The sequence below is a fragment of the Rosa rugosa genome, chromosome 3 (assembly GCF_958449725.1).
Source record: "Rosa rugosa chromosome 3, drRosRugo1.1, whole genome shotgun sequence".
Lineage (NCBI taxonomy): Eukaryota > Viridiplantae > Streptophyta > Magnoliopsida > Rosales > Rosaceae > Rosa > Rosa rugosa.
This window is the reverse complement of record NC_084822.1, coordinates 42,631,976-42,774,712: the sequence shown is the minus strand read 5'-3', so window position 1 is coordinate 42,774,712 and position 142,737 is coordinate 42,631,976. Positions and strand designations below refer to the sequence as shown.

The 142,737-nt window shown below is 41.1% G+C and overlaps 10 protein-coding genes, 5 non-coding genes and 2 pseudogenes across 21 annotated transcripts; 5 read left to right on the top strand and 12 right to left on the bottom strand.

Annotated features, from left to right (window-relative positions):
* The first annotated feature begins 4,863 nt into the window (after positions 1-4,863).
* Positions 4,864-6,434, top strand: LOC133738451 (1-aminocyclopropane-1-carboxylate oxidase homolog 1-like). The gene is made up of 2 exons (XM_062166002.1): positions 4,864-5,425; positions 5,636-6,434. Exons 1-2 carry the CDS (start codon positions 4,914-4,916, stop codon positions 6,213-6,215), a joined length of 1,092 nt encoding a protein of 363 aa, XP_062021986.1. The 5' UTR covers positions 4,864-4,913; the 3' UTR covers positions 6,216-6,434.
* A 9,514-nt stretch (positions 6,435-15,948) lies between these two features.
* LOC133741071 (pentatricopeptide repeat-containing protein At1g06143) lies at positions 15,949-19,815 on the top strand. Of its 4 annotated transcripts, none has more exons than XM_062169005.1 (4): positions 15,949-17,987; positions 18,152-18,430; positions 19,003-19,243; positions 19,447-19,815. In XM_062169005.1, exon 1 carries the CDS (start codon positions 16,023-16,025, stop codon positions 17,787-17,789), a length of 1,767 nt encoding a protein of 588 aa, XP_062024989.1. In that variant the 5' UTR covers positions 15,949-16,022; the 3' UTR covers positions 17,790-17,987; positions 18,152-18,430; positions 19,003-19,243; positions 19,447-19,815. The 4 variants fall into 4 exon arrangements, with proteins under 4 accessions (XP_062024989.1, XP_062024987.1, XP_062024988.1 ...); XM_062169003.1 differs by having other exon boundaries at positions 18,971-19,243; XM_062169004.1 differs by having other exon boundaries at positions 15,949-17,994; positions 18,971-19,243.
* Positions 19,816-21,429: 1,614 nt separating this feature from the next.
* Positions 21,430-25,782, bottom strand: LOC133741073 (1-aminocyclopropane-1-carboxylate oxidase homolog 4-like). Of its 3 annotated transcripts, none has more exons than XM_062169007.1 (5): positions 25,221-25,782; positions 24,989-25,128; positions 22,538-24,897; positions 22,120-22,441; positions 21,430-21,785 (listed from the first exon to the last, which is right to left on the bottom strand). In XM_062169007.1, the coding sequence occupies exons 3-5, from the start codon at positions 23,197-23,199 to the stop codon at positions 21,579-21,581; spliced, it is 1,191 nt and encodes a 396-aa protein (XP_062024991.1). In that variant the 5' UTR covers positions 23,200-24,897; positions 24,989-25,128; positions 25,221-25,782; the 3' UTR covers positions 21,430-21,578. The 3 variants fall into 3 exon arrangements, with proteins under 3 accessions (XP_062024991.1, XP_062024993.1, XP_062024994.1); XM_062169009.1 differs by lacking the exon at positions 24,989-25,128 and having other exon boundaries at positions 22,538-24,012; positions 24,163-24,897; XM_062169010.1 differs by lacking the exon at positions 24,989-25,128 and having other exon boundaries at positions 22,538-24,226; positions 24,339-24,897.
* LOC133737763 (1-aminocyclopropane-1-carboxylate oxidase homolog 5-like) lies at positions 24,037-25,453 on the top strand. Its single transcript, XM_062165259.1, has 3 exons — positions 24,037-24,398; positions 24,540-24,550; positions 25,236-25,453. The coding sequence occupies exons 1-3, from the start codon at positions 24,037-24,039 to the stop codon at positions 25,451-25,453; spliced, it is 591 nt and encodes a 196-aa protein (XP_062021243.1).
* A 9,313-nt stretch (positions 25,783-35,095) lies between the features above and the next one.
* LOC133737761 (probable 2-oxoacid dependent dioxygenase) lies at positions 35,096-35,698 on the bottom strand (the record flags this gene model as incomplete). The annotated part of the gene is made up of 1 exon (XM_062165257.1): positions 35,096-35,698. A coding segment is annotated over one exon (489 nt), but the record flags the coding sequence as incomplete, so codon positions are not given.
* A 1,161-nt stretch (positions 35,699-36,859) lies between these two features.
* Positions 36,860-39,267, bottom strand: LOC133737760 (1-aminocyclopropane-1-carboxylate oxidase homolog 1-like; annotated as a pseudogene).
* Positions 39,107-39,258, bottom strand: LOC133741606 (U4 spliceosomal RNA). The gene has a single exon (XR_009862048.1). It is a non-coding gene; the product is annotated as a U4 spliceosomal RNA (small nuclear RNA).
* Positions 39,268-39,967: 700 nt separating the features above from the next.
* Positions 39,968-40,083, bottom strand: LOC133741616 (U5 spliceosomal RNA). The gene has a single exon (XR_009862057.1). It is a non-coding gene; the product is annotated as a U5 spliceosomal RNA (small nuclear RNA).
* A 1,692-nt stretch (positions 40,084-41,775) lies between these two features.
* LOC133741601 (U2 spliceosomal RNA) lies at positions 41,776-41,971 on the bottom strand. Its single transcript, XR_009862045.1, has one exon. It is a non-coding gene; the product is annotated as a U2 spliceosomal RNA (small nuclear RNA).
* Positions 41,972-43,378: 1,407 nt separating this feature from the next.
* On the bottom strand, positions 43,379-43,496 carry LOC133741612 (U5 spliceosomal RNA). The gene has a single exon (XR_009862055.1). It is a non-coding gene; the product is annotated as a U5 spliceosomal RNA (small nuclear RNA).
* Positions 43,497-44,855: 1,359 nt separating this feature from the next.
* On the bottom strand, positions 44,856-45,016 carry LOC133741579 (U1 spliceosomal RNA). Its single transcript, XR_009862023.1, has one exon. It is a non-coding gene; the product is annotated as a U1 spliceosomal RNA (small nuclear RNA).
* Positions 45,017-60,679: 15,663 nt separating this feature from the next.
* LOC133737759 (DDT domain-containing protein DDR4-like) lies at positions 60,680-62,069 on the bottom strand. The gene is made up of 6 exons (XM_062165256.1): positions 61,942-62,069; positions 61,779-61,860; positions 61,475-61,581; positions 61,233-61,392; positions 61,072-61,164; positions 60,680-60,940 (listed from the first exon to the last, which is right to left on the bottom strand). Exons 2-6 carry the CDS (start codon positions 61,809-61,811, stop codon positions 60,680-60,682), a joined length of 654 nt encoding a protein of 217 aa, XP_062021240.1. The 5' UTR covers positions 61,812-61,860; positions 61,942-62,069.
* A 983-nt stretch (positions 62,070-63,052) lies between these two features.
* On the bottom strand, positions 63,053-70,071 carry LOC133737758 (uncharacterized). The gene is made up of 7 exons (XM_062165254.1): positions 70,009-70,071; positions 65,102-65,333; positions 64,821-64,912; positions 64,615-64,724; positions 64,079-64,127; positions 63,746-63,965; positions 63,053-63,324 (listed from the first exon to the last, which is right to left on the bottom strand). The coding sequence occupies exons 1-7, from the start codon at positions 70,069-70,071 to the stop codon at positions 63,305-63,307; spliced, it is 786 nt and encodes a 261-aa protein (XP_062021238.1). The 3' UTR covers positions 63,053-63,304.
* A 4,520-nt stretch (positions 70,072-74,591) lies between these two features.
* On the top strand, positions 74,592-76,895 carry LOC133737757 (receptor-like protein 3; annotated as a pseudogene).
* Positions 76,896-79,868: 2,973 nt separating this feature from the next.
* LOC133740619 (1-aminocyclopropane-1-carboxylate oxidase homolog 1-like) lies at positions 79,869-81,526 on the top strand. The gene is made up of 3 exons (XM_062168563.1): positions 79,869-80,503; positions 80,594-80,915; positions 81,047-81,526. The coding sequence occupies exons 1-3, from the start codon at positions 79,992-79,994 to the stop codon at positions 81,296-81,298; spliced, it is 1,086 nt and encodes a 361-aa protein (XP_062024547.1). The 5' UTR covers positions 79,869-79,991; the 3' UTR covers positions 81,299-81,526.
* An 884-nt stretch (positions 81,527-82,410) lies between these two features.
* LOC133736972 (transcription factor bHLH155) lies at positions 82,411-89,270 on the bottom strand. 2 transcript variants are annotated; one of them, XM_062164596.1, is made up of 11 exons: positions 88,085-89,270; positions 87,551-87,721; positions 87,251-87,335; positions 87,049-87,090; positions 86,713-86,772; positions 85,771-85,875; positions 84,455-85,621; positions 84,256-84,357; positions 83,644-83,772; positions 83,364-83,489; positions 82,411-82,837 (listed from the first exon to the last, which is right to left on the bottom strand). In XM_062164596.1, the coding sequence occupies exons 1-11, from the start codon at positions 88,180-88,182 to the stop codon at positions 82,745-82,747; spliced, it is 2,178 nt and encodes a 725-aa protein (XP_062020580.1). In that variant the 5' UTR covers positions 88,183-89,270; the 3' UTR covers positions 82,411-82,744. The 2 variants fall into 2 exon arrangements, with proteins under 2 accessions (XP_062020580.1, XP_062020579.1); XM_062164595.1 differs by having other exon boundaries at positions 83,644-83,784; positions 88,085-89,262.
* Positions 89,271-103,624: 14,354 nt separating this feature from the next.
* LOC133740882 (protein DOWNY MILDEW RESISTANCE 6-like) lies at positions 103,625-105,504 on the bottom strand. Its single transcript, XM_062168825.1, has 4 exons — positions 105,035-105,504; positions 104,661-104,908; positions 104,138-104,459; positions 103,625-104,021 (listed from the first exon to the last, which is right to left on the bottom strand). The coding sequence occupies exons 1-4, from the start codon at positions 105,248-105,250 to the stop codon at positions 103,758-103,760; spliced, it is 1,050 nt and encodes a 349-aa protein (XP_062024809.1). The 5' UTR covers positions 105,251-105,504; the 3' UTR covers positions 103,625-103,757.
* Between the last annotated feature and the right edge of the window lie 37,233 nt (positions 105,505-142,737).

Genomic DNA, 142,737 nt, shown 5'->3' with positions numbered 1-142,737 from the left:
TATCAGAGCTTCGGTTCTGAATTTGGGAGTTGAGTATTGATTGGATTCAATGACGAAAAATTCGAGTTCGGGTTCATCGTCGACTACTAGGCCATCAATTGGCAATGCCAAATTTGAAGTTGAGAAGTTCGATGGAACAAACAATTTTGGCATGTGGCAGTGTGAGATGATGGATGTCTTGTGTCAACAAGAATTGGATATAGCTCTTGAAGACAAACCAGAAGATATGAGTGAGAAGGAGTGGAAGCAGATTAATAAGTGGGCTTGTGGTTCTATTAGATTGTGTCTTGCAAAGGATATGAAGTTCTTTATCATGAAGGAAACTTCGGCAAAAGCTCTGTGGAAGAAATTGGAAGACCAATACATGACCAAGAGTGCTGAAAACCGGTTTCACCTGAAGAGGCGGCTTTTCCGATTCAATTATCGGCAAGGTATTTCTATGTCTGAACACATCAGTGATTTCAATAAGATACTTGCAGATTTGGCTAATTTAGATGTGCAAATTAGTGATGAGGATAAGGCTTTGTGTTTGCTAAATTCTCTCCCTGACGAGTATGAGCATTTGATTACAACTTTGTTGCATGGAAAAGAATTTGTGAAATTTGATGATGTGTGTAATTCATTGATAAATAATGAGTGTCGAAAGAAGGAGAAGCAATTGCAGAAAGTGACAGGTGAAGCACTTGTAGTAAGAGGAAGATCTGGAGATAGAAAGTTTGGTGGAAAAAGAGGTAATTCTCGTTCCAAGTCAAGAGGCAAATTTCCTGCAAAAGATGAGTGTGCCTTTTGTCGCCAAAAGGGGCATTGGAAGAAAGATTGTCCCAAGTTGAAGACTAGAGACAAGAAGGGTTCTGAAGTGAATGTTGCAAAATCTGAAGATGATGATGATTTTGGTTTTGCATTGAGTTGTTCATCTACCTTTGATGATGTTAAAGAGGATGAGATTGATTTTGCTTTGGCAAGCTCATCTGCACTTGATTATTCTGAGAAATGGATTTTGGATTCGGGTTGTACACACCACATGTGTCCTAACAAGGAATGGTTCTCTACTTTAAGAGAACTAAATGGTGGAGTAGTTTTGATGGGAGATGATAGTCCTTGCAGAACTAGAGGGATTGGTACAATTCGTCTCAAAATGCATGATGGGGTTGTTAGAGAATTGACAGATGTTCGGTATGTTCCGAACTTGAAGAAAAATCTTATCTCTTTGGGAACTTTAGAATCAAAGGGTCTCACAGTTACATTGAAGAATGGAGTTGCCAGAGTTGTGTCAGGTTCACTTGTGATGATGAGAGGTACTAGAGATAGAAACTTGTATTTTCTACAAGGGAGTACAGTGACAAGTGAAACAGCAATTTCTGAGACTACAGATGATGCAGATACTACTAGATTATGGCATATGCGTCTTGGACATGCTGGTGAGAAAGCAATGCAGGGATTAGTGAAGCAAGGTTTGTTGAAGGGTGCAAAGACTTGCAAGTTGGAATTTTGTGAACATTGTGTATTGGGAAAGCAGACTAGAGTGAAGTTTGGTACTGCAGTTCATCAGACTAAAGGTGCTCTAGACTATGTTCACACAGATGTGTGGGGACCTACCAAAACTGCATCTTTGGGAGGTAAACACTACTATGTCTCTTTTGTTGATGACTTCTCTAGAAGAGTATGGGTGTACACCATGAAGCATAAAGATGAAGTCTTAGATATATTTGTGAAGTGGAAGAAGATGATTGAGACTCAGACAGGTCGAAAAATTAAGAGGCTCAGATCAGATAATGGTGGTGAATACAAGTCTGATCCATTTTTGAAGTTATGTCAAGATGAGGGCATTGTGAGACACTTCACAGTTAGAGAGACACCACAACAGAATGGGGTTGCAGAGCGCATGAATCGTACTTTACTGGAGAAAGTTCGATGTATGTTGTCTAATGCTGGATTAGGCAAAGAGTTTTGGGCTGAGGCAGTTACATATGCAGGCCATCTCATCAACAGGTTGCCTACTGCTGCAAATGAGGGTAAAACGCCCATGGAGGTATGGTCTGGAAAACCTGCTACTGATTATCATTACTTACATATTTTTGGTTGTCCTGCTTATTTTCATGTCAGGGAAAGCAAGCTTGATCCGAGAGCCAAGAAGGCTATTTTCTTGGGATTTAATGATGGTGTGAAGGGATTTAGGCTTTGGTGTCCAGATGTGAGGAAAGTTATTGTAAGCAGAGATGTGACATTCGATGAGGCTGTTATGGTTAATCAGAGTGAGCAGACTGATTCTCAAAAACAGGAGATGACCATAGAGAGTTTGAAGCAGGTGGAGTTTAAAGAAAAAGTTGATGAAACTCCAATTGATCCAGGTAGTCCTACAGTTGAGCCAGATGATTCAACAAATGAAGATTCAAGTATTGAAGTAGAGGCTCAAGCTCAAGAGTCTCCACAGCAACATGGACCTATTGCACTTAGAAAAGGAAAAAGAAATGCTCCAAAGCCAGCTTGGCTAAATGATATGGTAACTTATGCACTTCCAATTACTGAAGAAGAAATTCCTTCTACCTATGAAGAAGCTGTGATACATGCGGATAGTGTAGAGTGGGAAAAAGCAATGGATGAAGAGATGAAGTCTCTTCACAAGAACAAGACTTGGGAGTTGGTTCAGTTACCACATGGGAAGAGAGCAATTGGCTGCAAATGGGTATTTGCTAAAAAGGAAGGATCTCGGTACAAGGCTAGATTGGTAGCTAAAGGCTATGCACAAAAAGAAGGAATAGACTACAATGAGGTATTCTCTCCTGTTGTGAAGCATTCTTCTATTCGTATTCTTTTAGCCTTGGTTGCACAGTTTGATCTTGAGTTAGCACAACTTGATGTCAAAACTGCATTTTTACATGGTGAATTGAAAGAAGAGATCTATATGACTCAACCAGATGGTTTCAAAGTTGCTGGTAAGGAAAAATTGGTTTGCAAACTGCATAAATCATTGTATGGTTTGAAACAGTCTCCAAGACAGTGGTACAAGCGGTTTGATAAATTTATGTTTGGTCAGAAGTACACTAGGAGTCTTTATGATCCATGTGTTTACTTTCGCAAGCTACATGATGGGACCTTCATTTATTTGCTCTTATATGTTGATGATATGCTAATTGCATCTAAGAGCAAGGTGGAAATTGAAAAATTAAAATCACAGTTGAGTGGTGAATTTGAAATGAAGGACTTGGGAGAAGCTAAGAAGATTTTAGGCATGGAAATTGAAAGAGATAGATCCAAAGGCAAGGTTTGTTTGTCACAAAAACAATATTTGAAGAAGGTACTACAACGGTTTGGCATGGTTGATAAATCTAAACCTGTAAGTACACCTCTTGCCTCTCATTTCAAGCTTAAATCTTCTATGTCTCCTAGCACTGATGATGATATGCAATATATGGCTAAAGTTCCTTATGCTAGTGCTGTTGGTAGCTTGATGTACTGCATGGTGTGTACTAGACCTGACATTTCACAGGCTTTAAGTGTGGTGAGCAGATATATGCATAACCCAGGTAAAAGTCATTGGCAAGCAGTGAAATGGATTCTACGGTATATTCTTGGTACTGTGGATGTTGGAATTGTGTTTCAGCAGGATAAGATGAGTCAGTGTGTTGTTGGATATGTGGACTCTGATTTCGCAGGTGATTTGGATAAGTGCCGATCTACTACAGCTTATGTGTTTACTCTTGCTGGTGGAGCGGTGAGTTGGAAGTCGAACTTGCAATCTACTATTGCTTTGTCGACTACAGAAGCTGAATACATGGCGGTAACAGAGGGTGCAAAAGAAGCAGTATGGCTTCGTGGTTTGCTTGAGGACTTGGGAATAATTCAAGATTATGTGGATCTCTATTGTGATAGTCAGAGTGCTATTCATTTGGCAGAGAACCAGGTTACTCATGCTCGCACTAAACATATCAATGTCAAATTTCACAAGATTCGTCAACTGGTGGAGGATGGTGATATAGAGCTCCTGAAAATTGGAACTGAAGAAAATCCTGCTGATATGTTGACCAAACCAGTTCCATTGAGCAAGTTCAAGCATTGCTTGAACTTGATTGGTGTTCGTAGCATTTGATCTTCCCTACGGGGATGTCGGAGCGGCAAATTGGTATGTGATATTCTACTTGTGATATTATTGTATCAAGTGAAGCCAAGGTGGAGATTGTTGATGTTGTCTTCACTTGAAGACATGGCAGCCGAAAGGAATGGAATATATCCCAAGCATGTGCTAGCTTTAATTATATATATGAAGACAATGAAGTTGGCAGAAAGTAGAGAAAGAGAAAGAGAAGTCAAAAAGAAAACATGCAAAAGAAGAAAAGTAGAAAGCATCCGGCTTTGAAGAAAGAGCTGGAGAGAGAGTGTGGGTAATATATTTCCCATATCGGCAGCAGCAGAAGAATGTAGAAAAAGAGAGAAGCAGAAGGGAGAAACATAAATTGAAAGCCATCCTTGAATACTCTGAGAGTTTTTCCTCTTTCTTTGGAGACTTAGCAATTTCATAGTTGAAGCTTCTTAAGCTTAGTTGTTGGTGTTGTTAAGTATTGTATATGAGAAGTAAGAATTCTTCTTCTTCTCTATTTGGCTAAAGAGAGAGTTAATAGGTTTGGGTGTATTGGGGATTTGGGTAGAGAGAGTTGTTCATAAACTCTAATTGTATGTTTCTCCAAATTGATCATAGTGGAATATCTTGCCGGCTCCGAAAGTGGATGTAGCTCAATCACACTGATTGAGTGAACCACTATAAAACTTGGTGTTCTTTGTGGTTTGTTTATTAGGTGTTTTTGCTTTGTTTGTTACTGTTGAATTCATATCAATACCTTGTTTGTTACGCTTCCGCACAACAAGTTTCTACTTCACTTATCATATATAAATCATTATCAACGTCTAAATCAATCAAGATGGAAGCTGTGGATCGTAGTGAGGCTGAGAAGACGGTGAAAGAATTTGACGAAACCAAAGCTGGTGTCAAAGGAATTGTCGACTCTGGAGTGACCAAGATCCCAAGAATGTTCGTACACCCTCTAGAGGATTTGCAACAAAACAACATGGATCATGATCTCCGAGTTCCAATGATTGATCTCAAAGGCCTTGATCAGAGCCCCGAGAGGCGAAAAGAAGTCATCAATCAGATAAGCAAAGCAGCTGAAGCGTGGGGCTTCTTTCAGATAGTGAACCATGGAGTTCCACTTGATGTTATGGAGGAGGTGCTGAAAAGTGTTCGACGCTTTCACGAGCAGCCCCATGAAGCCAAGGTGGAATGGTACTCACGCGATTTTACAAAAAAGGTAAACTACTTCAGCAATGGCTATTTGAAGTTGTCCACTCCGGCGGATTGGAGGGACACGTTATCCTGCAACTGCCAGTTCCTAGAAGATGAAAGCAACTTCCAAGCGCTGCCTCGAGTATGCAGGTTCCTCAACTTAAATACTTAATTCTAAAATATTGGTGCCTTGGTTTGTATTCCTATTTTACTAGCCAAACTTTTTTGAACCATTAATTTTACATGCTCTAATTTGAACAAATGAAATACTATCATATATACTATTACCGTACTAAACCAAATTTGATGAGTGTTGCATATATAGCAGTTCAAATTTAAGCACTAGTTTCTGTTTTACAGATGTGAAATTGTGGAGTACAGTAAGCACTTGACTGTACTCCGGGAGAAACTGTCCGAATTATTGTCTGAAGCTTTAGGCCTAAGCAGTGACTACCTTTCAACCCTAGGGTGCTTCAAATCATCAACACTATCGTGCCATTATTACCCAGTTTGCCCTGAGCCCCATTTGACTTTAGGTGCAACCAAGCACTCGGACATCCTCTTTCTCACTTTGCTGCTTCAGGACAGTAGTGGTGGCTTCCAAGTGCTTCATCAAAATGTTTGGGTTAATGTTCCTCCACTGCAGGGAGTTTTGGTAGCAAATATTGGTGACATGATGCAGATCACTAGCAATGACAAGTTCAAGAGTGTGGAGCACAGAGTTTTGGCAACACGACTTGCAGAGCCCCGAACATCAGTTGCATGTTTCTTCACTGCAGACGACAAGCTCAAACCATTCGGGCCAATAAAAGAGCTCGTATCAGATGTCAATCCCCCAATTTACAGGAACAATATCAGTTTTGGGGAATACATAGCCTATTATAGGCAGAAGGGACAAGATGGAAACTCTAAAATTCCTCATTTTAGACTCATGAAGTGATGTACAATTCTGTTTTCATGTAATAATGTAATTTCAATAACAAAGTCTGGCAATAGATAATAAATGGATGTATTGTCTAACTTTGGCATAAACTTGGAGAATGCTCTGGTTCGTGCCAAATATTGGTGTATTGTAACCTCCGAGTTTACATGTATGAAGCAAAAGCTTTGCTATTTTCATGCGAGATAATGGGTTTCACAAAGAAGGTGAATTATTACAGCAGCGAGGATTTGAGAATGTGGAATAATTCTACCTCCTAAGCTTCCTACTTTAGCGGCCATCGTGCATATATATATAGTTCAAGAGTAGGATACTCATTTCTGGCATCCCACATTGAAAACTGAGTAAGAAATTTACTTCAAGGCCTTTCAATAGAAAAGGTCGTCTGCATTATTTCATTTCTGGACTTTTTCATGTATGTTCATGAGATTTGAAGGTAACCTGACTTTTTTTTGTTTCATTGGCTTCCAAAATGGGATATAGAATCATTCTGGAAGCCAATGAACAAAATAGCCAAGTTGCTTTTCACATTTTCCTGAAGGACTTCGGCCATTATGTAGTCGTAAAACAGGCCAAATTTTGGGCAGCAATCCCCATACTTTTTCATTTCCTCTCAATTAAGAGAAGCTGGAAGACTAGTTTACGAGACAATCAAACAATTGACTTCTTCCTAGTGCTCCCCTCTTCGCAAGCTTGGAGACTTATCATAAGCTTGAAAAACTTCCATCGTCCCTAACTTCTGGTTCCAGTGTCATATTTGGGCAATTGACATAGCGTTTTGAAGCTCTTGGCGTGACGAAAAATCATGATTCTTTTACTCATTTATTTATGTTTTTTAAGTTTCCCTAATTTTTGGAAATTGGAACACTAATTTACGGAACAGTTGGCCTTGAAGGCATTGAGAGTTGGCCGGTATTCACGCTTGGTGACAATGACCTTGTTCTTCTGCCTACTTTTTTTTTTTTTTTTTAGTGGAAGACGTCAATAGAACCAACACACACACACTCATGCAGTGTATCCCAGCATAGCCAGACTAATCACTGCACCGCAGACGCACGAACCATTGGGTGTTTTAACTAACCCAGGTCCCTCAAATCTACTGGCCACGGGATGGAGCTGAGATTCGAACTCTAGACCTGGGGGTTTCAGACTAGGCAGCTCGACCAACACACCACACCACGTGGTTATCTTCTGCCTACTTCTCATTGTAAGCTTAATTTGAAAGGATATATCATATCCCGTTACCGGAAACCTCAGACAGTATCTAGTTTCTATTACAGAATTTGGTTTTTCTTGTTTTCTTTAACTTTCTTTAAATTGTGCATTTTCCTGGCCGGTAGGAGGTAATCGAATGCTTTACAATTGACTCTCATGGCTCTGGATTATTCAAATTCAAGGATAGAGCTTCCGATTACTCGGCCAAAACAAGATATGATATCGATCGATGTACATCCTTGTGCCAAATATCGCAATTTAAATAGGGAATTAGTGCCGAAGATGAAATGGATATGTACATTCAGAACAACGGATTGTTAGCGAGAGTACTCCAAGTGTGAACTAGTTTTAGCTAGATTTTTGTCGAGAACTTAAATTTTACTCTATTTGTAAACTTTTGCTTTATATTTTTCTGTTGTGTTTATTGGTAGAAGTGTATAACTGCATCGATAATGCACTGTGTAGAATTGCCTATGTCGCTCCCCATTTCATAGATAATTGTTACATCCATTTGTCGACAGCGAGGGGTAGTTTTCATTGTTTGAACTTTAGTTTTTTGGATTTCCTTTTAGTTTTTAGCACTCTAATGAGCTTGCATTGTAATATGAGGGGTGTTTGTACCTTTCATGCTTGACCGAGTGAGGTCGTCTTGATTTTATATCAATGAATTAGTCTTCCGTAGCCTTCAAAAAAAAAAATTGTCGAGGGATAAGGTTTTTCCTTTGCATTTCGAATAGAGCCCTGCTATATATAGAAAAGACAAAATATAAGCATAGTTTGTCAAGATTCCGCATGACTCGAGCCACTTTCTCTAATTTTCTTTTGGAAGTCGTGATTCAAATGTATTAAAATAGTACACAGTTTATATTAAACTGTTGTCTAATTCACACGTTAACTGTTAGTCAATGATCAATGGAGGAGTCGCACGTACAGTTTATATTAAACTTACTTTCATCTTGAACTTGTACCGGCCACTCGCTGTATGAATCAAGATGGAAGCTGTGGATCATAGCGAGGGAGAGAAGAGAGTGAAAGAGTACGACAAAACGAAAGCTGGCGTGAAGGGAATCGTAGACTCCGGCCGGGACGGTGAAGATCCCAGCTATGTTTGTACACCCTCCAGATAATTTGCAGCAGAACACCATGGATCATGCATGATCTCCGAGTTCCAGTCATTGATCTCAAAGGCCTTGATCGGAGCTCGGAGAGGCGTAAAGAAATCGTCGATGAGATAAGCAAAGCAGCCGAGGCATGGGGCTTCTTTCAGATAATGAACCATGGAATTCCAATGTCTGTTATGTAAGATCAAATATGGACATAACACATATCATCATAAAGTAATTGATGATTAGCTTAATATCAATCCTAGTTTAACATGGATACAAACAGTAAATCAATACTAGTGACTTAATGAAGTAGTGTATCAATTCATTAAGGATAGTAATCCATTGCTTAGTCGACAAGAAAGGCCATAAGTTGTGATACATTAGGAATCTAATAGTGAAACCTAAACCGACAAGGAATGCTTTAATGGGAAGCTTCTTGAGGTTTAAGTCTCATATATATATACAGATGAATTGGTCCCTGATTACTACCACGACTATTGCATAAGTTCTGTCCATTGAGAAGCAAGTTGGTAAGTAACAGAAGACCACATTCAGTGATCGAGTTAAGCAGTTGCATAAGATGGAATCCATGTCTGTTATTGCTGAAGGTAAACCTTAATCCTTTTATGATTGTTGTGCATATGTTGTGAGCATGTAACTATGGTTTTACAATTGGTATCAGAGCATAGGCTCACAAATATGAAAAATCGTTTTAGGGTTTTGCAAAACGAACATAAAATTTTTAAGGGTTTTTTGCTTTACGGGTCAAGTAACTGATCAGGTTACTGACCGAGTCACTGGTCATGTAACTGATCAGGTACCTGACCAAGTAAGTAACTGACCAGGTAACTGACCAAATAACTGGTCAGGTACCTGATCAAGGTAAGTTACTTAAGTCGACTGCTGCATCTGGTTAATTATAAAATTCACGCTTCCGCTATGATTTTTTAGCAGCAAATTGGGGAAAAAGCAAAAACAGGTTTTTTCTGTGAAAATTGTTTTCGATTCATAGCATGATAATTAAGTTTTGATTGTGCCCAAGAACCCTAGTTGCATTCCCGGCGTGCGTTAGGCTAGAGTAGATGGTGACCGGATGAAATTTACAATTTCTTGATTGTTCTGTGGTTTCTTGGAATCGAATCAATTTTGGTTATGCTTGAATATGCATGTTGAATTGATTGATGATATGGTATTGTATCTGTGATTGTGTAAAATTGTATGAAGAACAGAAATCTCCCAGATTTTGTTTACACGTTAAAGTTGACAGATACAAGAGCTTAATTTTCTTACAATGATGAATCTGGATAGAATGTAAAGTAAAAGAGCTCATATGTTTTGTGGTTTTCTGTTGGCATAAGTGATTATGATGCACAAAGCATCCTTCATTGATGTTGGCAGAAAACATTGATCAGGTACGTGTAACTGGTCAAGTAACTGACCAAGTAACTGTACCTGATCGAGTAACAAAACTGAAATTGTGTTTTGTGTTTTAAAACTATGCTTCAGTTTTATCTTTCAAAGAAGTGGTTAAGTATGGTTTTAGAATACAAAACAGCAGTATGCATGCTTGATGAAAATAAATACGGATACTTAGAAATTTTTCTTCTGTCTAAAGATGTGGATAAATTTCTTTGGATAACTTGTTTTCATTGAACATGGCATATTGATAAAGAACTCCAGGATATTAAGTTTCTGCTCAAAAGTGATGCTTAATATTGTTTTTGTTATGGACTGACATGAATGCAAGTATGGTTGTTTAGGTTTTCTGTATGTTCTTGTTTTGGTTACTTAAAGCTAAATAAAACACAGAAAACTTAAACATATTTTCTTTACAAACTGAGAACTCACTCGAATTTTTGTTTTGCTCCTTAGGTAACTCTTACATGAACTTGAACAGTGTCTTGATGTTAACTGGAACCAACTATAGAGCTTGGCTAGACTCTGTGGAAAATTATATGGGAATGCATGAGAACATAGACTACTGCTTTACTGAGAATAAGCCTGAAGAGTTAAATGAAAAGAGCACCAAGAAAGATACTGACCTTTACAAGAAGTGGCATAGATCCAATAGAATGGCTAAGAACCTCATCAGAACATCTATGTCTAAGACTGTCAGGGGAAGTATAGAAGAGCCTGAGCTAGCATCAGATTTTCTGGAACTCATAGGTGCTAAGTTTAAAGAAAGTGAAAAAGCAGAAGCAGCTAGGCTGACTAAGGAGTTTCATGATTTGAAGTACATGGGTTCAGGGGGAGTTAGAGAGCATATTATGAAGATGATCAATATAAATGGCAGACTCAGGGAACTCTTAATGGGGGTTAGGGATGAGCAAGTAGTGCATTATGCACTACATTCCTTGCCTAACAGTTTTAGTCATCTTAGGACCAGTTACAACTCTCAAAAGGGAAACTGGACTCTAGATGAACTTATATCCATCTGTGTGGATGAGGAATCTAGGATCAAGGAAGAAAAGGAACCTGCTACAACCATTAACCTCATTGAGAAGCCTAAAAGGAAAAAGCCCCAGAACAAGCTCAAGCCTACCAAAGCCATAACTAAGAGTTCAACAGCTGCAGTGGCCAAGGAAAACAGGCCATTCAGGTTCAAGTGCTACTTTTGCAAAAGAGTAGGACACATGAAAAAGGACTGCACTGGCTATAAGAATTGGTTAGCCAAAAAGGGTAAGATTTTTTCTAATACAGTTTTTTCCTTAGAAATTAATCTTATAAATGTTGAACCACAGTCTTGGTGGATAGATTCAGGCTCACCTATTCATATTACTAATTCTTTGCAGGGATTCATAAGGAGGAGAATCCCAAAAAGTGATGAAGTGAACCTGTGTGTAGGCAACGGCATGAGAGTGGCAGTCAAGGCTATTGGAACCTTAAAGCTCGATTTAGGATTAGGAAAATTATTAGTTCTGGACAATGTTTTTTATGTACCTTCCATGAGAAGGAATTTGGTTTCAGTTTCTCTTTTAGTAAAATCTGGTTGTAGACTTGTTATGGATAGTAATGAAATTCTTATTTCTAAAAATTATGTTCAAATTGGTTCTGGTGTTATTATGAATGATTATTTACAGTTAAATTGTTCAATGGCTCAACAAGAAATTTTACTTGTTGAAAATAACACCAACAGTACTAGCACTTTAACAGGTGTTAAAAGAACCAAACTAAATGAAAAGTCTGCATTTTTATGGCATAGAAGACTCGGCCATGTTTCAAAAGAGAGACTGAAAATTTTGGTGAAAAACAACATCCTAAATGAACTTGATTTTTCTGATCTAACAGATTGTGTTGAATGCTTTAAGGGAAAAATAACTAATACTAGAAAGAAGACTGCATATAGAAGCCAAAGTTTATTAGAACTCATACACACTGATATATGTGGACCATTTAGGCATCAAACTATCTGTGGGAATGTGTATTTTATCACATTCATTGATGATTTTTCTAGATACAGTTATGTTTATCTACTTTCAGAAAAGGCACAAGCATTGAAAGCTTTTCAAATCTTTAAGTCTGAGGTAGAAAATCAACTAGAAAAGAAAATCAAAACAGTAAGATCAGATAGAGGGGGTGAGTTCTATGGCAAGTACACTGAATCCGGCCAACAAAAGGGTCCATTTGCCTTGTTTTTGCAAGACAATGGAATTAAAGCTCAATATACAACACCCTATAACCCACAACAGAATGGTGTTGCAGAGAGAAAGAATAGGACTCTTTTGAACATGGTTAGATGTATGATGTGTACAACAGGTTTGCCTAAATTTCTGTGGGGTGAGGCTTTAAAAACTGCAAATTATATTTGCAACAGAACACCTAGCAAAGCCATAGAAAATACTGCTTTTGAGCTTTGGTATGGCAGAAAACCTAGTCTTCATCACTGCCATGTTATGGGATGTCATGCAGAAGCTAGGATTTATAATCCAAGCTTGAATAAACTTGATCCTAAGACAGTTAGTTGCTATTTTATAGGTTATCCAGATAAATCTAAAGGCTATAAATTATATTCTGCTCATCATTCACCTAGAATTTTTGAAACACATCAAGTAAAGTTTCTAAGTGAAAAAGTTCACAATACAAACCTTGAGGATTTAACCTCAGATTTTGAGGAAATTGTGTCGGATGAGAATATAAGTGTTGTATTGCCTTTAGAACAAGATGTAACTGATCGAGTCACTGGTCGAGTAACTGACCACGTAACTGTCCCTGATCAAGTAACCGGTCGTGTAACTGGTCATGTCACTGACCATGTAACTGACCACGTAACTGTACCTGGTCATGTAACTGACCATGTAACTGGTCAAGTACCTGTCACTGGTCAAGTCACTGACCAAGAAACTGTCGCTGGACAAGTAACTAACCATGTCACTGGTCAAGTAACTAACCAAGTAACTGTCACTGGTCAAGTAACTGACCCTGTAACTGATCAAGTCTCTGTCAACCCTCAGCCTAGAAGATCACAGAGAGCAAGAAAACCAACTTATGGGGGGGAAGATAGTGACTACATTGTTTATCTGCAAGAAGCAGAAATTGAAATGGACTGTGCAGAGGACAATGATCCAACTACATTTAACCAGGCTATTGAAAGTAATGAATCTCACCAATGGCAGCTAGCAATGGAAGCAGAAATTGATTCCATGAGCCAAAATGCAGTTTGGGAATTAGTTGAACCTGACCCTAATCAGAAACCTATAGGTTGTAAATGGGTTTTCAAAACCAAAAGAGATGCAAATGGCAATGTAGAGAGACATAAAGCAAGATTAGTTGCCAAGGGTTTTACACAGAAGGAGGGCATTGATTTTACTGAGACTTTTTCTCCAGTTTCTACAAAAGACTCGTTTAGGATAATCATGGCTTTAGTGGCTCACTTTGATATGGAGCTACACCAAATGGATGTTAAGACAGCCTTTTTGAATGGTGAACTAGATGAAGTAATTTATATGAAGCAGCCAGAAGGTTTTGTGCAAGCTGGAAGTGAAAACTTAGTATGCAGGTTAAGAAAAGCAATTTATGGCCTTAAACAAGCTTCTAGACAGTGGTACAAGAAATTTGATTCTGTGATTTCTACTTTTGGATTTACAGAGAATCTTGTTGATGAGTGTGTTTACTTGAAGACAATTGGAAACAATTTTATTTTCCTAGTACTCTATGTCGATGATATACTTTTGGCTAGCAGTAATTTTAAACTGCTTAAAGACACCAAGAGCTTTCTGTCAAAGAATTTTGACATGAAAGACTTAGGAGAAGCATCCTATGTACTAGGCATTGAGATTAAAAGAGATAGAGCACAGAGACTACTTGGTTTGTCTCAACAGAATTATATCACCAAAGTTTTGAAGAGATTTGGTATGGAGAAGTGTGCAGCTGGAGAAGTCCCCATGTCCAAGGGTGATAAACTAACCAAGAAGCAAAGTTCCAAAAGTGATGTTGAGAAAGAAAATATGGAGTCAAAGCCTTATGCTAGACTTGTAGGAAGTCTCATGTATGCACAAGTCTGCACTAGGCCAGACTTGTCTTTTGCAGTAGGGATTTTATCGAGATTCCAGTCTAATCCAGGCCATGAACATTGGGTAGCTGGGAAGAAAGTGTTGAGGTACCTGCAGAAAACAAAGAATCACATGCTAGTTTATAGGCAAGTGGAGGATCTGAAACTCGTTGGATTTTCAGATTCTGATTTCGCAGGGAACTATCCAGACTCCAAGAAGTCAACTTGTGGATATGTGTACATGCTAGCAGGAGGTGCAGTTGCTTGGAAAACCATGAAGCAAACACTAGTTTCAACCTCCACCATGCAAGCTGAATTTATTGCAGTATATGAAACTGTGTGTGAAGGACTTTGGATCAGGAATTTCTTGATGCAGACCAAAGTGTTAAGTCACATTGTGGCAGGCACACTTGTGATTTATTGTGATAATGAAGCAGCTGTTTTCTTCAGTAAGAACAGTAAAATGTCAAATAATTCTAAACACATTGATTTAAAGTATTACAGTGTTAGAGAAAGGGTTAAGCATGGTGAGATAGCTGTTTTGAGCATTGACACGAATTCGCAGCTAGCAGACCCCTTCACCAAGGCCTTGTCAGTAGCAGCATTCCAGAAACATACAGCCAGCATTGGAGTTTTAGCTAATCTAGATGCTTAGGTTCAGTATAGAGTTAATCCAGTTGGAGCAATTTAAATTTTTAAAGTTTTTGAGTTCTTGTATTTTTTAGTTGTGATCTTTTGACTTTATTTATCACAACTTATTTGTAATGACAAATTTTATTATTAATAAATTTTGAGGTATTTTCAGATTCTGGTTATTGCTGCAGTTTTTGTTGAATGTTCTGAAAATTATCGATTTTGTGTTTAAAGTTATACTTGCTATCAGATGGCTTAAATCATGTGAAGCATGATGTTAAGGTTCAAGCAATATTTTTAAGCCATCAGTGTTCAGTGAATTTGCTTGAGTTTCTGGTTTTAGAAACATAAAGTAGGACCTAATATATGTTTACTTGTTGATACACATTAACATATATTATATCACTTCTGGTTGAACATATGTGGATTGCAGAAGCTTGTGTTAGTGGTTTTGAAACTCTGCATTTTTGTTAAAATGTATACTGTTTCTTGCTCTGCATAAGTAACTGTGATCTGACCATGTTGGAATGGATTTTCGATTTGAGTTTGTTATCTGGCGCGCACTTCAGTAAGTTAAGTAGGTTTTGATGTTCTCTGGTGCAAATCATCGAGCATGATATGTGTGAGTCCAAGGGGGAGATTGTAAGATCAAATATGGACATAACACATATCATCATAAAGTAATTGATGATTAGCTTAATATCAATCCTAGTTTAACATGGATATAAACAGTAAATCAATACTAGTGACTTAATGAAGTAGTGTATCAATTCATTAAGGATAGTAATCCATTGCTTAGTCGACAAGAAAGGCTATAAGTTGTGATACATTAGGAATCTAATAGTGAAACCTAAACCGACAAGGAATGCTTTAATGGGAAGCTTCTTGAGGTTTAAGTCTCATATATATATACAGATGAATTGGTCCCTGATTACTACCACGACTATTGCATAAGTTCTGTCCATTGAGAAGCAAGTTGGTAAGTAACAGAAGACCACATTCAGTGATCGAGTTAAGCAGTTGCATAAGATGGAATCCATGTCTGTTATTGCTGAAGGTAAACCTTAATCCTTTTATGATTGTTGTGCATATGTTGTGAGCATGTAACTATGGTTTTACATGTTATGGAGGAGGTGCTGAAGGAGTTCGACGATGCAGAAATGTGAGTGCATGGTTTTTTTTTTTTCGGTTGGGTATGTGTGACACGTCAATATCTATCGATATATGCACATAAGAAAGGAAAAAAAAAAACTTGGCATAATTTTCTTCTATAAGTCTCCCTCACTTTTACTTCGGTCGTGTTCTTTGGTCTTTTCTCCCAAGTTGTGTCACAACTTTTGAGTTTGGTTACTTGCGTCTTGGGCAATGATTTTGAATCGCGTGAGATATTATTCAACCAACTGTTTCCCAACCCCAAAACCTCATCATCTTCAACCACCCAAAACCCTCTCGGTCTCGGAGAACCCACCTTCCATAGTTGATAGGATCAAGCAATGTCGTACTCAAACAGAGCTAGAACAGATATGTGCTTCAATGATGAAGACCAATACAATCCAAGACTCCTTCTTTACCAACCAACTCATCACCGCCTGTTCCTCTCTTTCCCGCCTAGACCACGCAGCTTTAGCCTTTTCCCACATCCAAAACCCAAACGTCTTCGTCTACAACGCAATGATCAAAGCCTTTGTTCACTGCGGACACCCGTTTCAGGGTTTAGGCTGTTACGTCAATATGTTGCGGAACGGGGTCTTCCCTACCAGCTATACGTTTCCGTCTTTGATCAAGGCTTGTGCCTCGGTTTCTGTGATGGGTTTTGGAGAAGCTGTACATGGCTGTGTTTGGAAAAGTGGGTTTGATTCACATGTGTTTGTGCAGACTGCTTTGATTGATTTGTATTCGAAGCTGGGACGAATTGGTGAAGCGCAGAAGGTGTTCGATGAAATGCCTGAGAGAGATGGTTTTGCTTGGACTACAATGGTTTCTTCTCATGCTCGTGTAGGGGATATGAGGTCGGCGAGGACATTGTTTGATGTGATGATGGAAAGGTGTATAGCTAATTCGGCTACTTGGAATACTATGATCGACGGCTATGCGAGACTTGGTGATGTGGAGTCTGCAGAGTTGTTGTTTAATCAAATGCCAACCAGGGATTTGATCTCGTGGACAGCTATGATCAATTGTTATTCTCAGAACAGGAAATTTGGAGAAGCATTAGCAGTGTTTAATGATATGAGGTTGAATGGGGTCAGTCCTGATGCGGTGACCATGTCGACTGTTATTTCGGCTTGTGCTCATCTCGGAGCTCTAGACTTGGGGAAAGGGATTCACTTTTATGTAACGCAGAATGGGTTTGATCTTGATGTTTATATTGGGTCTGCGTTGATTGATATGTATGCGAAATGTGGCACATTGGACAGGGCTCTTGTTGTTTTCTTTAACTTGACGGATAAGAACTTGTTCTGTTGGAATTCAGTGATTGAAGGGCTTGCAGCTCATGGATATGCCAAAAAAGCACTAGCAATGTTTAGCAAGATGGAGAGAGAGAAGATCAAGCCAAATGGGATTACTTTTATAAGTGTTTTAAGTGCCTGCACTCATGCCGGGCTTGTTGAAGAAGGCCGTAGGAGATTTTTAAGCATGACCCAAGATTATTCCATCTCTCCTGGAGTTGAACACTATGGATGCATGGTGGATCTATTAAGCAGAGCTGGCTTGCTCGAAGATGCGTTAGAGTTGATAAGAAGCATGAAACTAAAACCAAACTTTGTTATCTGGGGTGCCTTGTTGGGTGGATGTAAACTTCATAGAAATCTGGAGATTGCTAAAGTTTCAGTCAATGAATTGATGGTATTGGAGCCAGAAAATAGTGGGCATTACAACCTTATAGTTAACATGTATGCCGAAGTCAATCGATGGGGAGAAGTTGCAGACGTACGAGCAATTATGAAGCAACTGGGAGTAGAAAAAACATCTCCTGGGTCCAGTTGGATTGAAATTGAAAGAAAAATCCATACGTTTTCAGCATCTGACAAATCTCATGCAGCTTCTGGTGAAATTTACTTGTTTCTTGCGGAATTATATGGGCAGCTGAAGCTTGATGTTTATCTTCCTGAACTTGGCTCTGACTTGTAGAACTCCAGTATTTAAGTGTGAAATTGCCATCCAGATAGTAATGACTGATGGGTTGGAAAGTGAAGAAAGTAGTATGCACGCATGAAAGTCACTTATTTGCAGTACTAAGAAACTAGGAGAAGGCTTCAGGTTGAATGCTGATCCTCAGAGCCATACTAGAGACATAAGTCTTGGCTACACCCCATGAGAGAGCACATGGTAATTGGTAATGTATATTCTCAGATTTTTATTTATTTATGTATATATTTTTTGGGTGGGGGGTTATTTTGTGCCCAATTTATTCTGCCGCTTCTTCTTTCCTAACCATTGAATGGTGAGGCCACATAAAAGTGATCCCTGACAAACATAGTGGATGTTGGCAGGTTGAATACAGTACAGTTGTAATGCTTTATGACACAAGTTTCAGATGAAATATGGTTTGAGAAACATAAGCAAGAAATCCCATGGGTGGGCTCATCATGAATTAGGTCAGGGTGGCTGGTTGTGTTGACATCCGGCAGAAAATGCTTGTTTTATGCCTTGGGGTAGTGGCCACAGCTCATATTCATTTAGTAATTCTACACCTTCATTCTTGGACCTCACTTTACTAGACTACATGCTAATCCATGCTTCGGGGATTGGATTGCATGGCTCCAATATAGGTGAGTACATAGAAAATCTGGTCTATTGAATTCTTTTGCAATAGTTCATATACATATGTGTTTACCTTCTGATGTGATCTTTGTCAAATGAAATTATTTCAGAAATTTTATTTTCCATCACAATAAGCTGAAGTGAAAAATGATTGAGGAACTTATAAATGCCAATCATTTTTGTTCATCACTATCATCTGAGTTTTATTTCAATGGAACTCTCTGACTTTTATAACTTGAAAGATGAGAAGGAATTTGTCATAGTTAGAAAACATCTGTCATATGTACAAACATCTCTTGTATTTTGTGGGCTTATCTTTCTCCGGGACATGTTTACTCTAGATCCTCCTTTTTTTTTTTTTTTTACTCTAGATCCTCCTAAACAAACAAAAGGTATTAACTTTATAAAATAATAAAATACTTTTTGAAACTGCATTTTATTAGAAAAGCCGAGGATGAGCTAAAAATACTGTCCAAACTAACATTGAGGGAGTAATGACATGTTGATATAAACAGAAATATTTTACCCCCTGATGAACTGCATTGTAGGACATCTGGTTTTGACAATTCAAAACCACCAGATTTTCCACAGGACAGTCACTAGCATGGCCTCAGTGCAGTCTGAAGTTAGGCAGTGCAGAGCTACCATGTTGAACATTAACTCTGTAATACCTGGTATATTCTCCGTAGAGGGTGTCCCTGTATATTGGCGGATTGAACTCAGATAGAAGCTCCTTTATAGGTCCATATGGCTTGACACGTTTGTCACTATCCACGGGAACGAAGAAAGACACAACTGATATCTGTGGCTTGACAAGTGAGGTAGCGAGCACTCTATGTTGCACACTCTTGAACTTGTTATTAGTAACTAGCTGTTTACAAGCACCAGAAAAAAAATTTAGAAGTAATACAGTAGTAACAGTCAACTTAAACCATTAACATCTGAGTATTATAGCCTGGTATATGAGATTAATCATAATATATCGGAGATCTATAACCTTTTTGTTTTTGTGTTTGTTTCTCAGGATGTATTGAAGACAAAACATGTAAGAACAGAGCTCAGTACCTGCATAAGTCACCAAGATTTGCTACAAAAGCTCCATTCACTGGTGGCACATCAACCCATTGATCTTTATGGAAGACTTGGAGGCCCCCAATCTCGTCTTGCAGAACTAAGGTAAGAAATGAGGGGTCTGAATGTTTGATTGTTCCTAGAGTCAAATCGGGCTCAGGGAAAGTTGGATAATAGTGGCATGACAATGAGAAAGATTTCAAGCACCCCATGTGTGCCTGGTGATCTTTGCTAAGCCCCAAGGCTTTCTAATAGTAATTCGGGTAGCACTTTCTGAAGTTCTATCAAGTTTTTGATATACTCACTCATTTCACATCTGCAACACTATGTTCAAAACTCAAATTAAATATATATATATATATATAACTACATATATAACTACAAAGGCTTAGTTAATAGTATGGGTTCTAGAGGTAAAATAAAGTACCTGCACACTTGTGGCAGTGCCCCAAAGTCCCAATTATCATCGACGGCTCTGCAGAATAGTGTCTCTCCAATCTGCTCCTGATTTTGCACACAATTTCGGATCTCCACTGCCATTAAAGTTGACCTGCTTCTTAAAGTCACGAGAGTACAGCTCCATCTTGTCTTCTGGGGCCTGCTCATGGAATCTACGAATACTATCAAGCATCTCCTCCATAGCAGCAAGTGGAACTCCATGGTTAACTATTTGAAAGAAACCCCATGTTTCACATGCATCTTTAAGTGCATTGACCATTTCCTCTAGACTGATCATTCCCGATGCCTTTGAGATCAATGACTGGGATCTGAAGTTTGACACCATTTTCTGGTGTTGTGTACTTTACAGTCTCTGGTGGGTGGATGAAGATTCTGGGAATCCTGGTCACCCCGGAGGTATTGGCATCTCTCTTTAAAACTGGTTGTTGAAGTGTCTAAATATTGTCCTGTCTTTTGTGTGTTGGTCGAATTTCAATATGCGTCATGTGTCATTTCATTTTATTCAGTGTCTGTCCAGTTTGGTTACTGATGCCAAGTTCTATCAAATTGTCTTTGAAAATCGTAATTGTATCTGCAGGCCGGATGGTAACTTAATAGTTACCAATGTTTTCCTTGTCATCCACATTATTTATTAGAGATTAACCCACTTCTTCTTCCTGATGGTGAATGGCTAGCTAGCAAATAGAGATGTGTCAATGCAGTAGTTTGAAACGAGGAAAGGCAGAGCTACTGATAACTCTATAATAGGTAGTATGCTCGTTGTCCCTGTAAATAGGTGGATTGTTCTTAGGTAGAAGCTCCTTGATTGACCCATATGGCTTGCGTTTGGCATAGCACTAGGAGTGAAAAATGTTGCTACTGATATTTGAGGCCTCAAAAGTGGTGTAGCCATACGTGCTCCACATTCTTGAACTTGTTATTAGTAACGAGCTGTAATCCAAATTACAGCACATGATCAATATAGATAACTATGGGGGACTATAGTCTTGTGTCTTTGTATTGTTAAATTGAGGATCTAGATCGGAGTCTAGTTCTTATCACTGAAACCCCAGATTCTAGTTTATGGCTTTCAGCTCCATCTTTTGGGCCTTGGGCTGCTATTTAACTAAGTATTAGTTATTTATATTTTCAATAAATTTCCCTACTTGTTTTTAGGGAACTAAGCACTTGTGCAATCTAGGGGTCTCTAGTGTCTTTGGAGTAGTACCAAATGAGGATTCACGCTATTTTTCTATGTAATATGATGGTCTAATGAGTGGACCTACTGCCTATATACCACCGTGGGTACTACCACACCTTCTTGTCTGTCACTACTTGAGATGACAACGGAATGATATGTTACGGCCACTCTGGCTTGAGATGAATATATTTACGTCCCTTTGGGTTGATTCAAAACAACTGTTATTATTCAGTTAAATGAAATATTCAACAGATCATACACTCAACTTTAGAAAAAGAGAGTTCCGCTAGTACACAAGAGTTGAAATTAAACATAGGTATGGCCACATAATCAATACGTCCATATATCACTTTCAAGTTTCGATATAATTGTCGCACACCAACATGGACTCAGTACAATATATAAATTGATGGAATGCAAAGTTCACCATTGGCCTTTCATGTAACTTATAGTTTATACTTTTTCATGTATTCACCGAATTTGACTTCGCTATAAATCGGTGGATTGTTTTCCGATATAAGTTCTTTTATCGGCCCGTATGGTTTTTGGAGGTCATCCGTACCCAAAAAACATGCAATTGAGATACGAGGCTCGACGGTTGGTTTCATCAAAACTCTATGCTCCACGCTCTTGAACTTGCCATTTGTAATGATCTACACAAATCAAAGCAAAATAAATAAGAATAACGCTACATGTACCACAACAAAATCAGAATATACGACCCTAATGGTGGGACTAAATTTATAGTTTTATTGAACTAATTAGTAATTAAAGGCTATGGTGCTCTCCACTGCCAAATGAAAAAAAAAAAGATATATAAATTAAAAGTATGGCTAGCGATAATTTACCATAATGACTTCATGAGCATGCAACAACTTGTTGCAAATTAGTCATAGTGATGATGATCAAAAGCATGTCTAGCTATGACCCTAATTATGAGTAGCAATATATGATTAAAATTTCATTAAGCAAACACTGCTACACCACCTGCATCATGTCAGCAATATTTGCTAGCAAAGCTCCCTTCACTGGGGGAACATCAATCCAAACATTTTGATGAAAAACTTGTAGGCCGCCAACACTGTCTTGAAGGAGCAAGGTAAGAAACGAGAGGTCCGAATGCTTGGTTCCGCCCATAGTCAAATGCGGTTCAGGGCAAATCGGGAAATAGTGGCACGCCAGTGACCTCGATTTGAAGCACCCTGTGCTTGCAAGATAATCACTATTGAGACCTAAAGCTTCTGAAAATAACTCGGATAACTTCTCTTGCACTCCATCGATGTGTTTCATATACTCACTAACTTCTCGTCTGCAAAATGATGTCAATGTCTTATTTACTAGAAATAAATAAACGTAATGCTCGATCGAGTAAACAAATTTAGTGAGTACAGTAGCGGAACATCACCTGCACACTTGCGGTATTGCTTCAAAGCTTTCTGGGTCTTCCAGGACCTTGCATGACAAGGTATCCCTCCAGTCAGCTGGCGTCGACACCTTCAAATCTCCATTGCTGAAGAAGTTAACCTTCTGCGTAAAATCACGCGAGTACCACTTCACCTTCTCCTCCTGGGGCAGCTCATGAAACCCTCGGATACTTTTCTGGATCCCCTCCATAACATTAAGCGGAATTCCATGGTTCACCAACTGAAAGAAGCCCCATGACTCAGCTGCTTTGTTTATGTCATTGACGATTTCTTTTCGCCTCTCGCTGTTATCAAAACCGCTGAGATCAATCACCGGAACTTGAAGGTTGCGAATTTTCTGATGTTGCTCATCATCTTCTGGAAATGCCGAGTTTAGTAGATTCTCCGGAGGGTGTATGAACATGCTTGGGAGCTTGGTCACCCCAGCGTCTGCAATTCCTTTGACGCCAGCTTTGCTTTCGTCGAATGCTTTCAGCTCCTTCTCACGCTGATCACAATCCACAACTGCTGCCATGTTTTGGTGTTTAGATTGTAAACCAAGAACAAGTTTGCAAGTTGAAGATGAGAGTAGCTGCCTCATATATAGGTGTAGTCGGCCAAGATTATTAAATCTATATTGACTGTCAATCAATAATTGACACATTCGGACAAAGACTAAGATAAAGATGACTTGATTACAAAGGTGGGTGGCCAGCCGGGCCAGGGCAAAATACAATAACGTCCTTCTATACCAACTCCCCCCTGTCGGCCGGTCCTATCTACACTTACTTTTCTTTTTTAACGATCGACAACATTTCTGGTATAGGTAGTGAGTGTTGAGTGTGTCGTTTTCCGAGATGCTCAGGGTGGGTTGAGAGGTGCTATGGCTGTTGGTCAAGTTGGGAATCTCTCCCCAAGATCTGTTGCAGCGCTAGCACTGCTGCATGGTCTCAGGTTTAAAATTCATGACAGTTTCGGTATAACCTGGAAATAGAAGGGATGCTTTAACAGTTTCGGTATTAGTTCACTGCATGCCAATATGCTAGTATTTAAAAGTATTTTCTTCTGAAATTTAGAAATCAAACTATAAACATAAACACGCAACTTATCTGCTGTCAAATTTCCAGGCTATTGTTTGCATGCTTGCATTGAATATATATGTAAGACATGATCAAAGTGCTTGGTTTATCTGCATATTGCTCTTTCTCCTTTCCATATAAAATACGCAGTAGGTTTTTCAAGTTTTCTCCCTCAGATTCTAACATACATTGTACCGTATGTTAAGATGGCAGCCAAGTAGATCCAGCCAAAACATCTTGGCTAACCATCCCCCAACAAAGTTAAGATGTCAGATGCAGACTACATGGTAGAAAAAGAAAAAGAACCGTATGCCTTTGATGACCTAAAAATCGGTGTCAAAGGGCTCTCAGACTCCGGCGGGCCAAGATTCCCATAACCTTCATCCACCCACTGGAGACTGTAAAGAACACAGCACCAGAAAATGGTGTCAAACTTCAAATCCCAATTGTTGATCTCAAGAGGCATTGGCAATGATCACGCTCGGGAAGGAATGGTGAAGGCAATTAAAGATGCATGTGAAACATGGAGGTTCTTTCAGATGGTTTACCATGGAGTTCCACTTGCTGTTATGGAGGAGATGCTTGAAGGTATTTGTAGATTTCACGAGCAGCCTGCAGAAGACAAGATGGATTTGTACTCTCGTGACTTCAAGAATTCAGTCAACTTTTATTGCAGTGGAGATCTGAAATTGCGTGCAAAATCAGCAGCAGATTGGAGAGACACCTTATCTTGCAGAGCCGTAGATGATAAATGGGACTTTGAAGCATTGCCTCGAGTGTGCAGGTATTGCGTATTTCTATTGCTCCACAGCCTATGCTATACTAGAGCCTTGAATCATTCTCAAAAAAAAAAAGAGCCTTTGTAGTATATATCCTTTTTTCTATGTATCGAGTTTTTCACAATTCATCATTTGGTTTGTTGCAGACGTGAAATAAGTGAGTATATTAAAAACTTAATTGAACTTCAAAATGTGCTATCCGAATTACCATTGGAAGCATTAGGGCTTAGCAAGGATCACCTAGCACGCATGGGGTGCTTGAAAGCTTTCTCATTGTCATGCCACTATTATCCAATTTCCCCGAGCCTGAACTGACTCTAGGCACAATCAAACACTCAGATCCCTCATTTCTTACCTTAGTCCTGCAAGACGAGATTGGAGGGCTCCAAGTTCTCCATAAGGATCAATGGGTTGACGTGCCGCCAGTGGATGGAGCATTTGTAGCAAATCTAGGTGACCTTATGCAGGTACTTCTCTGTTCTTAAATATTTGCTTCAACACATCCTGAAAAACAAAAATAAAAATAAAATCTATCATAGATTGTAAACCTGGGTATAATAATCTGGTGTTAGTAGTAGTAGTACTACTGTCTCACATCATCATCATCATGATCATATATATCCTGAGCTTTTAATTTGTTCGTATTTATGTGTCACCAGATCACACCACCACTCTCTGCATCGCCACAAACGAAGAACTATATATCACCTCAACGATGCCTCTCCCTCACTTTCTCTGGATAGTAGACACATTATTTTATGAATAGCTTTTAGCAACAGTTCATGGACCTTGCTTGCAAAGTTGGTTATGGAAAGAATAAGACTTACTGTTCTTCTGTGCAGTACTAGTACTAGAAGCTGAATCGGACCCAGTTGGAGCCAAAGAAAGCGGTGGAGATTTGACCGAGTTGGTGGTTGGATTCATCAGATTAATCGTCAGACGCGGCGGTGCTACTGACCCGGTTGAGGGAGTTGAATCGAAAGACGAGCTGAAGCTCCACCACTCAACGCTGTGGATTTATGTGTTTCCTTGGGTCAACCCGACAATCCGACATACATGAAGTCGTTGATGTTGTAGATCAAGATCGAGAGGGAAGGAGAGAATCGGATCTCTGGGTTTGGGATTCGAATATGAAACGGATAAGAAGACCTGACTCGACCCGTCAAATTCGATCCAGCAATTCACGAGGTCACCGCTCTTGAGATCGATATTGGCGACGCCGAGATAGCCGGAACCCACCACCACCGCCGCCGCTACCTTCAACCAACTCACCTTTAACTCCCGGTGAAGCAAAGACGACGACGCCACCGCCGGTGAGAGAGGGGAGGAGGGGGCTTCAGAGAGAGAGAGATGACCATAGTCATCGTGGTAGAGTATGAGAGTAATGAGACAGAGAGAGTTGTAGTGGAAATTGGTAAATTTTCCTGTAAGTGTCTTTTTACCATTTTTTTTTTTTTTTTTGAGAAAATGGCGGTGCGGCAGCCCTCAAGCCTTGATAGCCTTAATTAAAGAAACTGTCGAATACAATGGGGGGACATTGAGCCTAAACTCCTGATTACAGTAAGTAGAACATCCTGAACTACTATCCTGATTTTCTACTAAATGCTTGTACTCAACAAAGCACCAACTAGCAAAGAGCGCACTACTGGCGACTCTATTTGCTTTAACTGCATTAACGCAGCGGTGACACAACGGAAAGATAACTTGATCTGCAACCCGACTGCAGCAAAGCATAACTACCATATGCACAGCTTTCCCATTATGATGCCACCGGACACTACATCCAGTGACACTTAAATTCCCTCTGCTACTAAGAGGCAGCGACCATTTGCAAGTGCAAGGAACTCGCCGCCTACCTAGAGCAAAGTAGGCACACAAGGTGCAAAGACTGGCACACAGGCCACTGGCACACAGGCCACTGCCTCCTACCGGAACACGGTTGGAGGTTATTACCGACAAAGCAACAACTGAAAAAGGAACAAACAAACAAGCATAAAATAAAAAACAGCAGCAAAGCCAAACAGCGAAGCCCGGCCCATCCACCATCTCTCCCAAAGGCCCAAAGCAGAAGCCCACCAAGCAAGCATCGATCTGCAACCGCCGGCACCAGACCGCCCCCAAGTAGCACGACTCCGCCGCGCAGCAACCCTGAGCCGCCACATCACCACGACACTGTGCAGGCCCTTCTTCAACCCGATTGGTGCCCGAAACCCGATCCAGAACCGACCAGATCGAGATCTCAGCGACCGTCCCCCAGCCCCCAGTTGCCGCAGAGCCTTCACGGTTCGCCGCCGGCCATCCGTGTCCCAGAGCCACTCCAACTGCCCCAGAAACAACACGGAATCACACCTGCAGACCCCCGTCCAATCCCAAACCCAGATCGAACCCAGATCGAAACAGCCTCCTCCCACCTTGGACCGCCCTTCAACTCCTTAGCCCCACTGAACTCCCAAACCAACATCCTCTCCCGGACCGGAGCGCAGCGGCAAGAGCACCGCCGGCGTTCGGCCGGGAGAGATCGAGCTCACACTTTCCTCTTCTTTCTCGCGCGTGAGGCACGTTCTAGTAAAGGGGATTTACTTTCTTTTGATTGACTATTGAGCACCCAACCACCCAAGTGTCTTTTTACCATTAATTGGGGGTAAGTGGGCACACAAATCTGTTAGTGAAGTAAATTGGTATTTGTCAAGCTAAATTTGGGTTTTTTTATTATTATTATTTTTTTATTAAATCAAATTTGGGTATTTGGTCAAAAGCCCTTTCTTTATTTGCGCATCTTTCCTCCATAAGATTTCATTTTTGTATATTTACTTCGAAAAACCTAATAAACACAAAGTAAATTAAAAAATAATAAAATAATAAAAAAAAACTCTTCACCCACTCCACCCTTATGGTCAGTGAAAATCGAACCTATGACATTTATAATGTTGGAATTATAACTTACCAATAGATCACAGCTCAGCGGCAAAAGTAAATAAATAAATAGAAAATAAAATGAAGTAACAAAGATTAATATAGGAATTAACATTACAAACATCGCATAAAATACTCCTGTCAAGTAGCTACATAGTCATAACAGAGGTAATTATTGACTAAAATTCTGCAATTTCACTCTTATTCTACGACAGTGGCTGATCAATTTACTAGGCCTGGGCATAAGTCGGGGCGGGTCAGTTTGAGGCCCAAACCGACTCCGACCCGATTCCATCGGTTTGGCCCATTTTCAGACCGACAACCGAAAGTTCTTGGGCTAGGCCGAAAATTCGGTTGGGCCGAATTTCCGGTTCGGTTGTGGACTGCACCGATTCAGTCTTGGCCCATTTTCAAGGCCCATTTTACGCAAGTGTACAACTGCTTTTCAGCTATTGTATGGTTGTAGCCCATTTTTCTGAACCATTTTCAAGGCCCATTATTCATCAAGATTTTACCTGATAAATTCTAAGCATTTTCAACAATTCTAAGCAATCAAACATCTAAACAGGAAACAATTTAAACTTCAAAAGATCAACATGGACTTGTATCTCACTCCATCAGTCCATCACCACTACTTAGTTACATTCCAAACTCCAAAGACCCAAACTTGAAACAGAATAAAGTTCGATTCCATCATCACTACTTAAGTACTTAGTTACATGCCAAAGTCCCATCAGCAAGTGTCTTTTTAAGCAAATAAAATATAAAACAAAAGGAGAGTGCAGCTCCTAAACTTCACCCATCATTGATGACTCCATGCCATGTCTCCCACTCTCCATCAGAGAGTTTCAGCAGGAAAGTCATCTACAGCACATGATACCCCTGAATCTACAAGATTTCCCAAATCGGACAGTCATAATTCAACATTTGAATGAACTTCATGTCAACATACAAAGTCAAGAAATCAAAGAAATTAAAAGTTACACAAACTAACATAAAAATGTACCTGCTTCCATCTTTTCCAATTCAGAGTACTGCTCCATTTCATCCCTAGTAGGCTCTTTGAACAACGGCTTACTTGTAGCCCTCAACCAGTCATTTGAACAAACAAGGGCCTCGACCATTTTAGGGGTCAAACTTGACCTAAATGGATCCACAATCCGCTTTCCAAGACTGAATGCGCTTTCGGAAGCTACTGTTGATGCAGGTACAGCTAAAACATCTCTCGCAATCTGCGACATAATTGGAAATCTTGCAGCATTTTCTTTCCACCATTCTAACAGCTGAAAGCTTTGATTTGCAGGGTCTTCGGATGGCTCTAGCAGGTATTTATCAACCTCATTCTTGATCTCGACAACATCCTTTTGCTGCCTAAGCTTCATGAACTCAATCATGCTTGCTGCATGGCTGTCCTCTTCCACATTACTTGCATCTGCAGCGTCAAACCTAGGCTGAGTTGAAGAGAAAGATGCTTGTGCTGCCTTCGGATCATTTTCTGCATACTCAACGAAGAGCTGCAGAAACATGCTCTTCACTTCATTCACCATCACAGTCACCATGGAAATGTCTTGCTGCAGTTTTGGAAAAAAAATATTCCAAGTACAACAGCTTGTACCTAAAAACAAAAAATTGAAAATCAAAATTGCAGCAATGTTCCAGAATGTGCAGAAAACAGAAATTAAGGTGCAACTTTTTAATACAAAGCAGAAGTACCTTGGATCCAAAACAACAGCTACCAAAAGTATCTTGTTCAACTCCTCAAGCCTCCCCCAATATTTGTCGAACTTTTTCTTCATTGAATTCCCGATGCTCACCATCAATGCATCATCACCTTGTCAAAACAGAAATCATGCAATGTTATATTTAGAAAAAAAAAAAGAAAACTGACAAGTAAAAAAAAAACAGAATTTGTGCAATGATATTTACCTTTAGTACACTTGTCCAACTCTCCAATGATGGTGCACATCCAAAGCAATGGTTGGTTTGCAGTCACAACTTGTGTACCACTAAACTTAAGTGTTGCCTCGTAAAATATCTTCAAGAACTTGACCAGCCTCGCAGCTTTCTCCCAATCAAGACCAATTGGAGGTCCAGCTCTCTTCTTCCCACCAACCCTCTCATTGAAATAGGATTCAAACTGTGAATCATCATCCTCCATCCTAAGAAAAGCTTTCCAATACTTGATTGCTATGTCTAGCATGAAATAAGTCGAGTTCCATCTAGTGCACACATCTAAAGGCACTATCCCCCCCTTATGGTCAATTTTTTCTTGGGCAGCACACTTTCGAAACTTCTCTAGCCTAGCTGGACTTGACCTAATGTACTTTACGCAGTTTCTAATCCCCTCAATTGAAGAATCCAGCTCATCCATCCCATCAGCAGCACCTCAAATGTAGAAACTGCCCACTCAAGACCAACTCTTTCCAATTTCCGACCTTTTCTCTCATGTAATCTAAAGCCACTTGATTAGGAGAAGCATTATCCACCACAATACAGAAAATTTTCTCTATTCCCCACCCAATTAAACAAGTCTCCACTAGCTGCCCTATTGTTTTGCCCCTATGGTTTGGTATCACACAGAAATTAAGGATTCTTTTGTGCAGAACCTATTCATCATCAATGAAGTGGGCTGTGAGAACCATATAGTTGATATTTTGGACCGAAGTCCAAGTATCAGTGGTTAGGGACACTCTCTGACCATAAGTGGCTAAAATATTTTTGATCCTAGTCTTCTCCGACAGATACAGATCCCATATATCCCTAGCTATTGTCCTGCGGGACAATAGCTTAAACTGTGGATGCACACTCTTCATGAAATCAATGAATCCCTGCCCCTCAACAAAGCTAAAGGGCAGTTCATCCCTAATTACCATCCTAGCACAAGCTACCCTAGCAACTTCCGGATCAAAAACCCTTGCAACTAGCTTCCCCCCATTATCTACCGAATCAAAAACTAGGTTTTTCTGTTTTTTTGCAGGTATATAAAGGGGACACTTCTTACACTGATAAAGCATGTGAGTTCTCATCGAACTCGTGCCATTTGACTTTGTGTGGCAGTAGTATGTCTGCGGACAGTAGTTGCATTTTGCCCTCGGCTTCACCAACTTTGAACCGTCAGGATTGAGCAACTGCGTGAAATGCTCCCACGCCATGCTCTTGTTCTTCCTCTTTGCAGCAGACAGAACTAGTGGCTCTGGAGCAGGGGTGGCAGCAGTAGAAGGTGGAACCGTGGCACTGGATGCAGGGGTTGCAGCATTAGTTCCAATGCTGCTTCCAGTGATCTCAGTCCCGGCTCCTTGATTTGGAATCGACGATTCATCCATCAGCTATCCTGCATCATGAACCCAAAATATTATCAATTTCAAAAAGAATAAATAAACTACAGTCAGTTTATCAATAACCACATATTATCAACCCAACATATTATCTCACCATCAGTTTCTCATATCTCAATTACCATAAAACCCTTCTGAAACCCAGAGTCTTAAACTCACATCACAAATCAGTTTATCACCCACATCACAAATTAGTTTATCGCAGAATCACAAATCAACCAAACAAGTATCACCCAATCACAGATCATAAAACCGTTTAACAAAAGCCCTAATTCAAAACTTTAAAACACAGATTACAAACCCACAAACAGTGAAACTTCAAACCCTAATCTCAAACGGCAACATATTAACAATCAAAATATGAACACACACACACACAATACTGACAATAGTGTTCGAGATCCCTACATCAGAAAATCAAGACACAAAATCAAAAAATTTAAGTGAAACTTCAAACCCTAATCCCAAAACGGCAACATATTAACAATCAAAATATGAACACACACACACACAATACTGACAATAGTGTTTGAGATCGGAGATCCCTACATCAGAAAATCAAGACACAAAATCAAAAAATTTAAATGAAAGGAGAGGGGCCGACCCGATCTGGAAGAGAGGGAGAGTGAACGGCGAGAGCGAGAGGTTTTGGGCTTTTAGAGAAGAAGAGGTGATCGATGAAGGGCGGCCGCTGATCGCTGGAATGAGAGCGGCGGAGTATTTGAGAAACTGAGAGAGAGAAAGAGAGAGAGAGAGAGAGAGAGACTGAGGTGGAAATGAGGTCGCTCGATTAGGTGTCTAGGGTTTTCTAAGGTCGAGTGATCTGGTGTGGTGTAGTCTACTCAGCCCTTGTGTTCCACCAGTCATCTGAAGACATGTATAAAAAAAAATATATATAAAAATAATTAAAATATATTTATTTAAATATCGGTTCGATCCGGTTTAAACCGGTCGGTCCAAGATTCAAAACCGAGCCCGACCCGATTCACACCCGGTTCGGTCCGGTTCTGTCAACTTTCGGTCACAAAGTCATCGGTTAGGTTACCGAACCGGAAAAACCCGCCCGGTTCGATCGATTTTCAGCCTCAATTCGGTTTTTGTCCACCCCTACAATTTACCACTCTCTTACATCTGAAAGCAAAATACAAAAATACCGCGACTTTTACTCCCCCTCTCTCTCGCTCTGCTAGGGTTAGGGTTTGAGTTTTTCGAAGTTGTGTGGCGTCCCGGTTCATGGCTGCTGCTATTGCTTCCATGACTGCCAGGCTAGCGACCAAATTGTCGCTCAGGGAGGGTGAAGAACCTGTGGATTTGGGGAACCTTAGGGTTCTAGGGAAGGAGTTCCTCGCTTGTCACTTTTACTTGGTAGGGAAACTTAATACCTGTAGGACGGTGGTTTTGGACTCTTTCCGGAGTGCAGTGAGATCTATGTGGCGATTGACGGGGACTGTGGAGGTCCAGCCACGGGGTGATCGATTTCTGTTTACGTTCACCCACGAACGTGATGTTGCTCGTGTGAAGAAGGGAGGTCCGTGGGGCTTCCAACGTGCCATGATCTTGTTGAATGATTATGATGGCTTCTCAGAGATCCCTGCTGTGAAGCTTGATTTTGTTTGGATCTGGGTTGCGCTTCAAAGTATTCCATCGGGTATCTTGACGGAACCCACAGTCCGGCTGGTGGGAGGAACGATTGGAGAAGTGTTGGAGGTGGACCGTGTGGCCCTGCGTCGTGGAGAAGCTCGGGTTTGACTCACTTTGCCCATCATCGACCCGGTTCGCCTGGATCGAAGGGTCAGGGTTTCCCATGTTGATGTTCTCACATTGCGGTTCAGGTATGAGAGGCTCCTGGGGCGGTGCAGGCTGTGCGCCCTGCTGAATCATGGAGGGCAGAGATGCCCTAGGGAGGATGAGGTGGAGGCTGATACTGTGGTGGAGGAGGGCTTGCCGCAGGCACCGGGTTCGGCGCTCCCCGCCCTCGTGTTTAGTGCTAACTCCCAGCCTTCTCCTTCCCTGCTTTCGACGTTCAAGGTGCCTAGCATGCTGAAGAAGAAACTTGTGCAGATTCGGCCTCTTCCGGAGCTGGTGCCTTCGCAGGGTTTTGAAGGTACTTCTGCTGTGGCTCCAGTGGTTGGTGTCCGTCGTCCTAGGGAGGAGGAGAACTCTGAGGAGGGTAAAAGGGCTAAACATGGTCTAGCTCTTGTTCCGGCTACTCTGCAACCAGAAAACTTAGGGCTGGCATTTTCCTCTGATGGTTTGGTGGAGGTGAAGGTGTCATCTCCTCCCAAGGTCTACAAGAAGAAGGGCAGGCCTCGGGGACATAAAAACAAGGTCAAGGTGGCAGCGTCTATCTGTGGAGACTCGGAGTCCATGGGTCCTGATAGTGTGCATGGTGGGCATGAGGGGGCAGTGGCTTTGCTTGCTTCCCAGTCTGCGTAGGAGATGTTCCTCTCCGTCTTCTAGAGTGTGATGGGGCATGTTTGGTCTTAGCGACGTACACCACAAGGGTCTTAGGCGTCAAAGGGATCAAAGAGGTGTCATACGCTAGAAGATGTAGGGTTCTTGTTTTTTTAGTTTATTGCTTTTGCTGGTAGTTTTCGTTTTGGATTTTAGTTTTTTTGGATTTTCTTTGAGTTTCAGTTTCTCTGATGAGCATGCATTGTAATATGAGGGGTGGTTTGTACCCTTCATGCTTGACCAAGTGAGGTCGTCATGATTTTACATCAATGGATTAGTCTTCCGTTGCCCTCAAAAAAAAAAAAATTTACCACTCTCTTACCATTGTACATGCACAATACTTTCATCATTTGTTGTTGGTGAACTATTGCTTCAATTTCTTATTCTTTGCCTCTGGAAAAATGAACCAAATCATCAGAACTCAGGCTTTCATCATATTACTTTTGCGGTTGACTAGTTCTCCAACTACAAAATCCAAATCGCAGCTACATACTATCAAATGTAAAAGAAACACCAAAGGAAAAAGCTAATGAATCAATTATCAGAGAAAAAACACAATTTCGTTTTTGATTCATGACCAAAAAAGTTGGGGAATTGAAGCTATAAAGAATTTCTTTAGACTTCATATACTTTGTCTCGTCTCAGAAAGGTTTGTCAATCAAATAACGCTATGTTGTTAGTCAACATGCCTTTTTTGTCCAATTTCTTTCATGTTCAATCTATATGATTTTGTCCAATGCCCCTTCTTGCGTTGTGGTTTACACATTCTTGCAGGAATATAGGGCCTTGTGATTACAACAAAAATGAAGAAAAAGAGAAGGCTATGTTGTTATGATACCAATGGAAGCATTTGTGATCTACCGAGATAAGTTTCACATTATTTTTTGTTCAAATTTGTGTTTTGTTCTATTTTCTTTTGTTCTCATTGGTTATATGAGTTGATAAAGTCAACTATCATTTGAGAAAATATAGAGGTCCAATCATCAATTTTAGAGGTATGAATAGAAACATTGATTAGGACGTGATCAATGAAAAAAAAAAATTGGTATTCCTTCTCTAACCCTCCCTCACTCTTTACTTTAGTGGCGGTCGGGTTCTTCTTCCATGTGTCACCTCTTTTTTTGAATCGTGTTAGATATTCAACCACCGTCGACTGTTTCGCAACCCCAAAACCCCATCTTGAACCACCCAAAACCCTTTCTGAGAACCCAACTTCCATAGTTGATGGAATCAAGCAATGTTGTACTCCAAACAGAGCTAGAACGAATATGTGCCTCAATGATCAAGACCAAGAAAATCTGGAATTTGGATAGCATGGCTCTCATATAGGTGAGTATAAGAAGCTCCTTTATAGATCCTTAAGGCCTGACACGTTTGTCACCATTCATAGGAACGAAGAAAGACGCAACTGATATTCGTGGCTTGACATGCGAGGTAGCAAGCACTCTATGCTGCACACTATTGAACTTGTTATTAGTAATCAGCTGTTTTTAGGCTCCTGAAGTGAAGTTTAGAAATACAATAGTAACAATCAACTTAAACCATTAACATCTGAGTATTATAGCCTGGTATATAAGATTAATTAATCGTAATGTATCAGAGATATATTTTTCTTTTCGTTTTTGTTTCTCAGGATGTTTATATTGAAGAGAAAATATGTAACAACAGAATACAGTACCTGCACAAAGTCACCGAAATTTGCTACAAAAGCTCCATTCACTGGCGGCACATCAACCAATTGATCCTTATGGAGAACTTGGAGGCCCCCAATCTCGTCCTGCAGAACTAAGGTAAGAAATGAGGGGTCTGAATGTTTTATTGTGCCTAGAGTCAAATCGAGCTCAGGGCACGCAAATTGGATAATAGTGGCATGGCATGACATGAGAAAGATTTCAAGCAGCCCAAGTGTGCCAGGTGATCGTACTTGCTAAGCCCTAGTGCTTCCGATTAGTAATTCAGATAGCATATTTTGAAGTTCAATCAAATTTGTGATATACTCACTTATTTCACGTCTACAACAGAGTGATGAATCGTTCAAAACTCAATTCATAGAAAAAGAATATATACATTATAAATAAAGGTCAAGTGTATGTATAGGCTCCTGAGCTAAAGAACTACCTGCAGACTTGAGGCAGTGCTTCAAAATCCCATTCATCATCTACTTCTCTGCAGAATAAGGTGTCTCTCCAGTCTGCTGCTGATTTTGCACGCACTTTCAGATCTCCACTGCAATAAAAGTTGACCGGATTCTTGAAGTCACGAGAGTACGACTCCATCTTGTCTTCTGCCGGCTGCTCATGAAATCTACGAATACCTTGAAGCATCTCCTCCATAACAGCAAGTGGAACTCCATGGTAAACTATCTGAAAGAACCTCCATGTTTCACATGCATCTTTAATTGCATTGACCGTTTCCTCTCGACTGTGTTCATTCCCGATGTCTTTGAGATCAATAACTGGGATTTGAAGTTTGACACCATTTTCTGGTGCTTTGTTCTTTACAGTCTCTGGTGGGTGGATGAAAATTCTGGGAATCTTGGATACCTCAGAGTCTGAAAGCCCTTTGACACCAATTTTCAGATCATCAAAAGCATACAATTCTTTTTATTTTTCTGCAGTACTGTATTCCTCATCTGCCATCTTAACTTTGTTGGTTAGTTGAGAGGTTTTGGCTGGATCTGTGTGAGAAGATGCCTATGCCTTTTGAAGGTAAACAAGGTTTCACAAGGTGCATGGTTCTGTTTGTGAGTGAGGAAACTTGGAAACTACTGCCTATTTTATATGCAATGGAGAACGCAAAGTGATGCTACTCTTAACAAGGAACAGAACCTGAGTTCTTTTTTTCATATTTCATACTATGAAAGTCTGACTTATCAATTAATCTGCAAATCAATATCTGATCACAAAGTTAATTAAGAGGATTGATTCATTGACTTTCATCCATTTATTGTAATTAGTATATTGTCTTTCAATTCCAATATTATGTAAATCAAGATTCTTACCTTAGATAGATGCACAGGCGCACAGCTCTGATGCCATAAAGAACAGAAGAAGAAGATAGGAATTAAACTGATATTCGTGGGTTCACAAGGTATTTGGTTCTGTTTGTTTACATTCTTATATTTATGTATATTTAGCTGAACTTTAGTCTATGTATGAGTTCTGAAAGAAGAGGGATCAGATTCTCTCCTCTTGGACTGAATATCCTTTTGGCTCAAACTCAGAGAGCCAATAAGGCAATAATTAACTTTAACTAATTGCCATTTGCATTACATGTTATTGAAACTTCATAGTTCACAATGCTTTCCTTGTCATCCACGTCATTATTATAGATTTTGCCACTTCTTCTTCATGATGGTAAACTGGTAGCTAGCATAAAGTCCACTAACTCTGTAATAGGTAGTGACCCATATGGCTTGAGTTTGTCATTAGCACTAGGATTAAAAATATAACTTGACTGCATAAAGTCAAGAAGGTTCTGACAGTAACTCGGACAACATATTCTCCAGATCAGTCACTTTTTAAGTACACCCTTATTTCACGTATGAGATTGAAAGGACAAACCAAACATTTGCAGCTCACAGATCTCATCCATCTTCTGGTAAAATTTAGTCGTTCCCTGCAGGATTATATTATATACAAAAATCCGTTGTTTTATCTTTGGGGTATCTAAAATTCTTCTAGAAACATAAATTTGCTCGATATTCGTCCTTCAGATAACAAAGGGTTTAACTTTATTGAAAAATAAAAATGCTTACTAGAGAGTAGAGACTACAACAATAACTTTTATTACAATATAGGCTTAAGATGCTTTCCAAAGTGAAACTGAGGCAGCAGTGACATGCTATTAAAACATTTTAGCATTCATGCAGTGCATTGTAATAGATCTGATTTTGGCATTCAAGAAGGTCCATAGCATGGCCTCAATGCAGTCTGAAATTAGGCAGGGCAGAACTGCCATTTTGTCCATTAACTCTATAATACCCAGTATATTCTCCGTAAAGGGTGTCCCTGTATATTGGGGGATTGTTCTCAGATAGAAGCTCCTTTATAGGCCCGTATGGCTTGACACGTTTGTCGCTATCCATAGGAGCAAAGAAAGATGCAACTGATATTCGTGGCTTGACAAGCGGGGTAGCTAGCACTCTATGTTCCACACTCTTGAACTTGTTATTAGTAACGAGCTGTTCACAAGCAGAAGCAAAGAAACTTCATTCTCTGATGAGAAAAAATGCTGAAGATATAAAGATGTGAGACAGTAGTACTAGTACTAACACCAGATTATTTTACCCAGGTTTAAAATCTATGATATATTTTATTTTTGTTTTTGTTTTTCGGGATGTGTTGAAGCAATATTTAAGAACAGAGAAGTACCTGCATAAGGTCACCTAGATTTGCTACAAATGCTCCATCCACTGGCGGCACGTCAACCCATTGATCCTTATGGAGAACTTGGAGCCCTCCAATCTCGTCTTGCAGGACTAAGGTAAGAAATGAGGGATCTGAGTGTTTGATTGTGCCTAGAGTCAGTTCAGGCTCGGGGCAAATTGGATAATAGAAGCATGATAATGAGAAAGCTTTCAAGCACCCCATGCGTGCTAGGTGATCCTTGCTAAGCCCTAATGCTTCCGATAGTAATTCGGATAGCACATTCTGAAGTTCAATCAAGTTTTTGATGTACTCACTTATTTCTCGTCTGCAACAAACCAAATTATGAATTGCGAAAAACTCAATACATAGAAAAAAGGATACATACTATAAAGTTATTCAAGGCTCTAGTCTCTAGAGCTATAGAAATACCTGCACACTTGAGGCAGTGCTTCAAAGTCCCATTTATCATCTGCGGCTCTGCAGGACACCTTCTCCAATCTGCTGCTGATTTTGCACGCACTTTCAAATCTCCACTGCAATAGAAGTTGATCGAATTCTTGAAGTCACGAGAGTACAACTCCATCTTGTCTTCTGCAGGCTGCTCATGAAATCTACGAATACCTTGAAGCATCTCCTCCATAACAGCAAGTGCCAAGTGGAACTCCATGGTTGACTATCTGAAAGAACCCCCATGTTTCACATGCATCTTTAATTGCCTTCACTATTCCTTCTCGAGCGTGATCATTGGCAATGCATCTGAGATCAACAATTGGGATTTGAAGTTTGACACCATCATCTGGTGCTGTGTTCTTTACAGTCTCCGGTGGGTGGATGAAGATTCTGGGAATCTTGGCCACGCCGGAGTCTGAGAGCCCTTTGACACCTATTTTAAGGTCATCAAACGCATACAGTTCTTTTTCTTTTTCTACCATGTAGTCTGCATCTGCCATAACTTTGTTGGTTAGTTAAGAGGTTTGGCTGGAACTACTTGGCTGTTGAAATATTGTAGATGTCGTTCTGTTTCTGAGGGAGAAAAACCTACTGCCTATTTTATATGGAAAGGAGAAAGAGCAATATGTAAATAAACCAAGCACTTCGATCATGTATTACATATTCAATGCAATCATGCAAACAATAGAAATTTCACCCTGCAAATTGGTTAATGTTGAAAACACACTGCAGAAAAAATGAGAAAAACGCAAAGCAAGTTCATTCAGGCATTTCGTCGAACTCCTTACGGGCAGTCTTTACAGTAAACTTGAACGCGTCTAATATTCTCAACAATTCATAGGGAAAGTGCCTAAGCTAAACTGGAAAGAATCTACACTTTCGGTGACATAAGTTACGGAACCTTTAGATAGGTATAGGCTTTCCAAAAGAAAACCCAAGGTGAAGTGCCTAGGTTGGTTTTCCACACGGTCGGGTGATACAGAGAGACAGCTAGCTGGGCTATATAGCCCATACATTCTTCTTTACTTTATGCTTTAATCCCTAGGCTTTGTTTACACTCCATCCTTTTAAGAATGACAGCCTAGTCAATGGGTTTCGCTTTGGATAAACATTAATTGGCCGCCAATATCAATCAATCTCTACGTCTTTGTGGCTAAAAACACACAATAAATATTCAACTAAGAATTGTAGGGCTTTACCCCGAAGGGAGCCCTTCCAGAAATTCTCGAGGGCACTGGGCTTAACCCAGGCCCAAGAGGGGGTTTGGAAATAGTTTTCAACCAGCAATAGACGCGCCTCGGTTAGAACCTCATTAGCTGCGTCATTGCCCCAAGCGCAAAGATACTGTAATCAGCAAATTAGTTCTGTTTTTATAATTGCAATACCAACTCAGATTTGTGTGTTCTCCGATGTGGGATACTGTCCGATTGTAATAGATAGGAAAATACCCAAAGCCACGCTAGCTCTAGTATATATCTACGCAGTTTGCTACCCTTTCTCTTTGGTCTTTGGCTTCCCCATTCTCTTTATCTGTTCAGTGGTGCTTAGTTTCAACCAGTCAAACTTGAAGTAGTATCAACTAGAACTAAAACTGTATAGCGCTTTGGAAGGGGACTAATTCCATCCAGAACAACCTTACCCATCCAAGAAAGTTGCATATGCCATTTTGAATGGGAAAGAAGGCACTAGGGAGACTACAGTCGAGCCAAACTTTCTCTGTAAGAGCTAGAGGGCAATGGCTTTTACCCCCTCTATTTTTGTACTCACTGCGGCTTACCTGAGAGAGTTGCTACTATTTTTTGAAATTTTAACAGTTTTGCTGACTCTAACATACAATTTCTTTGTTCTACATAATAGGTTCATCGGATTTATCTAATTTTTTTTTTTTTTTGAAGATTAAGCCTTATAGTCAGTTTCATTTTTTTGATCAGACACAGATTTCATGAGTACGCATCAAAAAGTTTTGCTCTTCAGGAGCTTCATGAATTGCAGTCTTTTGATTCTGAACAGTAATTTCATAATATAAGCATTTCAAAACTAAATTTTGAGGGGAACCCACAGAGGTGCACCCTTTCAAAAATAAACGTATGCCACTTAAAAACGCCGCGCACACGGTATTCTTTAGTAAAAGGCGAAAGAATAGTTCGCTCTGTGCTCAGCGCATGGCTCCGTGAGTTAGACAGTGCTGAGATGCTTTATTTTATAGCCCTGACAGTAGACATTTCATGCTCTCATAAGGTATGGGACTCATAGCGCCTGTCACATATTATTATTCACATCCATATGATGATATGAGAGATCCAAATGGACTTGATAAAAGAACGAAGTAACATCACTATAATGATTTCCTTTAGTCCTTCAAGCATCCCGGACTTCCTCTAGCCAAACTAAACTCCTAATGTCGAAAAAACGAGAGAATTAAGAGTACATTGGACGCCCACCCCTATTACATTGAAACTGCAACAGCCGAATTTCTTGTGTGGTTCATAATTAGTGTCACTAGTATGCTCTCACAAAGAACTGAAGACCTGCACAGCAATAATGTTGCTGCAGACTTATTGCTCACAGGTTCGAGTACTGCTGTTCTTCATTTAAATGTCACTCAGCTTCACTATGGATGGCTAATAAGCCCAAAATAGAATTCCTTGCAGCCATTAATGTGACACATAGATGGCAAAAATCTTGAAATATTAGTAGGTGTTTGTGACATTGACCATGAAAATGTTCTCAAACACCAAATTTAATATTAAAAGCATTGCTTGCCATGTACTAGACCATGTCTTTGATCGATTACCAATTGTGCATCTGATATATAGTCATCTGGAGCAGCCCTAGACTAGAGTTGCCAACATTTGCGATGAAATGTTCACCCTGATCATTGATGAAGAAACTTCTAGGTTCTTCTGATATGAGAGCATAATACTCATCCTCTTCTATCTTGCTAAACCTACGAGTTCCAGTACCAGAACCAAACATATTCTACCAGTTGCTTCATAAAAAATGAATATAACTAGTTTCAACACCCGAAAGGACTCTTTTGGAAGTCACCTATGTGCTTATTAGTCCTTATTATCCTCTAGAGGAGAGGTTGAGTGCATAGCTTGAAAGATCACCGCTAAGCATGCTATCTGAAGTAATTACCAAACTCAATTTATTATAGAACTATTTTGTTCCAAGCATTTGCAACAATGACTTCACCTTCTTCAACATTCACAGGAATTTAACCCCCTATAACCAACCCTTTTGGCTTCTCTAAGAGCAAAAGAAGAAGTTAAAGTACTTCTCAGACTTCAACTTTTGGCTTCTCTTAGAGCAAAAATAAGAAAAATTATTTCTCAGATAAATGGCAGTAGAACAGAATGAGTTACTGTTCAATAGATTCAAATGTTGAATATTGTAATACAAATATGAAGCAGAAAATTTGAACTTGATCTGGTATGGGGGAATAAACTAGCCTACGAAATTATAGTTTGGCTTTGGAAGAACCTGGTTTGTTCCTTTCATAAAATCTGAGTATTGCATTTCTAAACAAATATCAAATACAACAATGGCCTTGAAAACAACCTACATAAATATGGGTTGCACGAACTTCTATCTTCTTCGACCAAACACATCTAAAACTAACAGTACCCGACAACATTGCAACACTCGTCAGTGCACCGTCAGCATCACTAGCTAATTCTCACTGAGACAGTTCAACTATCTGCATTAGATACATTTACCGTTTCAGACCAAAACAAAAAAAAAATAAACTAGCAGGTAAAGGTAAGAAGACTCTTTTTACAGTTCTTGAGTCGATTGTTTTAGCAGGTAAAGGTTTTCTCTTCCAGTAACATTGTCTGAAATTTAAACTGGATTTGGTAGGGTGCGCCAAAACCTTGCTGTAGTGCAACGCAAGGATGACACGCGTAAGTCCCAATAGCAAGCTATTGTGGTGGACTCACCCCTTCAAAAAATTAATTTAATATCGTGTGAATCATTGATCCACGTATCAGATATTAAACTGATAAGAACAGATACTACACTTGATCTTAGCCAAAAGGCCGAGAAAGGTATGCTTTGTTTAGTCTAGCTCTCCTCCTTTTATACAGCTGTACACTTCAGTTCTTTTGTCAGTAAGGATGTGGTATACTCATTCACCTTTTATAATTGCAGAAGGGTTAAGCATTTTACTGATGAATTTGTGATTGCTTACACTGATACTAATCAAAGTCATGGCATTATACTTCACTTGTAGTCCACCCCATATTAGAATGTTATCCAAATTTAAATCCAGGGTAATTGGCCATCTCTGCCATCTGCAAAGAACACTTGAAAAGGAGATTTGGGACAATGAGAGTCCCACTTATACGACAAAAATTAAAGACATGGAGCGCAGCCTTTGTTTCAGGCATCTCATCTTAGCAGAATAGTAGTGATTCTCATGGTACCAAAGGTGGTTGGTCTCCGAAAGCCATTGCGGCAGTTTCATCCAACTTTTGTACTGATATCTCTGTTGCCAGAGTAGGAATCGGCCAATTAACGCAGCAACAAAGTTTTAGTTTCATCCATCAAATTAGCTCGTACACTAAATTCATATCTTCACACTAACATACCGCAACAACTTCCGGTGCATCAACAACAATCTCAACACATGGAAATAAAGTCTATAGCTTGCAATTCGACTTGAGATTATCTGGTACAGAAATCACACTTCTACAAGTTCTTTTTAAAAGCTAATCTATAATGTAAGGGCTTCCAACAACTACTCTTTTCCACCTTCGTATTTTTCTATGAGAATTTGCCTTTAACAGTGTTGCTTGAACTGAGTCCACAGTTAACTAATTGACTATATGAACAACTTTCTATCAACAAGCCTAGCACAGAGCTGAAATGTTAAATCAGAGTGAAATATATTACAACAGTTTATTTGCAAAGCTTTAAATAGAGAAAACTGTATAAAATTAAACAGGTTTCTCAGCTACAACCGCCACCCCAAAAAAAAAAAAAAAAAAAAAAGTTTCTACTCCTGTATGGATTCTGGAAGCAGCTTGCTTTGTTCAACATCACCAAGTTGCATGTGTTCTTCCACTCTTCTTCTGACAACCTGGTTTTTCTCTTTAGTTCAGCCTTCATCTTCTTCGATCTTTATCCGATTGATTTGCTGCTATTGCTGATACAGCTTGGTAGCTTCACAGCTGATCCATTCCCAATCATACTCAAATTGCTTGTCGCGTAGAGGTTGATACAACATTCTGATATTTGGCTTCAAGTGCTGCTCTCTTAGAAAAATCATTATCAACTACGGTATGATATTTATTGTTTAAGTTTATAATCGGGTAATCAAATTGGAGTACCCACATGCATTTTCGGAACAGTTTACCATCCGCAAATCTCTGAACAAAATGTTCGCTGAAACTATAAGGTGATTCATATTCCAAATGGCTGAAAGTCTGAAACAATAAAGTTGAACTATATTCTGAGAGGCACCCACAGAGGTGCACCCTTTCAAAAATAGGCGTATGCCACTTAAAACGCCGCGCACACGGTATTCTTTAGTAAAAGGCGAAAGAATAGTTCGCTCTGTGCTCAACGCATGGCTCCGTAAGTTAAACAAAACTGAGCTGCTTTATTTTATATCCATCACTGTAGACAGCTCTTTCTCTATCGGCCGATGTGGGAACCTCTGCGCCTATTACACATTAAGTTAACTTCCACAAAAAAACCACCATATGGCGTTTCAGACTATCCATTACTAATCCAAATAGCCTCATAATATGATTAATTACAAATCCAATTTACTTCTGCAACTCGATTTGAAAGGAGGAGGGGGATTCAAAAAAAAGTTCATTTAAAGTACTAAAGTTCTTCCCAGTTCCTTGTTAATTTCATCATTTAGGCCTTCAAGCTCAACCATGGATATGTATTTGCTCGTATTAGACTATACCAATAATTCCCACCCACTGAAGATATGAGGTTTCACTTAATCAGTGTAACTTATGGTCCATAGCTATCTTACTAAAACAGGTGTATGAAATATTAGTTTGGATATATATGTAGAGAGCCATAGAGCCAAGCTTCCTAGCTATTACTAGAAGTTGTCGGCTATAAAAATATACTCCAAGCTAACTTCAACTAAGAGAGATGAGTACTTAGAATTCCCAGACAACCCCGTGCGATTACAACGAAGCTGCACGTCCGACTTTTCTGTGCAATAAGTTGCTGCACCTTTAGCCACTGATATTCTTCATGTAAAATTGTCACTCATAATCAGCTTTTAAATTTTAATGTATTTACAAAGTCACCGCAACCATTACCTTTGTGCTAGTGCAAGTAACAGAATGAGACAATATTCTGGTCTATTACAGATGTCATAAAATGTGAAACATTTCTTGCCATACATCAAAGACCATATGTCCCATTGATTTTGTTGTATTCAAACCGGATCCAATTTACATGATTATGATTCGGTACTTGCAGAAGCTTCGCCCACTGCGATGAACATCATGATCTTCAGTCTACCGGAGATGCATGATGGTCGTTATTAGAAACTATATGAAGTTATAGCAGGAGTTTTCTCTTGGCGTAGTCTTGCACGTCATACCGAGAAAGCTATATATTAGAACCATAGATTACATCGTCAGATGTGGGTCTAGCATCAGAACATGTCAACTGCATGTAGTCTATAAAATGAAACACGTACTCAAGTCATATACAAACCGGAATGGCTGCCTGACCCGAAAGGCGAGACCAGAACTGGTGCCAGAAATCCAAGTATCGGTACTGCCTCGACCAGAATTGTCCAGAAACACTATCAACAACGAATTTGGGAAATCTTGGTGATGTTGCTGGACACACTAAAGTCAAAATATTGAATGCTACTAGTTACCTGGACAAGCCCATAAATATAAAACAAAAATCATATATCACAAAATTGAAACAAAAATTAGGACTAGGATTGTAAGGGGTTGCGCGAACGCATGCCCCCTGGCAACAAATTATGACGTTGGCTCTCCCACTTATGGGAGACCATAGATGAGCACCCCTCCTAAGTGCAATGGAGGTCACCAATCTAGGCCATGGGCCTTCTTGATCGCCCAAAAACCCCGTCCAGGTAAGTATATTGCAATTGCATAGGTCCAGCTACTTTATACCCATTCTTGCCTCCCACTTCCTTCATGTAGTCAATGTGGGACGGAACTAATACATACCAAAGACCACAAAACCAAATGGTACACTATGTATCAGCTACATCTTCTATTGTCACACAGTATCTTCGTAGCTTGCCCTTTCAATTCAGTATTCCGAGACATTGTTGATAGTTTTAACAATTCAATCTGAGTGTTTTAATTCTGAATCGCATGATAGAGATTGAATTTAATGAAAGCAACCCAAGGGCATAAGGCATCGTTATATATGTATTAGTGAAAGCAACAACTTAAGGGTAGGCAATGTCCTGGGAAGATATTGATAGATAACTAGACTTTTGATGTAGATTGAAATAATGAACAAAACTGGGATGTTTGTGCATCTCTCTTGTAAACAGAAGGTGATTGGCCAACCTCTCTTGCAGACTCTGCTCGAATGTGGAAGGGTCTCGTTCTAAATTTGCTTGTATAACTCAAATGGAATTATCCAAAAGGGTTATATAATCTGTAAAAGTATACATCAAACAAGTTCATATTCGTGTTCGTGTCCGTGACGTTTTAAAGAGAAATTAGATTTATAGTAGCTATGGAGTTCACGTTCGTATACTGTTGGTTGATCAGTTTTTATTTTTTGTTCGCAGATTAAACACTTAATTGGCAAGAGTTTTTCGATGTCTTTTCCACTGCTATAGCACTTATATATATATACAGATCCTATCCAAAGCGAGGCCTCGCTCTGAAATTAAAGTGCGAGGTTGGAGTTCAGATAAGGATGGCAATGGGGCGGGTTAGGGATGGGGATCACAATACCATCCCCATCCCCGGGTTCATTCTCCACCCCCATCCCCGCCCCAATCCCCAATAAAAATATATTGGGGATTCCCCGTCCCTATCCCCAGTAGGGACTAAGCCTTCAAACCCATCCCAAATCCTCATAAGAATTTAATAAATAAAATATTTTTTTTCTCATATTGTTTTTTTTTAAATCAAAATCTACAACAAATAAAATTAAAACATGATTAAATTCATAAATCATAATTCAGTGAGTGCAAAAGTCAAAACACCATTAAAGTAAAATAGTAAATGTATATATTTGTGATTTATATTATAAAAAATATATTAATATAAATAAATTTAAAAATATATAAATTTTATATATATTATTGGGGCGGGTTTGGGGATGAAGATCATAACACCATCCCCGCCCTATCCCCAATCTTAGATAGCGGGGATTGGGGATCCCCATCCCCATTCCCCATTTGTCTCCGAATTCTCTCCCCATTAGGGGCGGGTATCCAATGAAGCTCCGCCCCGCTGGAGATTTTTGTCATCCCTAAGTTCAGAGTCACTTTTCGGTCTCATATCCACATCTCGACCGTTCAGTTTTTAAGTACTAATGTATATATCATCTCTGCAAAATTTCAGCCAAAGTAATGATCTTTAAGGTATCTAACTCAGTTAAAGCAATGGACAAACTGAATCTGTCCAACCTGAACCGTACTAGCTTTAATACAGTTATCAATGTCTTAACTACCATCAATTTGACTGAATTTTTGCAGAGATGATCTATACATTAGTACCTAAAAGCTGAACGGTCGAGATGTGGATATGAGACCGAAAAGTGACCATAAACTCCAACCTCGCACTTTAATTTCAAAGCGAGGCCTCGCTCTGGATATGATATATATATATATAGCTTCTCTCCTAGTTAATTTGTTTTCATGCTTCAATACTCACTCAACTGAGAATCTGAGATACATATTGAAATTGGTGAATCGTGCTCTCTACTGAGTGTTGACATGCATCTTTTATCTTGGTGCAACTTTTTTTTAATAATTAAATAAGAGATGAGGCGATATTAGCTCTTCGGAAGTAGACTATTTAGGGAGCAAGTCCCACCCTCAAACCCGAAGGTGAAGGGTCTGTAGGGGCACTTTTGATCGGAGTTGTACGACAATGGAATTACGCCTAAAATCTCGTCCCCTTTGTCTGAGTTAGCGAAGATTAGGCCCAGCAAACTTCGAAGGACTGAAAATCGTAGGAAGTATGATGTTGTGTCCCTCCAAGCAGCTCTTCTCTATGTTCATGGCAGTGAATTAGTGTGCAATTTTAGTAAAGGCTTGGCAAGATGTTCATGGCGTGGGAGATAGAAAAGCATGAGTTTCAGAAGAAGAGATTCCGGCAGTGATTGGTGGATTGGTTGAGGTATTCGGTATAAGGGATAAGAGTTGGGAAGGCAGAGGACTAAGGATGGATTTGGGAGAGAAGAAGCATGGCAGAGAAGATCTTTATACAATGAAGCATGATAAGTTTGAATCTACATGGTGGTAAAGGAGTTTATGGGTTTGGGAATGGTTTCTGTGATTCTAATGGAGGAATTGCTTGGTTGTTTAATGGTTAGCTTGTGTTGCTCCCCATGCCTGGAAACAGAATCAACGTGCTCTTCTTCCTCTTGGGAAGGCATGCTGCTATTATTCCTCTTTCTTCATGGTGGAGCCATCTCGTAGGTCACATCCTAGTCCCCAGCAGAGTCGCCAAAAATGTGAGGGTGGTTTTTGTGTTTGGACTTTCGGCAGCAAAACCCTCTTGATTAAGCGAGACTAAGCCCAAAATCGATCAAATGTTAGACCTGAGAACAACTTCGTTGTGACCAGCTAGAAGATAACAGCAACAATTAGAGCTTGATTTCTCGAGAATAGAACTTATAGGCTGATATGGTGTGGGAGCTAGATGCCTGGGAGTTTAGCAGAGAGAGAGAGTTCCAGCAATGGCATGATTTCTGGGTTTTGGGTAAAGATTGACTTGGGGGAATTGATGGCTAGGGATTCAGAGATAAAGCTTGATCTCTTGCTTGATGTTTTGGGTCGTTGTGGTCTGGTTTCCAACGACAGTGAACCCGCTTGTTAACGTTAGTGACCGGGGGGTCTCTAGTTAGCTTTAGAGAGAGAGAGAGAGAGAGAGAGAACGACACAAGAAGTATAGTGGTTCATTTCCCGCCTTAGCGGGAAACTACGTGTTTGGACCCAAAATGAACATTTTGGCCTGACAAGGCATGTGTTGGAGAAATTGAGCCAATGTCAGTGGCTCAAGCTATATATTGTCGACAAGCTCGAAATATATATTTAGAGGCTAAATAAAGCCTACTATGGAAGCATGGAAGCATGAAAAGTTAACTTTAGCACATTTTCCTACTTCGGCTAGGAGAAACCGAGCTAAACAAGGAAGGAGGGGCGGCAGACTAACCAAATGAAATCGAAATGAGCTGAAACTCTGCAGATCCATTCTAGACAGCCCAAGGATAATTTCTTATGCAGAGTGCCAGAGCTATATTTGAGTGCAAGGCCTTCAAACAATCAGTCCAATTTTCTACAGAAGCAAAACTGGAAAACTGGACCTGTAAGAGGTCCAGCAGCATTTCCAGCCCAACCGCATGGAATAAAGCTCTGAAAATTTGTCAGGATGATCTACACTCATAGTGGAACATTTTTTATGAAGAAGTCGAAGGCTCATTCTGAAGTCTTGTTGGAGAAATAATTGAAGGAATAAAGGAGCAGAAACTGACCTAAAACCAGCTCAATATTCACATGTTCATGTTTCCTACCCACATGAAGAAAGCTAGATGCTTTTCTTCTTTTCCTTGGATATATTTTTCAAGACAATCTCTTTAATAGATCATCATCACTTCCATGTTTCTACACCTTCATGCTTTGCTTTCATTTCATCATTTCTCTATCTTTTCCATATTTTACAAATCACTTTCATACTCCACTTTCATTATTTTTCTTCCACTCATCATTTCACTCTTCTTTTTCTTCCCTATATAAACACATTCTCCTCTCATTCTAAGACAACACATACCCATTCACATACAACAACAACATCTCTAAGATGATCTAAGTTCTCTCTAGAGCAAACCTCTCTAAGAGCAACTCCTCTCCTTCTCTTTCTCTTACCGGTGATCACACTCCTAGTCCTAGTCTTCTCAGAAGCCGACTTTCAGTGCCACCAAACCCTCTGTCAACGTGCTTCGGTCCTAGTCTCCTCGGGAGCCGACGGTAGTGCCGCGACCACAACGGTTACAGAACCAGCCAAGCAAGGGTAACGCCCTAGCAACCCAGCCAAGCTAAAGTCACGCTTTAGCAAGATCTCAACATTTCCCGGTGATGTCGCTCTGCTCGATCTACAATATTGAGTATCGATTGTGTTAACAAGAAGAAACTTCAGCAAAGTCCTCACCACGAGGCAGAAAGAATCCCACGACGAGGTTGGTGCTCTCCTTGTCCACAATTGCTTGAAAGAAGTCAGGTCAAGGGACACCCCCGACGACCGCACCCGAACAGTGCTGGCACGCCCGCGCAAGAAAAGAGACTGTTGACCAGCTGCAGCAAAATTGGAGCCAAACATTTTGGCACGCCCAGTGGGACTACATAAGAAGTTTTTTCTCTTGAAGCACATTCAACCACCGGGCTTCAAAACAAACATTTTGGCACGCCCAGTGGGACCAGGTTAGAATTTTTTTTCTCCTGAAGACATTCAACCACCGGGCTTCAAAACAAACATTTTGGCACGCCCAGTGGGACACCACCAGAGTCTTTTTATGTTCACCATCATTGGGATGCCAGAGGAAAATCTTTACCAAAAGAAATTCCTGAAGTCATGGCTACGATAGAAGGCTATGTGCCCATTCCCATTCCAGAGAATGCGAGCATAGAAGAGCGGCTTGATATCCTTCAAAAGAATTCTACCGCATACCATGAGAATCTGAGAAAAGCCCTCGCGGAGGACCGTCGACGGCTCGATGAGTTCACGATTTCGGTCACAAAGCTCGAGTTGGGGGCACAACAAACACAAGGCGAATTGGAACATCAAGAACCTGCTCGCGAAGAAGTCGTTTCTGAGAGTAACTTGCCTATAGGTGGCAATCAACCTAAGGGTCTCACTGGTGAGTCACAGCCTTACACAGAGGCTGTGCATGGAAAAGGTCATCAACAAGATTGTTCTTCTGACAATACAATTGTCTCTGAACAAATATCTGATTTCTCCACTGATCAAGCCAAATGTGTGGCTACTGATCAGATGCATGGGGGGCAAGATATGGCCCATGATCATCCCTTTGATCAAAAGAAGCAAGTTCATGATCATTTTAATTGTGACTCTGCTACTGGACGTCTTGGTGAAGGTGATCAAAATCAAAGCCAACTTAATTATCAATTAAGTTGTGGTCTACAGAAGCCAATTTGTGGCTTTATTAATCAATTCAACTTGAAGTTCTTCATATATTCTTCAAGGCCAAGCGGTGGCTTTGATATATGTGGAGGGCACATCTACAACCCACGTTGCATGAATGGCCAGAACAATTATTCTAGTGGCCAAGTTGTCCTTCGCAACTGTAAATTTGAGTATCATCAATACAAGTTAACTCTTGTTTACAATTATCCAGCAAGTGAAGCTCTTGATATGGAGAATTCAGACCAGCAAGTGGTCGTCTATAATGGCCAATCTGTGGCTAATCCTGAAGACACCATGTTCTATGATATGGTAGTTGGTAACAAAGCTGATCTATACTCATCTTCATCTCCTCAATTGCAATTGAAGATCATGCTTCACCAACCAACAAGGATACTTGGGGGGCAAGATTACCCCTCTCACGAGCCAAATTCCTCCAAATTCTTCAACGAGAAGTATCTTTGTTCTTTTCCTACAAGCTCTCACAGGAGGAATTTTTACCCTACAAATTTTGATACATCGGAGCTTGGAATGAAGCATAGATGGCCTCCCCCGTGGTCTTCTAGAGGTTAGCCAAACATGGTGTTGCTAGCTTCTTTCTTTCTTTGCTTTTATTTTTCTGTTACTTTTTCGTTTTCTTTTCATTAAAAAAAAAAAAAAAAAAGTTGAATTTGGTAAGGTGTTGTGAATCATAACGGAATAGGTGAAGTCTCTTTTGTTAATATTGGCCTAAACTCCTTATTGGTGCCTAGTTCAGGTCCCTTAAGGTTAAGGGCAGCTTTTATTAACACTTGTTGAACTGTCTTCACACTTATGACCTTTCTCATCTTAGTAAGTATAGCCTATGTGAAATGGTGTCTAGAAAAGGAACAACGTTCTTGACAGGTTCTTGAATCCAGAAGTGCGCGCAAATGGGCCTAAACCACTATGTGGGAGTAGCTCATGCCAAAATGGATTCTGCCTCTCTTGTTCGCCCTCCCCCACCTGGCCATTTCAGTAAGGTTGCCCAAAGGATTTGAAAGAAAATTTGTGTCTAGGCGACTATACTTGGGTCGCATGTCTAAACCTTGATTCACAATGTCTTATTAAAATTAAAAAATACAAAAATACAAAAAGAGTTTCAAATTTGTGCGTCGCGGAGGATGCAAAAAATTGTGTTCTTGCCTAATAGTGGCTGGAACTTGCTAATATACTTAAGAGGCCATTGGTATTGGTCTGGGCACATATACAAGAGGCATTTAATATGCCTAGTATGGTATTAGCAGTGGAGGAGGTCAAATCAATATTTTTGCCAATAATTGTGGCGAAAGCTGGGTTGCGAATTGTTGGCAGCGAAGTGGTTTTAATTACATGGCCTCGCAAAGGATGGTTCGCGAAGGAAGACTGTCGATTAATATATTGTCACACCCCGAATTCTGAATTTAAGTAATTCATATTCGAAGCATGAACCTCAAATACCCTGTTTATAATCTCAGAATTTTTTTCTCAAAATCAACTGCACATTACACCTCTCAATAATTACATAAACTAAATCCTCAAGCTACTTATTACAGTACACTCTCACCAAAACAAATTATAAAGCTCAAGAGAGCACAATTCTCCTCACAAAACAAATGCTATAAATCTAATACTAATACTCTAAACCGCACGATCACTGCCCTGATTCTCCTGACCTGTAGGATTACCCGCTACACATTTTGAATAGTGTACCGGGAGTTGCAACAACACAAAACTCGGTAAGCTTTTGACAGCCCGTATGAGTAAACAAGAAAGGACTGTTGATTTATTCAATTATATTTACTATAACTCAAGTAAACAATCAACACACTCACAAGGTAACTCCAAAAATCACAGAAACATATAAGTATATTCTCGATGCTTTCTTTTAAAACTCCACATTTGACTGATCACAACCAACAAATACTGCAACATTAATATGTGAAATAACATTAAAGCAAAGCATGCTTGATTCTCTTTTCACTAACACCTTCGCATATTAGCAATATATCACAGATAGATATTTGATCAGGATAATATAAGCACACTTCTCTTTTTAGTGAATTTTCGGATTAACTGGTAACAAATCACAAATCCACGTACTAGGGTATGTCTACTATACCCAAAATACGGGTAAGCCAGGTTGACTGGTAACAAATCACAAATTCACGTACTAGGGTATGTCTACTATACCCAAAGCACGGGTAAGCCGTAGCATACAGAGGACAAATCCAAAGTATGTATACTCAAGGAGAACACCTCTTTCCTAAGAGTATAATAGTGCACTATCTATAGGGACTAGGGCCCAGGCTTAACGTCTCATAACACCAAAACACATTTACCAGTAATTCATTTAAGCACGGGGTTGTAGAAATCACTCGGTTTCACAATTGTACTTCTCAGACATAATCAAATTCACAAAATACAATCTTTATGATTTATAGATCGTATATATGTATATGTACACCCACATAAAGAGACATATTATTTCAAGATAAATCTTTATTTCTTAAAATAATTTCCACATAATCACAAGTGGGCATATAAAATAGCTTTCACACCACATGATCAACATTTCATTATTCAACAATTAAAATGCGAGATTAATAGCTTGAATAATATCCAATCCATTCTCAATCATTTCATCACACCAATCACACATCAACCAATATATATATTCCACGTAAATATATATATACGTAATCATCCGCTCAGGGATGACCACTAATACCAACTATAGTTCAAGCATAAAAACCGTGAAATTCATTTGTATAATAAAATCATTTTACTTACCTATGGACCGTAGTTGATCAAGTCCATATAATTTAAAACAAATATTTATTCCACAAATATTTTCACACAATTGCGACAAAAATAAAGTAATTAAATTTATTCGGTTCGTAATATGAACCACGTGAGGTTTACTCACCTCTAATCCAGCTGCGTCTTCTAAAAAGCCAAATATATCAATCCGAATCGTCCACCAAATCAATCAATCGATCACCTAATCCAATAATGATCTTAACTTAGCCAACAACTCATAAACGTACTTAAACGATGATCCAACGGTCGGATTCAAATTAAATGATGATCCAACGGTCAGATCCTCACAGACCGCCTTTAGGATCATCCTCCTAAATTATCATGAAGATCCAACGGTCTGATCTTCCTGAATTGCCCTTACTAATATCTCCATAATTTTATATGAAAATCCGACGGTCAGATTCTCACGAATCGCCTTCCGAATTACTGTTTTACAATTATACGAAGATCCAACGGTCGGATCTTCGCCCGTGACCTCACAAAGTCATCGGTACAGTCATACGATCAACATATCTAAATTTGAAGCAAAACCAATGGTCTGATCTTCGCAGATCGTAAACCGAAGATAAAACGTAAAAACCGTAAATAGTAACGTAAAAACGTAAATCCACTATTTATCAACTTTTTCTAACATGACCATGTTATATATCAAAACGCTCGTATGGATGCATAGATCATCGCCTAGATAATGAAAACTCGAAATATGGTCTGACGCGCCGCCACAAGCGGTGGTCAGTGGGCGGTCAACGCGGCGGTCAACTCCGGGTCAACCACCTCCGATGGCAAAGCGACCAACTAGAAACTTGTTCAAAATGAAAGGGTGATCGACTTTCATACCTAGAGCTAAGTCTGGTTTGGCCTAGATCGTCCTAGATCAAGCTTGGAAGTTGGATTAATCTCGTGCGTCTGATCAGATTCCAGATTGAATCAGAGACGTCGAAATCTTCAACTCGTGATCTTTCACTCCACACTCAAAATCGTCGTGCAAGGCTCATATGGGTATGATCAGGGGGAGAAGGACAACCCAAAACCGAGAGGATCGGTTGAGGTGATGCCGGAAAATAGGTTTTCCGGCCGGGTCACCGATCGGTGGCTGGGGTGCTCCGATCTCCGTCTGGGGGCAGCGGCTGGGCGAGGGAGCAGCACAGGGCGGCTGGGCGTGAAGAGACGAACACGGGGGAGCCCGGGTCCGGGTCCGGGGCCGGAGGAGGCCGGAGGCGCCGTTTTCGGCCGGGTCGGGTCGACTAAGACCCGTCGGGTCTGAGGGTAGAAGGAAGAGAGAGAACGGAGAGAGCTGGGGGACTGTTCAGCAAAAATGAGATTTTTTCGTCCTTAATGAAAAATTCTGATTTTTCTGCTATTTATAGAAAAATCTCAATTTTCAAATATTCATAACTTATTCATACGAACTCCGAATATTGCGTTCCACATATGTACGAGATCGTATCGACGAGCTCTACAACTTTCATGAAGGAAGTTTTTCCCAAATTCCGTACGTATAAAAAGTCAATTTCCACGAGCCCCTAAATAACGTTCGTTTTCGAAAATAAAATCGTTCGAACTAATTCCACAACTTTTCCAAGCTTCGTACTCGCTCCTACGACCGCGAAATCATTTCTAAAAATCCACGGAATTTAATTTGGATTTTCCGGGGTATTACATATATGTATGCTCACTATGTATAATTAAGAGGGAGAGAGGCCACTGTTCAAGTAATTTTAGTCAAGCCAATACAAGTGGCTTTGGAGCAACGACATTATAAGAGGAGTGCTGATTCAAGACCTCTTCAGTCAAGACGAAGACCTTTGACTTCGAGGTCTGGGGGGCAATGTTTGGACCCAAAATGAACATTTTGGCCTGACAAGGCATGTGTTGGAGAAATTCAGCCAATGTCAGTGGCTCAAGCTATATATTGTCGACAAGCTCGAAATATATATTTAGAGGCTAAATAAAGCCTACTATGGAAGCATGGAAGCATGAAAAGTTAACTTTAGCACATTTTCCTACTTCGGCTAGGAGAAACCGAGCTAAACAAGGAAGGAGGGGCGGCAGACTAACCAAATGAAATCGAAATGAGCTGAAACTCTGCAGATCCATTCTAGACAGCCCAAGGATAATTTCTTATGCAGAGTGCCAGAGCTATATTTGAGTGGAAGGCCTTCAAACAATCAGTCCAATTTTCTACAGAAGCAAAACTGGAAAACTGGACCTGTAAGAGGTCCAGCAGCATTTCCAGCCCAACCGCATGGAATAAAGCTCTGAAAATTTGTCAGGATGATCTACACTCATAGTGGAACAGTTTTTATGAAGAAGTCGAAGGCTCATTCTGAAGTCTTGTTGGAGAAATAATTGAAGGAATAAAGAAGCAGAAACTGACCTAAAACCAGCTCAATATTCACATGTTCATGTTTCCTACCCACATGAAGAAAGCTAGATGTTTTTCTTCTTTTTCTTGGATATATTTTTCAAGACAATCTCTTTAATAGATCATCATCACTTCCATGTTTCTACACCTTCATGCTTTGCTTTCATTTCATCATTTCTCTATCTTTTCCATATTTTACAAATCACTTTCATACTCCACTTTCATTATTTTTCTTCCACTCATCATTTCACTCTTCTTTTTCTTCCCTATATAAACACATTCTCCTCTCATTCTAAGACAACACATACCCATTCACATACAACAACAACATCTCTAAGATGATCTAAGTTCTCTCTAGAGCAAACCTCTCTAAGAGCAACTCCTCTCCTTCTCTTTCTCTTACCGGTGATCACACTCCTAGTCCTAGTCTTCTCAGAAGCCGACTTTCAGTGCCACCAAACCCTCTGTCAACGTGCTTCGGTCCTAGTCTCCTCGGGAGCCGACGGTAGTGCCGCGACCACAACGGTTACAGAACCAGCCAAGCAAGGGTAACGCCCTAGCAACCCAGCCAAGCTAAAGTCACGCTTTAGCAAGATCTCAACATTTCCCGGTGATGTCGCTCTGCTCGATCTACAATATTGAGTATCGATTGTGTTAACAAGAAGAAACTTCAGCAAAGTCCTCACCACGAGGCAGAAAGAATCCCACGACGAGGTTGGTGCTCTCCTCGTCCACAATTGCTTGAAAGAAGTCAGGTCAAGGGACACCCCCGACGACCGCACCCGAACGGTGCTGGCACGCCCGCGCAAGAAAAGAGACTGTTGACCAGCTGCAGCAAAATTGGAGCCAAACACTACGTCCACTTGAATGTTTAACTAGTGTGTTCGGGCCTTGCGGCCCAAAGGGATTACATGAGGTGTAAATGGGATGAATGAATGTTTAAGTGGTAGGAGAGTTCCTTTTATAGGTGAAGGAAGCCATCTCCTTTACATTTTCTTAGATGTGGGATAAGAACCCACTATTCTAGTGTAGAAAGCTTAGTTGTGAGGGCATGTTGGCAAGGCCGGAAAGGTGGCTTCCCGGCGACGGATTTGCTATTTCCGGATACCGTAGCGTAGCTTGAACATAGGGCTACAAGATGCAAGTCTCGGTTGGGCCTCACCATGGCTTGTGGATGTCCCAAAGAGGGTGTTACTTATGCTTGGTGAGATAGCAAACTAGCCTTGCTAGTAGAGGTATCTACACCGCTTTTTATAGTGGAGATAGGCGGGGAAGATTCGTGCTGAGAACCCAGGGTTTTGAAGGGGTATTCTCAATTTTGGTGGGATCATTCTAAAGCCTTCAGTTTTTGTTTTCCCCATGAAACCAAAAGAGTGAAAGCTTGCTCTGACTATGAGAGTGAAGGTTGGTGGTATAGGTATAGGACGGTGGCAATCCCATATTTTATGCTGCTATGATCTTTGAGGGATTCTAATCCCTTATTTTCTGCTATTGTAAATTGTAATCACAAAGTTTGAGGACTATTGGAAATTGAAACGGGATTGCTGGGTATATGAATCAGAAAGCTTCTTCATGAATTCTGGGTTCTTGCCAGAAATGGTGAAGCACCAATCCCAGCAGCAATTTTGATAGCACGATATTTTTGGTTTAGGGAAGAAGATGGTTTCAACGGGCTTTGGGCTAAAGGCTGTTATAATGGACTTTGGGTAAGGAAATAACTCTAGTGGGCTTTAAGTTTTGCTGGGCCTGCATTCGTCTCTCTACTAGCCTTTGTTAAGATTTGAGCCCCTCAAGCATGAATTTTGGTCCCCAAACCCAAAATTGTCGATGGACCTTATCTTAACAATAGGCCTCACAATTTGTTAAAGCAAGATCCATAATTAATCATATGTGATTGCATAATGCAAAACATAATAAAGTATGCTGCTAAAAATAATTGACGTAATCATTTTATTCATGTACATTGTGTACAGCTAGATTACAACAATAAATTTTTATCGAAAAAAAGAAGAAGATTACAACAATAAATTGATGGTATAACATTATTTGACGTTATACTATAACATTATTGTTATAGTACGTGTATAACAATAAATTACTATACTAGTATCTGCTGTGGCACGAGTTTATTACCATTTGCCAATCGACTTATTTATGATTCATGACCATGCCGGTTTGCACTGGAAACCTGAAGTTAGGGTACGCATATGGAGGAGGCCTGCAAAGTTAATTTCTTTGGTTAATGGTTGAAGCAGCATGACCACTAGCACGAGGCTTATGACCAGGCGTGTTGGTGGGCGGATTAGGTCCACCGGGAGGGGGGATACCCTTCTGCTTCGACTCCATTAAAACAAAAAGTTTGTTCTTCGTCAAGTTTTCTACAGTGGTGTGGCCTGCAAAGTTTCTTTGGTTTATGGTTGCAGCAAGACCACTAGTAGGAGTCGCAGGACCAGGCACGTTGGTGTGACCATTAGGTCCACCGGGAGGAAGAACAGCCTTCTTCGTCAAGTTTTCGTCCTCGTCATGCAACACCCTGCCAGCCTCAGACAATTGCATGCTTATGAAAAATAGCAGTAGAACTGCTGTAACTCCGATAACATTAAGAACACCCATGATGATGAAATTGTACTATAAAACTTAGAAGAGCTAGCTAGCAAAGGTTAAGATCTAAAACGACAATTGAAGGATATGTGGAGATGAGGTGAGTTAAATTACTTACACATATGGGTATTTATACTCACCAACATATATGCATCAATGCATGGCTTTCAACCTTGTTTCATACGTTAAACGTGGTCTAAGTAGCATTCAAATATTGAAGAAAGTATTAAGCTTAAGGCGTCGTGCAAACGTACTTAGGGTATACAAGAGAAGGAAAAACTACTATATATTATACACTTCCAGGAAAGTGTTAATTAATTACAATTCTCATTCAAGAATAATATTTTTCCATAAATCAAGTCGGGGAGCTTATTCATTTTTTGTTTTTGTTTTTGTTTTTGTGTTTGTGTTTGTGTTTGTGTTTGTGTTTGTGTTTGTGTTTGTGTTTTCCCATATAATGGAACACATTTCGAGCACAAAGAAATCAAACGCTATATACTACGTACCATTTTATGGGTTTCTCGTAATGTTAATGTATAAGAAATTTGGAAAACCTCATAGCATGCCTAGCTCTTTAGAACTAATATACCAGATGATACTTAAATTTCTGTTACTGAATATCAAAATATCAAAAACTAGATGTATTTGCTGTCAATTTGACCCAAATATAGTTTGACCAATAGATGTCTAGAAGAGCGACCTTGGCCTTTTGTGTTATACTAATTTGGTCTTTAGACTCGTTATTGGTCCTTTGATTAAGCAAATAGTTCGGATTTATGTATAACTTAGTGACTAAAATATCGAATATTGAGGAAATATCGAAGGTCCCAAAAATGAAAATTTCGATAGAAATATCGAGGAAATATCGATATTGATAAATATTGAAGAAAAATGATAGAAATTTAGAGAAAACATGAAATTTTGAAATGAAACTTTAAGAGATGTTTATTTTATTAATTATCTAGTTATTTCAAATTAAAATGTTGAACCAACATTATGACATAATGAGAACCAACATTATGACATAATGAGTTATAATAATTTAAGGTGAATACTACTATAACTCGACTATAGCTGCCTGAGTGCCTTCCAGTATAAATCGACAAACTACAAGGATCTTAAACTATAGTCAACACGACCCACTCGCAAATCATATAAGGAAGTCAAATATTTGAAATTATGCTAAGGCTTTGGTTGATTGAATTGTAGCATTTGTTAGAAGGGGAGACATGGAAAGAATGTTATTAGTCTTTCAATATATGCATTTAATATTGAGTTTCATGTCTTCTTTTTTTTTTTTTTTGGAATAATTGAGTTTTATGTCATAGAGAAGTGCAGTGTCTAAATGTCTAATAGTAGTTTTATTACCGGAGACATGCTCAATATATACATAAGAAAAATTTATGTAATAGCATTTCTACTAACGATTAGAATAAAATAGTTTAGATTGCAGACAAGTTTGTCCAGTGCCAAAAATGAGACTCTAAACTTCAGTGATCTATTTTCATGATCTGATCGATAAACTTCAGTCATCACCATAAGATACGTTCGTAGCTCACACAAATAAATTGAATTGAATTTGCTTGTGTCAAAGTAGTATGAACTTGTCGTGTAAAAGGTTAGCATGTACCGACTTCAAATATTCAACATTCAGACCCTCCCACACACTTTCAGATCAAATTAATCTCAGTCAAAAATTGCGCAGCAAGCAAGTAATCGTGTCAAGTAAATAAATTTCATGAACAGGTAGGTCAAAGATGTATATGCCCGTCCCTCTAGTGAAAACAAGTCAACCTTTTACATTAGCTAGCTAGTAATTAGGAGTGCAGATATTCTAGCCTACAATATTGATACAATTCTTCTCTCTGCTTCAGCCAATTGGTAATTTTTTTCTTCTTCTTTATCGAAACGGTGAATAATGCAAAAAGTTATGTATAATTTCCCATCTGCCCATCGTTATGGAGCACACAGGAAGAATATTACTTAAGCAATTTCACATATTTAACATATTAAAACAAAAAACATACAGATTATAGAACTAAATAACATAGAAGAGAAGAGACACTACACCAATTTTTCAATCAGACGACAGTTTTTCACTGTCGTCTGATTATAGACTTTGCTATTGTCTATCTCAATGCCGTCTGATACATGGATTAGACAATATCAAAAAACTGTCGTCTGATAAAGTTTACTACAACAGCGACTACTATGCTGTCTGTTGTCTGAACACCAAGAAAAACAACAGCGGCTTATATACTTACTGTTGTCTGAATTATGTGCCACACAACAGGAGCTTATATGCTTGTTGTTGTCTGAAGGCTGTGCCAGACAACAGGGGCTTATATGCTTGCTGTTGTCTGAAGGCTATGCCAGACAACAGGGGCTTATATGCTTGCTGTTGTCTGAAGGCTTAGTCAGACAATATGTACTTGCAAATCCCATTGTCCATCCATTACTGATACTATAGATTTCTCCAAAAAACTGTTATTTGTTGTTTTGCTGGACAATGACTTTCTCGTTCTTTTAGTCCTTATAGTATTATAGTTAGATGGCTCATACAACAGTTTTTGTTAGGCATATTGGACAATAGTTTTTAGCTGGATTGAACGGTATGATAGACATTCAAAATGACATCACATCCAAAACACATTCATTTATGTTAAAATCCGATACATTCATCCATATATCCAACAAAGTCATTACATCAACAGAACTAGCTAGTTTTCTAACAAAATTTAGTAAAATGTTGAAACCAACCAAGTCTTGAAGAACACACTTTATGATGACAATGAAGATGCCAGCAGAAGTTGCATCAACAACAACCTTTACTTTCGCATCAACAACAGCCTTTACTTTCGCTGTTGAGTGGCAGCCGTCTTGTAACTGCTAATATGAACACCAAAGTATGCAAGAATAAGACTATTAATAAAGTTCACTGGTAAATTGCTACTAAACTGCTAATGATTAACCATGCATTCTTATAATTAATAGTCACAAAAAGATAGCAAATTTACCTTCTGAAGTTTCTCAAGAGCAGGAATAGCATCAGTTTCAATAGTATTAGCAGCATCACATTCTCCTGCAACTTTGCTTGATGAGAGTTCATCCTGTCATTACACCAAGGAATAGCTAATGATGGACTTCAGTACTGGAATAAATAAAAAATTTGACTTACCATAACTTTCTTAAATTCCTCGAGATTGGTTGCTAGTGTTTCCCACTGGAAACTGATATTTGGTAGGTTCAAACACCCTTTTCCCCTAACTTTTGTCTTCGACTCAATGACAGTTACTTCCTTGTATAATCTATGACCTATTATTGTATTTCCATCATACCTGACATAAATATAGAAAGTGATATAAAAACCAAATTTGCTATTAAACACATGAAATTCATCGTAACATATCAAAACATTACCAATAAGAAGTCCTCTTTTCGTCTCCTCCTATCTTATCTTTGCGGAATGAAGAAATTTCAGTTCCTTGTTTCAGAGCATCATTAATATAAGCCACTGCATCATCTTGCTGGATACAAAAAGAATGAGTTAATTATTTCACACAACCAGAAACTAAAGGGAAAAACATAACAGACACCTGAATATACTTGGAACATGTATTGACATGTTCAGGCAACAACAATTGGTAACATAAAGCTAGGATATCCGGTATGTACACCACTTGACATTAATAAACAGAAAAAATAATGACAAAGGAGTAAATACATCGGCTCGGAGTTCACAGAGTGCTTTTAACATTAGTAAACGCTCTGTCGGATCAAGTCCTTTATAACGTGCTATCTCCTCTCTGCAGGGAAAAGAGATTGCCTTTAGTTGATATCACTTTTTGAATCATATTATATATAGTAAATCTAGCTTGTTTCAGTACCCTTTAGCTACCACGAGTGGAATCTCCCCCTCAGCAACATGCAGTAATGTAATCACATACCAGTGAACATTTTAATCATGAATTACCACTCTGACATATATTGCTGGAACAAAAATCTCTTCCTTTGTACAAATAGAACTTCCTTCATAGCTCATAAATTGCTGGAACATATTGAGAAGAGATACAATTGAAAGACTGTGACCAATGGCCTTAACAGTAGAAGTTGGATTCATTTATTTTTCTTGAAGTTGTAAGTTATCAAGCCTGCTCAAGCAAATTAACATTTAGTAGTATTCTTAAATGGCCAAAGATATATACAAATTATGACTTCCGCTACATTCTCAAAAGTCTCTTAGCCTAAAATTATATACCATAAGTTGTCACAAAGACGTGGATGGATTATAAAATATTGTCTAATATCTGCAGAGTATGGACTTAGACTAGATTCTTTACTATATATCAAGGCGCGCGTCAATAATACCTAAGATATCTTGAATGTTAAAAATTATTTGCGCATGATTGATTATCTACTTTCAAAAACTTAAGTACATATACACATTTCATTACATTATACTAAGCATAATATTCAGAGATAAGTTTATTTCACCACAAAATGAGAAGTAGAATAACTGCAAAAGAAACTGAAGTGCATGATACATTATACTGGTCATACCTCTTAACATTAGTATTTGCAAGACATCCAAAATAGTTGTAGTGAAACACAACCTCAAATCGATACTTGAGCCCCGTCTGAGAAGTACGGTTGACACAAAAGGTCCACAACCACATTTTGGCCCACATTCAAACACTACATCCTTGGCTTCAATTAATCTGGAAGGTAAAACAGAAACAGGTACAGTATTAGAAAATCAAATGCTATAAACCACTTAATATTAGATGTTTATGTAGCATTTCTAGGATAGCATGTTTGATGCAATTCTCACCTGCCACCATCACGGTGCACATATGGAAAGTCAGAGCCGTTAAGTTTGGCACATTGGCAGGTCTTGGAATCTACACAACTTCCTTTGCAATTGCATCCAGTGGCATCTCTGGGAAGCTTCACGTTTTGCGCAACTTGAATAGACTTGCAATACGTGTAACTTGAAATTGAGGGATATAAAAATATCCATGAAAAAGTTCCACCATTGCAACTGAAGAGGGCAAAGTAATTTGATAAGGAAGAATGACTCAAATCAACAAGACAACTGGATGAAATTTGAATTCCAACTTGCCTATAAACATTTTTTTATTCATAGTAACAAGTATTACTCCATGAACATGATCAACTTGCCTGTAGGAGCAACAGGCGGATCATCGACCAAATTGCTAGCTGGAATGGCAATATCCTCTAGACCCCCAGTTATGTCCTCGCACACCAACCTTAGACGATAAAACAACAGAAAGTATTAAGAGCTGAATTGCAACTCAGATTTCAATTATTTGTAACAAATTATTCTCCAAATAAAATCATATTTCTGATATAGATTGTGGTACACGTCCATTAACAAATTGAATTTGTCAGAGGAGTTAAAAATCATATTAAAGAGAAACCAAAATCTCACCCAATTTTAAGAATTATTCTCCAAAAAGAATTGATGAACAGGTCATTAATAACCATGAAATTGAAAACTTTAAGAACCAAAATTTTATTCGTGTTCATTGGGAATTCTGATGTTTCAAATGCTAGTTACTTTCAAATCAGCATTTCATTTGCACTTTTCAAGTATAGCAAACTAAATTAATACTGAAACTCAAATGTATAAATCTTAGCAATGTAGAAATTGAATTAATATATGCATACCATTAAGAGTCACGATGTTCCGGTGCTTTATATCTCCCATTGCTTCAAGTTCCCTCTCAAATCCTCGATCTCTATCTGCACTTCCTCTGTTCCCTCCCATTGCTTGAAGGAATGAATCCATGGAAAAATTAAACATCTTAAAAGAGCTTGAAACTCCAATGCTTTTCAGTTTCGTTTCACTTTTGATCCGCTTAGAATACAATGCAGTGTTCCAATCACCCTAATACATCATCTCCATATATATGAGTACCATATTTGTATACCAAAGTGAGTTAGTTATGAGGTTTCAAACTATACTATAACGTTGATGGAAACTTGAACAGATTTAATTACCTTTATTCTCTTCAAGCTTTCATTTGTGGCCCTCTGATTCACACAGTTCCTGCACAGAGGATGAATAAAAGAAATCAATATTCAAGCATCTCCACTCAAATGTATTAGCCTAATTCAGCAACCCACAAATTCATTAGACTGCAAATTAGATAAAGCTAGATATCTATATAGGTACGTAGTTGGCTAGTAGCTCCTCTCTTCGATCAAATTTTTCGTTTTGGTATAGGTCTCTTCAGTTTAATCAGTAACACACTAACACTAACACTAACACAGGATTTTACAGTGAGGAAAATTTGCCTCACACTCCTTATACCACATCAAACGATGGACTTCGATATCATTCCAAATTCCAAGCAATGATGTCAAAATTGGTATTTGAATTAAATGAATGACTAGCTAGAAAATTACACGCACAAATTCAGCAAATCCAACCCACCCAAGAACTGGGATTTATCAGAATTAACAATTTCATTAGTTTTAACAATTTCAATTTGGGTTGTATCAATTTGGAGATGAATTGGGTTGTCTTAGAATACCTCTTTAACATCCTAGATTCGGTGGAGTGACTGGAGTGAATAACCCAGCAAGGCAGCAACTGATCATGCCTCAAGGGCCGAGCTGCCGAAGAACTGATGAAGATCAGAAACTTCAAAAAAAAAAAAATGGAATATTCAAATATAAAGGAGAAGAAGAAGAAGAGAAGAAGATGAGGAGAAGAAGACGGAGAGGGTGAGAGAGATACCTGGAGGCTGGACCGCTGGAGCTCAGAGACGGAGAGGAGGAGATTCAACTGGAAATCCGAAATCGAACCCGGAACCCATTTCAACAATTCAACTATACAATTCAACAATCGAACCCGGAAATTACAGATTAGAATTTTAGAATTCAGAAACCCAGAAGGCCAGAACTTCAGAAGAGAAGAAGAGGAGGACTGGAGGAGGAGGAGCCGTCGCCGACTCGCCGAGGAGGTTAGGAGGAGGAGAAGAGTAGGAGACGGAGAGGGAGAGGGAGATAGTGAGATACCTCGAGCCTGGAGGCGGAACTCTGAGACCGGAGAGCTAGAGAGGCGGAGACGGGTTGCTGGACAGAGTGATAGACTCTCCAACCCCGAGTTCGGCGGCCCTGCAACAGCCGAGGTGGATGAGGGAGAGAATCGAACGGAGGCCCTGCAACAGCCGAGGTTGAAGCCAAATTGGGCAGGTGGACCTGTACAAGACGGCTTCCGATCCTTGTATCGCGGGACGACCTCTTCATTCTAGATCTTGGATTGGATGCAATCCATCTGAGAGAAGTTGATGGCTGAGGATTGAGGGCTGAGAATAGTGAGTATATTGAGATCCAGTAGTGATAGCTGAGGATTCGTGAGAGAGCTGGTTGGTGAGGTTGGGTGAGATGGATGGTGATTCTGAGTGAGAGGGATAGAGAGAGGCGCGAGCTCAGGTTTTGGACTTTTGGTCGAACGGTGGGAAGTGAAAATTGAAAATTTGGCTAGGTGTTAATTATTAACTGGGCGCCAACTTATTGAACCCTAAATCTCAGACAACATCAATTCAAGTACATTGTTTGAAAAATAGTGGCACGACAGACAACTAAAAACTGTTGTTTGAATAACAATCAGACAACATCTTTCTCAACCATTATATTACTAGCAATTGCACAACAGAGAAGAGAAGTAATAAATGTTGTGTGATTAAAAACAATCAAACAACATCTTTTATCCACCATTGTGTTAATCAACTTTGGACAACATCATATAATAACTGTTGTCTGAATTAATTCATTCAGACAACATAAAAAAAATCAACCATTGTCTGAAATGCTATTGCACAAGAGCCAAGAAAAAACTGTTGTTGGAATCGAAAACTTAGACGACAGAATATTTCTTGCTGTCGTCTGATTAATTCAGACGACAGTTAAAATGTTTGCTGTCGTCTGATATGTGTTGTCTGATTCCGAAATTGGTGTAGTGAGATCTCATATTGTTGGTTTGCATGACGCTTCATCATGCAAGAGTAGATGGGATCAATCTCCCCTGGATCATGGTCCAGATTCAACAAATTTGTACTTCTTTGGTGTCATGTTGCTGCATATGATGTATAGTACGTGGTTAAGTTTTTACCTTTGTTTTAGACATATATGGTCACTTAAATACATGTTATAGGTCCTTTAATATTAAGTGAGTCATACATGTGTTTGTTATGCAGCATATAATACGCATCATATGAAAAATTTCTAGTGATATATATATATATGTAGTGCGCATTTAGAGTTTAGGGTCACTTTTCGGTCGCATATCCACATCTCGACCGTTCAGTTTTTAGGTACTACTGTATAGATCATCTCTGCAAATTTTCAGCCAAATTGATGATCGTTAAGGCATTGATAACTGCTTTAAAGCTAGTACGGTTCAGGTTGACAGATTCAGTCCGTCAATTGGTTTAAGCGAGTTAGATACCTTAACAATCATCAATTTGGCGGAAAATTTGCAGAGATGATCTATACAGTAGTACCTAAAAACTGAACGGTCGAGATGTGGATATGATACCTAAAAGTGATCGAAAACTCAAACTTCATACGTTAATTTCAAAGCGGAGCTCCGCTCTGGATAAAATCTGTATATATATATAGGGAAATTCTACGGTACTTGTATGTATCTGATACACTCATTTACAAATCTGACAACAATTTTGTTGTCATTGTGGTAAATAGAGTTATTTTTTGGGTAATTTTAGTTCTATTACAGGTAATTACTCCACCTACGATATTTTTACAAGTTTATGAACAAATTGTTTTCGATGTAGTAACTTGGTTCAATTATATGTAAATGTGTAAAACAAATGTGATAACTTTGTTGTTAATGTTGTAAATTTGGTTCAATTAGATGTAAATGAGTGTATGATAGACATCCAAGTACTCTAGACAACCCCTATATATATATATATATATATATATATATATATATATATATATATATTTCATATCATGATTGTACTAGAATTCAAATATACATACATATATATATATATATGTTCAAGTAAAACCCTAATTTGTGTTTGGCCCAAACTCTAGGTTACTTGACCTAGTGATAATATGGTTTAATTAGAAGAATCTAGAGATTATCTTTCCTTGTATGATTCAGACTCTATGTATTGTAATCCTCTATATAAAGAGGCCCCTATTATCAATGAGAATACACAGCGATTTTCTCTCAATTTCTGATTCCCTAAAACACGTTATCAGCACGAGCCCTAACCCTAAGCCTTAGAGACCAAAACCCCAGCGACCCCGCGACCCCAGCGATACCGCTACACCGCTACACCACGACCCCGCGACACCGCCACACCACAACCCCTTGACCCCCCCCCCCCCCCCCCCCCCGACTCCGTGACTCCCGCGACTTCGGCTACAGAGCACCGCATCAATAGCTCTGCTATTCTAAGAGGAAAACTTTTCTAAAAGTTCCCGTTTTTGAAGTTTCCATTCTTTTCTTCTTTTTCTCGGGGACTTGCAACCTCCCTTCTTCTACCCCCATTTTCTTCTTCATAGGGGAGACCAAAAAGCCGAACTGTGGGGGTTCGTGCTCACTCCAAGCTTGGAGCTTGAAGAGTCCTCCAAACTTAGAGTTTGTTGAGAAGAAAACGATCGACCACATACATCGTTGTTTCGATCTAATCCAAAACCCCTCTTGGAATCGGATTTTCTTGGAAGCGACTACGCTAAGAAAATCCCTAATTTCTTAGAAGCGACTACGCTCAGAAATTTAATAGTTTTTCGTGGTAGCCTTTTCGCTCCGAAACTAACCTAATCTTGTGTTGTTTTTTTCAGGATGAGTAACCTGAACAAGTTGAACTTTGTTCCACTGGAGACAACTGGCGCTAGATACCATAGGTGGGTCCGAGATGTGCGCCAACATCTTAAGGCTGATGGACTTCTGGGAGCCATCCAAGAGCCTAGTCAGGTGCTCTCCGTTGAGCAAGCTACTGCTTTTGAAGCAAATCAAGCTAAAGCCATCATTCTCATGACAAGGCACATGAATGACGCGCTCCAAAGTGAATACCTCAATGAGGAGGACCCAAGAAAACTATGGGTAGAACTTGAGCAGCGATTTGGCAACGTTCGTGACTCCCTGCTTCCTGATTTAGAAGTGCGATGGCATAGCCTCCGCTTTTGTGATTTCAAGTCTGTGCTTGATTATAACTCGGAAGCCCTTCGTATCAAGTCTCTGATAGAGTTTTGTGGCCAAGCCATAACTGATACGATGTTGATCGAGAAGACCCTCTCTACCTTCCCCGTCTCTGCCCTGATGATTTCAAAGAATTATCGGATTGATGTGAATGCAGGACGTATAACAAGGTTTCATGAGCTCATTGGCGCCATGAACGTAGCTGAAAAGCACGACAATATTCTTGTGAAGAACTATAATGCTAGACCCGTGGGAACTAAGTCTATTCCGGAGTCTAACTATAGTCGCGCTCCCAAGGGAGGATGCAAGGAGCGAAACCCTAAGAGTAGGGACAATTCTGGACGTTCTGGTCCATATTCTCGCCCTAAAGAGGAAGGAAATCGCCTAGAGAGGCGTGCACGGAACCGTGGAGGTCAACGTGTGAAGAGAGAGAGGCGGAGCCTCCGACCATGGTGGTAACGCCACCAAGAGCATTGGTCGTCCAAATCGCGCCCCAAAGGCACCTCGATCAAGGGAGTCTGACCATAATGATGTTTGTTTTCAATGTGGATCAACTGAACAATGGGCCAAAGCATGTAAAACACCCCAGAATGTTGCAAACGCATACAAGACGTATCGTGAAGCAAGGGAAGCAAATTACATGGAACAAGAAGATCAAGATGGCGATCTCGATCTAAGGGTGGAAGACTACAAGGATCAAGACCCAGAAACTGGCGATTTTGATTAAGTCTTTTTATTTTCCAAGAGATGTAGGCAATTGCCATATTATTTTGTAGTAGATGCCAATGGTATTAGTTTTTCTTCAAAGTAGGCGTACTCAATGTAAGTGTGATGTCTAGGAAGGTTTTGAGATAAGTGATACTTAAGCGAGCTTTGCTCCACCGACATCTCTCTACTCATCTGGTTAAATTTACATTGGAATTACTGAAAGGGAGTTAGATGACTACCATTGTTCTGCATTAGCTAGTTTATTGGATTAGATTTTCTTTGATCAAAGAAACAATGATGTAATTCCGTTTGGCTTATTAATAAAAGTTGAGTTCTTTTCTTTATGAATCCTTTTTAATTATGAGCTTTTCTTTTAGGAATGGATGAACTTCAATGTCTTGCGGATAGTGCGACTACGCACACCATTCTACGACATAGGCAATTATTCTTAGAGATGTTGCCTACATATTCCTCTGTGACTACGATCGCTGGGCCATCAAGTTTAGTTCAAGGACATGGAATGGCCCAATTCCTATTGCCAAATGGCACCTTGATTAAAGTCACTGAAGCTCTCTACGCTCCTAAGGCAAATCGAACCTTATTGAGCTTCAAAGATATAAGAGACAACGGATTCCATGCGGAAACGAATAATGAGAACGGAAAAGAGTTCCTTTGCATTACCTCTAATGATTGCGGACGAAAGCGCATCTTAGAGAAGCTTACGTGTCAATCTAGTGGACTTTATGTCACTACAATTCGACCTATTGAATCCAATAATGTCATAAGAGAAGATCTCTTGGATTCAGACACATATTGGCTTTGGCATGACCGACTAGGACATCATGGTCGTGATATGATGCTCCGTATACTAAAGATTTCACACGGACATCCATTCTTCAGAGTGAGAATAAGCATGAATCGAAAATTGATTCCTGGATTGAGCAAGACCGCAACAATTGCAGCATCTGGCGCTGCAGCCGTCTTGAGGCGCCATAGAGCCGCTCAAGTCCCATGTGATGACGCCACTAATGGCTCCAACCATGAGCATGACGCCATGGTTGTTCCTCCCAATGACCATGACGCCATAATTACCAATTCCCATGGCTTTAACGCCATGATGGGAGATGTAGTCACACACTTTGCTTCTAATAGCGCTACAGACGCTCAGGCCCAACCAAAATCCTCATTGGTTGCTTCTAAGGCCCCTCGCTCATTTTGCAAAGCCTGTTCCTTCGGGAAATTAGGACCGAGACCGTCCTATGCAAATGATCCTAAAATACTCATCCCGTTCTTACAGAGAATCCAAGGGGATATCTGTGGACCAATTCAACCATCATGCGGACCTTTTAAATACTTTATGGTATTGGTTGATGCGTCGACAAGCTGGTCACATGTCGCGCTGTTGTCCACTCGAAATGCTGCTTATGCTAAACTCCTCGCCCAGATTATCCGTCTACGGGCTCACTACCCTGACCATCCTATTAAGTCAATTCGACTTGATAATGCTGGGGAGTTTACATCGAAAACTTTCGATGACTATTGCATGTCACTGGGGATTGATGTAGAGCATCCAGTTCCCCATGTTCATACCCAAAATGGTCTCGCAGAAGCCGCTATCAAACGACTTCAGCTAATAGCGCGGACATTGGTTATGCGCACCAATCTCCCTGTTTCTGCTTGGGGATATGCAATATTGCATGCAGCGACGCTAATTCGTCTACGACCCACTGCAACCCAATCTTACTCTGCGTTACAGCTAGTGACTGGGTACGAGCCTGATATCTCGCACTTACGCATTTTTGGGTGTGCCATCTATGTGCCTATTAAGCCGCCACAGCGTACTAAGATGGGTCCACAACGACGAATGGGCATCTATGTTGGCTCTGAATCTCCAACTATCGTTTGCCACCTTGAACCCTTGACAGGCGATCTCTTTACCGCAAGATTTGCAGATTGTCACTTTGATGAGACAGTCTTCCCATCGTTAGGGGGAGATAAGAACACAGATGTTCAACAGGAACGACATGAATTGTCGTGGTATGTCCCCACTATGTCTCATCTCGATCCCCGTACCGCACAGTCCGAACTTGAAGTGCGACAAATAATTGAGCTCCAGACCGTAGCAGACACTCTGCCTGATACGTTTTCTGATGTTGCCAAAGTGACGAGATCACACATACCTGCTGCAAACGTGCCTGCAAGGATCGATGTCCCGAATACTGGACATGACGCCACTCCTGTGACACCAGGAGATGGCGCCATTGCCCAGCATGGCAATGACGTGGCGTCTATGGCCGCAGGTCCCGCAAGGAAGCGCGGTAGACCAATTGGTTTGAAGGATACTCGCCCTAGAAAGAGAGCGAATGAGGCACAAACAAATCCTTTGATCATCGATACTCAAAATCCGTCCCATAAGAATGTTCCGGATTATGGTTATGTCCAAGAGACATCATTGGGGGACGCCTCAATGTCAGAACCTATCCCTGAGAACGTAGAGATCTCTGTAAATTACACTAGTGTACATGGGACGTGGGAAAGAAACTCCATCATCATTGATGATGTATTCGCGTATTCAGTGGCACGTGAGATTATTGAGACCGATGACTTCGAACCACGCTCCGTTGATGAATGCCAACGTAGAGCTGACTGGCCAAAATGGAAAGATGCGATCCAGGCAGAACTTTATTCTCTAGCGAAAAGAAAGGTATTTGGCAAAGTCGTACCAATACCGCCCAACACCAAACCAGTTGGTCACAAATGGGTATTCGTTAGAAAGCGTAATGAGAGAAACGAGATTGTAAGATACAAAGCTCGTCTTGTGGCGCAAGGCTTCTCACAACGCCCTGGAATCGACTACGAGGAGACCTATTCTCCCGTAATTAACGTCATAACGTTCCGCTACCTTGTCAGTTTGGTAGTTTCCGAAAAACTTAACATGCAGCTTATGGATGTGGTTACTGCGTATCTATATGGGGATCTAGATACAGATATGAAGATTCCAGATGGAATTCAGTTACCCAAATCAAGTGGCTCTAAACCACGGAGCGCGTTTGCTATAAGGATGAAACGCTCACTATATGGATTGAAACAATCCGCACGGATGTGGTATAACCGTCTAAGTGACTACTTGATTGGAAAGGGATATGTCAACAATGAACTATGCCCATGTGTGTTCATAAAAAGGACAAGTTCCGGATTTGCAATAGTAGCGGTTTAGGTCGATGACATGAACATAATTGGCACCCTTAAAGAGTTAAGGGAAACCGCTGAACACTTGAAATCCGAGTTTGAGATGAAAGATCTTGGGAAAACACGGTTTTGCATTGCCTCGGTTTGGAACTTGAGCACCGTAGAGATGGTATCCTGATTCATCAATCAGCTTATACCCAAAAGATGCTTAGGCATTTCAATACTGACAAGATTAAGCCTTCAAGCACCCCAATGGTCGTCCGTAGTCTTGATCCAAAGAAGGATCCATTTCGTCCAAAAGATGACGATGAAGAAGTGCTAGAGGCAGAAGTGCCCTACCTAAGTGCAATAGGCGCATTATTGTACTTAGCACAATGCATAAGACCAGATATCTCATTCGCTGTGAACTTGCTAGCTAGATATAGCTCTGCGCCAACACGACGCCATTGGACTGGTGTTAAAGATATCTTTCGATACCTAAGTGGTACGATCGATATGGGCTTGTTCTATCCCTACAGAGAGAAGATGGATTCGGACCCATCAAGTGTCAGGGGCGCCATACATGGTGGACTGCGTCCCCTCTCCCCATCCCAAAACGATATAAGTGTTTTGGAAGGTTTTGCTGATGCTGGGTACCTCTATGACCCACACAAAGGTCGCTCCCAAACTGGCTATGTATTCACCATGGGAAAGACCGCGATATCTTGGAGGTCTACAAATAAGCAGACCTTAGTCGCTACCTTTTCGAATCATGCAGAGATTATTGCTCTTCACGAAGCAGTTCGTGAATGTATATGGCTTCGATCCATAGTTACGCATGTTCGAAGCAATTGTGGTCTGAAGTCTACCACAGATGAGCCAACGAGCATTTATGAGGATAATGCTGCTTGCATTGAACAAATGAAGCAAGGCTACATCAAAGGCGACAACACCAAGCATATATCACCCAAATTCTTCTACAATCAGCAACAACAGAAGCTCCTCAAGATCAAAGTGAACCAGGTTCGATCTGAGGACAATGTGGCAGACTTGTTTACTAAGTCATTGCCCAAATCCACGTTCGAGAAACATGTGGCAAGAATTGGCTTGCGGAAATTATCTGAACTCCCATGATCGTAGTCATCAGGGGGAGGCGCAGACATCAGGGGGAGATGTTTACATGTTCACCTCGAAACGTGAAGGGTGTGTTGTGCTCTTTTTCCCCTTCGACCGAGGTTATTTTTGTCCCACTGGGTTTTTGTTACTCGGCAAGGTTTTTAACAAGGCAACGAGAGAAGCACCGCGTTTGGGCAACACAATGGGGAGTGTTCAAGTAAAACCCTAATTTGTGTTTGGCCCAAACTCTAGGTTACTTGAACTAGTGATAATAGGGTTTAATTAGAAGAATCTAGAGATTATCTTTCCTTGTATGATTCAGACTCTATGTATTGTAATCCTCTATATAAAATAGGGGTCTCTATCAATGAGAATACACAGCGATTTTCTCTCAATTTCTGATTCCCTAAAACAATATATATATATTTTGTAGTTTCCTCCTGGCAAAGTATATATCCACATATCAATGCCAGAACTCCATCCAGTTCTTCTCACCTTCTTTTCGTAATTGACTAGTTTTAAACTTTTAATGGTATATATATGATGATAGTTTATGTACGGATGTACCGCAGTGTTAACTCCTAATGCACTGTATATGATGATAGTTTATGTTCTTTTCCTACTCATGAGCAAAAATGCTTGCTCCGGCCGGTTATTTCAAGATCTCCTCCTCAAGTGCACTATATTATTTCAATGTTTCCCCATGAAACAACGGGCCGGCCAGTGTATCAAGAAACTTCTATATGCATTCTATTTGATGACTTCTATGTAACATGCACTTACAAGAATTTAGCTGAGAGTTAAAATTTGTTGAAATAAGTATTTGGGTAATGTGAGTCTTCCAAGTGAAATTTATGCACTGTAGTCAATCTGCAGTTATATTCCAATTTGACTGTGGAGTAGTTTGTACAAAAGCTTGCGTTTTAGGTGATGAAGACTTAATGATTCACCATTTCCGGTAGGGGCCGGGTACCGCAATCTATTTAATTTTCTTTTCTTTTCTGATGAAGAAACTTATTAAGTCATGCTATACGAGATTAGTTCCTTAAATAATTAAAGGCTGGTCAACTGCAGTTGCCGTGAATTGTACGTGATTATTATGAAGTATGTTAGAAGACTTTTGACAGTATACATTGCCGTATCTTTTATGCTTCCAGTATTGTATGGTTTCACAATTACGATAATAAACCAATAACACCTACTGAGATAAACAATTCAAATCAGATGAAACCTATGGCATAATTAAGTCGGTATTCCAGTCAGCAAGCCATCGTCAATGTGTATATATATACACGAACACAAAGACATACATATATCCCACTAGTCCAGTTAATTAACATGGCTCATTGTTTCCTTCTTTTTGTTATCGGATTCTGTTACATACTGGGTACTACCACTAATATCCATGCATGCAGCCAAACTGAACGCACTTCTCTCTTGTCCTTAGTCCTCACTCTTTCTTCTCCCTCTTCCTTAATTGGACTTCCAATGACTGTTGCCGCTGGCAAGGCATCAATTGCGATGCGGCTGGTTGGGTCACCCATCTGTCATTGCCCTTCAAAGGGCTCACACTCAAACAAGGTACTACTTTTCCTTCATCAACAGTAGTACTTGGAAATCTCACACATCTCACCCACTTGAATCTCTCCCACAATTCACTAGATCATAGTGTTGGTTCCTTCTTGTCCTTGAGTCATCTTGAGGTACTTGATTTGAGCTCTAACCTTCTTTCTGGGGAGCTACCACTTTCTCTACCATCCAGTATACGAATGCTGGATTTGTCCAGCAATCAATTCAGTGGTCCAATTCCATCTTCATTCTTCAGACAAGCAAGGAATTTGACTAGTTTCTTGGTTAGCAACAACACCTTCTCAGGATCTATCCCGTCCTTGGTTTGTCTTCACTCTTCTCCTTTAATTAGTGTATTGGATTTTTCTTTTAATGAATTCAATGGCAGTTTGTCCAGTGGACTAGGAGAGTGTTCCAAACTGAAAGTTTTTCGTGCCAGGTACAATAACCTCTCGGGAGTACTTCCAGAAGATATCTACAATGCTGCCAAACTTGAAGAAATTGCAATACCTCTCAATTCACTTGATGGAGTCATTAGTGATAGAATTGTGAACCTCACCAACCTTGCAATTCTTGACCTCCAAGTCAACCACTTGAGGGGTGTGCTTCCTCTCAATTTTGGGAAGCTTTCCAAGTTGAAACTCTTGCTCCTTCATTAATTTGAACAATTTTGAAGGTTCTCTGCCCCCATCTTTGATGAATTGCACAAACCTTATAGAACTAAATTTATTAGGCAATCAGTTCCAAGGGGATATTTCCACGCTTAATTTCTCAAAACTTAGTCAACTTACTAGACTTGACCTCCTGTCCAATAACTTGAATGGCAGTTTGCCAATCAGTCTTTACTCATGCAAGTCCCTGAAAGCAATTCGACTTGGTGGAAACGATATAGAAGGACAAATACAACCTGAGATTCTATCATTGAAATCCTTGTCCTTCCTCTCACTTTCTTACAATAGATTGAGCAATATCACAAATGCAATGAACATATTGAGGCATTCCAAAAGTCTCATATTTCTATCCTTTGCATTTAGTTATGTAGCAGACGAGGAAAGTCCAGCTGATTTCAGCATAGCTGATTTTGATGGGTTCCAAAGTCTTCGAGTTTTGGATTTGAGTGGTTGTAACCTCACCGGTGAGATGCCTGCATGGTTATCGAAGCTCAAGAATCTAGCAGTATTACACCTATATTCTAATAAAATCACAGGGCCAGTTCCAAGTCAACTGGGGACTCTCCCAAGGCTGTTTCATATACATTTGGGTTCAAACAGAATTGCAGGTGAATTTCCAAAGCAACTTTTGAGACTACCTATGTTGGTATCTAAATCTAAACAAAATGCAGATCATCATGTTTATGATCTTGAACTGCCTATGTACGCAACAAGTAATGGTCGAATAGGTCAGCCATACAATTCTTTGTCATTCTATCCACCGGCGATATACTTGGGGTACAACAACATACATGGAAGTATACCTATTGAAATCGGCCAATTGGACTCTCTCCATCAGTTGGGGCTTGACCATAACAACTTCACTGGCAACATTCCAGGCCAAATATCTAACCTCAAAGACTTGTTTTATTTGGATCTCTCCGTGAATCATTTGTCTGGAGAAATCCCATCATCATTGACTAGTCTGCATTTTTTGTCATTTATCAACGTCTCCTACAACAATCTGGAAGGGCAAATACCAACAGGCACTCAGTTCCAAGGCTTTGATGTATCTGCATTTGAAGGGAACCCGAAACTTTGTGGTCTTCCACTTCCAAATGAGTGCCAAGCACTTAAGGGATTTGATCAAGATGTGGACAAGGAGCATCAAATTTTTTGTCATTTATCAACGTCTCCTACAACAATCTGGAAGGGCAAATACCAACAGGCACTCAGTTCCAAGGCTTTGATGTATCTGCATTTGAAGGGAACCCGAAACTTTGTGGTCTTCCACTTCCAAATGAGTGCCAAGCACTTAAGGGATTTGATCAAGATGTGGACAAGGAGCATCAAATTCCATGGTTTTATGTTTCTGCTGCGCTTGGGTTTATTGTATGATTCTGGGGAGTCTGTGGTTCATTGATTTTCAACAAGACATGGAGATATGCATACTTCCGATATCTAGAAAATGTACAAGATATGTTCTACGTAATGATGGCTGTGCGTATCACCAAGATGAACATGAATTTGTAATCTCCCTACTGTTGGTAAAATAAGGTACCATGTTTGTTTGTTTCATTTAGTTGTCTTTTGCAATGTTCAACTCAATCTTTCTGATCACAACAAATTTACTTGTGTAAGCTTGTTAAGTAGATTTTAGATGTATACATCTGCACTTGTTTCCCTTGCATTTCCTCTGCACAATATGGCTCAAATGGGACCATTGCTTATCTTCTTTGAGATGAAAACTCAGTAAACGGTAACTGTCTAGTAAAGAGTGAGCTAGCCTCAGTAATCAGAATCATTTCTTGGTTTATGACTTCATGTACCTTGAACTGGTTTAGGGCCATATTTTCTTCAGAATGATTTTCAGAAGCTCAAATGCCCTCTTTGGACAATTTTCTTACATGCATGCACTATTCTTTTTGCGGCAAGCTTACACAAGTTTTCTTCATGCTCAACATTGTCTGCACCAACCAAGCTTTTTTTCAACAAATGCTGCCACCAAAGTTAGCTAACTTATATAATGTAGCTTTGGCTCTTTGCAATAATTAGTCATGAAGATCTTGACAGAAAGGGGGGGGTCTCATTTTTGAAGTTCCAGTTAGCAACTTGGCACTGTATGGACAGAAACCAAACCAAAAAAAAAAAATCTACAGCATCTCCACCCTCCCTCAAAACCTTGACCTTAAATGACCCAAAATGTACTTTGCTAACCTTTTCTTGGATTAGGTTTGATGGATAGGAATCTGCTAAACAAGTTGATCAGTTCTAAAAAGTACACAATGTATTTGTAGATAATGTGGGGTACTTGCAAAAGGATATGGGGAAAAAATTGACCTTAGCATTGAAGCTCGATCTTCCTAAATTTAACTTCTCAGTTCAATTTAAAACGTAGGGGTGTGGAGAGAAATAATCGACCTAGCGCTTTGTTAGGGGAGAGAGCAGCCGCCCACGCGGTTTGCTTCTGAATCTTCCTTCATGAATATGGAGGATTTGGGTGATTCCGGTGGTGCGGTAGGGATCTGGCGTAGCAGCGAGGGTTGCTTGCCTCGTTTCTCTTCCATGCGCCGGAGTTACTATGGTGATTCTCGAGGCCATTGGAGGCTCGGATGGTGTCGCTTTCCACTTCTGGTGGTGGACGAGCGTCGTACGATGGAGGCGAGTCTTGGTCGCGTACGGCGGTTCTGGATTCGCGTCTGGAAGGTTGATATGAGCGACGTTGGGAGGCGTGTGACGGGCGACAGAGCGCCGGATGCTGAGCCGATAGGCCGCAGCTTTCCCAGGCTGAAGATGCTGAGCGACGGCGTGGTGCAGATTGGTTTGAAGATCCGGATTTGGGATCCGGGTCGGATCTGGGTCTGGATTTGGGCTTGGCACTTGGCCTGGATCTGGGTTTTGAGGTTGATTGTCTTTTGGTTTTCATCATTTTGGTTCTTAGGTCACTTTGGTGGAAGATTGATCTCTGTTTGGCGTATTTTTTACGTGGAAGATGTTTGGATGGTCACATCACCAGTTACATTGTTAGAAGATTGCCCTTTTGTGGATGGTCACACTATCAGTAACATAGGTGGAAGATTGTTCTCTTTTCGACGTAAGATGTACGAGGAATCTGCTTGGTCGGTCATACCACCGGTTACTTTGATAGAAGATTACTCTGTTATGGTTGGTCATACTATTAGTAACTTTTCACATAGCACGGTTTACACCCGATGCGTCCTCAGATGCATTTTTGCATCCAATCGTATCTTTGCTAGGTTTTATGTTCATTGCTTTATTTTCGTATCTTTCATTTATGATGTAGTTTATACATCTGTCTTTTGTAATCTTTCTTATTATTAATGGAGTTGACATTTATTCTCAAAAAAAAAAAAAAAAACTTCTCAGTTCAATTTACCATGAAAATGAGTAGAGATAGATGCTCTAAGAGGTTCAATGAAATGATTAAGATGTGAACTGGGTGGATGTACCAACTCCTATGTATTATGTACTCTCATACACAAGAATAGGATCACCTACTGGTCTATTCATGCAATCAATACAAAAGAGAAGCATGTAACTCTATCTTTACAAGTTTGGGCCTTTCAATATGTGTTCACATCGTCAAATCATATTTAACCTCTTACTTTGACAACATCCAACATGATCGATGGTTCAAATTGATAATCTAACAACAATATATATATGTTTAAGTTGAAAAACATTTCTCTTAAAAAACTGAGATAGAATTCATATGATTAATAATTCACATTGATAATCCATCGACAAGACATATCAAATTAACGGTTAATAATTACTCATTTCCAATGAGTTGGCATGAGATACTCTTCCAATTTCTGTCAAAAGACCAAGGACCCCTCAATCAGCATAATCTTGGTTCAAAGATATGTTCTATTGATGGGAAGATATTTACATTCTCTTAGTGAAAGATTATGTGCTAATCTTTGTCACCCTTTAGTGGCAGATCTTGCATCATGGACACAAAATTCTCATTAAAGCTGCTTTTGTACACTTCCCAGAATCCAATTTACATTTCAACAGCTTGCACATGATGTAAAGTTTCATACTAATAATATCTCAAATTATACTCCATTCTCAAAAGGAAGAACATTCAAACTGGTTGGCAGGTGACACCTAATTACCTCATCCTGAATCATTTCCTTGTTTTGGGAAGCCATGCAAGACTTTCCTCAAGACTTTCCTCTTCTGTAAGTTATATTATGTCGCACAAACAAACAACCTAAGGAAAAGACACTTCGCAAAAACAAACAACACAAGGAAACGACACTTTCTCTTCAACATTATTGCACGGTTAACACCCCAAGATTTTGATAGCCAGGGAAAGAAAAGGCCGAAACTGAGTATCTCACCATCTTGGCCTTTTGTTTAACTTAAAAAATTTCCCTGTGCACAATTTTTAAAATGGGGGCCATAGCATCTCATGTGTCTCAATGCCTTCCATCTCTCTTAAAAAAGACACCAACCCTTTTCACTTATTGTGCATCAGAGTGTGCCAGAGATGGAAGATGGGACAGGAAGTTATGATAGAGCCAAAGAAGTAAAAGAGTTTGATGAAACAAAAGCTGGAGTGAAAGGGCTAATAGACTCAGGGGTGACCAAAGTGCCCAAGTTCCTCATGCATCCACCAGAGAACCTTTCAAGTTCAAGCACCCCAACCAGTGCAGACTTCCAAGTTCCACTTATAGATCTTGATGGGTTCGATGAGGATCTCCGGAGGGTGCAGATTGTTGAGGAAATCCACAAAGCATCTGAAACATGGGGGTTCTTTCAAATGGTTAATCATGGAGTTCCAAACAGGGTTATAGACAATTTGTTACAAGCAATAAGAGAATTTCATGAGCAGCCAAAGGAGATGAAGATGAAGTGGTACTCACGCGACTCTAAGCAAAGGGTAAGATACTACTGCAATGGAGATCTGTTGGTGGCAAAAACAGCAAACTGGAGGGATTCAATTGCTTTCGATTTCCAGGATGGTCCTTTGGACCCTGAGGCACTTCCCTCAGTTTGCAGGTACACTTTGTTACTAATGGTTTGATTCATACCAACAGTCTAGGAACATAACATGACGAACTATTAACTTGGATTTGATTTGAGTCACAGACAGGCAGTGCAAGAATACATAGAACACTTGATCAACCTAAGAGATGTGCTATCAAGTTTGTTGTCAGAGGCCTTGGGGATCAGCAGTGACTACCTAGCTGGCATAGAGTGCATGAAGAGCGAAACTCTGGTGTGCCATTATTACCCGGTATGTCCAGAACCAGACCTCACCATTGGGACAACCAAGCATTCAGATCCTTCCTCCTTAACTATACTCTTACAAGACAACATCGGCGGCCTCCAAGTCCTCCACCAAGGTCACTGGATCGACCTTCCCCCAAGGCACGGAGCCCTGGTGGCGAATATTGGTGATCTTATGCAGGTGAGTTTTTACATATCAATAATTTTTACTATGCATCAAATAAATTTTCATCAATAGTTTAGACTGACAGTACGATGCATAACATGTCAAACTGCTCGAGGCCTCACTGTATACGCATTTGTTGTGTGCAGCTTATCACCAACGACAAGTTCAAAAGCGTGGAGCATAGGGTGCTGGCAGGAAGGGTTGGCCCCAGGATATCAGCTGCATGCTTTCTCTATCCAAGTGCTACACATCGATTTAAACCTTATGGGCCAATTAAGGCGTTTCTGTCTGACGACTTACCTATATATAGGGAAACTCATGTGGGAGAATACCTTGCCTATTACAAATCAAAGGGTTTAGATGGTAACTCTGCCCTTAGTCATTTTAAACTAACCTAAGTTAAGTAGTTAACAGTAAATTTTGGGCAATGTTCTTATGATCTAAGTGTTACCCTAATTTAATAGCTTATATGTTGAAGTATTCAGCCTGGCCTATGTACGAATTCCTATGATATTGATTGACAGAAACTTTGAACATTTAACAAAAAAGGAGAAACTAACTATTCATGAAAAATGTGAAATTGTGGGGTAAATGTGTACCATCTTATTCATGTGTCAGCGAAACTAATCGTGAAAATTATGAAATTATGGGATAAGTGTTTCGCATATGAATATCACGAATGTGAACAAACCAAGATAACCGCATCCTGACTTCAATATAGTTTTTTTTTTTTTTTTTCACAAATATCAAACCTGCAATTAGACCTGTAAATGGACCGGATTTTGATCCGGACCCGCTCCAGATCCGTGACTATTGGACGGGTTTGGATCAAAAATTTTGATCCGTTGATCCGTTAATGATCCGAATCCGTTAACCCGTTTATTTAACAGATCAAATACGGATTTAGGTCGATCCGATCCGTTAATGATCCGGCCCGTTTTCGTAATAATAAAATATTATTTTTTATTAATATATTATTTTAAAAAAATATATAAAATATAAAATATTTTATATTTCTAATACAAATTTTTTGCAGAAATCTAAGGGATAGTTCATCACCTAACATTCCAATAAACATTAAGAATTTTGATAATGTAATTCTACTTTTGGTGATACTTTTCATGTTGTTTTAATATTTTATTAATATCTTATGAGGTATCATGATATAAATTTAATATTACTATTTAAAATTTTAAAATTATAAACGGGTCGGATTAGCGGATCGGGTATCCGTTAATCCGGCGGATGCGGATTTGGATCGAGCTATCAATGATCCGCCGGGTTAACGGAGCGGGTTTGGATCGATTTTTTTTTTAAGTAAACGGATTCGGATTTAGGTCGATCCGATCCAAATCCGATCCATTTACAGGTCTACCTGCAATATCGATCCAGAAGAAGTCGTGGTATCTTTGAAGTTATTTCCTGGTATTTGTAGGGGCTCAGAATAGTAGAAATTCAAACTTAAAAGTCAAAACATTGGTCATAAAGCAATATTTGTAACAAAATAATGGCACAAACCGGAAGACATACATTATAGTGATCCAAAGACTTATCATTCCAAGTATCAAGCTCCCAAACAAATCGCAGCAAATGAAAAATCACTGAGGGAAAACAACAAATGGCACTTTCACTCTAAAAAAGTAAAGGGGAGAAAATATCTCCAAGTAAATGATGTCGTCTTACATTCTACCTCCTATAGGGGCTTTCTCACTTTTCTTTTCAATTTAAGGGGGTGTTCAATCAGAAACAGGAAAAACATACATAGACCAATCACAGATCACAAATGATTTGCAGTAATTTACAAAAGAACCTAGAGGGCAATTCCAAGGGCCAGCCAAACAAGGCTATAACTGTTGTTGCATAGGGTTCTTGGGCTGCAGTATCTGAACAAGGGACCACAAGATATCCATCCTGTGTATGTTTCTGTTGTCCTGCCCCTGCATTAATCCACGGAGTCAACTTTAGTTAAGACGATAATGAGCACCACATACAAGGATACTAGATAACATTGCAGTGTGGATGAGATGAAAGCCTTGGGATTTTACTATGCACATAGGTCACAAGGGGAACAAATTTTTTTATTTTTTTATCCTTTTGGCACAGAGAACAGATATTTAGCAAGTTCAAAAATGCTGTTTTTATAGATGAGGTAAAAATCCAGTCACATCTTATAAATGCCATTGTTGTTCTAACTACCTAAGTTTCTTTTAGCAAGTTCATAATTGTTGTTTTTATAGATGAGGATCCAGTCACATCTTATAAATGCCATTATTGTTCTAACTACCTAAGTTTCTTTTAGCAAGTTCATAATTGTTGTTTTTATAGATGAGGATCCAGTCGCATCTTATAAAAGCCATTATTGTTCTAACTTCTAAATTTCTTTTTATGTGGTCAGTACATCTCTAGGCCCAGAACTTCCATTCAATGATTATGTCATTTGCATGACACCGATCTTAGGCTTACCTCAACTATAAAACATATCCATGTCTTGTCACCACGGGCCTCCGTTACACCTTTTAAGATTGTCAGACCCAAGCTCCTTATAGCTTCTGCAATCTCAAGGAAATGGCTGCATTCTTCACACATCATCTGCATAGATCAATCAGATGCTTGTAATAACCGATAGGTAAGCTTAATAATTGGCGTACAGGTGTTGTTTTTGTTAATGAAATATTATTATTTAGAAACTTAGAAGTTAAAATGAAATATTTATGTAAAGTCTAGACATCTGACAATTACATACCTCCACAACCATCTGCCCACTCTTGTTCAGATTCTCTACCACTATTGAACAGACTTTTAGATTGCCTCCCACCTCCACTGCCCAGCTCGATCCCCTTTCATAGTTAGAAGATCCTAGCATGCTTGTTTCCTTGGGACACAACTGTGAATTTAGCAGTATATTTAAGTAGAACAACATTGTAAAAATCTATAAGCATGGCATGTTCTTATCAATAAGTTGTTTACAATTTGGATTCCGAGAACCACATACCTACTTGAAATCTAAAAAGATTTTCCATAATAGTGATACAAAATGAAAGAAAATATTGATAAAAGTGATCATATAAATTAATCTCTGTAGATGCTTTCAGAAGGTGGAAGATTTGGAAGAGCATATTAGTAGCCTAAAAAGAAATAAAGGAAGGTGATATTCACACTACCTTTTTTCCTCTAAAAATACTACTCACAGTCCCTTTTTAAACGGTGTGTGAGTAGAATATTAAAACACGAGGGACTGTGCATTTCATCTCCCAAGTAAAATAACAAGAGAAGTACTAAAAAAATCTCACTTTGCAAAAGACAAAAGAGATGTGAGCTAATCCCAGGCCATAATAAACTTGATCAAAAGATTTACCTTTGCATCAGCACACTTATTTAGTTTATCCGCATGCTTAGTGATACTTTGAAGAAATAACATGTGCTTGATTGTGCGTTCCAGCAGTGAATCAATACTGCACTGTAAAGTTATCATAACACATTTAGCACATGTAGCATAGATAAGAACTAGAACTTCTACAAGTTCAGAATTCAGTCAGCTGAGTTCTGAAAGTCACCTTTGCTCCATTTGGTGTTAGCTCCCGCAGTTCCTTAATACGATCCTGGATTAATTGTCTGTCCCTCGGCCTAGGTCTAGAAGTCTCACCAGGTCTAGCCCTCTTCTTGTTGTTTTTAACTGGTCCTGAAGACCTCTCCTGCTGCTCACTACAAGCACTAGGACAAGGTGACGAAAACCATTTTGGCGATATCACCCCACATATTCCTGATGAGCTCAAACATTGCTGTGTGTCCTCTCCTCTCATAGACGGCTGATCAATGGAATAATTTTCTGAATCAATCGTATGTGTAGTATGGCTAGAAGGCTCTGGATACTTTTCAGTTGTCAACAGAGACTGCATTGATTTACAGAATGATTTTTCACTTTTAACATGACTGCCACTATGGCAAACTTTAGCCACTACAGCTTCAAGAAGATGCTCTGGGCAAGAATCAGACGTCAACTGGCTAGAGTTCATTCCCTCAGGCATCTCAGTAGTAATTCTATCTCCAATCTTCTCTGCTTCCCAATCAAAAAAGTTACTCTTATTCATAAAAGCTGGTCCAAGTGCTTCATGCAACTCACAGCCAGCAGGGAACATCAAAGATGTACTGGATGTGTCCACGTGACCTGGTTCAGTTGGAAACTTCAAGTTTTCAAGGTTGCTCTGAAACTTAACATCCAACGGTTCACTTACGTGCAACACCTCATTATGGTAAAGATCTATACTGTCCAAATTAACCCCGTCATTTACAGCAGAGTTGACAAACGTTGAAGATAAGTCTGCACAATCATTAGCATGAGATAATGGATTGGCATTGTTTGTGGAAGACATCCCCATATCTTTGCAGCCACTACTCTCCCCTGTACACTTCCTGCTATCAGGTAATTCCACTCCTACTAATTTGCAATTTTCCAACTTGAAGATACTTGATTTTGACTGATGTAGTTTGGGACTCTCATCACCTCCCATGTTGGATGACTCAAGTTCTCCATGCTTATTGACCACTTCAACTGCATTCTTCAGAATGCCAGTCAATGGAAAAATGTAAGAACTATCACTGTCTTTCCCAGACTGGGGAAAAGCGGACAACCAAACATCAGACTTTTCTCTATTTATGGCTTTATCTAAATTTTGCAAGCAATCCGGAAAAGTCCCTGACACCAATTTTTTTGAAGATATTGCCTAAGAAAAATAAGTCAAAGTCAGTGTCATAGTTTATCATTGAGTCACACACCCAAAGAAGAAAATCATCAAAGTGCTTCATATGAGTACACAGGCAGGAGCACAAACAGATTAACACAGTGCAGAGAGAGAGAGAGATAGATAGATACCTCACATACTGAACTGTCTATGCTAGATTGGATATGCCCTGCTGGGAAATCTTGAGCCATAAAAACATCTTTGATATGAGATACCAGCTTCACATTTTCAGTGATCTGCAACTCTCAAATGGAAAGAGGACAAGAACAATAAATATATGCTTGAAAATGTGTAAACTGCAAGCATTAATACCTTATATTTGATGCTAAAATTTAAGAAGTAAGAACAAGTTCACCACTGCGAGATGTGGGAATAAAATCAACAGAAAGTAAAGTATGAATAATTTAACACATTATGATGATGTTAGACAACCAAGCACTGGGATGCAATTTATATGGGGTTGCAGCAAGGCATCTAATCTTTGAAGCCATTAATTAGATGCATTTTTGAGTGGATACAACCAAAAGGTCAAATATGCAGGCAACACCATTTTGAGACTCTAAGTTCAAACCTTTAAGGTGCTCTTGAAAAAGTAGGTCAGGAAACGTCAACTGACTTGAAAAAGTATGTCAGGAAACGTCAACTAAGACTTATGAAGTGGTATACACTGTCTCTCCAACAACGAGCACCATAACTTTTTACCAATTACACTTAAGAGACAAATAGAGTATATGCTCAAATATGACACTCAATCTTCTAGGATCTATACTCAACCCAGCACACAAATTGCACAATCGGATGGTTTTATTTCTTTAGTAGCACTGCTAGAGCATCTAACCATATTAGGAAACAGACAGCTTGAACAATGTCAACCAGTATTGTCCTGTACAAAATTAAATAACGAAATGCACGGACTACGACAGAGAAGTGCACTGCATTGTTCTTTATAGCTTCAAGTCTATAACAGCCCAACAAAACTATAGATGTTCTTTTTATAAACCTAAAAAAACCACATAAGCACCAAGTCATGCATGGCTTTAAGTATTCATTATTCACAAAAAGAAAGAACTTACTTTATTTAAAGAACCAAGCTGTACAACTCCATGCGGAACAACAGCTACAACGACAATAGTCTACAAAAATGACAAAAAATTCAACTTATCAGGACATCTAGTTGAAAATCACAATCCTTCATGTTTCTCCCTTCCAGAACGAAGTTACAATCAATGAATAGCTGAAATTTATTCAGGTCAATCAAATCAAAATGATAGTTTCAAAAAACATAGATAAAACAATCTTGCAGGTCCCCACAGTAATTCATCCTTTTCTCACGTATGAGATTATGATTGTGCCCAAAAGGCGAGAATAAACAACAGTGATTAATTAGAGAAACTGGGGGGGGGCAGTACCCTTATGCCAGCTGAAAATTGACTTTGCCATCCATCACAGTACTGAAAAACACAAAACATAAATGCTTGATAAGAATGAATGGTAACACAATCAAATACTAGTAGCTGCAGAGCAGCAACCTTATATGGTTATAAATATCACACAGTTTGGAAGTTGAAACGCACTAATCAGTACTCATGCTGCATAACAAGGAACAATTACCTCAGACGGTGAACAGTTATTCTTCAAAATATCATCTGCAAAGATCCACTGATGCTTCCCAGTAACTGCCACTTGTCCGACAATCCTATAAAACATAAAATGATGTTTTTAATCATCCTTTCTTTTTATGAGACGCTATCATTATCCAAACTGATAATTTTGATAATGGCAATAGGAGAGAGCGAGAAAAACCATAAGCGTAGTACATAAACACTGACAATGGTTTTAGAATTCACAGCTTTTTAATCCAAACTTTAACAACAGGCATTATGGTAACTAGTAAGTGACACGAGTAATTACCCTTCTCCCAGAGTATATACATGATACGACATTTTTGCCACGGCTAGCCCAAGGGGATCATGTGGATAATGGCTGCCATGCAATGCCTCCAGTGTCTTAATAAAGCATCTATTCCCTGAATTATCATGTTGCTCACAGTTGTCATAGTAAGCGTCCTCCCAAGTCAGCACCCTGCATAAAGCACACCATATCAAAACATCATCAGGGATATGTGTATTTCAGCATAAAGAATCAGAATCTACAAGCAAATGGAAACTTTTCACCGAAACACAAAGCTAAAATCATGCACTAGGAAGTTAGTTTACAGTCCAGATTTAAAAGAAAAAAGTATAACTTGGGTACTAATTGTCCTGCAACTAGAATTTTGTGTCTCCAGCTTTACTTTTACTTTACAATTGCACCCTTTTTGGTTCTAAATAGTTACCCTTTTCCAGCTTTACCAAAATTAGCCAATACTCAACTCAAACTGAATAACAAACAAACAACAAGAACTAAAAGAACAGCAAATCAAAAACAAGCAAAAAATAAACTCACATTCGAGCCCGATGCTTCAGTTTCCAGAAAATGGCGTAGTTCCACTCCGTATTGAAACAGAGGCTTCTCAGCACATGGTGCAAGTCAGTACCCATCATCTCTCACCCCCCTCCAAAACTCCCAAGCTTTTTTTTTTTTTTCCTTTTCTTTTTCCTAAAACCAGCTCTAAAACAACAACACCAAAGCAATTCAAAGGAACCCCAGTGCGTCCCCAAAATTTTCAATTTTTTTGGCGCGAATTTTCGTGCCCTAACTTGCCCTATATGATCCTCTACCCGCCTGCTTTCTCCGTAACCCCGCTCGCCGCTTTATCGGCGGTCCCACCGCCGCTAATGGCAGACGATCCGTTCCCATCCCCTCACACACGTAATCAACCACCACCGCACCACTCCCCCCCCCCCCCCAATTCAGAGACTTGGCTCAACAATCCTCACAAACTCGCAATCGCGAACCCTACAAATGCAGAATCAGAGGCTCCCATACAGTCGCATTCAGCCATGAACTTGTACGGAAGCTTCGGAAAAGGAACTACACAGAATCAAATCGAAGCAAATTAGACAGAAAAGAACGATTCTTCAACGGCTTTCAAGATGAAACTTGAGCACAACTGTATGGATTTAAACCCTAGCGAATGTCCGACGACATGGATCTTTCACCAAAGACTGCGAATTTTCCAGAATTGATTAGTCTTCCGATCAACTGTGCGGATTTTTGCACAGAGAAAATGCTCGGATTGAACAGAATAGGATGGTTCACTCACTAGCTCGATCTGCGGGTTCAGGAGAGCTCGCTGAAATTTGAGGATTGGCTCTGAAGCTTTGGCTGAGACAAGTGTGAGGCTAAGTGTATCAAAGTTGAAATCTTTAAGCTACAGTCGCTGCCATTTTTTGAACGACAATGCAGCTTTTTCTACAGAGGGAGAAAAAAAAGCAGAGAGAGAGAGAAGCTTCAATGGCTATGTTTTTCTTTCAGAGAGAGAGAGAGAGAAGGCGCTTTTCTGAGATAGAGAAGTCACCTAGCTAGTGAGGACTGACTTGTTTAATATAGTGAGAGGGGAGTGTTTACCTGCGCACCCTGCTCATTTTAGCTTTTTGAACTAAACGTGCACCGTCGTTTTGATATAGTGCGCACCCGTTTGTCTACGCAGCCTGCGCAGTTTAGAGCCATGCGCTTGAGCACCTTTGTGATTGAGTGTGAAAGATGGGAAAAGGTTGAAAACAAAATGGAGGCTCAAAGGCCCCTAGCTAAAGGGAAAAGGAGAGGGGAGGTTTGGTAATGTGGGTGGGTATATTATTGAAGTTATATATATTTTTGGAAATGCATTGATCCAATTTGGGGTATTGAGTACACTTTCTAGGTAGTGTCCTTGATGGCAAACAACATGATGCCCATGTGAGGAAAATGATCCTTATCTTGCCCTCAATTTTCAAGGATACAATCCCTCTCTCTTTTTCCAAACCAACAAAGTAACATGAACCTATCCCTCTCCATGTCCCCCAAAAAAAAAAATAACAATAATAGAAACCATTTTTCTTCCTTGGCCATTTTTGTTTTTAACAATGATTTCATTAGTCAAAAGTTGGTGACATATTTGAATGTTTCATAAATCACTAATTAAGCATCTCACCCTAATAGTTTCCCTTGTGTAACTCTGTTGGAATTAATGGCATATATAAGTAACAAAACAATTTCTAAGGTTTTAAATAAGCATTTTTTTTTTATAAAGGAGTGTGAGTTTCTAATAAGGACCAAGTGAGGATTTTTGAATAATTTGGTTGGATGAGTGTTTTTAGTTGATATTTTAAAATTTCAACATGCATGTCATCCAACCGTTCATTCAAAAGTCCTCACTTTTCTATATTATAAGGGGAAATAATCATTTACCCAATTTCAGCTTAAAAATTGTCAACTTGCTCCACTAAGAGTTTTTTAACCACATTTACCCAAAACACTCTAAGAGATTATTTCTCTATTACCCAATTAATTCTTTTTTATTTATTTTTAGGATTTTTTTGCCCTCTCTTTCTCACTTATAGAGAGAAGTCGTCGGATACCTTGCCGGACTCCGGTGACCAATGGCCGGCCGCCGACTCCGGTGATGGGAATCCGGCGGCCGGTTACCGGAATCCGGCGACCATATTATTGCCCCCCAATAATCGTATTATTGCCCCCCAATACTCATATTATTGCCCTCTAGTGAATTGCATAAACTCCCAAAATCAAAATGAATACACTACATGCTCAATTGATCAATTTATATGCATATTACTGCCTCCCAATAATCAAATTATTGCCTCACAGTAATCATATTATTGTCTCCCAGTAATCATATTATTGCCTCATAATAATGATATTATTGCCCTCAAATGAATTACATAAACTCCCAAAACCAAAATGAATACACTACAGACACAATTGATCAATTTATATGTTCAATTGTACACGTTCTCTTTTTTTTTTTTTCCTTCCCCATTCTCGAAGCTTATAGTATACCAAAAAAAAAAAAGTGATATGGGCACCCAGAAATTCCTCTGGCCACCCACCGGAGTGTGAGGCCGGTGCAGGAGTGGTCGGGGAGCGGTTGTGTAAGGGGAGCGGAGTTGGATCGTCATCGTCTTCGTCGAGATGGGAAGAGTTGGCGAAACAAGGTTGATGGGACCTGACCACCGACCTCAACCTCAACCACCTTACGTCTTCGTCGCCGTCGGGTTCCCCAAGCAAGACCCGGCCAAGATCCGGATCGAGAAACAGAGCAGAGATGGCCCAGAATCCACAGGAAAGGTTCCGTCACCATCATCGACTCGACGGGCGACGACGACCACCGACCTCAACCTCAACCACCTTACGTCTTCATTGCCGTCGGGTTCCCCAAGCAAGACCCGGCCAAGATCCGGATCGAGAAACAGAGCCGAGATGGCCCAGAATCTGCCGGAAAGGTTCCGTCACCGTCATCGACTCGCCGGGCGACGACTTCTGCAAAGAAGTTTTCACCGCTGTGGATCGGATTCTGGTGCTCCTACGCTCCATTGAGGAGAAGGGTGGAGAGAGAGAGAGAGAGAGAGAGAGAGAGCTCCGACGCTCCAACGAGGAGGAGGGGGGAGAGAGAGAGAGAGAGTCTGATAGGGGAGGGAGAGAGAAGTTTGTATTTTATTAATTAGATTGGGGGTAAAAATGTCACTTGCGTTTAAATTGGGTAAAGGGGGTTAAAAAACTCTTAGTGGAGCAAGTGGGCAATTTTTATGTTAAAATTGGGTAAGTGGTCACGGCCCCTTATTATAAAGTCTTCATCAGAAGCTCTCCTAGGAAATGGGATATCTAATATATCAATTCTTTTTGAAAAAAATATATCAATTCTTTATTTTTAGTGAATTGTCTTATTTTTAACTTATTTTAGGTAATTCATCAAACAAATAGTTTTGGTCTTGCCTAGTACCATTTAGTCTAGTGACATAAGTCTCCCTTTTGTAATTGGGAGGTCGCTAGTTGTTGTCTATGAGTTGTATATTTGATTTTTAAAAAAAAAATTTGGTCTTAGTGACTACGTTTCACAAAACTAACTTGAGTTGAGGAAGTAAACAAAACAAAAATCAACCTTTGAAATACATGGTTAAAACCTAGCAGTCCAGTCTACTTCAAGACTTCTTGTATTTATCCACTAGAGTTAATGCTTCTGAGAATAATCTTTGAGTTTTTTACTTCAACAGTGTTTGAACTCTTCGAGGATTTTTAAAATAATACCTTAACTTTCAAAGTGATCAAAGTGATACCTAGACTCTAATTTTCTTGTCAACGGATACCTACGTCAGAATTCTGTTACGGCTCCGTTTATTTTATCACGTGAGGTGCACATGTGGCCCTAAAACAGAGCAAAATGGCTTATTTGCCCTCAATTTGTTTTGTTTGGTCTGACCAAGACTTTTTCAATTCCCTCCATAAACAGATGTAGTTGACCCCTCTCTAACCGTTTCCCTCCAAAAATCATTGACCAAGTTAGGCATGACTTGATTCACATAATCTAGGTACCAAATAGCATCAACAAATAAAATAGTATCATCTCCAAGGCAATTCTAGTACTATAAGTCAATGGAAATGAAAAAAAAAATCATAAACAACAAGGAATGTTTGTAACATAATAGATAGTCATTGCTCTGGAACTGCACAAATTGCTCAACCAAAAAGGACATAGCAAGTTCCCAAAGTTTCACAAAATGGTTGACAAACCAACAATAATGTCATGTGTTTGTTCATAGCATCATAAGCTTACATACAACCTAAACAAAAACAACCCCAAAAACAATATTTTTTCTTCACAACTTGGATTAGAACCCTGGCCATTCAGAATCAGTTTGGCCTTGGTGCCTTGCCTTTTTTGTTGTAGGATTTTGGCTGCTTTGTGTTGGAGGATCATGCCTAGTTTGTGAACTAGATGGCCTTGCATTGGCACCTTGGTTGCCCTCCATGGTTTTCATCTTCTTCCAACCCTTCCTAGACTTGATGATATTATCATTCAAGCTGGGCCTCCCCTTTGAAGCTGGAACTTTTGCTGCTTACACAACCATGCCAGATTCAACACAACCAACAAGTCAACACAACCATATCCATATTGAACACAACCAACAATTTAACACATTCAACACATCCATGACAAGTAAACAGAGCAGCAAGCACATGGTTAAAACAAATTCTTGAGGTCACAAACATGCTGCAATGAGTCAACAACTTGAGCCACTAAGACAAGTGCTGAACAGAAAATCACAAACCTGCTGCCTTGAGCTCTTCTTATTTTTCTTGGTTGTATTGGAACTCCCTTCTCCCTGAAATGAGAAAAGAGTCTATTAATATTAACTCCATGATGTATAATGTAACCAGCATAAATAATTAAAACAATCGGAATTACTTACTGCTTGTTGTGCTGCTGCTTTCTTTCCCTTTGTAATTAGGCAGCCCAATCTATTATGCCCTTTCTTGAAGTAAACTTTGCATGTCATCTTCGAGTAGGTTCTTGGCATTTTGGTTGTGTTAGGGCTGGTGGAGGTTGCTTGTTCTCGCCTGGCTCCTTAGTTCTCTTCATTTCGGATTCTTATTGTTCATCAGCAAGCACACAAGGTAGCCGCCTTCCTTCCCACCTCTTTTGCACAGTATGTTTCACTCTAGGTTTTGGAATGTGCTTGTTGTAGAATCCACTATATACCCATCCCACCTCAGCTTGCTCCTCAGCCTTATTCCTTTGCCCCTGTCCAATATTGTCATTTCTAGCTTGGGCCACACTTTGAGAAGCAAACAGGTCAGGCACCAAGTCACTAAGACCAGTAAAGGTGCCTTGACTTTGTTGCCTTCCACCCTCACTAGCTTCCAAGTCAAAGTCTGAGTCCAAATTAATGACCCCATCTGCCCTTGCCTTGTGTCTAACCCCTTCTTGCCTTGCATTAACATCTCCACCACCAACCACATTAACTCCACTTGAACCACAACCTGATACACCAGGCCTATTTTAGCTTACTCCCAACAATGTTTGCTTCCAGTTCCACCTTCCTTTTCTCTGCTGCTGTTAACTTATTCAAAGGATTCTCCCAATTTGGGTATACTGGCCTCAAATCATCCTCCTCAGCCTCCTTCCTCCTCCTCCTCCCACCACCAGTAATAAAGTCTGCATTGTCTTCAGTGGAATAAGATTCACCATCTCAAGTGCATCTGCATCGTTTCTAAGTGGCATCAATCCCTCATTGCAGTAAGTCCTAGGCATCTTGTAGTAGTATGAAATTGGCTTCTCCCTGTACCCAATATCCCAAGCAATGTTTCCAAACTCTGTCCATGCAATCTTATCAGGATCTAGACCATCTAGCCAAATTTTCCCACCATCCTTGTTGAACCTAGCTAGCCACTTTATACTTCTTCGTACCATCAGGCATCTTGTCAAAATAACCATCATGGTGTATAAATCATCTGGAACTGAAATGAAATTGAAAAAGCACAAGATTAATGCTCAATCTCTCATCGAAATTGCTTACCTAAACCTATGTTTCCCAGAAATTCCAGAAAAAGCAAAACAACTTCGAAATGCTAAAACAAAACATATATAATCCAAGTTCATCAAATCGAAACGGGTGCCCAATCGAAAGAATAAAAACAATTTCTGCATGCATATTCAAACAAGAAGAATCTAATGCAAAACCACTAAATGACAAGGAAAATACTACTTATCAATACAAGGACCAATCCCAATCCAAATTTAAATATTCGGCCCCAAACCCTAAAAAACAATTTCATTTTAATCTAAACCCTAAATCGTAATCTGAGCTAACATAATGGAAACGGGATTCTCTGAAAACCATGACCAGTTCCATGTGCGACTGACTTTATTGAAAGAGAGAGGGAATGGACACTTACTATCTTCTCGTCTGGGTCTAGATTCTCTAAAGAATCTCCACATCTTCGCCATCGATCACTTTTTGTCAGGAATAAAATCGAATGGAGCCATTTTCCAGTCTGGTTGATTCGCTTTTGTCGACCTTTTTGGTTTGGGAGCAATAGTTTGGGACTGATTTAGGTCTGAGATTTTCTCAAAGTGTGGTTTGTTTGGAGGGAATTGAGTTTTTGATCGACTTTAGAGGTGAATTGGGAGAAAAAGTCTATTTTGCCCTCACTTTTTTAATCACGTGTGCCTCACGTGCCTCTGAATAACGGAGTTGTAACGGAATTCTGACGTAGGTATTTCGTTGACAAGAAAATTAGAGTCCAAGTATCACTTTGAGTACTTTGAAAGTTATCATTTTAAAAATCCTCGAAAAGTTCAGGTTGAAATAAAAAACCCATTAATCTTTTAGTTAGTCTCTTTTTCTCAAAAAATACTTGAGCTCCTAGCTCCTTGACTAAGTCTTTGTCTTATTCACCTCTTGCCTAAGATTTAAATCTCCTTCGATCTTTACGAACATGTCCAATACGCCTAGGAAAATGAGCAAAACACTGAAAATTGTTCAAGACTTTAATATGACATTTCTCTTAAAAAAAAAAAAGACTTTAATATGACATGTAAATTTTTAGTATAAAAGTTGTTGGTAATTCTGGTTTTCTTTAACCGTGACATATTTGACTTGAGCCTAGTTTGATTTTTTTTTTTTGGCACACACTTAGTTTGAATATTAATGAGTAAGATTTAATCATGTTAGCTCTCACATTGATTACTAAAATTTAGGGAAAACAATTGTAGACTAGAAAGAGATAAGAAATGTTCTTTGCCATCGAGTGCCATTCATTCAAGCATGATGATAATGCTCCCATAATCCATAGAGAGCCCAAATCTGGTTCATCAATTTGATGAAGGTGTGCCCAAGTGTTGGCTCTCCTTTGTTTTCATGACACATTCATGAAGTAGCCTTTTGTTGCATTGCACCAACTAGACATCATTTTTCGAATCCCATTAATTGTGTTTCAACAGTGCGATCTCGGGTGATTATTGCCATTGATCTATAATCATTTTCTCAATTTCCTTTTGCCTTCTGTTTGCATTCAGTTCATGAGGATCAATAATGGAGTAAGGCCAAGGCCAAATTTACTAGTCATGAAGACAAACAAACAAAATAGGATTTGAAGAAAAAAAAAATTAAGGAACAAAATGATCAAATGGTTTCTATTTTTTTCTAATCAATCATTAACAATGGAACTCATTTGTTTTTTTCTCTAACAAATCTCATGATCTTTAATCCAAAAGATTCAATTTGTCGGAAGTTACCCAAAAGTGTTTTTACCTAATTCAATATCAATACAAAGTGGGCATCAACAATGTTTGATTAGTTTATTACATTATAAGGATAATTTGTAATCTATAAAGACAAGTGGATTTACTTCTTTTGATAGATCGGTAATTGCACTTCTTTAATAATTTTGATACTAAATTTCCGATTTACTGTTGAGGTCAAAAATTGGGTAATTGATGCCTTTGTTGACATTTTAAGTCGGTATATATTCCAAATTAAATCGGTGTGACTTCTTTGATCGTCCACCAAAATCTGCATGACAAATGAAAACATAGTTGGGTGACACTGTGACAGTAGTGTGGTGCCGGCCAGACCTAAGTTAAAATTGACTTTATGATGTTCTTCATTTCATGTTGAGCTTCAACCTACCATATTAGCTTCAAGCCTTCAAGGTAAGGTCACCGTAGCTGACTCAGCTCGATTCTAGTGTAATATACCCTATCAACAACAGGAAGTTTCAGAAAATAAATTTTTGGGTATTAATATAGTCTGCGAGCAACAACAAAGTGGTGATAGGTACTCATATATGTGTGTGTGTGGTTCAGAAAATCTTACAAAAGAAAAGGATAGAGAAAATAACAGAAAACAAGAAAAACAAAAAAAAGGAGACGTGAAGGAGGGGAGAGCCGAGAGCGAGTTGCTTCTTTTACCTCCTCCTCCTCCCTCATTGGTGATGGATGACCAGCGATTCTCTTTTTCTTCTGGATTAATAGAACCTCCATTTACCTCAAGGAAAAGACAACCGAATGTAATATACAGACAATTATATATGATGCAAAAATGTTTCACTGTAGTCGATCGATGTTCGTAACGTTGACGATTTGAAATGGTTATGGTTTTTTAGTATCGTTTGATGAACCATGAATTATATATGTCTAGTATAGTTTGTTGATCCTCTCTGAATGAAGCCAACCTAGTTTCTGCATCCAAAAGCCTACTTAGTGAAGGCAACTCATATATCCCTTCATCGAATAGTGAAAGGGAATCAGTAGATAAATGTAGATTCAATTTTTTTTTTTGGTTTAAAATCCACTTTTTTTTTTTTTTTTTTTTTTTTGAGAAGAAACGTTAACACTTTCATTACTCCCGCCAACAAAGTTACAAAAGAACCCGCCATGTGTGTGGCCCCGATAAAATGAGTACCTAAACGTAACCTTGTACTGACAAACACAGCACTCTCAACCAGTAGGGAAAGAGAGTAGGGAAATACTCAAAAAAAATGCCTCAAATGGACCCTAAACCCTCCCTACCGAGCTCCGTTTCATTATTAAAATACAACGAAAAGAAAATAAAAAGAAAACTAAAAAAGAAATTAAAGATAACTAACTATCGGGCTCCCTAGCCCAATAGCCAACCAAAAGCCCCTGGCCCATAGTAAACCCTAGCCACCATGGACCCGAGCCGCCAACAACCATAGGTCCCAAGCCAGCGACACCTCCACCGCCAGCAACCCTGCCGTCTGCAGCGTTGGTCTTGCCATCTCTGCTGCCAACCACAAACTCGCCACCCGGATCAATGAGCCAAACCGTAGAGCTTCCTCGAAAGGGAGGGTCTTGAAGCACTGAGACCAGCGCTGCTGGATTAGATGCCGGAGGAGCCCCGCCATCGACACACACTGCCCCACAGCACCACCGCTAGCCATGGCCGCCAACAACATCAAGAAAACCAGACTGAAACCTAACAATAGGATTGGGGAAATCGAGGGAAACAAGGAAAGCAAAATAAAATGCGAAGAATGAATCCAAACCGAGGAATCAGTCTGAATTCAGGGAAGTGGATCAGAGATCCGATAACAGGGAGGAATTGAGCAAGATCGGCCTTGCGGCTACAAAGGGAGGGCGAGGAGAAAGGGTTTCTCACTAGGAGAAACATAGGCTCTATAGCTGTACGTATTCAAATGAGGTGGAAATGGTGGATTCTATTATATATATATTAGACTAGGGGAGCAAATATATATTCAAGTTGATGATATTTAGTTTGGTGACTAGGTAAGTTTAATGACATGTTTTTAGGGATACTTCTTAGGTAGGTTTACGTGGAATGCACTGAACTTGTTTGTTCACTTCACTTATATTTTATGAACTCACGTACACTCTCACAATTCATAATCTTGTTACGGAGCATCACTTAAAGATTTCTCTTGCGAAAAATGACTTAAATTACATATCTTTTAGTCATCTATGTCTTTCCGATAAATAGACAATTCATAAGTTTAATTTTAATTGTTGCCAAAACTATCTATTTGTTTAATACGAATGGAGGACTAATTTTTTTTTTTTTTTTGATTTGATTGAATTTTTGTTATATGGTGATTTTCACAATGAATGGTTTAGATTTTGAAAGCATAAGATGAGAACTCATAAAACACAAGCAAGTTCACTTGTCCTATGTTTGATCGTAATTTGTTTTAATTTATAATAAAGGGTTCTTGACCCAAAACACCAAAATTGGCCAAAAGTATCCGACTTACCCCAGCAACAAATTTTTATTCCCACTTACCCTGTTTATCGATGGTGCAAGGTATGCCGGCGGGCTTTGCTTGGATGATTAAGTTGCAACACAAGTGAAAATCGAAGCCACAAAACGGAAACTCTGTCAGCGTTTCGGGTCCGGGCTTTGCTTCCGGTCAGTGAGCGTTTCGATTCCAGCAGCAAGGTTTAGAATTGTTTTGGGTTCAAGCTCACGTCGACGTTGGGCTTTGCTTGGATGATGAAGTTGCAGCGCAAGCGAAAATCGAAGCCGACCTCGAGCTTTTCTAATTTCTGTTCGTCGCCGATCTGGGATCCGAGCCATGCGTTCGGGTGCTGGCGGAGGCGCTACTGGATCAAAAGGCACTGTAGTTGGTGCATTGAATGCTTCTGGTACTAGAAAGTGATGCAAATCAATTTTGGGTGCCCAACATTTTCTGGGTGCCCAAATCTTTTTTTTTTTTTTTTTGATAAAATGGGGGCAGAAGGCTCAGAAGGAAAGAAAAAAAAAGTTCTATTGGAGGGCAATAGACGTTTTGAATTGATGTAATCTCCTCGTTTTTTTTCTTTAATCAAAGTTTTATTTGTCTAATTTTAAGAAAATTAGTTCCCATTTCGGTGACCGAAAGTTCTATTGGGGAGCAATAGACGTCTATTGGGGGGTAAAAGACTATCTATTGCCCCTCTATTGGGAGGCAATAGACGTCTATTAGAGGGCAATAGACGTTTATTGGGGGCAATAAACATTTCCGGTGACCTATGAGATTTCCGACGACCTATTTGGGGATCTCCGAATAGGTTTTCAAAAAAGTCCGCGCGGGCGGCGGCCGGTGACCGGAATCCTACAAAAGTTGGCAGGAATCCGGCGATCGGTGACAGGGCTCCGATGAAGTCTCCTATGGTTTCTCTCTCTCTCTCTCTTTTTAAGTAACAAATGGGTGAGGGTAAAATGATATTAAAAAAATGAAAAAAAAAAAAAAACTTAATGGGGTATTAAGGAAGATTTCCTTGAAGTGTTTTGAGTAAGGGGGAATTAAATTTTTTTTTAATGAGGTAAGTGGAAAAAAAATATTTAGAAATGGGGTAAATGGACAAAAACTCTATTATAAAAAAAATAAAAACGTAGAAATGTAGAATTAACGTATTCGAGATTTGCTTGAAGATCTTGTTCGTACTATGAAGTCGAACTTGTCATAAGGGTTCCCACTCACCCGCAACTACATCAAGAAATAAAGAAAGGTGTGACATATGTTAAAGGTTTTCAAGTTGCACATCTAGATTCCAAAAGCCACCTTTCTGTAGCTTTCTTTCCTCTTTCTTTCTTGATAGAGAGTTGGGAACCAAAATCATCCTAAGTTGATCTTGTAGCTTAGCTTTTTACTAACATGTAATCCAGCACCATCAAGCTCGGTGACTTGTTAGTCTCCCTTGCCATGAGTGGTTGTTTGATACCTCAAGTCAATATTGACGGGCTATAATGTGTGGAAGATCTATTTTGAATCCAATGTTTAACCATTATGGATATGTGACACTAGTGGCCATTACATTAATAAACTATCGTAATTATAGATTTAGGTTTAATCTACTAAAATTACAAAAGCAGTATCAGCCAGAGAGAAATGAGTGTGTGTTTCTTCTTGGAGGCTTGTCAATTTGTCAAGCCTCTCTCCCATACTCATTGTGGCCCTGAGCCCCTGACAAATCAAGTGATAGGGAATCCAATGATGTCTTTGATTTCATATAACTTTAGATTAATCAAAATTTCTTCTTGTTTAATTCCATGATGATTATGATTATTAATGAAATATTTCTACCATGGAATATAGTTTTCATATTACAATCCCTTCGAACATATCATTTCTTTTCCCTCCAATTTTTTTAATTTTTTTTTTATAAAAGACAACATACTACTCATAGAACTCGATCTCCATTCTATATAACTAGGTAAGTAACAAAAGATTGAAAATTTTAACCTGTTGATATAACTTTGTAATATATATGCGTGTTCAATGATATTCTATATATATAATCTATAACAACTATTTTCTTTCATATAACACTTATTTTATTATAAATTTTCTGATTTTGAAATGTATTAAAACAAGAACTAAATCTCCACGATTAGTTAAGTTTCACTATTGGCGCCACATAATTAGTTCAAAACTTCAAATTGACAGTCAAGAGGGTCAACCATATAATGAAACTATCCCGATCAGAAACGAAATAATTTTCACTAAACTCTTAAGTTTGATCGTGTTCTACGATCATTAAGCACAGAGATCGACTTAACTAATAACTAATTAAATGACCATATCATTAGGACTGACAAGAGTCCAGACCCCAAGATACAAATCTTTGGAAAAGTTACTTTTTAACTTTCCAAGTTTGCTTGTAACTTTCGGAGAATAAAATGATTTTTGGGAAACCTCATAATCAAGCAGAGGCATTGACCATATATACATATCAACATCAAGAAATTGCTAAATGATACTGCTGTATCAGATATGGAGAAGTCAAAGACGTTGTGTATAATAAACTAAGTTACGTGCGGAAAAAGTAATTCCTTACCCACCATGTAAGGTACAAAATGATTTAGGGCCACAAGTAAAAATTTGGTAAGATTAGAATTTAGGAGATTATATCCAACTTGTGCAATTGGAAGATAAGGTGGGTTTAGTAGCCGTTCTCATTCATAGGTTTACTCAAAGTTTGTTGACCACAACAAAAAAAAAAAAAAAAAAAGAATGCTCAAAGTTTATGCATCAAGCCCTAGTTTGTTTCAAAGTGTATGCGTTAACTCTAAGCGAATCACGGGTTACAAAATAATCAAATCCATGATTCAAATTCTTAAACGTACAGAAGAGTTCGATTTCACCGCAACAAAACGAGCTTTGTATGTGAGGCATAAATCTTGAAGCATTGAATAGTTGCTAGCTATACCAAAACATACTTCAAGCTTGGAGGTCATAACGCTCGAGTGCTGGAACTCTCTCTTGAAGATCGATCTGTCATAAATGTACTAACAAAACCCTTGTATGTAATACCTCCTCGATCGTTAGAGTGGACTGCGCCGTCCTTAACTAGTGCTTATTTTGCAGGTTCGATATGGCAGTTGCCTGAAGGATGGATGGCGCGGCTGACCGTCCGCGAAGTCTTTTTGTTAGTAACGACCCTGTGCTCACCACCGCTTAGCTTTCCATTACTAATAATCTAGATTCTCAAACCGGTCACCAAGTTCATGAGAATTTTTTAATTAGCAACTACCGAAGAGGCATGCTCAAGATTTTATATATTGTAACACAAAACTTAATTCTAGCTCAAGATTTTATATATTGTAACACAAAACTTAATTCTAGATGAGGAATGAGAAATTATATAAGAGTTGGCTAGAAATGTGGGCGTACCTGTAACAGAAGGCCTATATCAAACACATGTGCATAATTGCATTAGGGATAGGCTCAACATTCATTCCCCATCTTTCAAGACTTGAAGCCCATGAACTTCTTCTTGTAGAAGAGGCGTTATTAGGTTGAAATTAGTATGTTCAGCTATTCGGCTATTCCGAAGGTCAAGCTTGGGTCTGGGCATGGTGGGTAATAATTTGTAGCCATCAATTTGCACTTAGCTAAGCTCGCCACCAAAATATAGGTATATTGAGGTGGCTTCTGAGGCCAGAATTAGATGTGTTGCTCTAATGGATGACTATGGTGTGTCAAAGTGTCTCTCCAGAACATGTTTTATTCATCTGCTAAGTGTTGCTCTAATGGATGACTATGGTGTCTCAAAGTGTCTCTCCAGAACATTAAACAAAAACATAGGCAACTATTTATTCATCTGCTAATAATATTTAAGTACGTATTGCTTTTTTGTTTTTTTGTTTGGCTGAAGAGGTATTAAGCCGTGGTCTCTCTGAGCTTGTATTAGCTGGTATACTTCATCCTATTTCTTCTCCCCATGGTACACAAGCTCCTTCCCATGTGTTATTTGCAGATGATGTTATTATTTTTTGTCGAGGGGATAAGCGCAATCTGCAGCGAGTGATGACTTTTATTGAGGAGTATGGTTCCGTCTCAGGGCAAATTATTAACAAGGCAAAGTGTTAATATTTAAAGTTCAGCGGTAACTAAACCTTTACTAACGCGGATCGATACTTATAGTGTTATCAGAGCTTTTGCTACCTGTCAAGTAAAATACAAAGGGGCGTCAGAGGGAGACCGCGTTGGGCGGTCTTCTCTTCTCCGATGCCTAAGTTAGTCAATGTATTTATGTTGACAAAGTAACAGTAGGTAATTAAGTAGTAAATGCATAATTAATGAGGAGAGAGGAGAGAACCTTTTATAGGTGAAGAAGGAGCTGATCTTCTTCATGTTTTCGATGTGGGACTGATGTGCTTCAGTCCCCAGCTTCTGGAGATTCTGGTGCTGTCTTGGCGGTGATCTGGGGGTATGCCGGGGCTCGGGCGGTAGCCTGCCTAGTTGTGTCCCCGTAGGTCACTCCTTTGGCGGGAGTTGGTACCGCTGGCGGTAGCATGAGCGTGGCTCATTATAGCTAATTATGCTTGGAAATGGCTATGTAAGTACTAGGGTTTAGTCCTAGAGTTGTAATAGGAGAGATAGAGTTCTAGATTTCCTAGTTATGTTCGAATTCTATTACCTTTTGTGCACTCTGTAAATCCCTATATATAGGGCTCCTATTATCAATAATACTAACACAATTCTCCCATCAATTCTCTCTGCAATTCCAATTTACTTCAACAAAGATACCAATATAAAGGTGGTTTTTGAGGCCAGGATTTCATGTGTTCCTCTAAACGGGCGGTTATCAAGGTAATTGAACTAGCTTGGGTTGGTGATTGGAAGCATATTTGGTTAGAAGTGGACTCCTCCTTGGTACTTGATTATTTTCGTAATACTTCTCTTGTGCCTTGGAATCTTCGAGTTCGGTGGAATAATTGTTTGTTCAAGATCTTTATGATGATGACATTTCGGTCTTCGCACATATTCCATGAAGAGAATAAAGTTGTAGATGCTTTAGCAAACTATGGTTCATCTTCTTCCGGAATGGTGTGGTGGGATTCACCGCTCCTTCATTTATCATTTCGCACTACGAGAATGATCAGTTGGGTCTTTCTCAATTTCGTTTTGGTTAACTAGCTAGAATTGCATTATGCTTGTATCTTGGATTGGGAGGTTTTGGTTTTTAGTCCCCCTCCTTTGTATTCTTTTTTTCTTTAGTCTCATAGAGTGATAGAGAGGATCCTCCTCTTCTATCTCTATCATTACCATAAAAAAAGAAAGAAAGGGGAAAGTCTGGGGGAATGGAATGTGAAACAGTTGAGTAAAACCATTCAATTGTGTAACATATGCATCCATAAGAGTATTATTGACGAAACACACTTTAGAGGAACCCCATTTTCAGTTCTAGCTTGATGTACTGGTAACCATAACAAACCTATATACTTCGTGGCTGGATCTTGTGAGGCTCAAGGGGTGGTACTCCCTCATGAGTGTTTGTTACGTAGGTGCTAACAAAGTCCTTGTACACGAAAGCTCTAAAGAGTGGAGAGCTACTGCAGTCCCTATCTAGTAGAGCTTTTGCAGGCTCAACAAGGTAATTGCTGGAAGGATGGATGAAGCTACCCACTGTCGTACGGGAAACCTTTTCATTTGTCATGACTCTGTGCTCGGCGCTGCCTAGCTTCCCATTACTGATGATCTGCACTCATGATTCACAAATCCAGGAGAGAATGGACACAATTTAATTTCTGAGATAAAAAGGAGAAAGAACTGCTAAAAGAAAGAGGAGCTGGCTGGGTAAAGATGTGGATGCACCTGTAAAGTGTGGCCTATATTAACCACAAAGGCATTAGGGACAGGCTCAACAGCCAACCATTGCCCATCTTTCAAAACCTGAAGACCATGAACTTCCTCTCCTTGGAGAAGAAGAGTGATGAGGTTAACATCACTATGTTTTGGTAACCCTAAGGTTAAGCTCGGGTCTGGACAAGGTGGGTAATAGTTTATGCCCATCACTTGGACTTCGGTAAGTTCATCTCCGAAAAATCCAGATTCAAGTCCCAACCCTTCTCCAATAAGATCCAAAAGCAATATACTCAGCTTCCTTGCCTCCACTGAATAACTTCCAACCACCTCCCTGAAATTGCAGATGTAAGAAAAAAGAACTTAAAAGATCAGTGTTTAAGAATCTCTGATCTGGTCAATGGTGACTTAAAAAGTACCAATAACACTACACTTGTGCTCGTTAGAAATAAACGAGATCAACACAGAATACATTTAGATGTGACATTATAAAAGTAGCATTACTCTAGAAGTAGATAATCGTGCGCATGCATACCGATATTGAGGCGGTTTCTGAGGCCAGAAATGGATGTGTTGCTCTAAGGGATGACAAGGGTGTCTCAAATTGTCTCTCCAAAAATGCACCTTCTCTTTGTTATAATCAATGCTGGTGTATAGTCTACAACTTTGCTCAACATCTTCAGAATACATGCTTGCCTTGTCTTCATAAGGCTGCTCAAAGAACTCGTTGGCCACGTCCAATACCTTATGCAGCAAATTGTCTTCAACCCCGTGATTGATCAACTGCACGGATTTTCATCCAAGTATTAATTTGATAATCACATCTTCTATTATAAACTAACAAAACTAAGAAATACTTGCTTAAATAAAACCGATGAAATGAAATTTGAAATTCAGTATATTATAAACCTGGAAGAAGCCAAATTCTTGGGAAGCCTCTATGATTTGCTTGATCAGCTGAGGTCTGTTGGTACCAAGTAGCTGAAAATCAATGACTGGAATGACCTCCATTACAGAGACCTGTGTATTGCCTGGTCTAGTTCCTGGGGGTAATATGTAGGATTCAGGTACAAATTGCAAGTCACTTCTGTTTGAGATGAGCTTCTCAGACATTTTGTCAAACATCTATGTAGATTTGAAGCTTGTTTAACCAAGTTATGGAAAGGGCCCTGGATTTGAACCTAGTTTAACCAAGTGTCTCTCCAGAAATGTACCTTCTCTCTCATGTAGTCAATGCTAGTGTATAATCTACGATTTTTCTTGGCATCTTCAGAATAGATGTTTGCTTTGTCTTCACAAGGTAGCTCAAAGAACTCCTTAGTAACATTCATTATATTATGCAGCAAGTTGTGTGGAACTCTGTGATTAGCCAACTGCAGTTGTGATCAAATGTTTGTTTAGTGTATATACTTCCAAACAAAACTAATTTAACAAAAAGAAAGAATATTCGAGATGAGCTTCTCCATTTTTAGTCCACGGTCGAGCTAGCTCAATGGGAGTGACTACATATTAATTAGTGTATGGGGCAATACTACTATTTGAATAATGTAACGGCATAGCTCACAAACAAACAACTCAATGCCACTAGATTAATAGCTAGTCTTCCTAATCTTATTTTTAATTAATTAGGCATCCTGCAACGTCATCGGCTAGCTACTCTAAGAACCAGATAAGAACAAAGCTGATCTTCATGGGAATCAAAAATATTTGATTCGATAAAATAAATATTTATTTAAAAGAGACGATAGGAAACAATTTGATTCTTTCTTACATGAAGTAATACCACAGCCATTTTTTATGTTTAATTTAAGAATAAAGGATTCGAGAGAGATTGATGAGAGAATTGTGTGTTTCATTATTGAGAATAGGAGCCCTATATATAGGGATTACAAAGTACATGTTCTAATAGTATATGACTAGGAATTCTAGAATATTCTCTCCTATTACAATCATGGAACTAATCCTAGTTTGATTAGGCACACATAAGTCGATTTCCTTCAACACTCCCCCTTGTGCCGCTCAAACTTGGTGGTGACGCTTCATCCGTTGCCTCGTTAAAAACCTTGCTCGAGTGAAAAACCCTATGGGACAAAAACAAGCTCAAGGAGGAGAAAAAGAGTACAACATGTCATTCACTCTTCGAGATCGAACATGTAGACATCATACCTCCCCCTGATGTCGATATCTCCCTCTGATTACTACAATCATGGGAGTTTGGATAACTTTCTCAATCCGATGCTCTTCACATGTTTCTTGAAGTTGGATTTAGGTAACGATCTGGTGAATAAGTCCGCTACATTATCCTCTGATCAGATTTGATTCACTTCAATCTTTAGAAGCGATTGTTGTTGCTGATTGTAAAAGAACTTAGGCGATATATGCTTGGTGTTGTTGCCCTTGATGAAACCTAACTTCATTTGCTCAATACAAGCTGCATTATCCTCATAAATGCATGTAGGTTCATCCGTGGTAGACTTCAAACCACAGCTTCCTAGAATATGTCTAATTACAAACCTTAGCCATATGCATTCACGCACGGCTTCATGTAGAGCAATAATCTCTGCATGGTGAGATTAACGTTGGCATCATCACCATCATCTTCTTCTTCATCGGCAAAATGTGCCTCTTGATCTCTTGCTTCTCTATATGCTTTATAATGTGCAGCCAATTTGTTGCTTGCATTGCATTGCATTGTTTGAACCAATGTTCAATAGATCCACATCTATGGCATGCATCATTGCGATTTCCTCCCTTGAATTGATATGCATCTTGTGCATGAGGACGAGTTGGGCATCCGTGTTTGACGGTGGCGCCACCCCTATGGCCGGCGGCAATATGTCCTCCTCTCCCACGTTGGCCTTTGTTGCCACGTGTTCCCGCTCCATTTTGGCAGTTTCCTTCCTTTGTAGGGCGGTTATATGGACCAAAACATCTGTTTTGTCCCTTAATTTTAGGGTTCCGCTCCTTGCGCCCTCTTTTGGGAGCATTATTATAATTCGCCTCTTGAACGCTCTTAGTTCCGACAGGCCTTGAATCATAATTCTTCACGAGAATATTATCATGTTTTTCAGCTACAGACGTAAATTAATTAGCTGATGAAACCCCGTGATCCGTCCAACATTGTACTCACCTCTGCATTGCTTGGATACAAAAATTGCTGAGACGGGCAAGGTGGAGAAAGTTTTCTTAATTAGCGCTTGCTCTGTGACGGGTTGTCCACAGAACCCCAACATGGTTTTGAGGAGTAGAGCTTCTGAATTATATTCAGCAACGAACTTGAAGTCGGCGAATCGTAGATTGCTCCATTGAACCTTCAAGTCGGGGAGGAGGGAATCCTGGACATTGCCAAAACGCTCTTCTAGCGCAACCCATAAATCTCTAGCATCTTTGATCTTCATGTATTCCAATCGGAGTGATTTATCCATGTGGCATCTCATCAAGATAAGGGCGGTGACATTATTTGTAGCCGTACGTTCGAATATGAGCGTAGGATTTGGTGCCTTTATTACAGGTAGGATCCCTTTTGAAGTGAGGTGGTTCTCAACATCCGTGACCCAACTATGATATTCTGAGCCAGTTGAGTCAAGTATGGGAAAGTCGAGCTTCGGTTTCGACATCCTGAAAATAACAAGAAGAAGAATATTAGTTTCGGAGTCAAAGCTTCCATGATGTACATACCTCCAATAATATGGAGTATTTGCTATCTCACCAAGCATAAGTAACGCCCACTTTGGGACATCCACAAGACATGGCAAGGCCCAACCGAGACATACATCGTGTAGCCCTATGTTCAGGCTACGCGGCGGTATCCGGAAGTCGCAAATCCGCCACCGGGAAGTCGTGTTCCCGCCCTTGCCAACATGCCTCCATAACATAGCTTTCTGCATGTTAATTAGACTAAGGAATAGTTGGTTTTGGCTCCCACATCGGAAACAATGTAAAGGGAGAGCAATCCTTCACCTATATAAGGATTGCTCCTCCCACTTAGAAATGCCATCCCATTACATACTTTGTAATCCCTCTTGGGCCGCAAGGCTCGACACTAGTATAAGCTTTCAAGTGGACGTAGTCTCCCGCTCATGCGGAGGCGAACCACTATACATCTTGTGTCAATCTCTCTCTCTCTGCCTCTCTCTCTCTTTATTTATAGCTAACTAGAGATCCCACGGATTACTAACGTTAACACATGACAACTAATAAATAATAAGATTTCCAAGCTATGCTACCAAGAAATCGATTTCCAAGAATATTTGGATTAGACCGAAACAATGATGTTTATATGGTCATAAATCGATGCTTACGGACGCTCTTAGTCCGAAGTCTTATGAACGCTCTTAGTTCGTTTATAGCGTGAATCCCCACGATTCCGATTTTCAAAGAATCAAACCCACGTTATAAGAAAGGTGGGATGTAGAAGAAGGGAGGTTGCAAGTCCCCGAGAAAAGAAAAAGAAATTTAAATTTCGGAAAGCAGGAACTTTAATTTAAAACTGTTGTAGGAAATATGATTCGAGAGAATTGTGAGAGAAATTGTGTGTTCTATTATTGGTAATAGGAGCCCTTTATCTAGGGATTTATAGAGTACATACAAGGTAATAGAATCTGAATACAATTAGGAAATCTAGAACCTTCTCCTATTATAACTCTAGAACTAAACCCTAGTTTGAAGAGGCACACTAGAATACAACATCCTTTAACACTCCCCCTTGTGCCGTTCAAACTTGGTGATGATGCTTTGATCGTTGCCTCACTAAAAACCTTGCCAGGTAACAAAAACCCAGTGGGACAAAAATAACCCTGGTCGAAGGATAAAAAGAGCACAACACGTCCTTCACTTTTCGAGATCGAACATGTAGACATCATCCTCCCCCTGATGTTGACATCTCCCCCTGATTGCTACAATCATGGGAGTTCGGATAACTTTCTCAATCCGATGCTCTTCACATGTTTCTCGAAGGTGGATTTAGGTAACGACTTAGTAAATAATTAAGTCCGCTACATTATCCTCTGATCGGATTTGATTTACTTCAATCTTTAGAAGTGATTGTTGTTGCTGATTGTAAAAGAACTTAGGCGATATATGTTTGGTGTTGTCGCCCTTGATGAAACCTAATTTCATTTGCTCAATACAAGTTGCATTATCTTCATAAATGCATGTAGGTTCATCTGTGGTAGACTTCAAACCACAAGTTCCTCGGATGTGTCTAATTACAGACTAACCATATGCATTCACGCACGGCTTCATGTAGAGCAATAATCTCCGCATGATTCGAGGAAGTAGCAACAAAGGTCTGTTTTGTAGACCTCTAAGATATCGCAGTACTTCCCATGGTAAAGACATAACCCGTTTGGGAGCGACATTTGTGAGGGTCAGAGAGATACCATGCATCAGTAAATCCCATAAAAACATCAGTATCATTTTGATGGAGGAGAGGAGGAGTAGGACGCTGGCCACTATGGGCAGTGGCGCCGGCGGCTATATCACGGAAATTGGCGTTTTGCCTTATGGAGTCCGATCCCAAACTTCCGTCATTTTTCTTTTCACTGTAGGGATAAAATAGGCCCATATCAATCGTACCTTTTAAGTATCGAAAGATTTTCTTTACACCAATCCAATGACGGCGTGTTGGCGCGGAACTATGTCTAGCTAACAAGTTCACTGCGAGGGAGATGTCCGGTCTTGTGCATTGAGCTAAGTACAATAATGCGCCTATTGCATTTAGGTAGGGCACTTCTGCCTCTAACAACTCTTCGTCCACATCCTTTGGACGAAACGGATCTTTTCCGGGCTCAAGACTTCGGCCAATTATGGGAGTACTCACAAGTTTTTCTTTATCTTCGTTAAAGCGCCTTGGTAATTTCTGAGTGTATGCTGACTGATGGATCATAATCCCATCACTACGGTGCTCGATTTCTAATCCGTGACAAAACAGTGTCTTCCCAAGATCTTTCATCTCAAATTCCGATTTCAAGTATTTAGCAGTTTCTCTTAACTCATTTAGAGTTCCAATTAGATTCATGTCGTCGACATAAATTGCTACAATTGCAAATCCGGAACTTGTCCTTTTAATAAACACGCAGGGGCATATTTTGTTGTTTACATATCCCTTCCCAATCAAGTAGTCAGTTAGACGGTTATACCACATTCGTCCGGATTGTTTTAATCCATATAGTGAGCGTTTCAATCTTATGGAAAACCCGCTCCGTGGTTTAGAGCCACTTGATTTGGGTAATTGAAGTCCATCTGGAACCTTCATATATATATATATATATATATATGAATCTAGATCCCCATAGAGATATGCTGTAACCACATCCATAAGTTGCATGTCAAGTTTTTCGAAAACTACCAAACTGACAAGGTAGCGGAACGTTATAACGTCCATTACGGGAGAATAAGTCTCCTCGTAATCGATTCCAGGGCGTTGTGAGAAACCTTGCGCCACAAGGCGGGCTTTGTATCTAACAACCTCATTTTTCTCATTACGCTTTCTAACAAAGACCCATTTATGGCCAACAGGCTTTATACTTGGGGGTGTCAGCGTTATAGGCCCAAATACCTGTCTCTTTGTTAGTGAATCCAATTCAGCCTGGATTGCATCTTTTCATTTAGGCCAATCCACTCTTCGTTGACATTCTTTAACAGAGCGAGGTTCGATATCATCATGTTCTATGATTCCTTGAGCAATAGAATATGCAAACGCATCATCAAGGATATATAATAGAGTTTCTCTTCAACGTCTCATGTACACTTGTGTAATTCATGGAGATCTCTCTATTCTCTGGAATTGGTTCTGTCATCAGAGCGTCCCCCAATGATGTCTCTTGGACATAACCATAATCTGGAATATCTTCATGAGACGGATTATCTATATCGATGACTAATGGATCTTTTTGTGCCGAACTCGCTTTCTTTCTTGGGCGAGAATCCATCGAACCTTTGGGAGGCTGGCCTTAGCCACAGTGCCATCTCCATTAGGGACGACGGCGCCATGTCTATCTCCCCTAGATATGGCTTCATATCCTCCACTTTTGGGGATATCAATCCTTGCAGGCACGTTTGCAGCAGGTATATGTGATCTCGTCACTTTAGCGATATCAGAAAACGCATCAGGCATCAAATCTGCTACGTTATAAAGATCGAGTATTCTCCGCACTTCAATTTCGGACTGTGCGGTTCGGGGATCAAGATGAGACAAAGTGGGGACAGATCACGACAATTCCTGTCGTTCCTTTTGAACATTAGTGTTTTTATCTCCCCCTAACGACGGGAAGACTGTCTCATCAAAGTGATAATCTGCAAATCTAGTGGTAAAGAGATTGCGTCTCAAGGGTTCTAAATAGCGGATGATCGTTAAAGAATCATATCCAACATAAATGCCTAATCGTCTTTGAGGTCCCATTTTGGTGCGCTGTGGCGGCGCTATTGGCACATATACTGCACACCCAAATATGCATAAGTGTGAGACATCAGGCTCATATACAATAACCAGCTGAGATGCAGAAAAAGGTTGAGTGTCAGTAGGCCTCAGACGAATAAGCATGGCTGCATGCAATATTGCATAACCCCAAGCAGAAACAGGGAGATTGGTGTGCATAACCAATGCTCTAGCAACCATTTGAAGTCTTTTAATGGCGGCTTTTGCAAGGCCATTTTGGGTGTGAACATGAGGAACAGGATGTTCAATCCCGATGGACATGCAATAATCATCAAAAGTTTTTGATGTAAACTCCCCAGCATTGTCAAGACGTATTGACTTAATAGGGTGATCAGGGTGGTGAGCACGTAATTTAATGATTTGTGCTAGGAGTTTAGCAAATGCAGCATTTCTTGTGGACAAGAGCATGACATGTGACCAGCGTGTCGTTGCATCAACCAACACCATAAAATATCTAAATGGTCCGCACGATGGTTGAATAGGTCCACAAATATCACCTTGGATCCTTTGTAAGAATGGGATATTTTCTTTAGTGTCCTTTGCATAGGATGGTTTAGATCCTAACTTTGCTAAAGAGCAGGCTTTGCAAAACGAAAGATAAGCTTTAGAAGCAGAAAATGGGGTCAAGGAGGCAGTGTTGGCGTCAAAGCCAACCTTGGGCCGCAAGGGGTAGGCGACTCCGTCCAATGACGGCCGGTTTTGCAGAGGAATGGAGCCATGTGGCTTCAGTGTCCTTCCTTGGACCGAATTTTGGTTTTGACTTCTTTTCGTTTTGAAAAATGGATGTCTGTGTGAAGTCTTTAGTATATGGATCATCATATCATGACCTGGGTGTCCCAAACGGTCATGCCAAAGCCTATATGTGTCAGAATCCCATAAGTCATCTCTCATGACATGGTTGGATTCAATGATTCGGATAGTGGTTGCATACAACCCACTAGAGTGACACATAAGTTTCTCTAATACTCGTTAATGTCCGTAGTCATTAGAGGTGATGCAAAGGAACTCTTGTCCATTCTCACAATGTGTTTCCACATGAAAACCATTGGCTCTAATATCTTTAAAACTCAATAGGGTCCTTCCGACCCTGGGAGCATATAAAGCTTCAGTGACATTAATATTTGTGCCATTTGGCAACATAAATTCGGCTGGTCCTCTACCATGAATCAATTTAGATGATCCAGCCATTGTAGTCACAGAAGATCGAGTAGGCGTCATCCATAGAAAAAGTTGCCTATTTCGAAGAATAGTATGTGTGGTTGCACTATCCACGAGGCATTCTAGCTCTCCGGGAAACATACTGAAAATAATAAAATTTGAAATTAAAATATGTCCAAGACATCAAATAATAAAACGATACTTTATTAATAAAAATAGACAATGATTACATCAATGTTTCTTAACCAAAGTCTAATCCAAAAAATAAAAATCAAACTTAGACAAATTGTAGTCACTCAATCCGTTCGGTAACTCCAATTTAGTTGTGACCAGGTAAGGTAAGGTGAGATTTTGGTGGAGCAAAGCTCTCTTTTAAAACCGTTCTCTCAGTTCAAACCTTTCCTAGACATCACAATTAATAGGGTGAGCCTAGAGAGAAAGAGTTAATACAAAATGTCATTTATTAACTAAGGCATAATTGCCATTACATAATACTTGGAAAATAAAAAGGACTAATCTAATCAAAGTTTGCGGCATCCTCGTGCACTTCATCTCCATCTTTTAAGTCCTCTATGGTGAGATTGACGTCTTCACCATATTTTTCTTCTTCTGCAAGGTATACTTCTTGCTCCCTCAGGTCCCTGTACGCCTTGTATCTTGCGGCTAGTTGCTCGCTTGCTTTGCACTGCTTGAACCAATGCTCACTTGATCCACATCGATGACACACGTCATTGTGGTTGCCTCCCTTTAATTGAGGTGCACGTTGTGGACGTTCCCTAGGAGGGTTGGCGCCACCACCACGACCACCTCTCCCACGTGTGGTGTTGCCACCATGTGTACCCGCTCTAGTTTGGCGGTTACCTTCCTTGTTAGGGCGGTTATATGGACCCATACGTCCATCATGTCCCTTATTCTTCGGGTTCCGCTCCTTGCGCCCTCCTTTGGGTGCATTATAATTCGCCTCATGAACGCTCTTAGTTCCAACAGGTCTTGAATTATAATTCTTCACGAGTATGTTATCATGTTTCTCAGCTACAGACATAACATTGATAAGCTGATTAAACCTCGTGATCCGTCCAACATTGCATTCGTTTCGATATTGCTTTGATACCAAGATTGCTGAGACGGGGAAGGTGGAGAGAGTTTTCTCAATTAGCTCTTGCTTTGTGACAGGCTGTCCACAAAACCTCAACATGAATTTGAGGCGAAGAGCTTCTGAATTATATTCAGCAACAGTTTTGAAGTCCACAACACGCTGATTGCTCCATTGGACCTTCAAATCAGGGAGGAGGGAATCTTGGACATTGCTAAAACGCTCTTCTAGCGCTACCCATAATTCTCTTGCATTTCTGATCGACATGTACTTCAAACGAAGTGATTTATCCATGTGTCGTCGCATCAGGATGACTGCTCGAGCATGCTTAGTGGCTGTAGGCTCGAAAAAAAGATCCGGGTTTGGTGGCTGGATTATGGGTAATATTCCCAAAGAAGTGAGGTGGTTCTCAACGTCGGTCGCCCAACTATGGTATTCCGAACCCGTTGAGTCAAGCATGGGAAAGTCGAGTCTTGGTTCATTCGACATCCTAAAAATAAGAAGAAAAAATATATTAGTATCGGAGTAAAAACTTCCACGATCACTAATAATAAGATTTCCGAGCTATGCTACCAAGAAATCAATTTCCTAGTTTATTTGGATTAGACCGAAACAATGATGTTTAATATGGTCAAAGATCGATGCTTGAGGACGCTCTTAGTCCTATGATCACGAATGCTTTTAGTTCATATATAGCGTGAATCCCCACAATTCCGCTTATTAAATAATCGAACCCACGTTATAGAAAGGTGGGATGGAGGAAAAAGGGAAGATTGCAATCCCCGAAGAAAATAAAGAAATTTAAAAGACAAGAAAGCAGGAACTTTAATCTTAAAAACTTACTTGTTGATTCGAGGCTTGAGAACACGCGCGTGTTGATGCAGGCGTGTTGGAAAAAAGGCTGCGGTGTTGTGAGAGGTAGGCGTGCTTTGGGCGAGGCTAGTTGAATGCGGGAGCTGCGGGTGCTGCAGGGCAGTAGGCAGCAACGAGCGCACAAGCCCGTAGCGCGGAGGCGCGTGCTGGGCTGGTTGGCGCAGGGGCGAGCTGGCAGGCTGGCTGTTGCAGGGTCGCGCAGTCGTGCGCGGGGGCAGTCTGTAGGGCTGAGGATTGCAGGGGGAAGACACTAGCGTGGCCTAGCTGTGTGCGGTGGTTGCGGAGGAAGCAGGCGAGCCTAGGGTTGCGGGGGCAGCAGATGCAGGGCGTACATGCGGGGAGCAGCGAGAGCAGGGGCGCGTAGGAGCTGCGGGGGCAGCAGGCACGGGGCTGCTGGGCTGGGGCTTGCGGTAGATTTGGTAAGAAGAGTTTTAGGTTTTTTTGTTTTAGGGTTTTGGTTTTTAGGGCTAGGGTTAGGGCTCGTGCTGATAACGTGTTGTAGGAAAATATGATTCGAGAGAATTATGAGAGAAATTGTGTGTTCTATTATTGATAATAGGAGCCCTTTATATAGGGATTTACAGAGTACATACAAGGTAATAGAATCTGAATACAATTAGGAAATCTAGAACCTTCTCCTATTATAACTCTAGAACTAAACCCTAGTTTGAAGAGGTACACTAGAATACAACATCCTTCAACAAAAACTTACTTGTTATTTCGTAGCTTGAAAACTTGAGTTCTTGAATCCTTGAAGTTGGAAGACGACGTAGGCTGAGTTGGTGTGGATAGAGGGCCTTTGGGAGCACACGGGTGTGTGGTAGGTCAGGATGAGGCCGAGAGCAGTTCAAGTTGGAGTAGAGGAGGCGTGCGGCAGTTGTGGCCGGGTTGCGTCCGAGGTGAGGTGCGGCCATGAGTATGGCTGAGCTGGTCGGGCTGTAGGGGCAGGCTAGGGCGTGTGGCTGTGCTGCAGGGGCAGCAGGCATGCAGCCAGGCTAGCGTGGTCTAGGTGTTGGGTAAAGAGTTTTCTGGTTTTTGTTTTTTTTTTTTCTTGTGGTTAGGGCTCGTGCTGATAACGTGTTTAAGAATAAAGGATTCGAGAGAGATTGATGAGAGAATTGTGTGTTTCATTATTGAGAATAGGAGCCCTATATATAGGGATTACAAAATACATGTTCTAATGGTACAAAGAAAACTATTCTGAATAGGACTAGGAATTCTAGAACATTCTCTCCTATTACAATCATGGAACTAATCCTAGTTTGATTAGGCACACATAAGTCGATTTCCTTTAACATTTTGTTATTATTTAAGGCCCTGATATTTTATGATTTCTTCTTTCGATCAGGAGGTCCAAATTCTGATTTTTCAGAGATTGAAACTTGATCAGATTGTTTAGTGCAAATGCCTCTTCCTGGAGCATTAGTACAATTTCAGAGACTCGATTCGTGAAATGAACTCTAACTCTCAAGTGACCCCATGTATAAATCTTGAAGCTAGTATTGAAGTTTTAGTCACTATAGCAAACATACACACTTTAAGATTACTTGGAGTTTACAAGGTGTAACGCTCAAGTGGCGGTACTTCTTGATGAGTATCTGTTACATAGGAGCTAAGAAAATCCTTGTATGCAAAAGCTTTGTAGAGTGGAGGACTTAAGTCCTTAACTAGTAGTGCTTTTGCAGGTTCAATTTGGCAGTTGTTGGATGGATTGATGTAGCTGGCGACTGTCGTCCTTGAAGCCTTTTTGTTTGTCACAATTCTGTGCTTGGCACTGCATAGCTTCCCATTGCTGATAATCTGCACTCATGGATTCAAAATTTCATGACAAAATTTTCTTGCAGTAGTATTGAAAAAAGAAGTGATTGTTGTAAATGATAATGACTATTCATGCAATAGGTATTGCTTAATGTATGCGATTGACATACTTGTAATGTGCGATTGACATACTTGTAATGTGCGATTGACAGACTCGTAATGTATGCGATTGACAGACTCGTAATGTGCGAGTGATTAGTATAGCTATTATGTATTGCCTTTTGTATACATGATGTAATCCTATATAAACCTCATGGCGAGATGAATACAATACAATACAATTTTTCCAATTCCCTACAACACGTTATCAGCACGATACTCTAACCCAAGCCCTAGCCAGAAAAAAAAACCCTTCCTAGCAGCCTCCGCTCATTCGCCTACAACCTGCCCCTCGTGCGCATCCGCCTACAATCTGCTGCAGTCCTGCAGCCTCACCGCAGCGCCAAGTCCCTGCTGCTGCCCACCTCGCCGCAAGCCTCACCACCCTGCCCAGCTCTCTTGCTGCCCTCGCGCTGCAGCCTTGCCCAGCGCGCATCCACACTGCAGCCTGCCTACCGTGCCGCTGCACATCCACACTGCACCTAGCCACGTACCTGCCAGCGACGCGCCCCCGCGCTCCTGTCGCACACCCAGCGCGCCCGTGCGCCTGCAATCTTTGCACGACGCCCCCGCAGTAGCTAGCCTCCGCTGCTGCCTTTGCACAGCAGCCCCCGCCACTCACCTGCAGCCCCTACGCACCCGTAGCCCCTGCAGTCTGCCCCCGCAGCAGCAACTCCTGCTGTCGAAAAAAAGAGAAAAAAAAACCCAGAAAACAGAAAGAGGAAGAAGAAGACGCGTAGAAGAAGGAGGGAGAAGGAGTGGGCCCAGAAGAAGAAAAGAAGAAAAGAAAAAAAGGAAGCAGGCCTGGGCCGCGCAAAAAAAGAAGAAAAAAAAGAAAAGGAAGGGAGAAGGGCAGCCCACCAACTGCCAATTTCCGACCAGATTCCGGCAATCCTAATTTAGCTACACGCCTGCATCAACACGCGCGTGTATAAAGAATCGTGAAGCAAAGCTTCAAATTACCAAGTAAGTTTTTACGATTAAAGTTAATGCTTTATTGTATTTTAAATTCATTTTATTTTCTGCAGAATTTTTGGAATATATAAACATGATTTTGAGTATTTAATAAAGCGGAATTGTGGGGACTCACGCTTAACGAACTAAGAGCGTTCGTATGAACTAAGAGTGTTCATAATGCTCGGACTAAGAGCGTCCGTAAGCATCAAATTGTGACCATATTAAAACATTATTGTTTGGTCTAATCCAAAGGAGATTCTTGGAAATTGATTTTTTGGTAGCATAGCTCGGAAATCTTATTATTTTAGTTTTCGTGGAAGTTTAGCTCCGAAACTAATATATCTTCTCTTCTTATTTTTAGGATGTCGAATGAACCTAGACTCGACTTTCCCATGCTTGACTAAACAGGCTCGGATTACCACAGTTGGGTAACCGATGTTGAGAACCACCTCACTTCAAAGGGAATATTACCCATAATCCAGGCACCTAACCCAGATCGTGTGTTCGTGCAAACACCTACAAAGCATGCTCAAGCAGTTATCTTGATGCGACGCCATATGGACAAGGCACTCAGATTGAAGTATATGTCGATCAAGGATGCAAGAGAGCTATGGGTAGCGCTAGAAGAGCGCTTTGGCAATGTCCAAGATTCCCTCCTCCCTGACTTGAAGGTTCAATGGAACAATCTGCGCTTTGCTGATTTCAAGTCTGTTGCTGAATATAATTCAGAAGCTCTTCGCCTACAGTCCATGTTGAGTTTTTGTGGACAACCTGTCTCAGAGCAAGAGCTAATTGAGAAAACTCTCTCCACCTTCCCCATTTCAGCCATTGTGGTATCAAAGCAATACCGTACTGAAGTCAATGCTGGACGGATCACGAGGTTTTATCAGCTTATCAATCTCATATCTGTAGCTGAGAAACATGATAACATACTCGTGAGGAATAAAGGATATGAGGGACTAAGAGGGCACAAGGAGCGGAACCCTAAGAATAAAGGATATGAGGGACGTATGGGTCCATATAACCGCCCTAACCAAGAAGGAAACCGCAAGTTTGGTGCGGATACATGTGGTGGCAATGCCACACGTGGGAGAGGGGGTCGTGGCAACCCTGGCCGTGGTGGTGGCGCCATGGCCTGTGGTGGTGGCACCATGGGTCGTGGTGGTGGCACCAACCCTCGTAGGGAACGCCCACAACGTGCACAACGTCTCAATTAAAGGGAGGCAACCACAATGATATGTGTCATCAATGTGGATCAAGTGAGCATTGGTTCAGGCAATGCAAGGCAAGCGAGCAACTAGCTGCAAGATACAGGGCATACAGGGACCTGAGGGAGCAAGAAGTGTACCTTGCAGAAGAAGAAGAAAATGGTGGAGACTTCCATCTCACCATAGAGGACTTCAAAGCTGACGATGAAGTGCACAAGGATGCCGCAGACTTTGATTAGATTAGTCCTTTTATTTTCCAAGAATTTTTGTAATGGCAATATGCCTTAGTCAATAAGTGACAATTGTATTAACTCTTTCTCATGTGGCGCACCCAATAAAATATGATGTCTAGGAAAGTCATTGAGATTAATGGTACTTAAGAGAGCCTCGCTCCACCAACATCTCTCTTTACTTTCCTGGTCATATTTGACTGGAGTTACCAAATGGATAGAGTGACTACAATGTGTCTTAGTTTGATTTTATTTTGGATTAGACTTTTTGGGACCTTTGATGTAATCATTGGCTATCTTTATTAATAAAGTATCGTATTATTATTCGATGTCATGGACATGTTTTAATTCCGAACTTTATTTTTTTTCAGTATGTTTCCTCGAGAGTTGGAATGCCTTGTTGATAGTGGCACCACACATACTATATTGCGACATAGGCAACTATTTCTATGGATGACGCCTAGTCGATCTTCTGTGACTACGATGGTTGGACCATCACAATTGATTCATGGTCGAGGACCAGCTCAATTTATGTTGCCAAATGGCACAAGTATTAATGTCATCGAAGCTCTATATGCTCCTAGGGCTGGAAGGACCCTATTGAGTTTTAATGATATAAGAGCCAATGGTTTTCATGTGGAAACACATTGTGAGAATGGACAAGAGTTCATTTGCATCACCTCTAATGACTACGGACATAAACGAGTATTAGAGAAACTTTTGTGTCGCTCTAGTGGGTTGTATGCAACCACTATTAGAGTCGTTGAATCTAACCACACGGACATCCATTTTTCAAAACGAAAAGAAGTCAGAACCAAAATTTGGTCCAAGGTAAGGCCAGAGCTGCCTACCCCCTGCGGCCCAAAAGTGGTATTGACACCACTAATGCCCCCTTGGTTACTTTTTCTACTTCTAAAGTCAATTGTGACTTCGTGGCTCAACCGGATACTTCCTTGGTTGCTTCTAAAGCCCATATTTCGTTTTGCAAAGCCTGATCTTTAGCAAAATTAGGATCGAGACCATCCTATGCAAAGGACACTAAGGAAAATATTCCATTCTTACAAAGAATCGAAGGTGATATTTGTGGACCTATCCAACCAACTTGCGAACCATTTAGATATTTTATAGTGTTGGTTGATGCATCGACATGCTGGTCACATGTCATGCTTTTGTCCACACGAAATGCTGCATTTGCTAAACTCCTAGCACAAATCATTAAATTAAGGGCTCACCACCCTGATCATCCCATTAAGTCAATTCGTCTTGACAATGCTGGAGAGTTTACATCAAAAACGTTTGATGACTATTACATGTCCATTAGGATTGAGGTTGAACACCCTGTTCCTCATGTTTACACCCAAATTGGTCTCGCAGAAGCTGCCAGTAAAAGACTTCAAATGGTCGCTAGAGCATTGGTTATGCGCACCAATCTCCCTGTTTCTGCTTGCGGCTATGCAATATTGCATGCAGCTGTGCTCATTCGTTTCAGGCCTACTGCCACTCAACCCTTTTCTGCGTCCCAGATGGTTACTGGATATGAGCCTGATGTCTCACACTTACGCATATTTGGGTGTACAGTTTACGTGACAATTGCGTCGCCACAGCGCACCAAAATGGGTCCTCAAAGACGATTAGGCATTTATGTTGGATATGACTCTCCAACCATTATCCGCTCCTTAGAACCCTTGACAGGCGATCTATTTACCGCTAGCTTTGCGGATTGTCACTTTGTTGAGACAGTCTTCCCGTCGTTAGGGGGAGATAAGAACAATAATGTTCAACAGGAATGACAGGAATTGTCGTGGTCTGTCCCCACAACGTCTCATCTTGATTCCCGAACCGCATAGTCCGAAATTGAAGTGCGGAGAATTCTCGATCTTCAGAACGTAGCAGACTCTATGCCTGACGCATTTTCTGATATCGCTAAAGTGACAAGATCACATATACCTGCTGCAAACGTGCCTACAAGGATAATATGTCCCTAAAAATCATGGACATGGCGTCACCCCTAGAGGTATTGGGCATGGGGCCGCCACCACTAATGGTGATGGCAATGTGGCTCAGGCCGGGCTCCCAGCAAGGAAACGTGGGAGGCCCAAAGGTTCGATGGATTCTCGCCCAAGAAAGAAAGCGAGTTTGGCACAAAGAGATCCATTAATCATCGACATAAATAACCCGTCTCATGAAGATATTCCGGATTATGGTTATGTCCAAGAGACATCATTGAGGGACGCTCCAATGTTAGAACCAATTCCAGGGAATAGGGAGATCTCCATGAATTACACTAGTGTATATGAGACGTTGAATCGAGATTCTATTATCCTTGATGATGTGTTTGCATATTCTATTGCTTAAGGAATTATAGAACATGATGATATCGAACCTCGCTCCGTTGAAGAATGTCAACGAAGAGCAGACTGGCCTAAATGGAAAGATGCGATCCAGGTTGAATTGGATTCACTAACAAAGAGACAGGTATTTGGGCCTATAACGCTGACACCCCAAGTATAAAGCCTGTTGGCCATAAATGGGTCTTTGTTAGAAAGCGTAATGAGAAAAATGAGGTTGTTAGATACAAAGTCCGCCTTATGGCGGAAGGTTTCTCACAACGCCCTGGAATCGACTACGAGGAGACATATTCTCCCGTAATGGACGTTGTAACGTTCCACTACTGTACATACATGTACATTTACAAGCATAATTAGCTATAATGGGCTACGCTCATTGTACCGCCAGAGGTACTAATTCCTGCCAAAGGAATAACATGCAGATACACAGTCAGGCGGGCAACAACCTGACCCCCAGATCACCGCCGACGCGCCGCGCCAAGATGGCATCAGTAGCTCCCAGAGCTGGGGACTGAAGCACATCAATCCCACATCGAAAACAAAGAGAAGATCAACCCCTTCCTCACCTATAAAAGGTTCTTTCCTCTTTCCTCATTAATTACGCATTTAATACTTACCTACTGTTACTTTGTCAACATAAATACATTGACTAACTTAGGCATCGGAGAGTCGAAGACCGCCCAGCGCGGTCTCCCTCTGACGCCCCTTTGTATTTTACTTGACAGGTAGCGGAAGCTTTGAGAACATCACAAGTATTGATCCCCCCACCGGATCAGCGTTAGCAAAGGTTCAGCTACCGCTGAACTTTTAGACATTAACATTGGCGCCGTCTGTGGGAATCCTTGAACAAAAGGTCATCCCACCACAATCACCATGACTAGCGGTAGCGAGGGAAACGCTGAAAAGCAGGCAGATCAGTTCGCCATTCCCCAACCCCCCGACCCAGCGGTAGGCGTTAACCGCACACTATTCACAACCCCAGCCAACAACTCCGGCGGTGAAGCAAATCCAAGCAGCAGCCGCCCGCCGGGCCAAGATCTCGCCACTATGTACGAGCTGGCACTGGCGGACCTCCACAAGGCAAACAGGGAGCGTGAGGAGGAACGCAGAGAAAAGGCCGAGGCCCAGAGACAAGTGGCTACGCTGATGTCATGCTTTGAAGAACTGAAGAGGACGCTAGAAACCACCGCCAACCCAGCACAGAGCGAGCAATCACGCAGCACCAGGCGTAGTCGGCCTGGCACAGGCACATTAGTACCAGGGCCAGTCATATAGATGCAGGTACCGCTGGACCCACCTGAACTATTGGGGATTGGACCACCGCCCATCCCCCAACTAATGCTGGAGCAGGAGGCGGAATCACTACCGCACACCAACCGCTCGGAAGCTAGGGCGAGGACCGAGGGCAATCCACCTGCGCCAAGGCGCAGACAGGTCCAGCGGAATATCCAAGTTGGTTCCGCCGGCGATGCAACCGCCCAGATATTGGAAAGGATGCAACAACTGGAGCAGAGATTAATCCGGGCAGAGTCGGGCGCCCCAGCGCCAACTCAGAATCCACTTTTTGCCTCCAGGCCTGGGCCCTTCACCGTTGCGATTCTGCAAGCTATCAGACCAGCGTATGCCAAAACCCCAAAGATGTCACATTATAGCGGCATGTCGGACCCCTTCGTCCATATGGACACCTTCAAGAAGGTCACCAACAACAAGGGATTTGACGACGCCACCCTGTGCCACTTGTTCAGTGAAACGCTAGATGGTGAGGCTATGAACTGGTTCTTCGAGTGTCCGCCAGGGTCCATTAATTCATTCCAGGCACTATCACACGCCTTCCTCTCTCGGTTCATCTTATTGTCCGCCGGACATCACAACACAAGTCAGCTGTTCAGCGTCAAGCAGGGAGTAGACGAGTCACTGAAGGCATTTGTCACAAGGTGGTTGTTACACCCCACACCTGATATGCCTTTTTACCGAGTTACACGAAATTCTTATTAGTTACCGTTCACGATTTTAATTTTAACGTTTAGGGGGGTGGTTAAAAATTAACTTTTTATGAGTTATTAATTTGAGAAAATTTCCTTCATGAAAGTTGTAGAGGACGTTAAACCGAGCGCGTGCATATGTGGTACGTAAAAATCGGAGTTCGTATGTGGAAGTTATAGCTTAAAATGTGAAGTTACTGTTCATGGTAACAAAAATATAAATATGGAAAGTTACCACTGTAGGTTTCCATTTTCGGAAACCCGGTAACTCTCCCTCTCTCTTCTCCCCCGACCCCTTCCCCTTTCGGCCCGAACTGGTTACCTCCGATTTCTTCCTCCTCCGGCCGACCCACGACGGAACCCGGCTACCCCCAGGCTCGTCTCCTCCCCCTTGACACATTGGCGGTGGTGTTTTGTGAAGATTTGGCCGGAGAAGCTTGTTTTCGCGCCGGGAAGGTAATGGTTTCAGTTTGTGATTTTTGCTGATTTCCGGCGATTCCGGCCTTCTCCGGTCACCAGACCGGCGTCGAAGGTCGGGTTTTTACTGGAGATGATTTCCCCTAAGGTCTTGCTTCTCAATTTGCAGTGTGGAGGTCGAATCGATCGAACCCGATCCTAGGGTTCTTGAATTTTTCTGGAAAATTTTCACCGGCTTAATTGGAGCTCTTCCAGGTAAAATTGGAACTTCTTGTAGTTGAGAAAGAGGTTGGGTCTGTTGAGTAGGTGGTGCTGCCAAAATTTGGTGGCCATTGGTGGTGGTTGCTGGTGGCGCGTGGGCCCCACGTGCAGCCACTGTGGGTGGCGTGTGGTGGCGCGTAGAGCTGAGTTTTAATTACTGTTTTGGCTCCATAAATCCTTTATTGATTGTAGAATTTTATACATGAAGTTTGGACGAAATTGGAGGAATTACGAATTGAGTATAAATGGTTAATTATCGATTTACGTGAATTCGATCGCCGAATTTCTTTCGAATTCACCTTAGAATTTTTATAGTGATGAATGAATATTATTGGAGAATTACGGATGGATTCGATGTGAATTAAGGAGTTGGTTTTTGAAGGGGGACGTTATGAATCTCAATTTCTAATTATCGTAAAGTTAATTTTCGTCCTGTAAATATATTTTTACGAGTGCTATTTGTACAGGACGAGAGGAGTCCCCATACGAGGAAAATACCGAGCGACGTCAGGATTGACCATATACTGTGAGTGGACTTTTATTTTTTTAAAGAATGATGCATGCATTTATTTAATTGGTTCCGAGGTTATAATTTGTACGTTTATCGTATTATTTGCCCGAGCATATGGTTATTTTCAAAAATGGTTTTGGATATTTGATTATTTGAAGGTTTTATGGCGTGCGGGGTCACGTCATTGGATTATGCTTATTTTCTCTTATTTATTTATTTCCGATGTGATTTCCGGATTTATACTATTTACATTATATTTATACTCGGCGATTTGAGATTTTTATGAGATTTTCGAAATGAGATTTCGATGGAGTAAATCTCTATATTTATTTATCTCCTATTTATTTTTGAACGTGAGATTATCTTGGCGTGTGGGACACGTCATTGGAAATTCTTTTACGAGAGATGGGGAAGCCTTTTGTATTTATGGATTTACTTGGTTTTCGGATTTTCTGTTGCCATACTTTGGGTGACTATTATCATTGCTAGCATTGATCTTCCGCCTTTGTGGCGAGGTGATGGGATCACCGAAGCCCTCCGCCTTTGTGGCGCTGGTTACTGTCTCTGTGACAGTAATTCTCAAGCCCAGTATCCTATCGCTACACATAGTGGCGTAAGGGTATATTACGGGAGTAATGGGAGTACTTTAGCCTGGGAGGCTGTCACCCGAGCCTGGGAGGCTCACTCGTATGGCTATCGTCTTCCCCTACTCATTATACTATTTTCGACTAGCGGGGCTAGTCCGATTTATTTAAGCCAGCGGGGCTGGTTTTATTTCCTTGAGTATCAGAGTTTCAACCTTTTCTTTTAATTGTTTGTGACTAGCGGGGCTAGTCGGTTTTCTTGGGCAGAACTTCTCTCGTTAATCATTGCATGCATCGGGAGTTTTTTTTTAGAAATAAATGTGGGAAAGTATAAAATCCCTTTTGGTTTAAAATTGTTTATTTTTGTCCACTCACGCTAACGTTTTTTTATATACTTTTCCCCTGGGCCCTTCGGTTTCAAATGCCCAGTTTTCAGTGTTGCTGCTCGGCGTTCTGAAGTGAGCCATAGTGACCGCATCCGCTTCCGTCATCATATTTTGTAGGTTATTTATTTAGCCTACTGTACTCTATGCTAAACTTATATTCCTAGAATGCTCTGATTACTAAGGGATATGTGACCCAAACTTGTATGAATTATATTTGAGGTCTATTGTATGAATTATATTTGAGGTCTATGACCTAACTTTGGTGATTGTAGTAACTTGTACCTTTCGGAGATTATGTATGATGTTGTTAGTTTTGAGATGGGATTTGTGGAATTTGGGAGCAGGGTGGCTCCAGGAGTTGTGGTTGGATTATTAGAAGTGAATTTTGTTTTCCGCAGGATTTTGGGTTATCCATTTTTAAGGGAGGTTATGCCGAAATTTTTGGTAAATCTCCTTTAAAAGTGGGTCCCGCAGGGCCACTTCGGATTCCAGGGTGGAATTCGGGGCGGCAGCGTCTCAATGCCGCGACCTAGACAAAACAATGGCATCGGCGGCCTTCAAGCAGGGACTCCTCAAGGGGCCATTCCTCTATCACCTCAACTACAATCATCCAAATGCGGCGTATGACCACGTCATGAGTGAGGCGGTCATTCACGCCCAGGCGGAATTCATCACATATGGAGAAACCCCACCGCCACAAGCAACTCCAACAAAGTCAACACATCCATCCTCCAGTCATCAGGAAACCGCTAACAAGACCCCTTCAGCACCGCCAACTGACAGGAAGAGGGAGTGACAGCAGGGCCACCACTAGAACAAGCGGCAGAGGGACCAGCATTACAACAAGGGCAACCGCCCAACCCATGGGGATAACCGCAACAAGCAGGCGGAGTCCTCTCAGCAGTATGCAGTGTTTACTGTCCTTACGGCCTCATATGAGGAAATATACAATCAGTGCAAAGATCAGATCCCACCGCCACCCCCACCAAGATACCCAAAAACGGGAAAACCAAGAAATACCGGCAAGTGGTGCAAATACCACGAGGACAGCGGCCACAATACCAACAGCTGCAATGCTCTCAAAACGGCCATTGAGACCTTGTACCGTGACGGCAAGATGGAGCAGTTCAAGGTGCGCCAACCGCCACCTGTGATCGCCAATGTTGAGACTTTGGGTCGTATCAACACCATCGACGGCGGTGCCCCAATCACTAGCATGTCCCATAGGGCAAGAAAGCGCTATGCACGCGCTAATCACCCAAAGGAAGTCTGCAACATCCGCTACGAAAGATCCGCCAAACTCCCAAGATCAGGTTGAGAACCTATTACCTTCTCAGAGGAGGAGGAGCGCGGAGTGCATTTACCCCATGACGACCCATTCTTGGTCGACGCCATTCTTGGCAGGTTTTCAGTGGGGAGAATCTTGGTGGATAGCGGGTCCGCTGTCAACGTCATCTTCAGCGGTTGCTACGACCATCTCAAGCGGAACAAGAAACTACTTCAGGATCACGAGCCACTGCTCAGCTTCTCCGGGGACGTCACGCAACCACTGGGGTCAGACTACATGCGGCTGGTTATTGGCACTAGTCCATGTATGGCGGAGGTACATACAGAATTCATAATCGTCGATTGCTTCAGTTCGTATAACGCCATCATTGGACGGCCAGCACTCAACAAGCTCAAGTGCATCATCGCCGGATACATGCTTCTCATGAAGTTCCCCATGCCCAACGGCACGGGCTGTGTGAGGGGAAGCCAGCAGTTGGCACGAGAATGCTATTCAACGACTATAGCGCGGTCAACACGCCGCCATGAAATTCTGACGGTGGGTAATCAGGCACCGCCACCAAACATCTTTGAGGATCCTAGGGATGTGGAGAAGAAGTATGTCAAGAAGGAACCGGTCAACCCGGAGACGTCGTTGAAAGTTGTCTGCATCTCGGACGAGCATCCTGAGCTCAGCTAGACCCAGAGGTAGCGGCGGAACTCACTCAATTTCTATGTGACAATGCTGCCGTCTTTGCATGGTCATACGCGGACATGCCAGGTATCTCTCCTGATATCATCACACATAAGTTGACCATCAAACCATCCTTTTATCCCATCAAACAGAAGCGGAGGGCCTTTGATGAGGAAAAATACCGGGCAATTGAGGAAGAGGTTGCCAAGCTCCAGGGCATCGGATTCATCCGCCAGGTCATCTACCCCCAATGGATTTCTAACTTGGTCATGGTCAAGAAGCCCAGCGGAAGGTGGAGGATGTGTGTCGACTTCAAAAATCTCAACAAGGCATGCCCAAAGGATAGCTTCCCACTACCTCGCATTGATCAACTGGTTGACGTAACCGCCGGACACGAGCTCCTTAGCATGATGGACGCTTTCTCCGGCTATAATCAGATCAAGATGCATCCCGGCGACCAGGAGTGCACCACCTTCACCACCGACAAGGGCCTCTACTGCTACAATGTGATGCATTTCGGTCTGAAGAACGCCGGTGCAACTTATCAATGACTGATGAATGCCATGTTCGCGGAACATCTCGGAAAAATAATCGAGGTCTACGTAGACGACATGTTGGTCAAGAGCTTAAAAGCCAGCGGACATGTGGCAAATCTCAGGATCATAGTAACCATTCTCCTGGCCTATGGTATGCGCCTCAACCCAGAAAAATGCTTCTTTGGTGTCACCGCCAGCAAGTTTCTGGGTTATATCGTCAGCGAGCGAGGCATCGAGGCTAACTGGGACAAGGTACAAGCCATCGTCGACCTGGCGGATCCTGAGTATAAGGTGCACGTCCAGTGCCTCCAGGGCAAGTTAACTGCCCTTTCTCGAGTCATCTCCAGACTCACTGATAGGTGTGCCCCATTTTTCAAGCTCCTCAAAACGACTCACAAGAAAGTCATCAACTGGAACCCAGAGTGTCAGGCGGCGTTCCAGGGCCTGAAGGAATACTTAGCGGCGGTAAGCTGCGCCATTGTCCGGTGGGAAGGCCAGGATGAACTCCCAGTGTTCTACGCCGGCAGGGGCATGAACGGAGCAGAAACAAGGTATCCTCCCTTGGAGCAACTGGCTCTCGCACTCATCGTTGCCGCCAGGCGCCTCCGCCAGTACTTTCAGGCCCACACAATCCATGTGTTAACCAATCAACCGCTGAGGCAGGTAATGCAGAACCCTGAACATTCGGGACGCCTCAGCAAGTGGGCCATTGAGCTCAGCGAGTTCGATATAGATTATAAGCCAAGGACCAGCAGTTAGCGGCATATTTGGGGTACGTCAAAACGTTGCTAAAAAAATTCAAATTTCACACCATCACACAAATCCCCAAGGAAAAGAACGCCAAGGCTGATTCACTGGCGAGACTGGCAACCGCCCAACCACATCAAAGTCCAGCGGACACAAGGGTGGAATGCCTTGACAGACCAAGTATCACAAAGACCCTGGCGGAGATCTTCAGCATCGAGGTCAATCCCAGCTGGATGGACGAGATTATCGAATACAAGCACAACGGGACATTGCCGGAGGACAAATTAAGTCAAGGCGCGACAGCTCAAGCGGAGAGAAACCCGCTACAACATCTAGAATGGCAAGCTTTACCGCCAGGGATTCACCCATCCCAACCTCCGCTGTCTAACCCCAGAGGAGGGGAAGGTCGTACTAGCGGAAATCCACGGCGGCGAATGTGGAAACCACTCAGGCGCTAGATCCTTGGCCAATCGTACAATGCGACAGGGCTACTTCTGGCCCACACTCGGGGATGATGCCCGGCGGATATCGAGATCTTGCCACAAATGCCAGCCGCTGTCAGTCATCATCGGCCCATGGGTTCATTCTACGTGGGGCCTCGACTTAATGGGAAAATTCCAAACCGCCAAAGGCCAGTTCAAATACATCATTGTCGCTGTCGACTACAACAGCAAGTGGATAGAGGCAGAGCCACTGACGGCAATAACCACCGCCAAGGTAATTCACTTCCTCTGGAAGAACATCTACTGCCGCTATGGCGTCCCACACACAATCATTATAGACAACGGCACGCAGTTCAACAACAAAGAACTCATCTCTTTTACCGCCAACCTTGGCACCAAATTGAGTTTTGCGTCTGTCGCCCATCCCCAAACCAACGGCCAGGTCGAAGCAGCAAACAAGATAATCAAGAAGCTGCTAAAAAAGAAACTCGACGACACCAAGGGTTTGTGGGCGGAGAAGCTTCCAGAAGTTCTATGGGCCATCCGGACGACCCCAACTTCCGCCACCGGCGAAACCCCTTTTTGTATGATGTTCGGGACAGAGGCTGTCCTACCTGTTGAAGTAACTCAGCCTACCACTAGGATCGAAGGCTACTGCCCAGAGACCAACGGCGACGGCGTCAGCCTAGACAAGGACCTCTTGGAGGAAAAACGACACAAGGCCCATTTGCACAACTTGCAAAACAAGCAGCGGGTATCGCGTTTCTACAACGCCAGGGTCAAAGCCCGGAACCTCCAATTGGGGGACTGGGTAATGAAGGAAGTCATTCCACCGCCAACAAAACTTCGCCCAACTTAGGAAGGTCCATACAAAATTGTGGAAGTCGTTAGCCCAGGCACCTTATACTTAATGGGCAAGGATGGCGTCACAACGACCTACCCTTGGAATACCGAACACCTTCGGTATTACTACAAATAGTCATACCGCTACCCAGGAGCATCTTGACTTAGCTAATTTTTTGTTCAATATTTAGCTAAGGGAAGCTACCCAACGGGTACTACCCCACTTTTGTACACGCTGATCAATCAGCTATCAATGAAGCGAGGAATTATTCAAACCATTGTTCCCAAGTCTAACACCGAGGGAAACTGGCAACGCCTGCAATCGTCAGCGGACCATGTCCGCTACGCGGTGCACTTGGACCAATCTTAATCCCTTTAATGTTTCATTGATTGGCAAAAGAAAATCCTAAGTCAAAACCCTAGCGGTACAGGCATATCATGACAAACACCAAAATTCAAAATTTCATTCCATATCAAAATGTTCATTACAAAAAGTTGCTAAGCCTCAGCGGCCACAAAAAAAAAAAGAGAAAACATAAGGGAAGTTCCAGCATCTCAGGGGTTGGCCTCAGCTCCTTCGCCTTCAGCGTGCGGCGGCGGATGCGCGCGGCTTGTTTGGTCAGACCCTCGGGCGGTTAGACTAGGGGTCTCTATGGTACCATATGCCCGAGTATGAGCCGCCAGGAAACCAGCACGGGACACCTCCGACTGGGTAGGAGGAGGAGTCCGCTGGGAACCATCCGCCGGAAGTGCGCCGCTCTCTCCACTTCCCGAGCGAGCACCTTCCGGGACAGGGACCACATCCTTCGCAGGCGGAGCATTCTTGGCTACCGGCACAGCTGGCTGGGACGCCTTCACAAAGTCAATAGCGCCCTTCTGCTTCAACATCTCCACATTTGCTAGGGCCCCAGCCTTCGCCGCCTCAGTCATGGCCTTTTTATACTCCGCCGACTGTTTGAACGCCTCAACAGCGGCGGCCGCAGCGTTGCCCCTTTTAGCTTTCAGGTGGGCGACCTCACCCTCCAGCCTCTTCACCTCGGCTAGTCTGGCGGCAGACTCCCGCTACAGGATATCGATCTTCTTATCCTTAGCGGCTACCCGTTCCTGCAGCAAAGCCACATCCTGCTCCAACTTGGAGACGCGTTCATTCCTCTCCAGGTCCCGCTTGATTGCCACCGTCAGCTTGCCGCGGGCGTCCGCCGCGTCATAGTTCGCCTTTGTCAGGCGCCGCTCCACCTTCGCCAGCCTGTCCCTCACCTCCGCCAGCTCCTTCTGCAGACTTTGAACCTCCTCCCTGAGCTCCCGCTCAACCCGGGGCTGCTTCGACGCCGCTAGGAACATCTCATGCAGCCCAGCTGACAACTGACCAAAGGCCGAGCTATATGGCGACTGATCAATGCCCGTTGGGCGCGAAATCCCCGCTAGGCCGCCAAACCCCAGCCGCTCGCAGAGATGATAGAGAAACTCCCGCTCACCGTCCGTCATGAATTCGGCGTACGCGGCGAACGAGTCCAAGTCACTCGCAGGCACCTCTTTCTCGGCAGCCACTGGCGCCTTGGGCGGAGCTTGCCGAGCCCTCTTCTGCTGGCGGGCCCCGATGGTCTCCACGTCGTCCTCCCCCTCGACGGGGGAGTCAATCTGCCGACGCTTTCTCTGGAGCACCCCCATGTTCCCAGCAGTGGGCTTTGATCCCTTCGCCGGCTGATCCTCCCTGGCAGTGGCGACAGTCTCCGCCGGCTGCACCACCCTCTCCTTTTGAGAGCCGCGCCTGTTGGCAGGCACCCGCTGATTCTGCGACGCGGCGGTAGCGGATCCCTTCTTCCCGCCAGCCACTTGAGCCCCCGCCTGAACGACCGGCAGGCCGTCATCACCAAGGTGGGAATGGTGCGGCATGGGTAGCACCACCAGAACCTCGGACGGGCTCAGCGCCAGCGTCTCGGGGTTCACCACAGTCTGCTGGGCCGCCAGCCCTTCGGCGTACATGGACTCCAGGAAGTTTTCAATCTCGGCGCGGTCCATGGCCTTGTCGAAAGCGTTGCGGCTCGCTTTGTTACCTGGCGGAGTTTCTAAAAAAAAAAAATATATAATAATATATAACCAGTTAGCATGAGGAACTCTGATCGAAGGAATAATGTGGCGGAGATTTCTTACCAACGGCGCGAGTTAGTCGTTGATCGACCAACAACTCCCAGCCGGTAAGGAGACGGAAATCCAGCAAGTTGCGATTCCGCCAGCAGCCTCTTATGCGTGCCACGCGACACTTTTCTTCACGCGTCAGGTTATACCGCAATCCCGCTGCACAAACACAATAATCGTTAGTAAAGTTATAAGTCTACGCATTAGAGATACCGCCAGCTATGTTCAGCAGAGACCGGTAAGCAACCTCTGATATGTTGAAACCCCGCCAGCGGAACTTCTCCCTTGTCATCTTCCAAGCGGCGAAGTCTCCGCTGAGCGAAACCCCGCCAGCAGAACTTCCCCCTTGTCATCTTCCAAGCGGCGAAGTCTCCGCTGAGCGAAACCCCGCCAGCAGAACTTCTCCCTTGTCATCGTCCAAGCGGCGAAGTCTCCGCTGAGCGAAACCCCGCCAGCGGAACTTCTCCCTTGTCATCTTCCAAGCGGTGAAGTCTCCGCTGAGCGAAACCCCGCCAGCAGAACTTCTCCCTTGTCATCTTCCAAGAGTCGAAGTCTCCGCTGAGCGAAACCCCGCCAGCGGAACTTCTCCCTTGTCATCTTCCAAGAGTCGAAGTCTCCGCTGAGTGAAACCCCGCCAGCAGAACTTCTCCCTTGTCATCTTCCAAGCGGCGAAGTCTCCGCTGAGCGAAACCCCGCCAGCAGAACTTCTCCCTTGTCATCGTCCAAGTGGCGAAGTCTCCGCTGAGCGAAACCCCGCCAGCGGAACTTCTCCCTTGTCATCTTCCAAGCGGCGAAGTCTCCGCTGAGCGAAACCCCGCTAGCAGAACTTCCCCCTTGTCATCTTCCAAGAGTCGAAGTCTCCGCTGAGTGAAACCCCGCCAGCAGAACTTCTCCCTTGTCATCTTCCAAGTGGCGAAGTCTCCGCTGAGCGAAACCCCGCCAGCGGAACTTCTCCCTTGTCATCTTCCAAGAGTCGAAGTCTCCGCTGAGCGAAACTCCGCCAGCGGAACCTCTTCCTCGTCATCTTGCAAGCGGGGCGGCCTCCGCTACACACCTCTAGCGGAACTTTTTTTTTTTTTTTTTTTTTTTTTTTTCAGCTTACCAGCTGCGTACTTTGTTCAGCACAGTATCGCTCAACAAAATACCGCCAGACACGTCTACTGGACGCTGTTTCCTGCTACAGTCAGCGGGGGGATATCCGCCAGCGGCGAATCCCGAGGCCACGCCTCACTCTGACAACGACCGCCACGCGGCGTTACCGTCAGACCGTCCCTACGGGACATAGGGACTTGTCAATAGTCTACGACGGCCCTGATCAGGCACGTTGACCCCCGTCATTTGGGTACTAAAGATTGGGCTCGCTACCCAACACCCTCTGCTCCGTGCAGCTCCCCCTCAACAAACAATTTACTGACCTTCCGGAGGTCCATCTTCGCCGGGGAGTGGGGGACTCCCTGGGGGGCCTAGCAGGGGCCCACCCGAAAGGGTATAAAGCGTTTGCTCAGTAAATCCATGGTTGACAACGCATTGACGCTAATTATGCTGTTGCAAGTCTAGCGGAAGATAACGCTTCAAACCGCTGAACAACTCCCCAACCAAGATTGCCCTCCTTGAGCTGGGGACTTAGGGGACTTGTACATACATGTACATTTACAAGCATAATTAGCTATAATGGGCTACGCTCATTGTACCGCCAGAGGTACTAATTCCCGCCAAAGGAATAACATGCAGATACACAGCCAGGCGGGCAACAACCTGAGCCTCGGATCACCCCCAGATCACCGCCACGTGCCGCGCCAAGATGGCATCAGTAGCTCCCAGAGCTGGGGACTGAAGCACATCAGTCCCACATCGAAAATAAAGAGAAGATCAACCCCTTCCTCACCTATAAAAGGTTCTCTCCTCTTTCCTCATTAATTACGCATTTAATACTTACCTACTGTTACTTTTTCAACATAAATACATTGAGTAACTTAGGCATCGGAGAGTCGAAGACCGCCCAGCGCGGTCTCCCTCTGACGCCCCTTTGTATTTTACTTGACAGGTAGCGGAAGCTTTGAGAACGTCACAAGTATTGATCCGCCCACCGGATCAGCGTTAGCAAAGGTTCAGCTACCGCTGAACTTTTAGACATTAACAACTACCTTGTCAGTTTGGTAGTTTCCGAAAAACTTGACATGTAGCTTATGGATGTGGTTACAGCATATCTCTATGGGGATCTAGATTCAGAGATATATATGAAGGTTCCAGATGGACTTCAATTACCCAAGTCAAGTGGCTCTAAACCACGGAGCGCGTTTTCAATAAGATTGAGACGCTCACTATATGGATTGAAACTAGGGCTGGGCTCGGGTCGGCCCGGCTCGGTTTTGGGCCGAACCCGACTTCGACCCGGAGTCGTCGGTTGGGCCTAAATTTGGACCGACAACTGTTTCTAAATGGGCTGGGCCGAAATATTCGGTGACCCGAATTTTCAGTTCGGCCCGGGTCGGGTTCGGTTCTAAATGGGCTTTTTTTTATTTATTCAGTATTCACGGCCCAATTACAAATCCATTAATACACAAATATTAAGTTAAAGCAAATCCATGAATAATTTGCAGCAAGCATAAACATGCAAAACACAACCTGCCCATGAAATGCTCAATACAACAAGCATAAAGAGGAAAAAATGCAGTTCAATACACAGTTTCATAAAGTCCGAAAAGGAAAAAAGGCAGAAAAATCCGACAAACTTAAAAGTCATAGACCATAGAGCAAAGTTCATAACAACCAGTTAACCACAAGTCCAGAAACAGATAGCTAGTCCATTAGTTATTACAGACCCAAATTTAACTAACAAAGGAGTTTCAAACTGAAAAACAGTTCATGAAAACATAAAAAGGCAGATATGCAAATCTGCAGCTCGATTTTAAAGCATCATTCATTCTTCTGCAGAAACATCCACCTGAGTTATGACACTCCCTACCAATCAAAACAGCAACAAATTGTCAAATTCCTATTAGTTTGACACTTGAAATTCAACAACACATAAAATAACAAACGGATTTTATAACAAATTTACCTGATTCAAGCTTTTCAAGTTCACCATAAAGCTCTAGCTCCGACCTAGTAGGCTCCTTGTATTCATTAAAAGTTCCACCCCTTAACCAATCGTTGAGGCAAACCAGCCCCTCAACCATGTTTGGAGTTAATGATGCTCGAAATGGATCCACAACCCTTTTCCCTAGGCTGAATGCAGACTCTGAAGCCACTGTCGAAGCTGGAACAGCAAAGACATCCTTTGCAATCTTGGACAGAATTGGATACCTAACAGCACTATCCTTCCACCAATCTAAAAGCTGAAAATTTTTGTTCGCAGGGTCTTCCGCAGCTTCAAGCAAATACTTGTCGACTTCATTCCTGATCTCCACCACATGTTTCTCCTTCCTAAGCTTCATAAACTTATTTAGTGATGCAGCATGTGAGTCATCATCTCCTTGTGCAGAAGCACTATCATCAACACCAGGCTGTGCTAGATCATTTGAGGCTTGTGCAGCCACAGGATCAGATTGGTGATACTCGTTGTATAGCTGCATGAGGGACCTCTTCACTTCATCTACCATAAATTGCACCATGCTGCTGTCCGGATGCAGTTTTGGAAAAAAGTATTCAAGATACAATATTTTGTATCTTGGATCCAATACAACAGCAAGCAACAAAACTGTGTTAATGTCCTCTAACCTCAACCAATACTTGTCGAATTTCTTCTTCATGGAGGACCCTATGCTAACCATCAAAGGATTATCACTAGCTGCACATTCTTCTAATTCATCAACTATGGTACAAATCCATTGAATAGGCTGGTTTGAAGTTACTACCTTAGTCCCACTAAAATTCAAGGTTGCATCATAAAAGATTTTAAGGAACTTCACTAATCTCGCAGCTTTCTCCCAATCCTCATTCTTAGGCGGTCCAACCCTTTTACTTCCTCCAAGTCTCTCCAGAAAATAGTTCTCATACTGCTGATCCTCGTCTTCAAGCCTAGAGAAGGCCTGCCGATACTTAACGGCAATGTCCAGCATGAAATAGGTGGAGTTCCACCTTGTGCAGACATCCAAAGGCACTATACCCCCCTTATGTTCAACCTTCTCTCTTGAAGCACACTTCCTAAACTTGTCAAGTCTAGCAGGTGAACTTCTAATGAACTTAACAGCATTCCTAATTGCATCGATGGAGGAATCAAGCTCCTCCATCCCATCCCTCACAATCAGATTCAACACATGGCAGCAGCATCTAACATGCAGAAAACTCCCACCTAACACTAAACATTTCCAATTTCCAATTTTCTCCTTCATGTAATCAAGTGCAACTTGATTACTCGAAGCATTATCAACTACAATGCTAAAAACCCTCTCGATACCCCAATTAATCAAGGAAGACTCTATCAATTTACCTATTGTCTTTCCCTTATGGTTTGGAATAACACAGAAATTGATAATTCTTTTGTGCAGCACCCAAGTTTCATCTATGAAATGGGCAGTGAGGACAAGATAATTGATATTCTGGACCGAAGTCCAAGTATCAGTGGTAAGTGATACCCTCAGATTATTCCTAGCTACAAACTCCCTTATCTTCTCCTTCTCAAACTGATAGAGATCCCAGATATCTCTACAGATTGTCCTACGGCTAGGTACTGTGAATTTTGGTTGAGCAATTTTCATGAAATCCTTAAATCCCTCCCCATCTACATGACTAAATGGCAATTCGTCCCTAACAATCATCCTAGCACATGCTCTTCTACAATTCATGGGATCATAAGCTAAAGCAACTAAATTACCACCTGAGGAAGCAGAATCGAAAGAAAGGAACTTCTGCCTTTTTGCTGGCATGTAAGCTGGGCACTTCTTGCATTGGTATTGCATGTGAGTCCTCATCGATGTTGTCCCGTTGGCTTTGGAATCGCAGGCATAGGTCTGGGGGCAGTATTTGCACTTGGCTCTCGGTTTCGCCATCTTCGAACCATCTGGATTCTTCTGCTTCACAAAATGATCCCAGACTTCTGACTGGTTCTTCCTCTTCCCAAGTTCTTGAGCTTCACCGGTTGTTGCAGAAGATGGTGTTGCAGCGGCAGGAGGAGACATGAGGAGTTGTCCGGCTTCAGCCGAAGCTGGTGTAGTTCCGATGCTAGACTGAGTTGGAGTCTGTGACGTCCCATCACCAATCTACAAAATAAAAATAAACAGATAGACAAAGTCCCAATAAACAAGTTAACAATAAACTCCAAGTTAAAAACAGACTCCCATGAACTAGTTAACAACAGACTCGAAGCTAACAACAAGTTAACCAGAAACCCTAATTTGATTTCCAGAAACCCCAAATTAAAACCCTAATTTGATTTCCCGAAACCCTAATTCAAAATCCTAATTTGATTTGCATCAAAATTGAACAGAATGAGAGAGTCCAGAGACTCGAGAGAGTCAAAGTATCTGAAAGTTTAAATCAAATCAAGAACAATGAAGATTTTAACCCGAACCCTAAAATCCAAAGTTTCACAAGTTCAATCTGAATCCTCACAAATTTTACAGAAAACCTTTCACAATAGAGAGTCCATGAAGATCGAAGTGAAAACAGAGAAGCGAATTACCGAGTCCATGTCAGAGAGGCGACAAAACTGCAGATCGATCTGAAGATCGGCGTGGTCGGGCTCGGCGTAAAGATCGGCGGCCAGCAAGCAACGTTCTGCAACTAGATCGGGCTTGACGTGAAGATCGGCGGCCAGCTAGCAGCGTTCTGCAGCAAGATCGGGCTCGGCGTGAAGATCGGCGGCCAGCCAGCAGCGTTCTGCAGCAAGATCGGGCTCGGCGTGAACTCGTGAAGCGTTGTGGCTATCGTTGCGGCGGTGTGCAGTCGGGCTCGGTGTGGAGTCGAGAGAGAGAATGAGATGGGAGGCCGAGTGTGAGAGTGGAGAGTGAATGAGATCGTACTCGGTTAGGGTTACTTAGGTTTAGGCGTGATCGGGTGTGAGTGTTCTACATGCAACCAAATGTCCACCAGTCATAAATTGACACATAAGAAAACTAATAAAAATATATATAAATATAATAAACAGGCCGGTTCGGTTTCAATCCGGTCGGTTCAGAGTATTAACCCGGTTCCGACCCGGTTCAATCCGGTCCGGTTCGAAAGCTGAAGATTTTTGCACTGCTTTTTCCGGTTCGGTAACCGCCACCATATTTTCGGCCCGGTTCGGCCGGTTTTGCCCTCCCGGTTCGGTTTCTGCCCGCCCCTAATTGAAACAATCCGGACAGATATGGTATAACCGTCTAAGTGACTACTTGATTGGGAAGGGATATGAGAACAATGAAATATGCCCATGCGTGTTTATAAAAAGGACAAGTTCCGGATTTGCAATTGTAGCAGTTTATGTCGATAACATGAACCTAATTGGAACTCTAGATGAGGTAAAGGAAACTGCTAAGTACTTGAAATCCGAATTTAAGATGAAAGATCTTGGGAAAACACGGTTTTGCCTCGGACTAGAACTCGAGCATTGTAGTGATGGGATTATGATCCATCAGTCAGCATATACTCAAAAATTATTAAGGCGCGTTAATGAAGATAAAGCAAAGCCTGTGAGTACTCCAATGATCGGTCGTAGTCTTGAGCCTGAAAAAGATCCATTTCGTCCAAGGGATGAGGGCAAATGCTTATTAGAGGCTGAAGTGCTCTATCTAAGTGCAATAGGCGCATTATTGTACTTAGCTCAATGCACAAGACTGGATATCTCATTTGTAGTGAACTTGTTAGCTCGACACAGTTCTGCGCCAACACGCCACCATTGGATTGGCATAAAGTCAATCTTTCGATACTTGAGAGGTACGATTGATATGGGCTTGTTCTATCCCTACAGAGAGAAAAGAAATAACGGAAGTGTGGGATCGGACTCCACAAGGCAAAATGCCACCTTCTGTGCTCTTCCTCCCCTCCATCAAAATGACAACGATGTCTTGATGGGTTTTGCTGATGCATGGTATCTCTCTGACCCTCACAAAGGTCGCTCGCAAACGGGTTATGTCTTTACCATGCGATATCTTGGAGGTCTACAAAGCAGACCCTTGTTGCTACTTCCTCAAATCATGCAGAGATTATCGCTCTGCATGAGGCCGTGCGAGAATGCATATGGCTAAGGTCTATAGTTAGACACATTTGAGGAACTTGTGGTTTGAAGTCTACCACAGATGAACCTACATGCATTTATGAAGATAATGTAGCTTGTATTGAGCAAATGAAGTTAGGTTTCATCAAGGGTGACAACACCAAGCATATATCGCCTAAGTTCTTTTACAATCAGCAACAACAAACACTTCTAAATATTGAAGTGAATCAAATCCGTTCAGAGCATAATGTAGCGGACTTGTTTACCAAGTCGTTACCTAAATCCACCTTCGAGAAACATGTGAAGAGCATCGAATTAAGAAAGTTATCCGAACTCCCATAATTGTAGAAATCAGGGGGAGACCTTGACATCAGGGGGAGGTATGATGTCTACATGTTCGATCTCGAAGAGTGAAGGACATGTTGTGCTCTTTTTGCCCTTCGACCAGGGTTATTTTTGTCCCACAGGGTTTTTGTTACCTGGTAAGGTTTTTAGTGAGGCAACGATTAAAGCGTCATCACTGAGTTTGAGCGGCACAAGGGGGAGTGTTGAAGGATGTCGACTACTTCACATTCACGCGCGTTGTGCTCTTTTTCTCCTTCGACCAAGGTTGTTTTTTCCCACAGGGTTTTTATTACTTGGAAATGTTTTTGATGAGGCAACTTAGAAGCGCATAGCAGAGGCAACACTATTGACATGGAATATCCAAGGGGGAGTGTTGTAAATGATAATGACTATTCATGCAATAGGTATTGCTTAATGTATGCGATTGACATACTTGTAATGTACGATTGACAGACTCGTAATGTGCGAGTGATTAGTATAGCTATTATGTATTTCCTTTTGTATACATGATGTAATCCTATATAAACCTCATGGCGAGATGAATACAATACAATACAATACAATTTTTCCAATTCCCTACAACAGTGATAATTAGATTGCCACTACCCTTGAAGAAAGGATTTTTTTTTTTCATTAAATCTTTGTGTAAGATTCGATTCTGATTTTGGTCTTTTAATTAAGTAAATTTTACTTGATCTATATGCAGTACCTATAACCATACCTACATACACTTCATCATAGTAATGTACATATTTAAAGGATCAAAATCTTGATTTAAAAAAAAAAAAAAACATAAAAATAAAACTTGAACCTAAGACCCAGATTTTAAGTTCAAAGATGACAATCTAATTTTCTCTACAAAATGCTTAATGAAAAGAAGTTAGTTTGTTCACCTGTATGCATGAGGGACAGGCTGAACAGTTAACCATTGCCCATCTTTCAAAACCTGAAGTCTAGAAACTTCTCCTTGTATGAGAAGAGTGATGAGGTTGACATCACAATGTTTAGGTAATCCCAAGGTTAAGCTTGGATCTAGGCATAGTGGGTAATGATTTGTATCCATTATTTGCACTTGGCTAAGTTCACCCCCAAAAAAGCCAGATCCAAGTCCTAATCCTTCAGAAATTAGATCCAAAAGACATAAACCCAGCTTCCTCACTTCCACAGAGTAACTTCCAACCAAATCTCTGAAATTGTAGAATAATGGACTAAAATAAGATTTAAAGTGGACTTAAACCAGAGTAATAAATTAGAAACATAGACGTCCAACCAAAAACCAATTGACAATAGGTGGAGAGGCCCTTGATTCTTTATTTTATTTCTCAAGGCTTAGATATTGTGATGTACGTGGTGTTCTATTCTCCAACAATGTCACATCGATCATTTGGTGAATTAGTACGGTCAGCCAAGCATTGCTCTAAAATAAATGTCTGGGAAGTGGTTTAGCTGGTTTGATAAAATTTACCGATATTGAGGTGGTTTCTGTGGCCAGAATCGGATGTGCTCCTCTAAACGATGACAAGGGTGTCGCAAAACGTCTCTCCAGTAATGTACATGTTTGACATAAAAACCAGTTGGTGTACAAACTGTCTCTTTTGCTGCTGTGATTGCGCGGGCGTGCCACTACCGTGGGGTGCAGTCGTCGGGGGAGTCCCTTGACCTGACTTCTTCTTCAAGCATTGCGGACGAGGAGAGCACCAACCTCGTCACAAGGCTCTTTTCTCTGCCTTCCGGAAAATGACTTCTTGCCTTACGGATAAGGGCTTTAGTTGTGATCTCTTCGCGTCACCGAATCGATACTCAACGTTGTAGGTTGAGCAAAGCAATCTCTGGGAAGTTCTGAGAAAGCACGGGTTTTGCTAAAGCGTGACTTTAGCTTCGCTGGGTTGCGAGGGCGTTACCCTTGCTTCGCTGGTAGTATCGGTGGCAGTGATACTGGCAGTCGGCTCCTGGGGAGACTAGGACTGGAAGTACGGTCGCCGGGTTTCAACGAGGTTTAAGGTTTGCTCCGGGGAGGCTTGATAATCTGTGCGATTAATTGATTTGAGAGTTGTCCTTGATACGTCCCTAAAACCTGGTATTTATACCTAGGGTTTCGACTGTTCCTTGCCATAGAAGGATTATTGATTGAAGTTTCCTATTCAATCTCCGCTACTTGACTCCAATAAGGGCTTGTTTTCCTTATGGACCTTGGAATGGATGAAGCTGTAACCCAAACCCAAGTAGGCTTATTTTTGGGCTGCAGGTATCGGCCCGCTATGCTAAATCCACTAAAGGATCATGCCAAAATTACTTTTGGGCTCAAACATTGCCCCCCAGGCCCGCGAAAATGTAACTGATTGAAGGGGACTAAAACGACACGCCTATTGACCGAAACGATGTCATTAATGAGGGTTGCGTCCATTTGCTTTGTAAAACGTCTTTTCGTCACATCGTTTCCCTCACAAAATCTTTTATTTAAATCCCGCAGCCACTTCAAACCTGTCACATCAAAAACTCTTTTAGTCTCCTAAAACCCGGAAACTCTCTTCCAAACATCCTCCCCACAGAAGCCCAGAAATGGCTCCTCCAAAGAAAATAGTCATCGATCAAGAGGACGAACTCAATGATAAAGCCGCCCACACTTGGGGTACCAGCATCGGTGCCCGTTGTTGCATCCACACCACAATCTAGAGACCTCTGCTTCTTAGGCTCCCAAATAATCATGTTGGACTGGGTCCGGCGCCGCGAGATTCCATCCCAGCTGACGCTATCGCCGTCTATGGCCTACCCATTCGTCGACCCATTCCGGTCCTCTGAAGGACCCCTGGAGATTTCAGCAGTTGGGGTGCGCAAAAACATCGAGCGAAAATAGGGCACTGGCCATCCTCGATCAGCGCGGCAGGGCTCTCCTGGTATCGCGAAGCGCGAGCGCGAGATCTGGCTCACTGGAACGTGGCAGGTATTACCCATACTATTGATTTATGCTTTCGTCTCCCGCGCGGTGGCAATCGCTCACCGCTCGCCGCCTTTCTCTGTTTCTGGAACACCGCCACCAATACTTTTGACTTTCGATTTGGCCAAATGAGTATCACATTGTTGGATATTCTCACCATCACTGGCTT

Coding starts and splice junctions, on each gene's coding strand:
- LOC133738451 (XM_062166002.1), top strand. CDS start 4,914: ATGGAAGCTGTGGATCGTAGTGAGGCTGAGAAGACGGTGAAAGAATTT. Junction 5,426..5,635: donor GCGCTGCCTCGAGTATGCAG/GTTCCTCAACTT, acceptor TCTGTTTTACAG/ATGTGAAATTGTGGAGTACA.
- LOC133741071 (XM_062169006.1), top strand. CDS start 16,023: ATGATTTTGAATCGCGTGAGATATTATTCAACCAACTGTTTCCCAACC.
- LOC133741073 (XM_062169007.1), bottom strand. CDS start 23,199: ATGTGTCAATTATTGATTGACAGTCAATATAGATTTAATAATCTTGGC. Junction 22,442..22,537: donor GCAATACCGCAAGTGTGCAG/GTGATGTTCCGC, acceptor ATCATTTTGCAG/ACGAGAAGTTAGTGAGTATA. Junction 21,786..22,119: donor ATATTGCTGACATGATGCAG/GTGGTGTAGCAG, acceptor TGATTTGTGTAG/ATCATTACAAATGGCAAGTT.
- LOC133737763 (XM_062165259.1), top strand. CDS start 24,037: ATGGTGTCAAACTTCAAATCCCAATTGTTGATCTCAAGAGGCATTGGC.
- LOC133737759 (XM_062165256.1), bottom strand. CDS start 61,811: ATGTTAAAAGCACTCTGTGAACTCCGAGCCGAT. Junction 61,393..61,474: donor GAAAAGAGGACTTCTTATTG/GTAATGTTTTGA, acceptor TATTTATGTCAG/GTATGATGGAAATACAATAA. Junction 61,165..61,232: donor AGGAATTTAAGAAAGTTATG/GTAAGTCAAATT, acceptor GTGTAATGACAG/GATGAACTCTCATCAAGCAA.
- LOC133737758 (XM_062165254.1), bottom strand. CDS start 70,071: ATGGGAATTGGTAATTATGGCGTCATGGTCATTGGGAGGAACAACCAT. Junction 64,128..64,614: donor GAATCTAGGATGTTAAAGAG/GTATTCTAAGAC, acceptor TCCTCTGTGCAG/GAACTGTGTGAATCAGAGGG. Junction 63,966..64,078: donor AAAGCTTGAAGAGAATAAAG/GTAATTAAATCT, acceptor ATGATGTATTAG/GGTGATTGGAACACTGCATT.
- LOC133740619 (XM_062168563.1), top strand. CDS start 79,992: ATGGAAGATGGGACAGGAAGTTATGATAGAGCCAAAGAAGTAAAAGAG. Junction 80,504..80,593: donor GCACTTCCCTCAGTTTGCAG/GTACACTTTGTT, acceptor TTTGAGTCACAG/ACAGGCAGTGCAAGAATACA. Junction 80,916..81,046: donor ATATTGGTGATCTTATGCAG/GTGAGTTTTTAC, acceptor TGTTGTGTGCAG/CTTATCACCAACGACAAGTT.
- LOC133736972 (XM_062164595.1), bottom strand. CDS start 88,182: ATGATGGGTACTGACTTGCACCATGTGCTGAGAAGCCTCTGTTTCAAT. Junction 87,091..87,250: donor ATAACTGTTCACCGTCTGAG/GTAATTGTTCCT, acceptor TGTGTTTTTCAG/TACTGTGATGGATGGCAAAG. Junction 84,358..84,454: donor TAACACCAAATGGAGCAAAG/GTGACTTTCAGA, acceptor ATAACTTTACAG/TGCAGTATTGATTCACTGCT.
- LOC133740882 (XM_062168825.1), bottom strand. CDS start 105,250: ATGTTTGACAAAATGTCTGAGAAGCTCATCTCAAACAGAAGTGACTTG. Junction 104,909..105,034: donor AAGAATTTGGCTTCTTCCAG/GTTTATAATATA, acceptor AAATCCGTGCAG/TTGATCAATCACGGGGTTGA. Junction 104,022..104,137: donor ATATAGGCCACACTTTACAG/GTGCATCCACAT, acceptor TCATGAGTGCAG/ATCATCAGTAATGGGAAGCT.